General features: G+C 42.5%; 1 protein-coding gene across 7 annotated transcripts; it reads left to right on the top strand.

The window, feature by feature from the left end:
* The first annotated feature begins 57206 nt into the window (after positions 1-57206).
* On the top strand, positions 57207-143924 carry Mybpc1 (myosin binding protein C1). Of its 7 annotated transcripts, XM_036169782.1 has the most exons (30): positions 57207-57484; positions 77120-77155; positions 80428-80469; positions 87322-87360; positions 88014-88049; positions 89588-89701; positions 91727-91875; positions 92638-92755; positions 94725-94776; positions 96694-96750; positions 102805-102971; positions 103980-104112; positions 106258-106382; positions 107349-107454; positions 108847-109013; positions 110756-110918; positions 113450-113556; positions 113793-113926; positions 117161-117320; positions 119152-119256; positions 120470-120658; positions 121683-121817; positions 126232-126399; positions 128118-128206; positions 129477-129672; positions 131920-132059; positions 135147-135306; positions 136481-136617; positions 138874-139060; positions 143398-143924. In XM_036169782.1, the coding sequence occupies exons 1-30, from the start codon at positions 57460-57462 to the stop codon at positions 143496-143498; spliced, it is 3537 nt and encodes a 1178-aa protein (XP_036025675.1). In that variant the 5' UTR covers positions 57207-57459; the 3' UTR covers positions 143499-143924. The 7 variants fall into 7 exon arrangements, with proteins under 7 accessions (XP_036025675.1, XP_036025677.1, XP_036025676.1 ...); XM_036169784.1 differs by lacking the exon at positions 80428-80469; XM_036169783.1 differs by lacking the exon at positions 88014-88049.
* The last annotated feature ends 255 nt before the right edge of the window (positions 143925-144179 follow it).

Here is a 144179-nt window from a genome sequence, read left to right as displayed (position 1 = left end):
CTGGGGGGTGTGGCTTTGAGGTTTCAGAAGCTCAAGCCAGGCCCAGTGTCACTCTCTCTTCCTGCTGCCTGTCAATCTGGACTTAGAACTCTCAGCTCCTTCTCTAGCACCATGTCTGCCTGGCATGCCACCATGCATCCTGCCATGATGACAGCAGACTAAACCCCTGAGCCTGTAAGCCAGCCTCAATTAAATCCCTTTCTTTATAAGAGTTGTTGTGGTCATGGTGTCTCTTCACAGTAATGGAACACAAAGACACCCTCCCACTTGGACTCTTCCTTCCAGAAAGGTCTCCTCCTACTTTCATGTTTATTTTTAATGATCCACTGAGTTAATTTGCATTGCATAGCCATGGGTAGGGGTGATTTACTGGACAGTGGACCACTTATGAGTGGTCCACTACTGAAGAAAAAGGACAGCCTTCCCAAAGCATTACCACCAACAGCTCCTCATCAAGGGGCGGGGCCTCATCTGCTCCTCCTCCACCCACGCTGGAATGTCAAGGGACTCAGTCTCGTATAGGTCTAGTGCAGGTGGTCACTGCTGCTGTGAATGCAACAGCCATGTCCTCTCCAGAAGATGGCATTTCATGCAACCCCTCTCAATCCTCCAGTTCTTACCTTCTTTCTGCTCCCTTTTCCATGATGTCTCCTTAGCCTTGGCGGAGGGGAAAGGAGAGATGGGGAGAGGAACTGATAAAAGAGATGTTCTGTTTAGGGATGAGCACTCACGGATCACTTATCCTCAGCACTTTGCTCACTTAAGTCTCTGCGGCAGCAGTAACTGCTGTCCACTGTAAAAAGAAGCTTCACTGACCAAGGACGAGAGCAGCACTAACCTATGGGCATAAAAGTAAATATTTAGTTGCATGTATGGTGGCACATGACTTTAATCTCAGCACTCAGGAGGCAGAGGCAAAAACAGCATGGTCTACGTAACAAATTCCAGGTCATCAGAGGCTACATAGTGAGGGGAAAAAAACTATAAGTAAATAAGTAAGTAAGTAAGTAAATAAATAAATAAATAATAAATAAATAAATAGAGAAGGCACTATGGCATGTCCATTTGGCAAAGCAGCAATGGTAGGTTCTTTCCTATGGTCTATGACTTCCAAAACCATGGGCTTTTGACCAGTTTTACAGTCCCAGGCATGAATTCCTTCCTTTGGAGTGGGACTCAAATTTACTCAGAAACAGTTGGTTACTGTGGGAACCCACAGAGGCTTCCTAGTGAGAAATTACTCAGGGTAAGAGAATCTGAGCTTGCTTTACCCAGCAGGGCTGCATAGGAGATGATTTGGCCACTAGTATGTTTGCCAGGTGTTTGGAAGGGTTTACACTTGGCTGTATGGTGTGCTTTGCTCTTTCAAGAGGAAGTCTTTTGCCTCACTCCTTGGTAGTGTATAAAAGGCCCTTTTCAATATAGGACAAGGCTGTTGGTTATTGATCCAAGCCCTCCTGAAGCTATCCTGTGTTTCTGTCTTTCCTCTTGTTGTCTAGGTCTCTCTATCTGATATTTCCTCATTCTTCTCACCTCAACCTAATAACCCTTCAAAAGGTGGGAGTGGGCTCCCACAGGTTACCTCCAGCACAGTTATACCACTGTTGCATAACTGTTCTAAAATGCTGAAAAGCCAGCATTTTAGAATGTAGGGTCCACCACAGGTAAGACTATTGGTGAAATTATTAAGGCCACTCCACGTAGTTAAAAGGGAGGTTTATTTTGTGGGGTAACTTACAAATAAAGGGGTAGGTTGCAGGGTCTGGCAAAGGTATAGCGCAGTCCAGCGGTGTTCTCTGGAGAACTCTGCTCAGTCTACCTCCAGCGTCCAGGGTCCCGGAACCAAGTGAGCGACCTCCTCCTAATCCTGGGTCTTCCCCTTCCTCCTCCGCCCTGCCTTGTGGGCGTGACCATTACCGAAGCCTCAATGGGGGTTGGAACTTCCAGGCCAATGCTGGGATGGCTACCCACTACATAAGACAATTGGTAATTTTTCTCTCCTTAGAGCTTACATGGTATCTTTTAACACCATGAAAGCGAACCCGCTGTGAAGACATTTCCAGCCAGGTCTAGCTTGATTTCTCTGTCCTGCAACCAAAATGTGTGGTGCCTTCAGTAATAGTCTTATTGTTCTGGTGGGCAACAGAGGGCAACAGCAAGAGCCTGTGTTGTTTAGTGGTGGGAGTGGGCCCCTTGACCAGCAGCTCAGAGGATGGGTAGGGGTGGAGGTGGGCCCCTTGACCAGCAGCTCAGAGGATGGTTAGGGATGGAGGTGGGCCCCTTGACCAGCAGCTCAGAGGATGGGTAGGGGTGGGGGTGAGCCCCTTAACCAGCAGCTCAGAGGATGGGTAGGGGTGGGGGTGAGCCCCTTAACCAGCAGCTCAGAGGATGGTTAGGGGTGGGGGTGAGCCCCTTGACCAGCAGCTCAGAGGATGGTATCCTGGGCTTAGTCCTGGGATTCTTGTCTGAAAACCCATGACTTCTGTGGAAATCAAGAGATCTTCTGTCCAGGAGTGATTGTCTTTCTATACTCATAATATTCCCCAGTTCCATTCATTTGCCTGAAATTTTCCTAATTTTATTTGTTTGTTTTTTTGTGTTTTCGAGACAGGTCTCACTTTGTAGCTCTGGCTGTCCTAGAACTCACTCTGTAGACCAGGCTGGCCTCAAACTTGGAGGTCCATCTGCCTCTACCTCCCTAGTGCTGGAAGTAAAGGTGTGAGCCACAACCACTTGGCCCTCCTAATTTCATTTTTATTTTCTTCACAGTTGAATAAAATTTCATGTCTTACGCTGAATTTTGAAACAATAAATTTTCTTTGTTGTCACTAACTGAAATCATCACCTTTGGCTTGACTTAGTAGAAAAGGAAAAAATTGAAAGATTGCTTTAAAAAATTTCTGAGATGGCTGGAGCCAGCTGAAGTCCCAAAGCACATCAAAAACATGGTCAAGACATTATGTCACATTATTGCATACGTGACTCTTTGTCACCTCAGATGTCACTGAACAGAGCCTTAACAGCATTGGTACTGATCCCAGGGCAATGTGACAGCTCCCAGAGATGTTTGCTAATGTTCCTGCTTCATATATATCGTTAGCTCACCATTCAAATTTTAGGAAGAAGGCTTCTGATTGGATGAGACAAAGTCATATGCTGTGCATTTGGAAACTGTTTTTGTCTCCTACTCAAACTCACAAGATCAAAAATTCCCCAAATGTAGGAAATCTGAAGATGCTGGGACATGCCAAAAGAACGGTAAAAGTTCACTGGAATTTTAACTCCAGTAATGAGGCTCAGGGCATATGGAGTTAAATTTAAAGACTTTTGTTTCCATCTGGCTAATGTCCAAAAATTCTCTTTGTTATTAATACTTCTGTGGTCATAGGAATTTGGATGGTTCCTTAACTGTTCCTTATCTTCCTGAGAAGGCAATTTCTGCATAGTACTTAAGTCTTCCAAATACCAAGTAAAACTGAAAGCAAGTTTTACTTTATATGGCTGTAAATTGTCTCTTGGTGATGGAACAAATATTATCACCTGGCAAAGGCTCTTCCTTAGATGAATATTCTAAAATCCCAATTTGAGGGTCCCATGCCTGGTTCTTACCTTCTCAGAGCATACAGTGATATTTTATTTGTGCTGAAATGTGATTTTATTTGCATGTTAATAAATAAAGTTGCCTGGGGATCAGAGGTTATAGCCATTAAGCAGAAGTCTGGTAGTGGTGGCACATACCCTTAATCTGATCACATGGCAGGCAGAGTCTGTGTGTTCAAGGACACACATAGAGATATGGAGGTCTGTATAGACAGGCAGTGATGAGGTCATGTTTAGAGCCAATGAGAAGGCAGAACAGAAAGTCAATAAAAATACAGACACAACAGAAGTAGGTCTCTACATCACATGGAATCTGCAGTTGTATAGTTACCTCTCTAGACAGAGGGCCTATGGATGCAACTGTATTGTTTAGAAATTGTTGGACAATTGCCTTGTTCTCAAGCCTATGTTGACCCATGACCTACGACACCTGTGCCTCGAAATTCTGAACTTCTCAAGAAAGGAAAACTAACTTGGCTCTTGAGTTTTTCTTTCTGTGGACACATTTCTTCAAGTTTTCTCTTCTAGGTCAAGATAACCACTGTCCTTTTATTGAGCATTTGTAGTTCTGTTTCTAATGTCTGTTTTCTCTGTTGATATGTATGATAATTTTAATTTGGGGGGGGGGCAGGCATTGCATATGTACTACAGCAATTCTGGATGATAGATAGTATTTCCTCCAAAAGGATTTCTCTTCACTTCCATTAAAGGATAAATTAGGAACAAGTCACTTTAATCCAACCAGAGACAGTTAATTCAAGACTGGATTTCAGTCTTGACAAGGTATGATCTATGTCTTTGTAAAACTGTCTCATGGTCTATATGCATATGTATCATGTATACATTTAAACATCTAACTTAAAAGTCACGATTTAAAAATTTAAATCAAGGGGCAATGGTGGCACACACCTTTAATCCCAACACTCAAGAGGCAGAGGCAGAGGCAGGTGGATCTCCGTGAGTTTGAGGACAGTGTGGTCTACAGAGTGAGTTCCAAGACAGCCAGGGCTACATAGAGAAACTACGTCTTGGGGAAAAAAGAAAAAGGTTGAATCAAGCCACTTGTGTCGGCACGTGTCTTTTATCTCAAGTGTTGTGAGGCTGAGGCAGGAGGATTAAAAGAAATTCTAAAGCAGTGTTTCTCAACCTTCCTGATGCTGTCACCCTTTAATACAGTTCCTCATGCTGAGGTGACCCCCAACCATAAAATTATTTTGTTGCTACTTCATAACCGTAATTTTGCTACTGTTATAAATCATAACATGAATATCTGATAGGCGGACTCAAGGGGTCTCGACCCACAGTTGAGAACCACTGCTCTGAACTAAGAGAAGAAGGAGGGAGTGTTGGTTAAAGTGGCACTGCTTGTGGCTGGCCACTGCCTGCAGCAGCAAGCCAACAGAGCAAGAGTGCTAGAGTCAGGAGCCATAGTTACCATTTTAGAGCTTTATTGGGAGAGACGGGGAGGGAGGGAGGGAGAGAGACAGAGAGAGAGAGAGAGAGAGAGAGAGAGAGAGAGAGAGAGAGAGAGAGAGAGAGAGACAATGATCCAGAAGGACCAGAGAAGCAGAAAGACCGCTTTTTAGGCTGGGACACGGTCACAGGCTTATGACATAATTAAGGACAGAATCCTTACAGGGAGAAGAGAAAGAATTATGAGACAAGGACTTTATAAACTTACATTTTCTAAACATGGCATTAAGCTATAAAATTAATATGGTACTCTAGTCTTAAAATTAAATTTTATAGCATGTAAACAAAAAAAAGGGAGATTTTTTTTGTTTGGGTATTGAGAACTGAATCTAGGGGCTGTTTCTTCTACTTCTGAGCTATGCCCCTATCTCCCAGTGCATTGATTATGTGTGGTGATATATTGTGTACCCTAATAAACTTGCCTGCGGATCAGAGGACAGATCCAGCCACTAGACATAGAGGTCAGGCCGTGGTGGCACACACCCTTAATCCCAGTAATGGGAAGCACACACACCTTTAATCCCAGAAAGTGATGTCTGGGCAGAGAAAGGTTTATAAGGCATGAGGAAACAGGAACTTGCCCTCTTTAGGCTGAGGATTTTGCAGAGGTAAGACTATTCTGCTTCTCTGATCTTTCAGCTTTCACCCTGATATCTGGCTCTGGGTTTTTTATTAAAAGACCATCTAAGATTCTAACAATTATGGAAGGTAAAGTTAATGAATTCTCTAACCTGTAACATGACTTTTTATTCTGTGAGATGGTTCCCAGGATTCATTATCTTTGTACTTTAGGAGAACATTTTGGAAGCACCAGGTGTATATCATTTTGCTTTCTTTTCCTTCTATATTGCTTACTTTTCAGAAACTTTAGAACATTTCATGACAGAGATTTATAATTAGTCCACACTTTTTTTTTTAAGTCAGAGTCTCATGTAGCTGAGGCCCATCTTGAACTCCTTACATAGTCAAAGCTGCTCTTGAACCCCTGGTCTTCCTGCTTCTACTTCCCGAGTGCTGGGTACTAGGTGTGTCCCAAGGCTCTCAGCAGCCCCACTGTTTTAGGATTTATCAGTTAATCTTGCACTTTTGTCCATGTGTTGCTTCTGGCCTTTTCTATCTATTAAATACACTTCTACGTTCAGTTTCTTTGCCTGCTTTTGTAAGTTGACTAGTTTACTCAGAGCCGGTAACATGATTTATTAATCTCACGTGGCACTTCTTTTTAAAATATTTTTATGTGCCACCTATTAAATCACCAGGAGATCAACCTAATCTACTACAAGAAAAGGAGGTGGTGGGAACAGGACTATTTGAAAGACACGGTACTGCAGTTCTTCTAAGTCCAAAAGGCAGCTGAAAACACAACAGAACACTGGTCCTGTGTACTGGCACACAGGAAATGGTTTTCTCTTTTAAACTTCCCTATGTAATTTTTTCAAAGACAAAAACCAACACGACATTTATTATGAGTATTTTTAGAAGCATTTATATGAGAGGATGGCATGATAGCAAGGTGATGTAAAAAACATTTCTTGTAAAGCAAGAACGTCCTCTCATGTCCTCTGAATGGCAGATGGGACGTGTCAATCCGCCTCATAAAAATGTTTCTGCTATCTTATTTCCTGCAAACTGAATGACATATTCAGCTTATTTGACTTCGGTGGAGTAAGTATGAAGATGCTTACTTTGATTGGAATAGAGGAAAGAACTTTAATGTTTCTTTGATTTGCATGTGGCTTCTGATGACAGAAATACTTATCTGGGGGTCATCTGTAGGAGTTGTAAAAGAAAAGACATTACAAGTGAAAGAAACAGCTAAAAAGGCATCGTCTAGAGGCGTATGGCCTGGAAAATGTTACTGACAGAACATAGCACGTGTGTGTGTATGTGTGTTCCTGAGGATTAAATCCAAGATGTCACACGTGCTAGGCCAGTGCCCTGCCACTAAATTATATACTCATCCCATCTTTCAGTTTTTAAAAAAGGGATTTCCCATGTTATCCAGACTGTCTCCATCCTTGTGGGCTCAAGTGACCCTCCTACCTCAGCATCCCAAGTAGCTGAGACTGCAGTACAGTTATGCAGCAGTGGGACCAGCTTTAAATTATGTCTATAGCTGGGCCTGGTGGTGCAGGCTGCAGTTTGTCAGTTAGGAGGATAGGTGGGGGATTACAAGTTCAAAGCCTGCCTGGGACAGACAGACAGACAGACACACACACACATTTTATATATATATATATAGTGTGTATATGTATGACTGTGTGATTGGAGAGTGTTAAATTTCCTTTCTGAATGTATATCAGACTTAAAGTAAAAAATAAGTTTGAGTTTGAATCTTTAATTTTGGACAGGTACCTTGAATTCACCAAAACACAATGTATTTTTTTCCTTTGGTTTTTCGAGACAGGGTTTCTCTGTGTAGCTTTGCACCTTTCCTGGAACTCGCTTTATAGACCAGGCTGGTCTTGAACTCACAGAGATCTGCCTGCCTCTGCCTCCCAAGTGCTGGGATTAAAGGTGTGCACCACCACCGCCCAGCTACACAATGTATCATCTTGTTCAAAACAAAATAATTGCAAGAATATTTCATAACAAAACTCTTCATAAAGACAAGGAAGGAGAGACCATGTAACTGTTATCCTTACATGTCTACAGTTTGAACCTCTCTCTTTCCCTGGACACTTTTCCTCCCCAGGACTGGTTGAGACATCGCCCTTCCTGTCGCCACTTTGGAAAGTTCACTCTGATGGTTTGTGTAGGATGTGAGGTTATGTCATTCTGAGGACCATCCATGCAGAGCTGATGCCGCAGGGAACATTTGTGGGGCTCGTATTGTGTGCCAGACACTCTGCCTAGGGCTTCTAGGCATTATCTTACTAAATCCACACAGCCACTCAGTGTGACACCAAAAGATATCTTGGGGGATCTTTTGTGACCACCAAATCTCCACCAGGACCTTAAAATAAACATTCTAAGTCAAGAGCAAACCCGGCTTCAAACACGGCTCCTCACATCTCTCTCCAACCACTGTCTCCACTAAGCCCTCACTGTATGGAAATCCTGGCACTGGTGAGCGTCAGTTGTGCCCCACAGCACGCAGACCAGGGAAGCGAGGACCTGGAAGATTACGTAAGTTGCCCAAAGAGTCTTCAGCTAGGAAGAGGCAGGCCTGAGTTGGCCCAGAAAGGACCTTGGAAATGTCATTAAATGGCCGCATGTGGAAGCATTCTTTTACTTCTTTTTTTTTTTTTTTTTTTGCGGGGCGGGGCCCAGTTTTCTTGAAGGGTATCTTCACACTCATGTAGAGAATCACTTCAGTACAATTTGAGCAAAACGTTGTATGCATTGTCAAAGTTTGTGATTTAAGTGAAATCTGCTGTTTGTTGAACACATACATGTTGAGGTTTGCTGCGACCCAGGCCCTGTCCTAGGTAATAAAGATACAGTGAGTCACAGGACAGGCATGGTCCCAAGGTCATTGGGTTTCCGAGAGAGGGAGGCAGATGGAGAGGAAACAAGTAGTTAAACAAAAAATCTTAAGTGTCTTGCAGAGAATTAAAACTGGGGGACAGGAAAGAGGATGGCGCCTGGGGATCTGTTTAATATAAGCTGGCCAGAGCAGGATGCCCCCTGCACGGAGATCTGAGGGAGATGCCCGCTGCAGGGAAGGCTGGGCCAGTGCGCAGTCAGGGAGAGTCTGGTGGAGAAGGGGAGAGGGAGATGGCGAGAGAAAGGAGGCCATGGCCGGAAGTATGATTTGCTTTTGTTGTTCTAAAAATACGTCTTCATGTATTTATTGTGTGTGTGTGCATGCTACAACACTCAAGAGGAAGTCAGCGGGCCACCTGCGGAAGTCAGTTCTCTAATTCTACCTGTGGGACCCAGGGAACAAGCTCCAGGGAACAGGCTTGGCGACAAGAGCCTTTACCACTGAGCTGTCTCTCTGGCCCTGCTTTGATATTTTGAAGAAGGGTCTCACTACGTAGCCCGGGCTGACCTGAGCTCCCCATCTTCCTGCCTTCAGTGACTTCCTAGGGCTGAGATTGCAGATGTGTGTTACCATGTCTAGTATAGGAGTATAATTCTATCAGGTAGGATTTGAAGAAAAAAATGTGAAGACCACTGACAGATTTTACAGAGGGTTATCATGGGCAGGGAGATGGCGCAAGCTATAAAGTGCTGGAATTTCCAGAAAACTTTTCAGAGTCCTGCCTCTTTCTAGGGGGCCAGCTCTTTTAAAGTTCCAACTGCAAGTTGGAACAAAAATAGAAACCCAGGGCACTGACGCCTGAGCTATAACTCATGTCAGCTCACATCCTGCTGCTGAGTGCCTCTGTTTTCCACTGTGAAACATTGCTGGGACCAGATTCTCAAAATAGCGCTCCCTCTCCGGAGCATGCCAGCATCTCGATGGTGTTATCTGGTCCTCCCAAGAGGCCAACAAGAATTCTCAGCTCTGGGAGCCTTGGAGGAGCTCCACCTCTGTGCCAGGCCAGACTTAGCCATCAAGGCATAACGTCAGGGAGCTGCAGGCAATTGGACCCGTGGGACAGCAAGTGGGAATGCAGACACATGGAGCCGGCCAACCCCCTGTCTCCACCGGGGGCAGGAGATGCTGGTGTCATACAGAGGAGCATTCTGAGTTGGGGGTAAAAGGTCAAGACTATGGTTTCTGTGGTTCTGCAAAACCAGCCTTGCCTTCTTCTGCTTTATGCTCACTCTTACTTATAAATTACAGGACAGGTTTAGGGAGGGTACAGCATTTTCAAGCCTCTGGTGTTTAGTAGTGTAACCTCGTGATAGTGAGTGTGCATCAGAATCCAGCAAACTGGAGACAATATTCACCCTCACACTCCAAACCATGAGACCTTGCACGAGACTCTCAAATATTTGCAGAATGAATTCATTGAATATCTTCAGTTTTGTTTCCCCCTGGGATACAGGACTGTGACTCCAGAGAGGGTTGTTCAGAGGACAATTAGCATATTAAAGATATCAAAGTTAGAGCAGCTACATTTTATTTTTCTTCAGGAAAAAAAAAAAAAAAACTCTTACAGTGTTTCTTACTATAATTGATTTTTACCAACCCCTTGCCAGGGTTATCTACTCAATAAATAAACATTAAATGGGCACCATGGTAAGTACTGAAGAAACACATTGAATAAGATATTACCCAGGGTCACATTCTAGAACAGTGGTTCTCAACCCCTTTGGGGGTTGAATGGCCCTTTCATATGGGTCTCCTAAGGCCATTGGAAATATGAATATTTGTTACAATTCATAACAGTAGCAAAATTGCAGTTATGAAGTAGCAACGAAAATAAGTTTTTGGTGTGTGGGGGGTCACCTCAGCATGAGGAACTGCATTAAAGGGTCGCAGCATGAGGAAGTCCATGAATGACTTATCTAGAAAGATCTGTCCATTCAGTTCCTTCGACATATGCACCACTGCCTGTGAATTAGGTGCCGAGTATCCAGCGCCTACTCACAACCATCTCTGGTTCTGAGCAAGGACACAGACACAAATCCAGGGTTCTCCTGCTTTTGCCTTTCACTCTGAAGCCATCTAGCACCAGATACTCCTGTAGACTGGGGAAAGATACTGAACAGGTTGAGTCATTCCTTGTTCAAACGTAACTTCCTGTTTAGAATGGGAACACCTCACCTTGGCCAGCTGTCCCTTGGTGGCATGGTCTCTCCCTACATCTCCAACCTCAGGTCCTGTCATCACCACGTGTCATTTCCTAGGACCAGCCCCACTCCTTCCGTTAGCATGGTCTAGAACGCCATCTTCAAAGCCCTTTGGATAACAGGCTCCTTCTCTTTTCTTCACATATCCACCCCAAGGCCATATTTTCAGAGTCGCCCCCTGATGACTGCGGTTACCCCTATTACAGTATCTGCTGCTTTCATAACCTGCGTTTACCATCTAATTTCTTTGTTCACTGACCTTTGCCTCTCCCTCAAACAACATGAGCACATAGTTTTTATTTTATAAGAAAATAGAGGGCAGCAGGGCAGTGGTGGTGCACGCCTTTAATCCGAGCACTCTGGAGGAAGAGCCAGGAGGATCTCTGTGAGTTCGAGGCCAGCCTAGTCTACAGAGCAAGATACAGGACAGGCACCAAAGCTGCACAGAGAAACGCTGTCTCAAAAAACCACAAAAAAAAGAAAGGAAAGAAAATAGAGGGCTAGCTGGGCACAATGATGCACACCTTGAATCCTAGCACTCTGGAGGCAGAGGCAAGATCCCTGACTTCGAGGCCAGCCTGGTCTACAAAGTGAGTTCTGGGAAAGCCAGGGCTACATAGAGAAACCTTGTCTCGATAAACAAACAAACAAACAAAAAACCCCAAAACAAAAATTAAAAAAACAACTAAAGAAATAGAGGGACTGGAGAGCTGGCTGAGTCGATAACAGCACTCACTGTTATAATATCATTTGATAGGAGGAACCCTTGAATCCGTGTAAGGGGTAAGGGCTTAGTGCGTACCTGTTAAGAATTAGCAATTACTTGTGCTATGTGATTGGAGCTGGAGGTCAAACACAAAGCCTGTGTGTGCTAAGCAATTGCTCTTCCGTAAAGCTACCTCACCAAACAGTTCATTAATTTCACTAAAAAGATTTTTTGACATGACATCTAATTAAAAGATGTATGCCAACGTGTCGTCCTGTGCTGGGTAAGTCAGAGATTGAAGCGTAACACCATTCCACAGCAGTTAAAACTCAGTCAGATGGGGTCCCAAAGGGAGTTGCTTACTCAGACCTCGAATTTGGAACAAGTTTCTAGGCATTGATGCTGATGACATGCATTCAGATCCCAGCAACACCTCTCTGGCTTCAGTTTCCCCACGTGAGATGGGAATCATAACAGAACCTTCACGGGGGTTAAGAGGCTTTCATGAGCCCTCCTCTCTGGTTGTTTTCTTAAAGTGTGGATTGCTGTTTTGCAATAAAAGGCAATTAAAATGAATTCACAGCAGTACTACCTTATGAAACATGCTGGGATTTTATGTAATCGGAAGTTTCCCTGTGTCCCAGCTGGCCAGCAGTTGGGACAAATCTCTCTGACTTGCATCCCCCAAGTAAACATACAGAGGCTTATATTAATTATAACTGATTGGCCATTAGCTCAGGCTTATTACTGACTAGCTCTACATTTAAATTAACCCATAATTGTTATCTATGTTTAGCCGTGTGGCTTGGTACCTTTGCTCAGTTCTGTCTTGTCATCTTGCTTCCTCTTGTCTGGCTGGCGACTCCTGACTCAGCCTTCCTCGTCCCAGAATTCCTTTAGTCTGCTCGCCCTGCCTATACTTCTTGCCTGGCTACTAGCCAATCAGTGTTTAATTAAACCAGGGTATAAAAGCATTATCCCACAGCAATTTTAGGAATATTTTATACTATGCTGTGCAATTTGTTAACTGCTAAGTACTTTTTTTGTTGTTGTTGTTGTTTGTTTGTTTTTGTTTTCGAGACAGGGTTTCTCTGTGTAGCTTGCGCCTTTTCCTGGATCTCACTCTATAGACGAGGCTGGCCTTGAACTCACAGAGATCTGCCTGCCTCTGCCTCCCGAGTGCTGGGATTACAGGCGTGCACCACCGCCACCACCACCTGGCGGTGCTTTTTAAAAATTTTCCATCCCAGCCACAGTTTCCCCTCCCTCCTCTGCTCCTGTCCCTCCTCCCGCTTTCTTTCTATCCCAGCATCTACTCCTCACAAGCCATGAGGCCTCCCATAGGAGTCAACAAAGCATGGCGTGTCAAGTTGAGGGTACCCAGCTCCTCCCCCTGCATCAAGGCTGAGTGAGGCATCCCACCATACGATGTAGGTTCCAAAAAGACAGCTCAGGCACCAGGGACAGATCCTGGTCCCACTGCTAGGGGCCCCACAAACAGACCAGGCCACACAACTGTCACTCACATGCACAGGGCTAGCTGGGTCCCATTTGCTAAGTCCTTTTAGACACTATGGCTCTTGAGCATTTTAAATACTTACAGATCTTGATCATTTAAAATTTGCTACATATTATTCTGCCTCAAACAGACAAAACAAACAAATGAACGAACGAACAAACAAGGCTCCCACAAATGAAGAACCATTTTATACCAACAAATTTTAATTTTTTGAAAGTTTTATGTGCTGTGGATGTTTGCCTGCACCAGGAGTATGTTGTGCTCACTAATGCTGGGAAGAGGGTGTTGGATTCCTCTGGAGCTGGAGTTAGTTAATTAGAAGCAATTGTCAACCTCCTGACATGAAGCCAAACTCTGGTCCTCTGCAAGATCAGGAAGCACTCTTAACTCCTGAACCAGATCTCCAACCCCCAAACAAAAAAATGTATTATTCCTTTTTTGTTTGTTTGTTTTGTTTTTCAAGACAGGGTTTCTCTGTAGCTTTGGAGCCTGTCCTGGACTAGCTCTGTAGACCAGGCTGGCCTCGAACTCACAAAGATCCACCTGCCTCTGCCTCCCGAGTGCTAGGATTATAGGAGTGTGCCACAACTGCCCGGCCCTTTTTTTTTTATTGACAATAGTTTTTTGATATAACATATTCTGATTATGGTTCCCACACACACACAACTCCTTTCAGATCCTTCCAACCTCCTCACCCAGCCAAATCCAAACACAAACCTCTCTCCCTCTCTGGAAAATAGTCACTAAAAAAACAAATAAATACATTAATTAATTTAATTCAATAAGATAAAATTAAAAAAACCCAGACTAGGACAAAACAGGGGAAAAAAGCCTAAGAAAAAGCCCAAGAAACATAAACAGACACAGAGACACACACATAGAAAACACATATAAACAAAATCAGAAGCCATAATATATAAACAAAAGACCTGTAAGGTTGAAAAATATTCCCAGACAAAGCATTATGACATAAAAACCTCCAATACGACCGTTGAGTTCACCATATTAAAAATTTTTAAATGTAATTGTCACAGCACTTTTTCCAGGTAGTGAATCAATGATACCAAAGAAATCATTCTATCCAGTTCCAGTCAGTGACCCAACGGGTATATTAGGTTTATAGGAGCATGAGTGACAGCTTACTCAAAGGAGTATGGGTGATGAGAAACGGTCCCACCACTGAAAAGTCCCGCCCTATTCTGGACAATAACCCAAAGGAAGCTGTGTCGTGGGGTCCCACCTTCAGTTACCTTACACATCCAATATCCAGCGTTCTCACCCCAACCAAGACCACATGCAACCAGGAATAGGGTGGGGTGGTAGATGGAATCCTAGGTGTGGCTTCAATGATCCTCCCCTTTTATCTACTAGAGTGTTAACAGTGTCACCATCTTTATGGCAGACCTAGATATCACTGCACTGTCATGAGTTATCTTTGTCATGTTATGCCTGGAGGGAAAAGTTACACTATCACAGCAATGAATATTATTTGATATATTAGTGACATGTTTTATTTATTTTATATCATGCTTTTAAAATCTGGCTTAAGCCAGGCGGTGGTGGCACATGCCTGTAATCCCAGCACTCGGGAGGCAGAGCCAGGTGGATCTCTGTGAGTTCGAGGCCAGCCTGGACTACCAAGTGAGTTCCAGGAAAAGGCGCAAAGCTACACAGAGAAACCCTGTCTTGAAAAACCAAAAAAAAAAAAAAAAAAAAAAAAAAAAATCTGGCTTAAAATATAACACATGTCCATCGTGACAGGGCACAGTTGAAGTGTTCAACATCATCATAGATTAGTGGATGGACAGTACAGGTATGATCTCTGCAGCCAGAAGTCCTAAGAGGAATTACATCATGTCTCTGTGCTTCTGGTTTCACGACCATGAACTAGATCAACCTCCTGTAGAGCTGTGATGGGATTAAGCAGATATAGAGAGTGTTGCCCGCCACTGGGTTGGTGCTCAGTGTTAGCTCTATCAACATTGTAAGTATAATGCCATCTTTATAATGAGCAAAGCAGCCTTTCAGTTAGGCTCTAATCAGGGCTTTCTACACGACGACCACACATCTTGGCACATTCATTTTCCACTTCAGCTGTCTTGCTTCCCTTCAAGCTTACTGGGGAGAGCTGGGGTTTGATCCTTGCTCTTGCAAAACTGGGCAACCTGTATGTAACCTGACAGACTTCTTTATACTAGTAGGTCTGCAAATAGAGTCTTCTAGAATTTTCCAAGCAAGCAGTATCGTATTTTTATTAGGCTATAAAATTAGGTTCACAGCTATTAATTTTCCCAGCTTGCTTTTTGGTGATCTCTGAAGAGATTGAAATCTTACTTCATTAGGGCAAGAAAATAGCATTTGTTCTCAAACAGCGGCTCTCAGCCCACAGACCCACATTGGCATCACAGGGTCTAGTTGATGGCCCAGACTACATAAACTGTTCCCTGGGGGAACTTGTGCTACAGTTTTTGAACAAACAGTGCCTGTAACTCATTGTGTGAGTCCATTTAAAGTATGCATCTTGGGGGCTGGAGAGATGGCTCAGGGTTAAGAACACTCACTGGCTGCTCTTCCAGAGGACCCGGGTTTAATTGCAAGTCCCCACATGGTGGCTCACAACTGTAACTCCAGTTCCAGGGCCTTTGACATTCCCTCTGCCTCCACAGGAGCCAGGCATGCACATGGTACACAGATATCCATGCAGGCAAAACACCCATACATATAAAATAAAATGAGAACTTCAAAACAAAACAAAAATGTATCTTGGAAATCCCCAGATATTATTTAATTATTTCATGCATGCGTGTAATTCCTAACTCATTAAATTATATGTTTGGGCTGGACAGTTCTGTGGGTAAAGTGCTTGTGTAAGCATAAGGACACAAGTACCCATCACTGGCACCCTCATAAAAGACACCAACCTATGACCCCAGGGCCAGGGAGTGGAGCTAGGCAATCCCAGAAGCTTGAGGCCAGCCAGCCTGTCCCAACGGGCAAATGGCTCTCATGAAACTGCTCACTAGTTCTCTTTTCTCCTCTCACCTTTTATCCCTCCCTCTTTTTTTGTTTGTTTGTTTGTTTGTTTGTTTGTTTTGAGACAGGGTTTCCCTGTGTAGCTTTGTGCCTTTCCTGGAACTCACTTGGTAGCCCAAGATGGCCTCGAACTCACAGAGATCCGCCTGCCTCTGCCTCCCGAGTGCTGGGATTACAGGCGTGCGCCACCACCGCCCGGCTGCCCTCCCTCTTTTTAATGTGCCATAACTTAAAATTGTCAAGGAAACGAAGCCAGAGTTTCAAAGGGGACAGAAGGAATTCCCTCCCCACCCCCAGCATTTCCCTCCAGGTTTTTAAAAACTATATTTTCTAGAAGAGTCCTTTAAAATCATCATTTCACAATAATTTTTAAGTTTCGATGTAAAGGAAATAAATGTAAGCCTGTCTTCATAGGGGGGTGCTGACAATTGTCATAGACTTGGTAAGTGACAGACGCTGTTGTCAACAAATTGTAATAGAACGGAACCTGCCCCTTGATGGCAGAGTCACCCTCAAAGGAACTGTCGAGATCAGTAATTCAATAATCATGCCTGCTGATTTCCAAAACCAACTCATTGGGTTAGAGAGAGAGCTCAGCTGTTAAAACCAATTCATAAAACACTTCGTCTTTGAGTGGGTGTGTGACTTAAGTCCCAGAACTCCAGAGGCAGAGGCAGGTAGACCTCTGTGGTCTACACAGCAAGTGCCAGGCTAGCCTGGTCTACAAAGCAAGAGTTCCAGGCTAGCCAGAGATATATAGTGAGATGCTGTCTAAAAAGACACAAAACAAAACACAGTATGTACATTTTTTAAAGCACATAAAATAAATAAAAAGCCTTCAGAAGTGGGAAGGGAGCACCTAGTCTATGAATTAAAACATATTGGGTGAAAAAAAATGACAGAAATTTTGCTCAAATTAGTTAACAAAATAAAGAAATAATTTTGCTTATATAATTCAAGAGTCTATTAGCCCACTTTCTGTTGCTAAAGAAGAGTACCTGGTGCCAGACATTTTGAGAAAGATTTATGCAGTTCCTGGTTTTGAACACTAGAACTCCAAAATCAGTTCCATTTGTTAACCTCTGGCGAGAGCCTTCTTGAAAATGAAAAGGAACTAGCCACATGTAAAAGTGAGTCCATGGTGAGAAAGCCCAAGAGAACTGAGCAGGGTCCTGTGGGAACTGCATTAGCTCCTTCCAAGGGCAGGGCCTGCACTGACCTGGTTAACTCCATGGTTCCAACTTGGCCATACTGGGGACGACACTTTCAGTGCAGTAAGCTTTGGGGACAAACCACATTAGGACCACAATAACATACATTTATTTATTTATTTATTCAACAATATTTGTCACCGGGCAGTGGTGGCGCACACCTTTGATCCCAGCACTAGGGAGGCAGAGGCAGGAGGGTTCTGTGAGTTCCAGGCCAGCCCGGGCTACAAAGTGAGTTCCAGGAAAGTTGCAAAGCTACACAGAGAAACCCTGTCTCGAAAAAAAACAAAACAAAAAATAAAAAAAAACCAATATTTTTCACCAACATCTTTTGAATTATATATGCAGACCCTATTCTAAACACTTTATATTCATTAACTTATTTACGTTCTTAGTTCTCCTGAGTGTGTTATTTGAAGATGTTTTATGGGCTCAGAGCTCATCCATGGGATGCTAAAGCAACTAAAATACATCTTCTGTGTCCCATTTCAGTCTCTTCTTTTAAATTTATTTTTATTTTTTTGCCAGAGCTGAGGATCGAACCCAGGGCCTTGTGCTTGCTAGGCAAGCTCTCTACCACTGAGCTAAATCCCCAACCCCTCAGTCTCTTAAGATACACTGATGAGGGGCTGGAGAGATGCTTAGCAATGAAGAAAAATTGCTTACTGCTTGTGTGGAGGACCTGACTTTGTTCCCAGAGTGCACATCAGACAGCTAGCTCACAATCAACTGCAACTCAGTTCCAAGGGATCCAACAGCCACTTCTGGCCTCCATGTGTGTCCTTACACACGGAACATATACACATAAAATAAATCTTTTAAAAGCAGTGCACTAGTAAACAAACAGACCAAGACCCCACCCTTGTTGAAAGGGAGTAAATGACAAGGGACAGAAACAGTGGGTGTTTTAAAAGGCACCATGTCATGGATAGGGGAAAAAGGCGACACTGAGAACAGGGCTGAGAGTGGAGGTGGGCAGATGGGCCACACTGCTGAGGACGGCCAGGAAAAGGCTCATTAAGGGACAGCTGAGAAATGATCTGAGGAAAGCATAGGCTTTGGTTCAAGCAGAATCTCATCAGGACTTTACCTGTTCCTGTCTGGCTTCTGCTATTCCCTGTGATGCTTCTCAGGCAGGCTCTCCCATGGGGGAAGGTGTGCTCAGGCACCCCTTCCTACTGTTCCCACATAAATAACCAGCCCTCCTGGGACTTGAAAGGACCTTAGCCATTCACTTGGATTTTGACGTTTTTTCTGACTTGTATACACCGACCATAGGTGGCTCTGTAACCACTACTCTTTATCCCTGTGGTTTGAAATGAAAACTTACTTTAAAAGTTTGTTTAATTTTTAATTATGTATGTATGTAATATCTGGGTGTGTGCATGTGAGTGTGAGTGCAGGTGACTTGGGGGGTCAAAGGAAGGTGTTGGAGCCCTCAGCACTGCAGTTACAGTTATGAGGTGCCTGATGTGGGTGCTGGGGACCAAAGTCAGGTCCTCTGCGAGAGCAGTGCATGCTCTTAACTGGTGAACCATCTCTCCAGCTCAGAAGGTGGGAAATAAAACATAATCATTGTCAGAGCAGATTTACTGGCCTGGCTTTTAAGATCAGAGGCCACATAGTCCTACAATGGCTGATCTGCACGCTGGAGAATGAGAGAAAGTGGGAACAAGTGGGTCCGGGAAAGGGGAACCAGTGATGTAGCCACAGACCGAGGCTGAAGGCCTGTAAGCTCCCTGGAGAGATGCCAGTGTGAGTGTGAGTTCAAAGGCTGAAGAGGCAGGAGTCAAATGTCCGCCAGGAATGGCGGCAGCAAGAAGCAGCACCTGCCCAAGAAGAGTGGGGTTTCCATCTGCAGGTCTTCTTCTTTGAAGTGGGAACTTAAAGACCTAGTTGTTACTTCTAAACCCTCTGGCTACCATCTCCCTTAATTCTTCCGACAGTTGGCTTCTAGCCTAGTGAAGGCGTGAAGAGGAATTGTGATGTACAACCTTTTTGTTTTCTGAGACAGAATCTTAAAATGTAGCCCAGGCTGGCCTAGAATTCATGATCCTCCTGCCTCAACCTCAGCAGGCGAATGTCATTATGCCCGACTCACAACTTTTAAAAGCAGCCTAGGTGGACTCAATTCAGCAAATGAGTTTAAAAGAAGGCAGATCTGTAGTTTAAAATCAAAAGTTATAGCTATTGCCTCAATGTGAGACCAAGAGGGTCACCCCTGGACTGTCGCTTACCCCATACTTTTTGGAAGACAGGACTGAACGACACTTAACCCAGCCTTGGACTGGCCGGCTCTAATGTGGAAAGAGATCCTTGTCAGTAATGCCAGGCAGAAACTTCCATTATTTCACCCGGTCATGAGTTCCCCAGACTGGCTGGATGCGTAAGTTTACTTTTGAAAAATGCATTGATGTCCTGGGCTGAGAGAGAACAGTTCAGTAGATGCTCACCTGTCATGCATGAGGACTTGCATCTGGTCCCTAGTACCTCAAGTAATGATCATACTAGTAACAACACAGCTACTTTTTATTCTAGCACCATATTGCCTTTTGCCTTTTATTTAAAACCCACCATTTGCTATCACAACCTTTTCAGTTTGTTTAAAATATTTCTTCAAGACCCTGTGTTGGATCCTACCAGCCAGAATTGTCTCTGTGATAACTGTTGTGGTTGCTTCTCAAGACAAAATGACCCTCTGTCACTCTGTGTCAGCTTGCCTCATCTGTCAAGACAGTGACCATAGGTCTTCCTCCAGAAAGCCATTGTAGGGAATGAATGAATGCAAGTAGAATAACCATAATAGCCTCTGTATATAGTAACTGTTCAAAATCTGTCTGTGGTTATCACTGGATTGAGGGGCACACACCTGTAATCCTGGCACATGGGAGGCAGATGTAGGTGGTTTGTAAATTCAAGGCCAGACCAAGACCAGGGCTGGGTAGTCATGGCTCACGCTCTTAATCCCAGCACTTGGGAGGCAGAAGCAGGGTGATCTCTGTGAGTCTGAGGCCAGGCTGGTCTATAGAGTGAGTTCTAGGACAGTCAAGGCTATGCAGAGAAACCCTGTCTCAAGGGGAAAAAAATTAAAAAGCACAACAGGTCCTAGGCCAGCCTTAGGCTACATAATGAGACCTTGTCTCCAAGCAAGCAAGCAAGCAAGCAAACAAACAAACAAAAAATGTTAAATGTCTTTATTGTTTACCCACTAGAGACTCATGAAATCTTAAACTGTCTATGTGATTTCTCTAGAATACAGAGTTAACAAACAGAATCCTTGAGAGTCTCACCACTCACCAATCAAACCTTTCAAGGAGCCCGTAAGCGCCCAGCATTTGATATCCATGACCACAATACCAAGAGGACAAACTGAAAAGTCGGTTGAGTCTTCATGATGGGTCAGGGATCTGCTTGAGATGGCAAATCACATGGACAGAAATGGCTCTACTCTGTTTTTGTTGTTTTGTTTTGGTTTTAAGACAGGGTTTCTCTGTGTATCCCCTGGCTGTCCTGGAACTTACTCTGTAGATGAGGCTACCCACAAACTCAGAGATATGACTGCCTCTGCCTCCTGAGTGCTGGGATTAAAGGGGTGAGCCACCACCACTGCCCAGGTCTGCTTTTTAGTCAAAGAACATTTTGTCATGTTTTGCCCAGAGATAGCCCAACCTGTCCCTCACCTAGAATGGGACTAATACATGGCTAAAGCATCCGAGCTAAGTCTCTTTCCAGCATACCGTTTGAAGGAGGATCACGGGCACAGAGTTCATCTCTGCCATGCCTTAAGACCTAAACGTTTGCCCAGGAGGCAGAGCAGCAAAGGCGGCACTGAGTTCCCCACCCTCTCCCTGCTTTGATCATTGTTTCAAGGCAGGATTTTACAAATCCATTTGCTGCAAGCTTAATCATGGAGGCAGACTCCTGGGCTTCAGAAAGGCAAGCCAATTCACAAAATCCCGTTTACCCCTTCCGAATCAGTTCTCTATTCCTGCCTCAGGTTCCTGACTCCAGGTCTAATCCTTTCTTATGACTGCTCTAAGTCAACAGTGACCAGAGATGGCTCAGACCTAACTGAAATTAATTTTGAAGTAAGGGATTATCCCAGCGGAATATGAGGCGGCCCCGGCCCATTCCCTTCGGCAGCTGGTGCTGCTTCTTCATACGTATATAAAAGTATTCTGCAGAAATGTCAACCCTACAAATCCGGGGGTGGGACAGAAGGTAGAATTAACCAATTGGGAGATAGTTTTCATGCCAGCTCAAAGTGAGTGACAGATACCAGACAGCTGCAGCTGTCCCAGCCCGCCCGATGGGATTGCTCTATGACTCAGAGGTCTGTTTATGCCAGTGCAACCCAATCCCAGAGATGTCCCAGGAGAAAACAATTTGGAGGAAAGAGTAGGAAAGGAAAGTCCTTGGGCAGATAGAGTCAGAGTCAAACCCATATCTGAGTGTAACTGTCAACAAGGTGAGAAACACACAGACGATGGAGTCACACCCAACCACCACCGTGAGCAGTCAGTTAATTCACCTACTCATTGAACCACTAGTTACCATCAATCATGTGCTAGTTATGCTAGCCTAGGTGCTTGAGAAATACAGACTAACTATCAAGATTGTTTGTGGGGCGAGTGGAAAGGGAAAATGCAGGGTTCCCCCTCAAAATTATTAAGAACGTCAAGATGGATTAGAGGAATGTAGTCCTGTAAGACAGACCCTGCCTTGCTACATTCTGTGTTAAAGAAGACGGTTTTGCTGTTGACCTCAGGTGAGAAGTGGTCTTGTTCTCCGAGAGCTGGGTTTCTGGGGAGAAATTCACAGACCGTACCCACTAATCTGGTATCATGATGGTGATGAGGGCTGTCGGAGAAGGCAAGCATGGCACTGTGAATGCCTGAGGATGACACAGGGGAGCGGGGCTGGTCAAGGAGACTGGAAAGATTGCACTGGGTGAGAGGTGCTTGGGGTGAAGGGGGAGATTAGGGAAAGTGGAAACTGCATGAGGAAAGCAAAGCCAATGATCAGAGACAAGCCTGCCAGGTAGAGAGAGAAAATGGCTGTTATTGCATATCTGTTGAGTTTCTTCGACTGGGGAGTGGGAGGCTCATGAAACTCTCCAGAATGCTACTCAACTCACCCCCTCCCCTGGTTTTATAAAAGTGCTGGCAGAGAGGAAGTTGGCACTTCTGCTGTGGACTTGTACAAAGAGCTTGAGTGGCACCTGTCAGGAATCGTCACCCACACTGGGGCAGCGTTTTTGAGGATACAGCTGCCTGTCACCCATGTTCTGGTGAGGAACCCCTGAGCCACGCTTCTCTAAGTAACATCAATCAATGCATTGTTCCCGGAGTTAAATTTGTGTAGGATCGTTTCTTCGGGCTGGTGACTGTGCCCTGTGTTCACATTCTCTCCAGGAAAGGCAACACACATGTCTGTATAGGGAAACCAGGAGTGAGCTGGGACATGGAGCCCAATGAGGGTAGTGTTAGGGGGAAACACCAAAGAGCCATGGGCAGGCCCTAACGAGAAAGCACATGTACCCACACAGATGACTACACCCCCAAATATCCAGTGACATGCCTGGCATGTGGGCCACCTACGTCTCTTCCTAAGAATTGTTTCTGCCCGGAACTTAGCTCATCTTTTCCCAGATGATTCAGCTCTCAATCTTACAGCTTCTTTCTGAGAGGGATGGTAGGGCACAGAGAATGTCAGCCCTAAATTCTCTTCTAGGAGTGAGGTGCCTTGATGAACAGATGTGTGAATACCTAGGCCTAACTACCAGGCTGCCCATCTCCAACACACACACACACACACACACACACACACACACACACACACACACACACACGAGAGGAAGCAGGAGAAGGAGAGAGAGATACTGAGATGCTCACTGCACACCCATTCTATCTGTTGTTTCAGTTCCAAGATCTAACAAGTCCGTCATGATCTTCACAACGCTGTTCTCTCTGCCTGGAACACTGTACTCCATTCTCATGAGCAAGTGTGGCCTTTTTACTTTCTTCTCTTCCTCCCCCTTCCTCACTCTCTCTCTCTGATTCTTACGCTTTCATCATATCTCACTTTAACATTCCCTTAAAGAAATGCCCCCACAGACCAAGGTAGATGATCTGTTTTTCCTATTGCCACAAATATCTTATGCAAATAAACAATGAATACAGAATGTCATCATTCTTATAGCCTGTTCTTTTCTTGACACGTTTACCCAACATCTACAAATCACCAACAACCGAAATATAAAAGATAGGAAGAAAGAAAAAGAAGGGAGGGAGTAGAGGAGGAGGAAAGCAGGCAGGCAGGAACGTTATCTTTCTTCTCTTTAGATGGGATGAAGCAAGACTCTCCTCTCCCAACTCCCTTCCACTTGGTCTATCCCTCAGGGGCAACAGAAAGTCCCTAGATGGACAGTCAGTGTCTTAGGTTTCTATTGCTGTGAAGAGACACCATGGCCACAGCAACTCTTAGAAAGGAGAACATTTAATTGGGGTGGCTTAGAGTTTCAGAGGTTCAGTCCATTATCATCATGGCAGGACATGGTGGCGTGCAGGCAGACATGGTGCTGGAGAAGGAGCTGAGAGTCCTACATCTTGCAGGCAATAGGAAGCGCTCTCAGTGTCACACTGAGGGAAGCTTGAGCAAAGGAGACCTCAAAGTCCGCCCCCACACTGACACACTTCCTCCAACAAGGCACAGCTACTTCAACAAGGCCATAACTGCTAATAGTGCCATTCCTTTTGGGATTATGGGGGCCAATTACATTCAAACTACCATAGTCAATAATAGTCAGGAGGCTCATATTAGACTGGCTGGTTCCCAGGGAGGGGACCAGAAGGGTCAGTGACCAAGGAAGAGACAAGCAGATCCACGAGCAACATATCAGGAGAGGGGAGTAGAACTTAGTGTATGTATGAGGGAAGAATATAGAATAATGGGATTTAATAAAGACAAAATCGAATGATGAGCAGAATGACCTCACAAGAGATTCCTTCTGAAATAAGCATTTTAGACTGACAAATGTATAAAAATTTGTAGATGTATCCTGTTTGTTAAATAAGAAACACAGAGCCAGTTGCAGAGTTAAAAACCACGAGGTCAGAGCCAAAGCAGAAAACCTTACCCTTCACTGTTTCTGCAGTTCCTCCTCTCCGCAAGAGACCTACTTCTGTGCGTCCTGTCTATTTAAAGACTTTCTGTTCTCCTCCCTCATTGGTTGTAACCCAGCCACATGACCTCCTCATCACTGCCTGTTTGTACAGACCTCCAGGTCTTCTATGGTTGGTATTGAAATTAAAGGCGTGTGTCTGCTATGTTGGCTGTGTCCTTGAACACACAGAGATCCGCCTAGCTCTGCCTCCCAAGGGCTGGGATTAAGGGCGTGCCCCACTACTGCTCGGCTTCTGCTCTGGCTTGCTCTGACCTCAAGGCAACTTTATTGACATACAAATAAAATCACATTTCAATACAAATAAAATATCACTATAAAAATTATTTTATCTCCTATAAATTATTATTATTATTATTATTATTATTATTATTATTGGTTTTTTTATTTTTCAAGACAGGGTTTCTCTGTGGAGTTTTGGTACCTGTTCTGGATCTCACTCTGTTGCCCAGGCTGGCCTCAAACTCAGAGAGACCCACCTGGCTCTGCCTCCTGAGTGCTGGGATTAAAGGCGTGCACCACTGCCACCCAGCACTTGTATAGATTTCTAAATAAGTATTTTTAAAATAAAAATAGATTCTTCAGGTAGAAAATCCCCAAAAGATTAACAAATACAATAAATGTTAAGAAGTTGTCCAACCTCATTAGAAACTAGGGAAACCCATGGTAAAATGAGGTCATATTTCAAGAAAGCTACCTGGGCCCAACTACCATGCTGGCCATCCCCACCATTCAGGGGGAAGAATTCCGGAAAGCATTAAGATTATTAATATCTACAAGAATATGGGAAAATACATATGCCCATATACTGATTTCAGTTACTATAAGTTTGGGGAAAAGAAATTTCTGAATGCCAGGTGGTGGTGGTGCATGCCTTTAATCCCAGCACTGCGGAGGTAGAGGTAGGTAGAACTCATCTCTGTGAATTCAAGGCCAGCTTTGAAGCAAGTTTCAGGACAACCAGGGCTGTTACCAGAGAAACTCTGTCTCAAAAAACCAAAAGAAAGAAAGAAAGAAAGAAAGAAAGAAAGAAAGAAAGAAAGAAAGAAAGAAAGAAAGAAAGAAAGAAAATGAGTACACATTAAGACGGAAAACACAACATCCTCTTACCCAGGAATTAGTATCTCTCTTTGTCCTTGGTTGCTTTCTTTTGCTGAGATAAAACACTGACTGAAAGCAGGTTTAGAAGGAAAGGGTTGGTTTGGCTTACAGGTTAGACCACATTAAAGGAAGCCATGGCACAACCTGAAGCCTGGAGCTTGCTCTTCATGGCTTACTCAACACGCTTTCTTACACAGCCCAGGACCACCTGGTTAGGGGTGGATAAACCCACAGTGGTCTGAGCCCTCCCACAGCAATCATTAATCAAGAAAATTCCCCACAGGTGTGCCACAGGCCAATCTGAAGGAAGTAGTTCCTCAGATGAGAGCCCTCTGTCCAGGTGACTAGTTTGTGGCCAGTTGACAAAATGAAGAGGCACACTCCTGAATTAGTGAAAACAGCAGAATATAAGGTATGTGACAGTTACTCTTGGTTATCAACTTGAGTGCATCTGAATTAACTAAAACCCCACAAATGGAGAGCAAACCTGTGAGTGATTTTTGCTTAATTTGAAGTAGGAAGATCCATTTCTTTTTTTCTTTTTTTCTTTTTTTTTTTCTCTCTTTTTGGTTTTTTGAGACAGGGTTTCTCTGTATCTTTGGATCCTGTCCTGGACTAGCTCTGTAGACCAGGCTGGCCTCGAACTCACAGAGATCCACCTGCCTCTGCCTCCTGAGTGCTGGGATTACAGGTGTGCACCACCACCGCCCGGCTGAAGATCCATTTCTAATCTGGATCTTTGAGGTGGGAAGACACACCTTTGATCCTGATCTTTTGAGCTGGAAAAACACACTTCTAATCTGGGCCACGCCTCCTGCTGGAACCTCAATAAGGACATGGAAGAAAGAAGTGTTTGCTTTATGCCTGCTTGCCCATGCTCTGACAGGGCAAGTTCATTCCTTCACTGGCATTAGAGTCTACTTCTTCAGGATTCCAACATGTACTGAAGACCAGCTGGGATATTCAGCCTCGTGGACTGAGCAACTACTGGATTCTTGGACTTTCTGTTCATAGCCAACCATTGCTGGATTAGCTGGACCATAGTCTGTAAGTCATTCTTAAAAAAAAAAAAAATCCATTATATATATATAAAATGTTATATACATAGTTATATATGGGACTTTCTCTCTTTATATATATTCATTCTATAAGTTTTGTCACTCTAAAAAACCTTGACTAATACAAGATATTTATACAAATATGTTCATTTTTTATTTTTATTTTTTTACAAATTAGATGAAGTGTTTTGTTGGCTATCTTCATCAGTAGAACAGTTCTATAATTAGGAAACTTCTCTCGAATACATGCCTAAGCATGATGGGATGATGTACTGGTCCAACTTCCTTCAGTGTCATTCATGTACTTCTCAAAGGCTGATGGAGCCTTTCCCCCATGCCCTAATTCTCCAGGGCGGGGGATAATCTCATTATATAGAGAGAACTCCAAAGGACCCCAACCAACCAAATGGTCAGCAAGTGTAACTCGAGGAGCTTCAGAGAGAGAGTTTTATTCATTCTGGTAGCTAGAGGCCTGTGCCTTCAGTCAGGGCCTAACTCTGGACCAGCTGGAGTATCTCATGGCCTTAGGCCTGACTATAAGAGTCCCGCCTCCCCACACTATAGCCACATCCATCAACTACTGCCTCCCACGCTACAGTCCCGTCCATGGACCACTGCCTCCCATGCTACAGTCCCGTCCATGGACCACTGCCTCCCATGCTACAGTCCCGTCCATGGACCACTGCCTCCCATGCTACAGTCCCGTCCATGGACCACTGCCTCCCATGCTACAGTCCCGTCCACGGACCACTGCCTCCCACACTACAGTCCCGTCCATGGACCACTGCCTCCCACACTACAGTCACATCCACAGACCAGACCACTGCCTCCCACACTACAGTTGAAAGACCCCCGAAGAGATCTCCCTTCAGGAGAGACCCCCGGCTCAATGAGCACGCAGCGACCACTGATCAGATGCAACAGCACGAGGTTTATTCAAACACAGGTACCTGGGGCAACAAAGCCTCTCGGAAGACCTGTGCGCCTCTGGGTTGGTGGGATGGGTTTTTATAGCAAGAAGCGCGGGAAAGCATTAGTCAAAGGGTTCTGATTGGATACTTTAAACAAGGCGCGAATGGTTACAAAGCTCTGATTGGACAATTCAAGTGAGGCGCGAATAGTCAAAGGGTTCTAATTCTAATTGGATAATTTAAACAAGGCGCGAATGGTTACAAAGCTCTGATTGGACAAATCAAGTGAGGCGCGAATATATAAGCATAAATCAAATGGGGCATGAATTCAGGCTCAGGGCGGTTTGTGGGTTTCCTTGGTAACCAGATATGTGTGTTGACTCAACCCCTATCTAGAATTCCAGCTACTCTGGCCCTCCCGCACTGACGCCAGGCAGTCTGCCCCTGACATCCTGCTTATCTCTACGCTTTTGCCTTCTAGCTGAATTCCTTTGTTCCCCTACGTGCCTCACAAGCTGGGGAATTTCTAATGACTCTTAGGGGGTTTGCACAACAGGGCATTGACGAAGGTCTGGCTGAGAACAATCAGTATTAATCATAGGGTTGAGCAACATTTCTTATCGGCTATCTGGGCTGTGGTGGGGCCGTTCTATTTCCTGGAACTGTCTTTTGTTCCCTTATAAGCCTTGCAAACATAGCATTACTATAGGGGTGCCGGGGGGGTCTTTCACAGTCACATCCACAGACCAGACCACTGCCTCCCACACTACAGACACATCCACGGACCACTGCCTCCCACACTACAGTCACATCCACAGACCACTGCCTCCCACGCTACAGTCACGTCCACGGACCACTGCCTCCCACGCTACAGTCACGTCCACGGACCACTGCCTCCCACGCTACAGTCACGTCCACGGACCACTGCCTCCCACGCTACAGTCACGTCCACGGACCACTGCCTCCCACGCTACAGTCACGTCCACGGACCACTGCCTCCCACGCTACAGTCACGTCCACGGACCACTGCCTCCCACGCTACAGTCACGTCCACGGACCACTGCCTCCCACGCTGCAGTCACGTCCACGGACCACTGCCTCCCACACTGCAGTCACGTCCACGGACCACTGCCTTGCCCTAAGCGTTCTGGTGTCTGGGCTGTCAGCATTTCTTTAACTGAAGGAGGCTGTGGCTGTCAGTGCAGGCATGCTTCCCTGTGGCTGAATGCAAAGAAAAGCCCCTTAACTGAGCCCATCATTCTGCTTCTACTTGCACCCCAAAATATTCTTTAAAAAAAAAGAAAAGAAAACCCTTTGCAAGTGTTTGGGAATTTGGGATGGGGGTGGGGCTTGACTTTTGCTTCTTTATGTGCATTGGTGTGAGGATGTCAGATCCCCTGGAACTGGAATTACAGAAGTTGTGAGCTGCTATGTGGGTGCAGGGAATTGAACCTGGGTCCTCTGGAAGAGCAGCCAGTGCTCTTAACCACTGGGCCATCTCTCCAGCCCGGGTTTTCATTTTTTATTGTTTGTTTTTTGAGACAGGGTTTCTTGTGTAGTTTTGGTGCCTGTCCTGGATCTTGCTCTGTAGCCCAGGCTGGCCTCAAACTCACAGAGATCCGCCTGCCTCTGCCTCCTGAGTGCTGGGATTAAAGGCGTGTGCTACCACCGCCTGGCTGCAAAGGGTTTTCAGGAGAACCCCAAAGCACCTGTCTCGGCAATACTTATTGACCACCCCCTTCCTGACCTCTCCCCCCCCCCCCCCCCCCCCCCCCCCCACCCCCGTTTAACTTGTCTCCTCTACAGTCTACAGCTGCAGGCACGCCTTTCACGGTGTTTCTAGACTGTTCTCTGTCACCCAGTCCTCAAAAACTTGCTCCTCCTAACCTCCAGCCATCTCTGTCACCTCGCTTTTCTTCTTGGAGCAAGAATTCTCCCTCTTCAAGGGCTTTTAAGAGGAGGGAGAATTCCCTTTGGCAGACAAGAGAGGAAAATAAAATTGTAGGTACTCACATGCCCCTCCCTTTTCTTGTTTCTCATCACAAGGATGTTTGCTGACAGTAGGGAAAAAATGTGTCAGATCAAATGTAAGAGGAGACACCAAGTAAGGAGTGGAGAGACGCGTGAAGGCAGGGACAGCAGGTGGGTTTGTCAGAGTGGAGAGAAGGGTGAGTTGATACAAGACCTCACTGTATCCTAAAATACCAACTCTGCTGGTGTCACTGTTGGAAGCTACTGCTGTGAGGAAATTCACACAACCGCTCAGTGGTGTCTCCAGGAACATAAGAAGATGTAACAGTGATAAAGGTTAAGTGTCGGGTGTGACAGTGAATTACTGAGAAATCAGACCAGGAGTAAGCCCATCCCCAGGTTTTGCCGAAATGAAGATGTCACTATCGGGAAATGAGTATAGGGCCAGAGGCCCAGTCTGCAAAGGAGCTTGCGTTTTCTCTAGCATTCAGAATGGTTTGAGGCAGATAAACTGAAGTCAAATCACTGCAGCCCATTTGCTGTGGATATGGTCTGTATGCTCTGAATGTGTTGCTCTGACTGGTTAATAAAGTGCTGATTGGCCAGTAGCCAGGCAGGAAGTATAGGCGGGACAAAGAGAGAAGAGAATTCTGGGAACAGGAAGGCTGAGTCAGGAGTCACCAGCCAGACACAGAAGCAGCAAGAGGTGAAGGCAGAACTGAGAAAAGGTACCAAGTCATGTGGCTAAACATAAATAAGAAATATGCGTTATGTGTAAGATCTAGCTAGCAAGAAGCCTGAGCCATTAGGCCAAACAGTTTTAATTAATAAAGGCGTGCATTTATTTGGGTCTGAGAGGCTGCGGCCCCCAGGCAGGACTGGAGAAAACTCCAGTTACACCCACTAGCAAACAAATACAATGCAAAAGCCGTTACTCCTGAGTTTCCACATGTAAACTAATAATCCTAACACACAGGGATACTGTATATGATAAATTGTTGTCCCAGTAGAAAAAAAAAAAACACTCAAGTAGCCCTGAGACAGGGAGCCAAGAATGGTTCCTTTCTCACATTATTGCTACTATTATTATTAATTATTACTCTGAGACAGGATCTCACTACATAGCTCTGGCTGGCCTGGGACTTGCTCTGTAGATCAGGCTAACCTTGAACTCACAGAGCTCTATTTACCTCTGCTTCCTGGGGGCTGGCATTAAGGGCGTGCACCACCACCAAGCTGAGCTTTCTTCTTGTGTTAAGTTTTTCAGTGATAGAACCGGAACACAAATGGAGTCAAGGAAAAGGGGGAGAGGCTGGACAGATTTCCTTACTAGTTCAGATCACGCTGTGGTAATAAATTACTTGCAAGTAGAGAGCTGCAGGTTATTGGCCAGCCATTCACTGCTACCATTAGCACGTTGAATCTAATCTGACGCCAAAACTCAGACTCTCCAGTGAGGCAGTTTGAACCTATATTTATAACTACTCTGGATGTCTGCAGCTGATGTGAAAGACACTTACTCACTTGGGAACCTAGTCAAGTTCATGCAGTGGAAGTAAGGAGGAAAAAAGGACTTCTGTAACTGGCGATAATCTGGGGTAGGGCTTAGAATCCATGCCCTAATGTGCCACAGGGTATTTTCCACAGTGACTGCTGAGTGATGTTGAACTTGGACGAATCTTAGTATTGTCCAGCTAACTGTGGGATTTGGCCAATCAACAAACATTCTTCCCCCTTTCCTCCTCTTCTTCTTTGGCAGGATCAATTACATGAAGTAGATTAGGCTGTCCTCTAGGCTCACAGCTCTCTAAGGTGTGGTCCACCATGTATTTATTTATTTTTTAAATTATCCTCTTATCTATGATTTGTTTGTTTTTCGAGACAGGATATCTTTGTATAGCCCTGGGCTGTCCTGGAACTAGCTCTGTAGATCAGGCTGGCCTCTAACTCACAGAGATCCACCTGCCTCTGCCTCCCGTGTGCTGGGATTAAAGGAGTGCACCACTATTGTCCAGGTTTATTTATGATTTTAAATACTTTCTTCTATAATTGCCACAGAAAAGACTCAAAGGCTGGCATTGTCTCAAATTGCTTACTGCAAGGAGCAGTGGCTTTGGGCATGTGCCCTTGGTAATAATATCCACCTCCCCACTCTCCCATCCCCCAAATCCAGCTCCTACCAAAAGAACCCCCAGAGCCGCATCGTACAGGCTGGAAGAACTCAGTGTTAGCTGAAGTTATGAGGGTTTTTCCTTGCTGTACCTGCCACCAATTAAACCGGACACCCACTCTATATGTGACATCGTTCCTTCCAAATGCTCCCCCAGGCCTGGGGATGTGAGGCAAGAGGTGGTTCTAGGCTTGCAGTGGCTTTTGAGGAAAAAGGCAGTGTGCGAGGGTGGCTGTATACTGTGCTCCGTAGCCTCTGAGTCTGAGCGCTTGAACCACTTTATTGCCTTGTGCGCCAGGATAAGGCAAAGAGGAGTTCCTTGTGCAGGGTTCAAGTGCTCTCGTGACTATCCTAAAATAACACAGAGCATGAAACAGGACTTCACGTAGCTAAGTGCACAGGCTTTCAACTTGTCCTTGTCACCCAATCGTCGCTCTTCCCTTCCCAAACAAGCTGAGCTGGTGCATAAAATTTTCCATCATCGCTCTGAGTGGCAGAACACTCCTGCTTCTGCACTTCCTGTTCCGCTGTGTCTCTGTCAGTCACCGAGTAAAGCACATCGGGCAATGTCGGTGGTGGCAGGGCTGCCCACCATCCTCTCTCCCAGATGTATCTCTAACGACTTACACCTCTCTTCACTCTGATTAGAATCCGGGTAAAGTCAACCTTCCCATTTGGCTTCCTTTCACTGAAGAGTCTGTCTTGAGATTTGTCGACTTCTTTTGCAAGAATTATAATTCTTTCCCGTAGTCTTTTATTTCATGCCGACAGGTCCACCATCATCCAGCGTGTATGTATTCCATCGGCCAAGTTCTTATGCCTAGTTGAGCGTTAAAGAAATCTGATAGCTCCCTTGGTCTCTATTTTGGAAGATGTGGGAGCTTTTCCCTAGTGACAGCATGCAGCAAGGCTCACAAAGAGGAAGAGTTTGGATGGGAAGGGAAAACTTCAAATGTCTTGTTTTAAATGACACCAAGATGCCGCACAGGTGATAGAAAAGAGGAATTTTCTTTAAAACTGGAGAGATTCTTGTGTGTGTGGGTGTGGGTGTGGGGGGGGGGTTATGATCCAAATACACTGAATTCGTGCATGAAATTCTCAAGGAATAAATAAAATGAAATGTGTGACAAGATAAGGCAAAGAGGTTCCTTGTTTGGGAACCAAATGCTTACTTTCTCTCTCTCTCTCTCTCTCTTTCTCTCTCTCTCTCTCTCTCTCTCTCTCTCTCTCTCTCTCTTTCTTCTTCTTCTTCTTCTTCTTCTTCTTCTTCTTCTTCTTCTTCTTCTTCTTCTTCTTCTTCCCTCCCTTCCCCCTCCCTCCCCCTCTCTTTCTTCCTTCCTTCCTTTCTTTTCATTTAAACAATTATTATTTTATGTATATGAGTGTTATGCCTGCATGTACCTGTGTGTACCACATGGGAGCCTGGTTCACGTGGAGACCAGAAGCTGGTGTTGGATCCTCTAGAGCCTCTAGAGCTGGAGCTATAGATGCTTGTGAGCCTTCGTGTGGGTGCTGGATATCAGATCCAGGTCCTCTGGAAGAGCAGCCTCACTTTTCATTGAGGAACCATCTCTCCAGCCCTCGGTGCTTTTACCAATAATCAAAACTGGGCAATGTTTGGAGAAAAGATGTACATAAATTGTATGTGTACAGGAAGTGTGGAAATTATAAAAAGAGAGGAAGTGCTAGAGTTTGGGATTGTTGGATTTTTTTTCTTATTGAATGGAATTTTAATTTTCTACAGCTTTTCAACATCTGATCTATTGCTACATGGTTTCACGGCCTCTTATCCATCTCCTTCAAGGATCTTTTGTGTAGAATGCCTTTCTAGAAAAGGAAACACCCATACAAAGTAAAAAGACTTTGTTTTGTTCTTGCTTTATTTATTTTTACTTTGTTATCTTTTTAGAGTGAAACTTATTTTCATCCTATTTGGGTTTTTGTTTGTTTGTTTGAAGCCTGGCCTCACTATATGCCCCATACTAGCTTGCATTTATTTGCTTGTTTATTTATTTATTTTGAGACAGAGTCTCACTATGTAGACCAGGCTGGCCTGGAGCTCACTGTGTAGACCGGGCTGACCTCAAACCACAGAACTCCATTTGTCTCTGCCTCCGGAGTGCCAGGGTCAAAGCCAGAACCGCCACGCTGGTTCCATGCTAGCTTTGAACTCATGTAGACCGGGCAGTCCTCAGACTGAAGGACCTTCTGTCACAACTTCCCCCCTGGTGTTTCAGGTGTATGTTGTCACACCTAGCTTCCTTTCCACAGTGGATGGCTCACAGACCACCTGTCACGCCAGCTCCAGGGGCTCTGACACCCTCCTCTGGCCTCCACCGCTAAGTGCATACATACACATACACATAAATAAAGACAAATTGCCTAAAAATCAGTGTGTACTGCTTCCTTTTTCACTCTGGTTACAAATGATATATATGGGAAATGAGAAGACATTATAATATAGCTCAGCGGCTGTTTTTCTCTGAGTATAAGTCAAATATATTGCTCCACTTTTTAAAAATTATTGTTTTTAAGAGTATGGAGACTGGAATGCACTATGTGGACAAGGCTGGCCTTGAATTTGGGTAGATAGTCCAATTTCTGCTTCCTGAGTGCTGGAATTATAGGTGTGCATCACTATGACCAATCTCTACCTCATTTTTTATGGTTTTTATCTTTTTTGCATATGCCATTTGATTATGTAGGACTGATAAATAATACCTGTTAACTAACATACAATCATTAGTTAGACTCCCATTATTAAACATAAGGCTTATTTTCTATTTGTTTGTGTAGTTTGCTTGTCTATTTATTTTTCAGCCAGGGTCTCACTATGTAACCCAAACTGGTCTTGACCTCACTGAATGGCCTAACTATTTTCTAGCTCTGTGTCTTCTTCCTACAGCCTCCTGAGTGCTAACCTGAAGGGCAGCAAGCCACAGCGCTGTGTGGTGCATCTTAATCACTCAGAACGTCACTGAAGGCCCTTTCCTGTCAACTTTACTGTCTTGCAAATGGAGTTTTGTGGAGCTGTCTGACTTTGGGTTCCTCGATCTTGACAAATTACCACACCCACGAGCTGCCCATCTGAATCTCCCACAACACACTGCTGAAATCAACGTTGTCTGAGACTCCTGTTGGGACTTGGGAGCTGTGTGACTTGCCATTCCTCACCAGTAGCTGGTACCGCCCCTTCCATCACAGCTGACTAGAACCCCACCCCCCCACCCACCCCCCACCTCTGTGCGTTCCCAGCAAGTCACCGAGCCAGCACCAACAGGGATGACCACATCACCTACAAATGCTCCTGTCTCATCAACCTTATCCCATGTTTGTATTGTTCTGGTTCCAGATTGCTGATACTTTAAGCCTGAGGCTCTAACTTGAGCAGGAAGAGTTTATTTTGGGATGAGGAATCTCTCCCCCCCAACTCCCCAGAGACAGGCCTCTCTACCAGTGTCTCTCCCTCCTCCCTCCCTCCCCCTCTCCTCCCTCCCCCTCTCCTCCATCTCAGCCTCTCCTCCTCTCCTCCCCACTTCTCACCCCCTCAACTGGGGAGTTCTGGAGGGCGAATTGGGTTCTAAATCTGCAGAAGCGAGCTCCTTTCTCACTCAGAATATATCAGTGTTTTCCACATCTACTCACTTAACCAGCAGGAACAGCCAACAGGACAGTAAGGGGTCATGTTGACTGTGGTGTTAGTCACTTATGGAAAGCGCCCCTATAAATCTCCTTCAGTGTGTAGAGTTGATGTGATAAATACATGCAAAATAGACATTTCATCAGCTCTGTAAGCACAGGTGTTTAAAGTGGCCAAGGAAGAAGGGAGGCCCCGCAAACTCCACTTTCAAAACGTGATGGCAGGGGTGGTTGGAGGGGGAGTGGGCGTGAAAATGTGATAGGACTGCATTGTACGCATGGATGAAATTCTCACAGAATAAACCAAAAAGTGACAGCACATCAGCTTGTTTCATGTTGAAACAGTACTCCCTGCATGTGCTCATGTCATTTTACCTTAAAAGAAAGAAAGAAAGGAAAACAGGAAGGAAGGAAGGAAGGAAGGAAGGAAGGAAGGAAGGAAGGAAATCTCCGAACAAGAGCTTGCTTAATATTTTATTTTCTTCAAAAGATCAGTTTTGTCTGGGCATGGTGACTCAAGCTTTGCAATCCCACCTCTCAAGAGGCTGATGCAGGAGAATTGGTGTGAGTACCAGGCCAGTTGCCTAGACTACCCAAAACACTACTCAAAAATTAGAAAAAGAAAAAAAAATTTGCTTTGGGGCATTGGGGATTTAACTCAGTGGTAGAGCGCTTGCCTAGGAAGCCCAAGGTCCTGGGATGGGTCCTTAGCTCCGGCAAAAAAAAAAAAAGGGCTGGAGAGATGGCTCAGAGGTTAAGAGCACTGGCTGCTCTTCCAGAGGTCCTGAGTTCAATTCCCAGCAACCACATGGTGGCTTACAACCATCTGCAATGAGATCTGGTGCCCTCTTCTGGCCTGCAGTCATACATGCTGTATACATAATAAATAAATAATCTTAAAAAAATCACTCTGATCAATAAATGTTGGACTACCCAAAACACTACTCAAAAATTAGAAAAAAATCACTTTTAATCAATAAATGTAATTTTTCTTACAAGAACATTAGTATGACCTGAAAGAAAGGGCCAGTGAAGTGACTCAGGAGGCAAATGAACTTGTCCCCAAGGCTTACAACCCGAGTTCAATCCCAGAGAGCCACATAGAAGATGAAAACTCCGAGGATTGTCCTTGGACTTCCAGGTGGGCACAGTGGCACACATATGTCCCCTTATACACAGTATAGGTTTGAAAATACAGAATGTAAAATATAGAATATAAAATCTTTGAGAAAAATACAGAAAGGAAATGTACATTTGTGATCAGCCTTTTCAAGAACAGAAATGGGCGGGCAGAGTGTTGGTGTTCTTCAACATGTACATGGGATTTTCTCAGCAGAGATAAAACGGGTGGGTTTTTATGAAGTTGGTAGAAAAATAGGAAAAATATCAATTTCTGATACATTTGTGATGCCCACTGATCAGTGTTGTGCCATGCAGGCTTTGCCCTCTGGGATAAGTTTCATTCTGTGACATCTTTGGACTGCTTATCATTTTTGTAGCCCGAGCAGATGTCCTTAAAATATCCAGATCTTGGCATCCTCTTTGTCCTTTCAAACCCAGACAGTGACTTAATAATACAGTCTTGTAAGTAGGGCAGCTCGCAAACTCTTGGGTGCTGTGGGACCTGGAATACAAGTTTATATTTTTCTGGTTTTGTTGAGCTCACTGTCACTCCCTATAGAATGCCATAATATTTATTTCATTATTTTTTATTTAGAGACAAAGTCTCTCTATGTAGTCCTGACTGTCCTTTAATTAGCTAGGTAGATGAGGCTGGCCTCAAACTCACAGAAATCCACCTGCATCTGCCTCCCCAGTACTGAGAATAAAAATGTGCACCACCACATTGGCATGCATCAGAATTTTAAAGGAAAATATATGTAATAACTTTGGTAGTAAATGAGAAGGAAAGCTAATGTTTTCTGTGACTTATGAACAGACATGGCAATACTCAGCTATTGGGTTTTCAAAATTAAGCACACAACCGCTCTCTGAGGATTCTTTTCATGTTAGCTTTCTTGGAGGTATTTGCGATAGTGGAGTACCAGCTACTCCACAAAGAGGTGTTCACTAGCCCTCACTGTCAGAACACAGTCCAAGAATGGAGGAATACCCAAAATATATAGATTATCGAGGTCAGGAAAAGGGGGCTCCAGCTATATGGTTATGAGAAGCCATCATCAATACTAGATAGATTTCCAAGTGTGACGAGATTTCTGAGTACTGATAAGAAAACTCCTGCGGGAGCCCACAACTGACTGAGTTTCCCAGTTTGAATCTGAAGTCCATTCTGAGTCGATAGAGTTCAAGCTTGCTTGTTCCAGGGCTGTGAGAAAGTCCTCATTAGCCCATGGGAAGGAACACACTATCTAGCTAGACACAGGCTGCTGATGCCAGCTGGAGATAGAAAATGAAACTGTCTGCCTGCTCCTTGACACAAGGCAGGATAGATAGTGGTTGAATGCCATGCTGTGCATTGTTCTACCTCTGTCCTTCAAAACTGTTCATAAGCTGACTGTGAAATAAACTTGGGGCTGCCTGGCATTGACCGGCAGACCTCTCGACTCTTTTCTGTCTTCTTCATTGTCTCTTCAATCTGCACGCCTCTACCCAGCTACCCAGCTGACTGTAGGCAGGCTCCAACAAACTCCAAAAAAAAAAAAAAAAAAACCCAAAAATCCAAAATAGAAACAACAACAACAAAACAGGCAAGAGTCTTGTGACCTCAGTTTCCTCAAAAGCACAAAATTGTTCTTGGATTGTGCTTTGTGCCCTGCCAGTTGTAGCAGATAGGAGTGAGTTTACTTCAGACTATTCATTACAACTAGCTATTGTTACTTGTTTACGTATAGGTATCGGAAAACATGTTTCATTTTTGCCATGGGCAGCTTATGGGCAGCTTGTCCACCACAGGGGCTTGCCCTTGTGATTGGACACTTAACTCATGAGACTCCTCTTAACCCTCAGCATATAAATTGTCTGATGCTCCAAATAAGTTGGCTATTGCATGAGACTTTAGTCTGCCTTATTTATTCGCTCTGTTCTTCCAGGTCCCTCTGGATCGGTGACAAGTCACTATACATAGGACAGTGTTCTGCAAGGACAACCTTAGGAAGATGACGTTCTAACGGTACCCTCCAGAGACGCTTCCATGGTATGAAATGAGCTATGCTGGTCAGTCAGTTCCAGCACCAGGGCCTAAAATGTCTCATCAACTGAGGGACCATTAAGAACATAGACAGATGATGGAGTTCCACTCTGCCTCCCACCAATTTGATCAAAATGCAGGCTTGGACAAGGCAGTCAAACCCCACCATAGGTGTTTTCAATTTCTCCACAAGACTCCAAAGTGTAGCCAAGTGCAAACTACTTGTCTAACTCTTAACCTTGGTTTTGTGGTCCCCAAGAAACTTCCAAGTAGCTGGATAAAAATTGAATTATTGCACCCCTGTCAGAGCGGGCATCTTGGTTCACTGAGGTTGTTATCATAGTTCCTATGTGGAAAGTCCCAGATGACAAGTTGATTATAGAGTTTGAAGAAGCCATGGGAGGGTAGGTCATGTGCTACCCAAGAATGTAAATGGGAATATGTCTGAGGAAAAGGCAATGGGATAAGCAAAGATACCAAATGTAACTAGAGAATTGCTCTATATCTTGAGTCCACAGGTGCACAGTGTTACCGCAGAAATAGAATCAGAAACACCATGGATGGTGAGATAATCTTTCAGGTCTCGGGCCTGGACAGCAGGTTTGCTGGTAGAGCTGTTTATCCTGGAAAAGAAGTGAAACAGCCATATTGGTGAAATTATTAAGGCCACTCCACGTAGTTAAAAGGGAGGTTTATTTTGTGGGGTAACTTACAAATGAAGGGATACGTTGCAGGGTCTGGGAAAGGTATGATGCAGTCGGGTGGTGTTCTCTGAAGAACTCTCTCAGTCTACCTCCAGTGTCTAGGGTCCCAGAACCAAGAGAGACCTCTCCTCTCAATCCTGGGTCTTCCACTTCCTCCCTCAGCCCCGCCTTGTGGGCGTGACCATTACCAAAGCCTCAGTGGGGGTTGGAACTTCCAGGCCAAGACTGGCATGGCTACCCACTACACAGCCATCCTGTGTGAGTGATGCAATTTTGAATTTTTTTTAAAATTGTTTTATGCAGGAGGCCATGTCTCCCATCAGGGCAAGAGATCAGATGGGATGTGGATGTGGTGATGTGTGGCTCTAACCTGGACGATGGATGGGGAGGGAAGATGAGGAGCTCAAAACCAAGTTCTAGGCCATCCTCGGTTACAGTGTGAGATCTTGTCAACACAATGAGAGAGGGGGGGGAGGAGGAGAAGGGAAAGATCTCATTTCTGGCTTCTTGATTACTTTCATGGTGTCACCAGGAAATCACGAGAGACCAACACTGGTGGCTGGGGAGCTTGTCCTCCAGTTGCTCTTAGACAGATGCTCGGCCAGGACCATAACCATGAGGGTGGTCGTGTGATGTGCTGCTGCTGAGTCTGTCTCTCTGCTTTCAGGGGAACACTGTGACTTTCTCACTGAGAATACCGAGGGATGATAACACCATGTCAAGCCTAGAGAAAGTAATGTGTAAGTAGATGTTAGAGCAGAGTTTAGGGTCCTGTATCAGGACTGACATGGAGTCCTGCTCGCATTTGGGAAGCTGTCACTGAATGGTAGTGGCAAGTAAAAAGTGCCACCCCACCCCAACCAGCCATTTGGTTTTCCTCCCCCCCCCCCCAAGGCAGGGTTTCTCTGTATCTTTGGAGCCTGTCCTGGACTAGCTCTGTAGACCAGGCTGGCCTCAAACTCACAGAGATCCACCTGCCTCTGCCTCCCAAGTGCTGGGATTACAGGCATGTGCCACCACCACACAGCTTCGTTTTCTTTTGAAGGATTTTACTTTCAGAAAATAAACTCTGGAGTGCTTATATACCTCTTATGTATAAAGTTCATATGTGCAAGTGTGGCCTAAAAATCAGATTTTACCACAAACCACAAGGCTAATTCTCTCAATTGGATATTGTATCTTATTAACTTTTAAGATTTTTTTACTTTGTGCATATGAATGTTTTGCCTGCACATATGTATATGCACCATGGATACACTTAGTGCCTGTGGAGAAGAGGGCATCAGATCTCTCAGAATTGGAATTACAGATGTTGTAAGTAACTACATAGGTGCTGGGAATTAAGCTCAGGCCCTCTGGAAGAGCAGCCTGTGCTGTTAACCACCAAGCCATGTCTCCAGCCCCCTCTGGATATTTTAAAGTAGAGTTACAAGAGTCTCCTAAGCAGATAATTTCTTTTCTATTTTTAGTACCAGGGATTTGCAGTACCGGGACTTTGTACATGCTGAGCAAATGCTCCACCATTGAACTATACCCCAGCCCACCAAATGCTAATGCAAAAAACTAATATATTGACTTTGCTCCTCTCAAACCTTCCTACACTTAGTTCTAAACAATAAATGCACACCCCTCTAGGTCAATGATGAAGCCCATGTATACTTAACTGAGACTGATGCTTCTCAATAAGAAATGTGCTGATGGTTGGAAGTTATTTAGGACTAGAGATGTTGTATATAGCCCGAAGGCTCGCACATCAGTTAACAATTCTTCTCTTCACCTCGTGGCATCCTGAGCTCCTTTTTTGAACCACTGTGGTTTGGGCTTTGACATTTCTAAGTTTGTTCAACTCACAATAACCGATTTTCTGTCTGTTCTTAACCTTCAGATCGACTCTGAACCAGGCCAGTGCTTCCTTGCTGCTTGTGCCTCTTTGTCTCTTAAGATAGGTTTCCCTCTCTCTCACATCAAAGACATACACTTGACCCCATGTAATACACACAACAGGCTCCATCTAGAGCATGGTGGCTCTCAGGCCAGGAAAATCTCTTTCATTTTGCTTGACAGATATCACAAACAATATAGCTCCTATAATTTCTATAAATAATTGTGTGTGCACACATATGAGTGTGTGTGTGCATGTGTGTGTGTGTGCATGTATGTGTGCATGTATGTACATGCATATGAGCATGTTCGTGCCATGGAGGTCAAAAGAAAAACTTGTGAATGTTGATTCTCTTCCATCATGTCAGTTCTGACGACTGAATTCGGCTCATCACACTGGACTTGCTGGGCTGTCTCTTTGGCCCTCAGGAATATTATAAATGATATCTATGATTTTGTTTTATGATCCTAAACAGAATCGTTCTGTTGGTGTATCCTTGAAAAATTAAGATACCAAGACTTTTATTTGTGCTGTTTTCTCCTTCAGAACTAATAAACACACAGTTTGAAAATCAGTTCAGACTTTGCTAATTGATCAGTACTCACTGAGCTCAAATACATTCCAGCATCCTCAGAGTTGTGTGACAGATGGTCACCTTGAAGATCATGTGGGTGAGCTGACACATTCTGTATCATGTTAAAGGGGCTTAGTTTAATAACTAAAACCATATATTCAAAAAAAATTTTTCAAATACCGGCTATACCTTTAACAATGAGCTTTAGAGATAATTCATCTTTTTGGGGCCTCAATTTCCACATCTCTTCTTTTGAAGATGAGAATAACAACGGTAACCCTCTCAAGGTGGAATGAAATAACCCATGTAAAAGCTAGCAGGCTGCCTTGAACCCTGTACATGATGAAATGATGACAATAATGTTCCTTTAGGAGATAACTAAGGAAGTCCACCTTCAACCAGTGAGGTACGTGAGTGTGTTCAGACAGCACCGATGTTCGGGGCAGCTGAGCAGGACTAGGGTCTTTTCAAACAAAGACACATGGCAGAAAATAAATCAGAGCCCCAGAATCTCATCCCACAGGCTACAAATAGAAGCTGCAGCTGCAGGCCCAAGGCTGGCCTTTACATGTCCAGCGTGCAAAGGGACTCTTGGTGACAAGCTGATCTTTTCTGTCACACCCACACAGACTCGGCAATCTGTGGAGTCAACTCTGAATATTAAGGAGCCATTTTTAGTAGACTATAGCAAATTGCCTAAGTAATACAGACTGTGTAGAAATAGAACATGGTGAATTTAGTGATTAGATGTCCCTGCATGTACCATAGATGATTCTGGATTATGGAGCTGCCAATAATAACCCATTCCATCTGTAGAATAATTAATCATGTCCAGGCACTGGACCAAAGACATCCAATGTTAGCTTACTTAATCCTCCCACACCTCTGTGGGGCAGATATAATTATTATCCCAACCTAGACTTCAGGGGGAAAAATGACCAACAGTAGACAAAGAAGCCAAGACTCAATGAGATTAAATATTTACCCAATTCACAGAATTCTAAGTGTAAAGCCACGTTTACACCCCAATCCATCTAACGCTAGAGTCTTGTCTCTTACTCACTTCCTTTGGGTCATATCTAACTCACACACTATTCCATGAACTTACTTCTTTTTTTGTTTTGTTTTGTTTTGAAGACAGGGTTTCTCTGTGTAGTTTTGGTGGCTGTCCTAGAACTTGATTTGGAGACCAGGCTGGCCTTGAACTCACAGAGATCTGCCTGCCTCTGCCTCCCTAGTGCTGGGATTAAAGGTATGCGCCGCCGCCACCCGAACTTACTTCTTACTACACGTGATGTTCTCTGTTTAGAGGTTACTGCTATCTGGCTGGTTTCATAGCCCCAGGCTGATGGTGGTAGTGGTACTACAAGGGAAAAAGAAAACAGCCCAGAAGACTTGCCTCTTAACACACACACACACACACACACACACACACACACACACACACACACTTTTAAATTAGATATTTGCTTAATTTAAAATTCTCATATGCACTTTATTCAGATTATTGCTCACTACATCTAGTCTAAATGTTTCAAATTCAAGTGTTTGCTTGGGCTCAGCAGCTAATAAAAAGGAATATAAACAACTCAAGGAGCAAAGCGATATGCTCTCCTGATGACTGATTCATGATGGACTTATTGCCACCAAGAGAAATGGATGGACCTACTGTCACCAAGAGAAACCAATGGACCAATTGGCACCAAGAGAAAGCAGCTATTGTGTTTTGTATGGTTCTCATGTTTTGTAGATAAGACAGTGCATGGATCAAATGAAACATTTGGAGAAATGTTTAGGTCACAGTTTTCCAGGCTGTGATCTCTGGTATAAGTAACAAGGAACACACATAACTAGAGTGTGACCACTACATAAAGAGTTTATATAAAGCTTTCAGAGAAGTCAGTCTAGTTCCAGCAGGAGGATCTGAGATTTTGTAATGGGCATTAATTACCTTGAGGTGTTTGTTGTTGTTTGTGTTGTTGTTGTTGTTGCTGTTGTTTTCTTCTTCTACAGTGGACCAGCTGCAGATCCATGCCATCAGGATAAAAACTTTCCTTTGGTGACAGAAAGTGGTCAGAGCAGAGCCTGGCAGGTAGAATATCAGAGCCAAGGCCAGTGGCCTCAGGATTACACTTTGTATTTAAGACTTTGCTTTGTTATATGTTTTCAGCTTCTCATTGCAAATAAATTGACTCTATCCCTCCAAGGCTCCAGGAACATCATGGAAAAGGAAGCGGAGCAAATGTCAGGACCAGAGGATGGGAGAGAAGCTAGAAAACGTCTTCTGACTGTGGCAAAGCCACCATACTCCTGAACTCACAGCAGCTGCAGTTACCTGTTTAGGACCTGCCCAAGATTGGACTCATCAACTTTCCACCCTGGATGGAAGAGGGGCACATGAGACCACACCCCTCCCTGAAGGAGTATTGACAGTTAATGGTTGTTGGGGGAGAGGGTGTCCTTATTTAAATTATTTATTTATAATTTTCAAATATATCTTTGGTAATGATAGTTGCCCATGCTCCAGTAAATAACCTTCAACCCAAGGTCATATAAGAAACTCTAACTGAACTCAGTGGTATACACACACACACACACACACACACACACACACACACAACACAAAGACTTGAAAGTAAGAAGGGGACTCCTTAGGAAGAAGGATTTCAACAGGAATGGAAGAAAGGAGATGAAAATGACCAAAATTTGTGCTAGGCATGGTGGCACATGCCTTTAATCCCAGCACTTTCGAGGCAGAGAGGGCCAGATCTCTGTGAGTTCAGGGCCAGTCTGGTCTACATAGCAAGTTACAGACAGACAAAACTACATAGAGAAACTTTGTCTCAAAAAACCCCCCACAAGCTCCAGAAGAGAATTTGACATCACTTCTGCCGTTGTTGCTGTTATAACAGTGACGACCACCACTACTACTGTTTCTGGGATTACCATTTCATAATTGGTTACTACAGCTAGCACAGTGGAGACCCTGGCAGTAAAAGTAGCTACCACTTAATTAATCTTTCATTCTATTGGGCATGACAAATTTAAATCAATAGTTATATACATTTCGATTGGCTTTGAAAATTATAAATTTACAAACTCAAGTTCCATTTGCTCTTGGGATACCATCTTACAAGGACTCCAATTTGCAATAAGGTTCATTAAGGAAGGGAATGGCTCAATTGCCTTTAGCCTACCGGCTATGGGTAGTAGACTTCTGTTGGTCTTTTCTGTGTCGAACACACAGATTGCAAGCCCAGCGCCACTTAGAGACCTTTGGCAATGGGTCAACTCTGCAGTTCTCACACAATTGAGCCTGTATGATAATGAGTATTCAGTGATGGGTAATTCCTGGGGGGTACTCACCAATCTAAGACAGAATACCTGTGTGGCCTGGACAGGTGTCTCCATGACGGGTAAGGTGACCTGCTGACGTCCCACGCAACCTAAGTCAGAAGCTCATTTTTTAGTAAAAGGGGTCCTGGCCCCCGTTTTGGGTAACTGTTGCCTTGGTTGCTGACCCTGACCTTGATATCCACCACTCTATGCTAATTCCCTGCGAGATTCCACCCTCCTGAATGCTTAAGGGATGTTCCTTGTCTGTGTATCCAGCATATTGGGCGTTAACAGCTTAGATGCAAGATTGTAAAACATCAGAAGTGGGGTTGGGGATTTAGCTCAGTGGTGGAGCACTTGCCTAGCAAGTGTAAGGCCCAGGGTTGGATCCTCAACTCAAAAAAAAAAGAAAGAAAGAAAGAAAAAAAAATCAAAAGCGAACTTCTGCCCTCCGGGGTTCTCCCATTGTGCTGTAAGCCTGTGTTTAAGACCTCCTCCCTTCAATAAATGGCATTTGACATTCAAAAAAAAAAAAAAAAAAAAAAAAAAGAAGAAGAAGAAGAAGAAGAGAAAGTCAAGATCATGATGGGGAAACCCACAGAGACAGCTGACCGGTGCTAGTTGGAGCTCACTGACTCTGGACTGACAGCTCGGGAACGTGCATGGGACTGAACTAGACCCGCTGAATGTGGGTGACAATTGTGTGGCTTGATCTGTTTGTGGGGTCCCTGGCAGCAGGACCAGGACTTATCCCAGGAGCATGAACTGACTTTTTGGAGCCCATTCCCTGTGGTGGGATACCTTGCTCAGCCTTGATACAATGGGGAGGGGCTAGGCTCTCCTTCAACTTGGTATGCCAGACTTGTGTTGACTACCATGGGAGGCCTTACCCACTCTGAGGAGTGGATGGGGGTAGAGTGGGAGGGAGGTGAGGAGGTGGGAGAAGGGGAAGGAGGGGGCAACTGGGGTTGGTATGTAAAATGGAAAAATTTTTAATAAATAAATAAAGAAAAAAAGAAAAAAGAAACCAAACAAACAAATAAAGAAAAAGGCCAAAATTCATCACATGTGAATGAAATTGTCAAGTAAGTAAATAAATTTATACATCAAACATTAAAAAACTACTGCAATGTATCTCTACCCATTAGAACTGGGACAATGTTTGCATTTTTCCAATGAGTATCATTAGCAAGAAGCAGAAGATTTGAAGGTGAAAACTTGTTAGGAGCTAAAACATTAAGGCCCAGGAACTGTCACTACTTGTAGCTTACTTAGTGGTGTGTAGTAGGACACGGAGCTTAAAAGAACGTCTGAGTCTTGGAAGGGATCCAGCAGAGACACCAGACTAATTTGGGAGATGAAGGGTATGTCTTCTGAGGAGAGGTTAGAAGGCTTAACATGCTTCAGTTTTAAATAAAGAGTCTGAGTAGCGTTCTATTGATAGCCGTCAGCAGGAACTTGGTACAAAAGAAAACTCAAAGTCACAGCAAGGATTGCAAGAAGGCAGTTTTCTTCCTTTTTTTAATTTCAAACTTAATAAGCCCGGGAACATGATAAGCAAGAGAGGGGACTAATTTTTCCTAAATGAAATCTATTTACATAAAGATTTTGAGGGGAAAATCTTCAGTTTTAATATCATTTATTAAAATGCTAGATTTAAAGAACCATTGCTCATGTTATCAATTCATAATATAAGAGACAGAAATATTACTATTCCATAACAGATTGTCCGAAACAGTTTCCCATACATGTATGCATGGGGAAAAAGAAATTGCCTAGCGATTGCTTTGTGCAACTCTGATCACATTTGACAAGTTCTTCAAACCTTTGTTACTCATGTCCTGTATTTTGTTTGTTGGTTTGTATTTTTGAAGACAGGATTTCTTTGTAGCTTTGGAGTCTGTCCTTGAACTTGCTCTGTGGACCAGGCTGGCCTTGAACTCACAGAGATTCACCTACCTCTGCCTCCCAAGTGCTGGGATTAAAGGCATGCACCACTACCTGGCTTTTTTTTTTTTTTTTTTTTTTTTTTAGATTTATTTATTTATTATGAATATAGTGTTCCGTCTGCACGTATGCCTGCATGCCAGAAGAGGGCACCAGATCTCATTATGGATGGTTGTGAGCCACCATGTGGTTGCTGGGAACAGAAATCAGGACCTCCAGAAGAACAGCTACTGAGCCATCCCTCCAATGCCCTCATGCATTCTTTTCTGCTTCACACAGAGTGAGAGATTTCATGGCAGGGAAAATGGGTAGACACAGACTTTGGGTAACAATTTTGTGGAGTTATTCCTCATAGTTTTGGTAGGCTATGTTCCCCAGGCTAGTCTCAAATTCTTGATCCCCCTGACCTAGTCTCCCAATGCAGCTGTGTAGAACCATGCTAGGCTTCATTGTTCAAATTTCATTTTATTTAAATTATTTTCTTTTTGAGTTTCATGTAGCCCAGGCTAGCCTCAAGCTTGCTACATAGATGAGGATGACTTTGGATTCTCCACCCTCCTGTCTCTGCTTCCTCAGTGCTGGTTTATAGGCATGAGCCACCATCCCCAGCGTCCATTCTTCAGATTTTTTTCTAACTTGTTCTCTTTTGAATTTTGAATTTCAGGTTGGATCCTAGATTTCTGCTTTCCATGGCATAGGTGAAAACTCAACCGTGGTGATATTTATTTGTGCTGAAATGTGATATATTATTTGTATGTTAATATATTAAGTTTGCCTGGAGATCAGAGGTCACATAGCGAGCCATGAACAGAAATCAGGCCATGGTAGCACATGCCCTTAATCTGATCACATGGCAGGCAGAGCCTGTGTGTGGTCAGGGACACAGCCAAGTGTGATGACACATGCCTCTAATCCCAGTACCAACCATAGAAAACCTGGAGGTCTCTATAGATAGGCAGTGATGAGGAAGTGATGTGGTTTGACTTAGAGCCAATAAGAAGGCAAAATGGGAAGGCAATAAAAATGCAGGTTAGATAGGAAGAAGCTCTCTCAGGAAGCTACGGCGTGGTGGTAAGCTAAGGCTAGTCAGTGGCTCTTCACTATTTCTCGGATCTCTTCAGCAAACTTTATTTATTTATTTGTTTATTTATTTATTAACATACAAATAAAATATCACATTTCAGCACAAATAAAATATCACCACACTCAACCCCCACTCTAAGTATCCATAGGAAAAACTGGGGTGGGGGGATGTAACACTTTTAACAGTTACATTACCTCTGATTAAAATTTTAGTATTCAATTTAAAGAAAGCCCAGGTTCCAAAGTAGAGGATCAGCATTAAGGTTGAAGGTAGGTTCTGGGAGTCCTTTACACTCAGCTGACAACATGAGAGGGGATTACTGAAGGAGAGGATGCGCCCAGGGAGCAGACAGAGGCAGATGTATTAGACTCCATCTCTTCATCACTGTCATCATCTAAATGGAGGTCTTAAATAAATTGGTTCACATTCTTTGCAGCAAAGGCTGAATTGTGCCCCTCTGTTTCATATAGTTAGGTGCCTACACCTAACTCACTGATGGTATTATAGACTTGTGAATATCAGTTAGGTTGGAGTGAGATCCTGAGGGTGAAGCCCTCACATGACATTGAAGCCTTCACAGGAAAAGATGCCAGAGAGATTCCTCTGTCTCTCTCTACTCTTCGAGAGCATAAGGAGAAGGCAACCCTAAGTCAGCCAGGAAGAGGGTTCTCATCAGAGCTCAGTCTTTCTGGCACTCAACCTTAGACTTCTAAATTGCAGAATTGTAAAAAATAAATCTTGGTTGTTTGTTTGGCATTTAATTGTGGTGCCCCAAGTTGACTAATAGAACCTTTAAATTGCTTTTGCATAATTTGCATGTATTTAAAATTCTCCATCATAAGCTTACATGGTTGCAAAGACTGTGATTGTCATTGTCCTGTAACAGTGACCTATGTACTTTATCTCTGCAGGATGGAAGTGTGATGATGGTGTATAGTCCTCCATTGACTATTCTAGACTGTAAAGAAGTCCTTCGTTTCTCTCAGGTCACAGTTGTTAGGATTATGCGGTGCTCCAGCTGCATGACCCCACATGCGCAGTTCAGGAGCTAGACAAGAGGTCTTGCATCTTACATCATCAGTGTGCGCTGGTGATCACATACACACGTGGCAACCAGCACATGTGTCATGTAGCTCTGCAGGCCCACCTGTGCCTTAAAGAGCCGTGACTCAGACCCCACCCTCTCTCTCTGTTCTGCTCCGTCTTCCCCCATCATCTTTCCACCTCTCTGCACGTGCTCCTTTCCCAGGCCTGGTTCTTCTCCCCACCCCTCTTCCTTCTAATACAGCTCTCTGCTACTAGGCTGTGCTCACAACCTTTTCGGCGGTAACCAGCACCATTTATCATTCATTTCAACAGTTTCAGAGGGTCCAGTGCACCACGGTGTAGAGGGCACGGCAGAGCATGGCAGATTACATCACAGAGGGCTGGGAAACAGAAAGAGGAATGCTGGCCACAGGAAACGTGTTAGTCATCAGAAATAAACATTTGGATTCCACTCAATCATAGGATTTTATTTCTATCTAATTCAATATTTTCTTAAGCACTCAAAGAAATCTTTTCACTCGAAGTTTTCATATCAAAAAATATATAAACTGAGGGCAGTGGTGGCACACACCTTTAATCCCAGCACTCGGGAGGCAGAGGCAGGCGGATCTCTGTGAGTTCGAGGCCAGCCTGGTCTCCAAAGCAAGTTCCAGGAAAGGCGCAAAACTACAAAGAGAAACCCTGTCTCGAAAAACAAAACAACAACAACAAATATATATATACTGAAAAAAAGATTGATTTGAGACAAGGCCTCACTATGAAGTCCTGGGTAGCCTGGAACTCACTATATAGATCAGGTTGGTCTCAAACTCACAAAGATCTGCCTGACTCTGCTCTCAAGTTCTGGCATTTAAAACATTCTCCACCATGCCTGGAATGATGAAATTTTTTTAAAACCTTTTTTCTGTGACCACAAGGCTGATATATATATATATATATATATATATATATATATATATATATATATATATATATATATATATATATAATTTTAAAAGTCCATTTGTTATTAAGTTACTATCATGAGTACCATTTGTATACAATTGACTAAAACAACATAAAAGATAATACTAACTGAATACTAACCAAATAGTGAGTAGTATCTTACTAAAATATGATTTAGCATTTCTATTAGGTAGAATTCAGTATTTTTCTCATTAATTTATAGGTAGATATTATTTATTGTCAGAAAGGAACCTAATTCAGTGTCAATATCAGACAAAATAGATTTTATTTCAAAAGTTGTTTCAAGACAGAAAACACTAGGTATTAACAAATATATAACAATTGTGAACGGTAACTCCAAAATATACAAAGCAAACTGTGACAGAATTGGAGGGAGAAACAGACAGTTCTGTAATAATAATAAATAATTATTTTTTAATATTTAATAATTCAAAAGAGAACAAGTTAGAAAAAAATCTGAAGAATGGACGCTGGAGATGGTAGCTCATGCCTATAATCCAGCACTGAAGAGGTAGGACAAGAGGATGGAGAATTCAAAGTCATCCACATCTATTTAATCAAAAATAAAAATAAATAAATAAATAAAAATAACCATGGAGTTATCAATTCCTCACTTTCAATAATCAAAATATCCAGACAGAAGATAAGTCTCTTAATATTCTACTGCAGTGAAGAGACACCATGACTGAGGCAATTCTTATGGAAGAAAGTGTTTGGGGGCTGGTTCACAGTTCAGAAGGTTAGCCCATGATTGTCACGGCAGGAATGAGGACAGCAAGCAGGCAGACGTGGTGCTGGAGAAGTAGCTGAGCAGTACACCGCATCCACAGGCAGCAGGAAGAGCCTAGACAAAGACCAGGCTTGAGCTTCTGAGGTTCCAAAGCCCATCCCCAGAGACTCAACTTCTACCCACCAGGCCACTCCTACCCAACAAGGCCAGACTTCCAAATCCTTCTTCAGTAGTGCTACTCCCTGATGACTAAACATTCAAACATGTGAGCTTATGGGGGCTTTTCTTATTTAAATCATCACACTAAGTAAGGCAATAAAAGGCTCGAACAATACTGTGTGTGTATCAACTGTACTTGGCAGACAAACAGAGAATGCACTACCAACAGCAACGAACACACATTTTCCTCAGTAACACAGAGAACTCTTTTCTGAGTGGACCATATGGGAGATGAGAAAACAAATCTTAAGAATGACTTTAAATTTTAAGTTATGCACATCTTTTCCGGCAACAGTGGAATAAAGCTAGAAGTGAACAAATACAGCTTCAAAAGTTATAAATAAGTTGAAATTAGATCACACTCTTTGTTTCTTTAAATAAATAGGAATGGATCCTCTCCCTCACCAAGCAGGACCCAGGGATCACATTCAGGTCATTAGGTTTGGCAGCAGGCATCGTTCGTTACCCACTGGGCCATTCCGAAAGACTGTTTTTCTTTTTTAAAAAGGAGCTCTCTGCACTGGGGTTATTCCAATATCCCAACACATTTCCTTAAATATCTTAATTTTTTGTTATTACCATAATCTTTCTGGTATTTTATGCTTAAACTTATTGTATGAAATGAGGAGTCTAAAACTGATTGTTTTTCCTCTAATTTAATAGGAAGTTGTGACAGCGCTGTTCCCTTACATAGTGTTGATCACAGTATTGATTGTGAGCAGTGCACACTGTCATTTACTGACCATTCATCAGGAGGGAGCTAATCAAGAAAAGATGGTGGCATATCCACACCACGCAGAATTATTTAGCTTTAAGTGAAGAGAGTACCAGAGGACAGGAGGAAATCTCTGCCGACTCTATTTCAGTCAGGGGCCAATACCAAGGATACACTGAGCTGACCCACTCGAGACAGTTGTTGACAATCGCACTGATCAAACCAATTAAAAGTTGTGAGTCCTTTTTTTACTGATGGCCAAGGGCAGGCTGATACCTCTGATAAATCTCTTGGCGCCCAGGTTTAGGGGTAGAGCAATTTCAAAGGCAAAACTCACAAAGACCATAATTTACATCAAAGTTAGATGAGCATCAGAGTCACCTTGAACGGCAGAACATAGTAATTATACTGACATAACATGACAATTATTTTTCACTTATATCTTCTTTAGTTATTTTAGTTTACTTTAATTATTTTGATTAATACATCTGGACCATGGTCAAAGTCATGGAAGTCTCAAATGAGCTGCCACTGAGAACTTTACCGTCGGGCAGGGGTGGGTAGAGGGCTGAGGACTGACTAAGCAAACCCCAAAGGGAGAGAGAACAAGATGGCGCTGCCTTAATCATTTCAACATAAAGAACTGACATTTTCAACTCCACCCTCCCCCTCCAACCTCCAGTCAATAAATAGGTAAAGAAATTAACAGGTACTTGTCAAGAAAAGAAACATAAATGACTAATACTTGTTTTTAAAAGGGTTCAACATCCTTAGCCACCAGGGGAATGCAAATTAAAATTACTTTGATGTTCCATCTCACCCTAGATAGAACGACTATCATCTGGAAATCAGCAAAGAATGTAGCAAAGGAGCCTTGTTTACTGCTGGTGAGAGGGCGAACTAGTATAGCCATTGGGCAGACCGTGACGGAGGTTTCTCAAAAACTTAAAACTGGAACCGGGCATGGTGGCGCACGCCTTTAATCCCCACACCGGGGAGGCAGAAGCAGGCTGATAGCTGAGTTGGAGGCCAGCCTGGTCTACAAAGTGAGTTCCAGGACAACCAGGGCTACACAGAGAAACCCTGTCTTGAAATCAAAAAAGGCAAACAGGTTGTGGATTTAGCTCAGTGCCTAGCAAGCGCAAGGCCCTGGGTTCCGTCCTCAGCTCGGGTGGGGGGGGGGGGACCCCGACAAAAAACAAACAAACAAAAAAAGGCAAACAACAACAAACTTAAAATTGTAATTATCATATGACCCAGATATAATCACTGCTAGAACATACTTAACGGACTCTGTTCCTATCAGAGAGGCATGTGCATACCCAAGTTTGTTATTGCTGCAGTATTCACAATAGCCAGGAAAACGGAATCAACCCAGATGCCCATGGGAGATGAGCAGATAATGAAACTGTGATACCTATACTTAATGAATTTGATTCAGCTGTAAAGAAAAATGAAATATTCAGTAAAATAGATGCATTTGGAAAGTAGTATATTAAGCAGGGTGACCTGGACTCAGAAAGACGGACCCCACATTCTCTCTCCAATGGCGATACATATATACGTGTGGGTGTCAGTGTGGGTATAGGCCAGCGCTTCTCAACCTGGGGGTCCAACGGCCCTTTCACGGGAGTCACATCAGATATTTACATTATGATTCATAACAGTAGCAGAATTACAGTTATAAAATAGCAACGAAAATAATTTTGCGGTTGGGGGTCACCAGGACGTGAGGAACTTTGTCAAAGGGTCACAGCCTTAGGAAGGTTGAGGACCACTGGTCTAGGCTATGACACGTGAGAGGAGATTATGAAAGAGGAGGAAGAGCCTTGCAGAAGGGGGAGCAGAACACACGTGACATTAAAGCTGAAAGGAGGGGTGGGGATTTAGCTCAGTGGTAGAGCGCTCGCCTAGCAAGTGCAAGGCCCTGGGTTCGATCCCCAGCTCTGGAAAAAACAATAAAGTAGAAAGGGGACTGCTGGGAGTGGGAGGTCACCGGGGAGCAGGGGAGCAGAGGAGGGAGGGGAGGACCAACCAGAAGACGTTGTGTCTGAAGAGGACACAATGAATCACCAGCTGAGCAGACGCTCAGTGTGGAAACCATCTGCTGTGCAAGTGTGAGGACCCGAGTTCTGACTCCCAGAATCCATGTAAAGCCAGACTCAGTAGTGGGCCCCTGTATTCTCCGTGCTTCTACAAGGAGGAAAGCAGAGACCAGAGGATCCCTGGTGTATGACAAACACCCATGGTTGTCCTCTGACCGCCATACATGTGCACATTGTAAATACACCCCCCCCACACACACACAGAGAGAGAGAGAGAGAGAAAGAAAGAGAGAGAGAGAGAGAGAACTCGATACTTTAATATTTTATTTTTATTTCATTTGTACATGTGTTTTGCCTACATGTATGTCATGCATGCCTACATGTATGTCATGCATGCCTACTGCCTGCAGTGTTTGAAGAGGGCATTGGATCCTCTGGAAGTGAAGTGAGCTGCCCTGTGGGTGCTGGAAATTGAACCTAGATCCTCTGCAAGAGCAGCCAATGTACTTAACTGCTGAGGTATCTTCCCAGCCCCAAACCCGGTGCTTTGCATACTAATTTAAAAAACAAGTTTAAAATGGGGATTGTGAATTCTTTTTCCTTTCTTTCTTTCTTTCTTTCTTTCTTTCTTTCTTTCTTTCTTTCTTTCTTATTTCCTTGTCCTAGGTGTGAACATGATAGCTAGTATATTAGAAGCCTTTTTATTTATTTAAATTAAATAATTTCAAATATTTTTAACTTTTTAGACTTTTTTATTCTGTTATATGTATTGAATGTTTTGCCTGCAGATATTTATGTGTACCATGTGTGCACCTGATGCCATGGAAGTTAGAAGAGGGGATCAGATCCCTTAGAACTAGAGTTATGGGCTGCCATGTGGGCACTGGGAATCAAATGTGGGTTTCTTCAAGAGCAGCAAGGGCTTCTAACTGCCCAAACAACTCCTGAGGCTCCTAAAAGAGTTTTGAAATAGTTTTCACTGTGTTGTCCAAACTGCTCTCAAAGTGATCCCCCTGCCTCAGCCTCCACATGACTACATGTGCAGCAGGCCATGGTGCCAGGGTGAAAGGCATTTTTTCTTTTGGCTATGATGTTACCTGACTGCCTGATGATTCTGAACTATTTGATTTTGGCCTTGCTTTATGTGGGAAAGAAGTATTTCCTTCTTGATTGAACTGTTGCTAGCTTCCCCCCCTCTCTCTCTCTCTCTGTGTGTGTGTGTGTGTGTGTGTGTGTGTGTGTGTGTGTGTGTTATGGTTAGCCAACTTCTCCCTCAATAACACACACACACACACACACACACAGAGAGAGAGAGAGAGAGAGAGAGAGCATTTAACCAAAGGAAGGGGAGAGTCCTGTTGACCATTTCCCTTTCCCCAAGAGTCTGCAGATACCAGTGTCCTAACTCAAAATTTCACAAGAACCGCCTGGTAAACTGTGGAACTTGTCTATTCTTTCAGTTCCTCCAAGAGCGTTTTCTTCTTTGTAGTGAAGTTCCTTGTGACCAAAAAAGTTCTCCAGGTCATCAAATACTTTCTCCGAGGACTGCAGTATTTCCTGGCATGTGCATGCTTCAGTAAAATGATCGGTGTATTAAAAGCCCACGGGGCCTCTGCTGAAGCCAACAACAGCGCTGCAGCTCCTTTGCGGCATGTGTGAAATCTGCCCATCACACAAAACAGTCTTCTGTAGCACAACACTCTGCCTCTCTGTCCATTTCACACCAAGTGCTCAGTGTGCTGGGAATGCTGGAAAGGGATTCCTTTTTAGGGCCTTCCACCGCAACAAACATCACAATGTTAGAGGCATAGTGGACCTCTGTGATTAGTTTTAAAATCCTTTATTTTACACAAGAGGAAACTGAGGCATAGATTGGCCACCTTATAGCAACTCGGCTGGATTACATCGGGCCATAAACAGAACCTAAGGACCCTAGATGCTTTACCTAGTTTAATGTGTGACTGGTATCCCCATAAAAGACACGGGAAGCTCTTCTTCCTTCTTTCAAGCCATGTCTGTCTAATTTAGTCTGTCGGAACACGCCATTCTGTGGTTGACATTAACAGGCTGTCATCCAAAAGAATCTGTTGAAAAACACACGGCATGTTCAGCAGAACTAGAGAAGGCTTTCTTTACAGACTATAGTCATTGAGAGGGCCATCTATCTGCCTCCCCCTCTTCCCACATAGCAAACTCATGATGCCATGGAGTGCTCAGCTGGGTTCCCATCCATATATGAAAACTTAGCTTGGCACGGTGCTTGTTAGAACTAAGTCCGACCAGCTGTATCTCAGCCACAAGGGAGATAAACAGAGACAATGTAGTTGCTTCGGGACAAATTGTATCAAAAACATACACCATTAAGGGCATACAAGTGGATGACTTTCCATCTAAGCAGATTTTAGCGCTTGGTCTGAGGTGCCCTGAATATGGATGATGAAAGCAAGGGATGCCTGTTTAATGTAGCCCTTTGGTAGGTCATGTTTCTCACTAGGTCCTCTAGAGTTTCAGGAGAAAGTGACCAAGTCTGATACCTTCGGCGACTGTCTTAGGTTAGGTTTTCTGTGCCCATTTGCCATTTTTATTTATTAGTTTATGTTTGTTTTTCGAGACAGAGTTTCTCTGTGTAGCTTTGCACCTTTCCTGGAACCTACTCTGTAGACCAGGCTGGCCTCGAACTCACAAAGATCTGCCTGCCTCTGCCTCTTGAGTGCTGGGATTAAAGGTGTGCGCCACCACCACCTGGCCCATTTGCCATCTTAGTGGTCACCTTTCTGTTTGTTCCTGGTGTTGTGTTGTTCTGGTTTAACTAGCTCCCTTTCCCCATGCCCCATATACCCACAGAGCTATGCAAACTTTCCCATATTCCAGTTCCAGAACATTCTCATCACCGTCAGGAGTCTTGCACTCATGAACAATGAGTCCTAGCTCTACTTCTCCTGACCTGTGTTCCAACGCTATGCGTTTATCTATTCTGGACATTTCATAAAAGTGGAATTACACAACATGATTTTATAGTCAGTTTCTTTCAATAGTGTAAATCCTATGCACGTTGGAGCCTATCTCCTTGCTTCATTCTTTTATAAATACCTGTGATTTTTAAAAGAATATTTCTTGAAAAAAATGCAAATATCCTTCAAGAGACACCTTTGCTATTCTTGGTAGACAAAACGAAACAAGATATTTAACTTGGAACTCAGTTTGACCGATTAACGTGGGTGTAGAAATACAATACAAAAATTTTAATCTCAGTAATTAAGAAATAAGGGAAAAGAACATCTAAGGGAATAAAAATGATCATCTTAATATATCTTTTTTTTTCTTTCAAGTCTTAGTGAGAACTAAGAGAGAAGCCAGGCTCGTGTATGTATGACTGCCGTGTATTTATTTTGTGACTCGGAAGACTCCGTGCGCTGCTGAGTCGGTTCTTGCATCTGTCCGTGGGACAGAAAAGAACAGGGAAGAGCACGAGGCTACAGCTGAATTTAGAAAGTTAGAGGTGCTCGCATCTGCCACACAGAGAGGGACAGGAGATTCCTTCCAGCGGGCGGGCGAGGGAGCAGAGCACAGACAACAGATGTGAGGAAGGTCCCAGGGCTGTCAGGTTTCAGCATCCTTGTGCCGAGGAAGGGAGGCGCCAACATGATTGATGTCGGGAGGCTGTATAAAAGCGGTCGCTATCTCTGCAGCTGCTTGTCACACTGACCCGCACGTCTCTCCGCTCTTCTTGGGGTTTCTGTCAAGTGGTGCAGGAGGGAGAAAAAAACTCTCGGGAGAGTAACCTTTTACTGTGGTCATGCCAGAACCCACTAAGAAAGAGGGTAAGAACACCCATAAATCTTCTTGTTATACTTTTTAATATGTAGTTTGGTGTTTATTTTCAAACAGGTCTCTGATTCTTTTTTTAGACAGACTATAAAACAGTAGAATGATTGGGATGCAAAGATAAAATTCTCGAGTGTGAAAAGGTCAGAAGAAAAATATAAGCAACTGAGAAAAATCTGATAGAGTTTATAAAGCAACATTGATTCCAATGATTAAGTGAAAATTCTACTCTTCAATTTTAAGAGGTCCTCAAAATGCTTAAATCAAAGATATTAACTGTTTGTGGGGAGGAGGCTGCATTTTCAAGCTTATTTTTTTACTTTGTTTCTCAAAATATCCACCTTGTTTGCAGTGCACAGGGGTGGGATGCTTTCTCAAACACTTGATAAATGTGGTCAAGTCTTCGAATAAGAATGTGTGATATTATTTGTAGTTTTACTATTTTTTTCCACAGGAAGGCATTTAAAACATACAGATAGATGTGATTGTTGCTTTGGGAACTCAGCTTTGAAATTCTTACTTGAAAAGAAAATCTTTCTGATAATGACTGGTAGATTGAACCTGCTCCTGAGTTTTGCTATATACAATTTCAAAATATTTAGTCTTTTAACGAAAACAATTGAGGGGTTGGGGATTTAGCTCAGTGGTAGAATGCTTGCCTAGCAAGCACAAGGCCCTGGGTTCGGTCCTCAGCTCTGAAAAAAAATTTGAGAATAAAAAAGAAAAATAATTGAGGAATAGTCTTCATTAGAAGAAAATTTTCTCCTTTTTATAAAAAGATCAAGATTTTAAAATTTGCTAGTCAATAATGTAAGCAAGTTGGTGTGGGTGACTATGAAAATAGTGAAAATGCATTCATCACACAAATATATTAACTAATTTTTAGTAGAAACATCTTTCGTAAATATCATCTCATACTATGGTTTCTCTTTGGGTGATATAAACCTTTACTAATGATTACAGAGGAGAGGAATACCTTTGAGTTTCAAGCCAAGTTTCTGATGCTTTGCTTCTCTGGGAATAATACAAAATATAAATATTTAAATCAAATCAGTTTCACTGGGGCTTTCCAATCTTATTTTTTTTCTCCTCTGCACATAAAAGCATACTTGTATGCACTCACAGATACACACACTCACACACACACACACATGAGATTAGCAGAGAACATTAAAAAAAAAAAAACAGGCTTTTTGTTTCATTTTTAATTCTTAAAAGTGCTTGTTACCATTATTTTGGAGAACTTTGAAAAAGATGCCACACGTTGAACATGAAGTTGAAATACTAACCAAATGGCGAAGAGGCTTTTAAGTGTTTTTCTTTATGTAATTAGGTAGTCAGTGCTGACAGGTTGGGGTGATCAGTTACAGGTTGGCTCTACTTTAGTGGTAGAGAGCATTGATGGATGAAGTCTTCCTCCCAAAATAACCACACCAAATGCATGCATTAATATGGGAACTTAATCCCAACTGTGGGGAAGTGTGTCTAACACTTTAGCAAAAGTGTCTTATTTGTGATGCAAATGATTTACATGTGTATTAAATGTCCCTTTTATCTGATGGGTCACTTGACTTGCCTCTTCGAGGCTTACTTGGATGAAATGCCTTTTATGATTCCCAAATGAAAACAGAAGATTATTTTAATTATTCTGAATTGCATTTGTTGTTTAACATCCCAACTGTAAATAACAAGAAAGCTGGAAGATTAATTAGCAAGGTTCTAGGCTACAGGACCAATAAAGCGAATTAAATGATCCTGCCTGCTGATCATTAAATGATGCAGTGGAGTTTTGTGTTTGGTTTGGCAACTTGATCCAATCTCTTCTACACTTAGAGAAGGAAATTATAGAGCTAGGAAAAAGACAACATATTTTTCTTCTCATATGTATTTATACTATATATTTTATATATTTGAAAAATAAATCTACATGAACACTAAAGTCTCCAGGAGTTTCTTTTGCTGTCAAAGTACTTTTGGTATTCTGTGTAGGAGCCCCTCCACCCAGGACAGTAATTTTATACCCATAGATTCTTTGCTTAGTTTAAATTTGGATGGTGGGAAGTGACATCCCAAAAAGCATCACTGACATATTTAAAACCCATCGAGGAAGTACAGAGATTTCCTTTTTTAATTCCCTTACCAGCAGAACTGGTTGTTAAAGGAGCTGTGTCCAGTTTGCCGTGGTGAAACTTGCTTTTGGCATTCATTGTCGTTTACATCCCAAAGAATGTGGTAATTGCTGTGCTGTCCTGGTCTGAAGCGACTACGCTCTTTCGATGATTTATTTCATATATTTATTTCGATGCAACAAGACAGCATCGAAGCTACCCTCTGAAAGACAGCATCAAGAATAAACCAGCCATGCTTCAGCAGTAGATATTCACCCAAAGAACGGGCTCCTCCAGCCCTAAGGGTCTTCCCTCTTCTCCCCAGCTGGGAACACCATGTCCAGAAGGGTTGGACTACTGCTGTGCGCCTGGATAGGATCTGGCAAAGGGACCGAGTTTTCAGCACCTAAAGGTGCAAAGGACATCTCACTTAGGTGCCTCCAACCTGCAGTGGCCTAATTCTGGGAATCTCATGTCAGTTCTTCAGGGAGTGGGTCATTCTAAGGATGAGAACAACAGGTGCAGCTTTGGGCCTCAAGGAGGAAGTCTAGTGGAAAGAATTAGTCTATATGAAAATATTTTGGCTATCTCAAGGACTCCGTTGGAAACAGAAAGCATCTTTTTCCCCGGTGGTGCTGAGGGCCAAATCCAGGGCCTCATGCATGCTGGGAGTGTGCTCTGCTATGGAGCTCCATCCTTGCCTAGAGCAGCAGTAACTGCGTCCCATTGTCTTCTCTCTGTTTCACCAGCTGCGGATGTGCTCGGACAAATGTGTTATTTACCCCATGGACCTATCCTACACTCCGTGTTCATATAGACTCTGAAGCTATTATATTTGTCTAATCAGATGGTGAGAAAAGATGCTGAAAGGAAGCTTCAGTTGTCAGAAATCTCCCAGAGTGCCTTGCTAATGGATTCACTTACATATCAACTATTAATTAAGCAGTACCATGCTCCATTTCAGACAGATAGATAAGGTGGCTTCTTCAGGCCTTCGAGGATAATTGCCACTCTGGGTCCTTGTATGTAAAGAAATAAACTGCCTCTGGAAATTTTTCTTTTTCCTGCCAAAAAGAAACTATCAACACAAAATTAAGAAATTTTAATAATGTTTCTTCTTGGGATAGAATATTTATTAATTTGAAAGTATTATAGGGTTGGCTAGGTGGCTCATCAGGCAAAGGCACTTGCAGAGCCTGACAACCTTAGTTCCACTCATGAGACCTGTATGGTGACAGGAGAGAGCCAGCTCCCACAGTCCTCTGACCTCCACATGCTCACAGTGGCTCACATAGACGCACATACATACATACATACATACACACACACACACACAGAGACAGACAGACACACACATGAACACACACAGACAGACAGACAAAGAGACAGACAGACAGACACACATACAGATACACACATACAGACAGACATATATACACACATACATGCACGCACACATAGAGAAACACACACATATAGACAGACAAGCAGACACACACACACACACAGACGACAGACAAACACACACAGAGACACATACATGCACACACATTAAATAAAATGTAATAAAATTATAAAAGTAATACAAATGATGCTTAAACACATAAAAGTTATTGTACTTCTGCAGCATGTAATGATGCATGCCACAAGGCCTGGCTCTTTAGAATCTGCACCTAACAGTTAACTGTTAGATTCTATGCTATCTTGAAAATTTCTTTTCTCTCACGTTGAGTTGAGGCCTCACCATGAATTTCACCTTTGCTTTGTCACATATCAGGCTCTATTATATTTTGCATATATAACTAACCAGAAGAAGTCAATAGTTCCTTCTGGTCCTGTGCATCCATCAAAATACCTGCTGGAGTTGCCATAGTTTTCTCCTTTCATGTTGGATCCTTTCTTGCACACTCCAGACACAAGACAAGCAGAGGGCCATTTATGACTGCAATTGTAAAGGTGTATTTGATAACTTCCAGAGTCAAAGCCGGGCTCTTGCGATGCATTGACATCCAATGTAAAGTATCTGCTGTGTGTTCTTGGGCCTTTTTTGGTGGGATCAGGAGGGAACATGGTCACAGAGATCTTTTTCAGCCCAGCAACCTTCCCACTTGCTCTATTTTTCTCTCCTGGTCCCTAGAACATCTTAAAGTTCTGCAGAGTGTAAAAACCAATCTGAAACTAAAGTGGCATCCTTCACCTCTTGCCTATTTCTAAGCATGACTCTGGGCTTAGTCATCATCAGAAAAGGAGCCCAGTGACGGGACGCCTCCCTCTCGTATTTACTCACTGACCTTCAGGTTCCACGTGCAAGCCACTGGGTGGCTTATTTGAAGTCCCCAAATAAACTTGATTTGGGAAATCAAATATATATGAATACATATACTTATGAATATGTATATTCTTAAATTAGGGGGAAGTTAATGTATAGGAAACAAGATAGAAGAGTAGAGGAGAAAGGATGAGGCATTTCTTTTTTTAAAATCGAGAGCAGCTGTTTTCCCTCTAACTCTGCATGAGCATGCAGGTCGAACAAAAAGCTCGAAGGAGGAGTGCACAAGCTACATTGTGAGGTGTGTTGTGGTGTCTATACTCCCAACATTCAGGAGGCTGAAACAGGAGAATGGAAACTTCAAGGCCAACCTGGGCTACTGAGTAAGACCCTATCTCAGAGAAGATATATGAAATGTCAAGAAGAAGATATGTGAATAAGTACTATAGTATTACCTCACCCCCACCAACCCGCTCAGAAAAGAGCTGCCTTGACGTACTGCATCTGTGAAGTGCAGGCTTGGGCCGTGTGTGTATGAAGGAATGCTCTGGGGAAATACACCCTGGGGAGGCTTAATGCTTGGCAGAATTCTTCTTTCTCGGTGTCTGCTTTTATGATCATCCCACTGCACCTGTCAGGGAGATAAATAAAGGACAGGGTGATTCTTTCCTCTCAAGCTCTCTAAATAAAACACTTAAAAAAAAAACTATAGGAAAACAAATTGTGTCCTTGCTCTCATCCAGTGAGTGTGAAGGAGTCCCCCTCTTGCTTCCAAGGAATTTCAAAAAGCAGAGAAGTCAAGAGGTAAAATGGCCAAATGTTCTCTACTTCTCTTGGGAATCTTGAGGGAAGGAAACCTGTCAAGTACTTAGACTTTCTCTATGGCTTGCTTTATTTTCGGTCTGAGACATGGCTCTGGCCTTGAGACACTTTAATTTTTTGTATTAAATAGTGTCTCACTATGTAGCTCAAGCTGGCCTTGAACTCACCATCTCTCTTCCCTCAGCCTCTCTAATACTAGTACCTGCATCATCTTTTCCATGTTTCCCTGGGCACACACAGGTGGTTCCTTATTGATAGCAATCTTAAAGTCCATTCATGTTGGAAAAAGCTACCCAAACTGAAGTCACTTTCAAATAAAGTATCTTAAAAAATATGAATGAAACAATCTTCTGCAATACTCTTACAAATATGTTCTTCTAAATCTTAGGGATCTATGAGAACAGGTAGCTGTGAAATTATTGCTATTGCTTTTACAGACTAGCAAGCATGCTTGTTCTTTTTCCTTAAAATTCTTATGACCAGTTTATTTTAAAATGTCAAGTTAGAGTCTTTATGGACCTGTAAAGAAGACTTTATTATTATGAAACTTTCCTATTTTTACCTAAAATCCTTCCTCAGTACCTCTATGAAGGCTCTATTAAGTGACACTAAGTACTCTTGGCCATCAGTGACTTCTGCGTGGATTCTCATGCTAGGCCACCTCTCTAGGTATACTTGTGTGTGTTAGATAACCAATGTCAGGGGGAAGTTCCAGAAATAAGAAATTAGCCCTGTCTTACCATCACTCAATGCCAGTTCTTGACAGATAAGTTTGTTTTGTTTTGTTTTTCTGAAACCCTTTGGTTGGTTCAGAGTAATGCATCCTGGAGAAGCTCAATAATTTCCCAGGAAGATAGTTCCTGAATTGTGTGTTCTGAGTTAAGTAAATTGCAAAGAGTCCAGTTTTTATTCAAGAGCCATTTACTCGAAATTGAGAACATAGTGATTAGTAAAGATCAGATCATGAAAAGGATCCAAGACTTTGTCATTTAATTTCCCAGAGGCAGCAATTTCATAAACAGAGAATATGACCCCTGCCCCCATAGGTTGTTTTTTTTATTTTTATTTTTAGCAGACAGCCCCCCTAAATCAAAGTGGCACTATTGTCTTGTCCCACCCAGGTTTCCTCTGGGTGAACAGGGTCAGCTTTAACTCACAGAGACTGCATTTACACAGCCACACAGATAGGTAGCTGGCCAGATCTCAGGGTGGTCCCATTCACAGGGCTCTTCACATGTGCTTCCAGGGTGAGCTTTCAGATCTCATCAGCGCAGGTGTGGGCCGACTGTCTTGGCAGAGAGCAGAGGAGGCTCCTTCCATTGATCCCATGCTTATTTCTCTCTCTAAATGAGTTCACAAGAAACAGTAAGCTGACTTTCACTCTGCCTTTCAAGTTTAAATCCACTCTGATGAGACTTTTGCCCTTCTCTGCTCCCCAAGAATCTCTGTGTGGGCCAGTTTGGCACACAGATGTAATATCTAAAGTTTCATTGCATGTCAGGTACCAGGTCTTAGGGTTTGTTTCATTTACTTTTTGACTTGTGTTTGCCTATTTAGGTGAAACATTTTCTGTTTTCAAAATCATCTGGGTCATCTCCAGATAGTATCAAATCTCTTCTTAAAACTCCCCAGGAATGCTCTGCTTATATCTTTGCCTTTTACAAGATGAACATGTTTGTAGTTGGATGTCTTTAAGATTGTCCTGTATGGGGTTGGGGATTTAGCTTAGTGGTAGAGCACTTGCCTAGCAAGCACAAGGCCCTGGGTTCGGTCCTCTGTGTAGTTTTGTTGCCTGTCCTGGATCTCGCTCCATAGACCAGGCTGGCCTCTAACTCACAGAGATCCACTAGGCTCTGCCTCCCAAGTGCTGGGATCAAAGGAATGTGCCACCACTGCCCGGCTTATTCAGCCTTTCTTTATGCCTATTAAATAATATTCTCACTAAAATGTTACTGGATAATGCTCATGAACAGTCTAGATAGCTTAAATTCCTGCTGAACCATATACTGAGTTCCATATACTTTCTATGCCTCGATTCTCTTACATCTAAACTGTGCTAAAATGATACCTCACTCACAAGGTGTTTGTAAAAATGGAAGCAAATCAGGGAAAGTGTTGGGAAGAATACCCACCATACAGCAAGACTGCAAGCAGTGAGTCCAGAACTGTGCACGTGATCTAAGCTTGGTTTTTCCAACAGCCTAGGCTGTGACCATGGCTGCTCCCTCTTAATCTTTGTTAATATTTATAACACATGACCAGATAAAGGTTGTCTTCTGTCTTGTTTTAGGTGGTATTTGTTTGTTTCTTTGTTGGAAGCAGAGTCTTGCTATGTAGCTTTAGCTAGCCTGGTTCTTTCTGTAGAGCCCTGGATGGCCTTGAATTTGGCAGTCCTCTGGTCTCTGTCTCCTCAGAGCTGGGATTACAGGCAGGCAATGCCACACAGTTTAAGAGCAGGAATCATTATGATGACCATTGTTGTCACAGGAGTATGCCCTTATTTTACTCAAAGTGAAACATCTTAGTTCTAACCCAATTCAAAAAAAGGTCGACACTCCGGGACCTCTGTTGTGTTCCCACTGTAATGTGTGGTGTGGAGGGGTCTCCAGTTGACAGAAAAGGATACTGAGCTATCTCTTTATTGCTCTGTGGTAGGGGCATGACCTTCCCCACTTAGATGAAAGTGTCACCTTGAGTAGCTGAGCCTATAACCTGTCACCAACAGTTATGACTTGGATTTGAGGGACATTAGATTTCTCTGCACAGAGCTAGTGCCTTTGGTGGTCAGTCTTCCTGACTCTGAATTTTTCTCAGGTACTTACATAAGGAGATGGTCTTGACTGCACGTGCATGTGGTGGGTAACAAATTGAGTGCCAATGTGTTTATTGTTCTGGAATCTTCTTTTTTTTTTTTTTTTTTTTTTTGGAGCTGAGGATCGAACCCAGAGCCTTGCACTTGCTAGGCAAATGCTCTACCACTGAGCTAAATCCCCAACCCGGAATCTTCTTTTTATGACCCCCATCTGGCATCAGGACTCTCTTTTCTCTATTTTTAAAAAGTCAACCAAAGTGAACACCAGCAGGCACTTGGAAGAAGGTCTTGAAGAGGTTTCTCCCATAACATCTGACTACAAATGGGAGTTAATAAAACAGACCCCAGGGAAAGGCACAGTGGGGAAGTTAAAGAGAAAAATATTGACAATGCAAATCACCTGTGAAATAATCTCCTTTTGCTGATTGCTAAAGTCTTTCAATTCCTTCAGGCTGAGTCCAGCTTTACAAATGGCTGCCCGAGTCTGGGCTGTTCTGACCTTCCTTCCATTGTCTTTGGAAACAGGAGACAGAGAAGCAGTCATGGACCTGGGTGAAACACCTTCTATTTGTTGCTATGTAAATGCCTGCATCTTCATCCTCTTTCAGTGTGGAATGGCACCAGGAGCTGAAACATGTAATTCAGACAAAAACACATGCTAACTGAGGGGTTAAACAAAAAGCCCCGTGGATTTAGGGAACTTTCATCAGGCTAAAGCGAGAGTCATTGAAATCTTCAGAATCCATCCCTTAGAGTACAGTCTTCAGCAACATGTGGCCACAACAGCCGAATCTGGATGGCATGGGTTAAGTCACTTTCAAGAGTTGGGCTGTGTGTAGTGCTAAGGGTAGGCTTTGTTCTAGACCCTGGTCATCTTGAGCGTTTCAACCAATACTGGGTAGAAACATTTCTAAATGTAATATATCTGTACTTCGAAACAAATCCCTACATTTTAAAAGCGAACCAGAGTGGGAGCTATGTGTGGTGGTGTGGGTCCGCAATCCAGAAGTTCAGAGGTAGAGAGGCAGGGGCCATCCTTAGACACACAGCGGGTGTAGGTCAGCCTGGGCTACACGAGATCCCATCTCAAAAAACAAAATGAATAGACAAAGCATGGTGCATGTAATTTAACGATGCTTTATATTACAGAAACTGTAGAACATGGTATCCCAGGAATCCAAATTACTGGCTTTTAAAATCAATGTCACGTCACTAATAGCTTCCCTGCTATTCTGTCTGTCACTGGAGGAGACCCCTCCCTCTGCTGTTATGCACCCGGGGTGATGGATCTGGCTACAGAGGGTTTAATGCTGCCTTGAGAACAGCCAGCATTTAAAAAGACATTCACTTTCAAGCCACGCAAACACAGAGTAGGCACCTAAAGGTGAGCACCCCCTTTAAGGTTGCTCCTCTAAGCATCTGGCTTGCCTCCCCCGAGACCCATGTTCTGTGCTCACTCAAGACTTTGGTACAGCTTCAGAGTCATAGGACGAAGGATGCTTGAGGAGTAAAATGTGTTTTCCTTCCCAGTGGCCCTTGTAAATTTTCAGGTCAGCAGCTGTTATCTGGATGAGTGAATTGCTAGGCAGATGAGTGCTAGAGGAGGCAATACTGGGCAATATTACCCTTCTGTCTCTATCATTGTGCCCATAGAAAAACAAGTTACTACCCCCAAAAATCAATGTACAGTTTTGTTCTTTTGAGACAGAGTCTCGATATGTAGCACTGACTATCTTGGAGCTTGCTATATAGACCAGGCTGGCCTTGAACTCACAGAGATCTACCTGCCTCTGCCTCTTGAGTACTGGGATTAAAAGAGTGTACTGCCATGTTTAGCTACATTTAAAAAAAGATTTATTTATTATTTTATGTATATGAGTATTTTGTTTGCATGTGTATCTGAGCACCACAGGCATGCGGTACTGGAAGAGAGTGTCAGATCCCCTGGAACTGGAGTTACAGACAGTTGTGAGCCACCATGTGGGTGCTGGGAACTGAACCCCCAGGGCAGCTTCACAGTCTTATCAATCAAAGCTCCAAATGAAGTATATGACATAAATTTATTCACATTAAAAGGACATTACCCAAAAAATCTTTTTAGTCTTACTCAGATTTCACATATGTTCAAATATATATTTATTTATCCTTGTAGGACAGAATCTTGTATGTTGCCAAAGCTCAGGCGACGCTCCATCCTCAGCTCCAGAAATGACTAGGGCTGAAGGCAAAACACTCTTAGTTATTGAAGGCACTGGCCAGGTTTTGATTGTTATTTTTGAGTAAGTTAAAAATCAAAAGATGTTTCAAACATACAAATATATAAGCACACATTCTATAAGCTGTCAGACACTGATGTCATCACATGGTGTGTGCCCTTTGGAAAACTTCACTATTTGCTTGTAAGAGAATATGGATGAAAAATGTAAATAATATCTTAAAATTCTGGAAATAACTGTGATATTCTAGACTCTCTAGAAGAGTCTTGGGGACTTAGAAATCCCAGCCTATACTTTGAGAACTGTTCCTATAAGTCAAATGTTTGTTAATTTTTTGGTGGCAGTCATAATACAGTCAATATTTCCCTAAATGGTAAGATGAATGTCTCCATGTAAACAATGCTTTATATTGAGGGTATTTCCATTATGATGAGGTTCTGAGTGGATCAAGTAATGCCAGGGTCCACTGTCAACATTGCCTTTTTAATGGAAAAAGACAGAGAATTTGCTATGTTCCCAGAAGCAACCTTATTATAGTAGGTTGGGTAAAGTCAACATCATTGATGTTTACAGTATGTAAAATAGTCACATTTTCTATTTTGCACTCAGAATACTACCTCAAGAATAAGAAATACAGGCCAGCAGTGGCGCATCAGGTAAAGGTACTTGCTACCTGAGGACCTGAGTTTACTACCTGGGGCCCAAGTGGTGAAAAGAGAGACCTACTCCTGCCTTCTGACCTCCACGTGCACGCTTTGGTACACCCTGGGGTGTCACCTGCAAACTTTATCCAGATTAGGGCTGTTTCACACCATGCACTCAAAACAAATGGTTTGAGCTCCCTTATGTCTGGGGTTTTTGAGCTCTGCATTCCTACTCCTCTCTACAGCCAGTGCTCAGTGGCCCAGGTTGTGCTGGGTCCAAACGCCTTTTCACCCGGGGACTGACCCTGCGTGCTCCAACCCAACTAAGTCACCTGAGTGACTGGTACTCTCCACCTCTCTCTTCCCTCTTCTTCCTCTTCTCTCTCTCTTTCTTCCCTGTTCTCTCTAGCTGGCTGCCTCTCTCATGTCCCCACTCCAAGAGGGCCTTTCATTGTCACACACACACACACACACACACATCTACACACACACACACACACACACACACACACACACACACACACACACACACACACACACACACACACACACACACATCTACACACACACACACACACATCTACACACACACACACACATCTACACACACACACACACACATCTACACACACACACACATCTACACACACACACACACATCTACACACACACACACATCTACACACACACACACACACACACACATCTACACACACACACACACACACACACATCTACACACACACACACACACACACACACATCTACACACACACACACACACATCTACACACACACATCTACACACACACATCTACACACACATACACACACACATCTACACACACACACATCTACACACACACACACACACACACACATCTACACACACACATACACACACACACATCTACACACACACACACACATCTACACACACACATCTACACACTACACACTACACACACACGTGTGTGTGTGTGTGTGTGTGTGTGTGTGTGTGGTGTGTGTGTGTGTGGTGTGTGTGTGTGTGGTGTGTGTAGTGTGTAGATGTGTGTGTGTTTAAACATTATAAACAATAATTAAGTCTGAACATGGGACCACTCTTGTAATCCCAGCACTCACGAGGGGGATATGGGAGGATTGCAAGGCTAGCTTGGTCTACATAGTGAGACTCTGTCACAAAAATAAAGAACTAAACCACACCATTTTGTCCTCAAAGTCATATTACCAAAGGATGGCTTTAGAAGATTCATTTTTTTAAAGTGTCCCCAATAGGGGACAGAATGAAAGCCACAAAAGACATACAGCCACAGCAGCCAATGATAACAATTTTGTACGTGTTCTTCCCGCCTCCTCTGCACCCATGTAACATTCATGTAGTATAATTAATTACTCCCTCCATAATATACAAAATTAAATGAAATTATATCTAAGACTCCACAGAATACTTTTTTTAAAAAAGACTTATTTATTATGTATACAGTGTTCTGCCTGCATGTATGTATGTTTGCAGGCCAGAAGAGGGCGCCAGATCTCATTACCAGGTGGTTGTGAGCCACCATGTGGTTGCTAGGAATTGAACTCAGGACCTTTGGAAGAACAGCCAGTGCTCTTAACCTCTGAGCCATCTCTCCAGCCTTTATTTTTTAAAGAGTCACAGAATACTTTTAATGATGATGTATTGTTTAAATATGTAAAATATAAAACACAACAATGTGGTAAGTTTTATTATGTAAAATTAGCATGACAGCTTACATGGAATTATCCCTGAAGGTCCACAGAATGTTTTTAATGATAATGTGTTGTTAAAATACATGACAATATAAAATACAATGATGTAATGGTTTTATTATGCAAAACTAGTGTGATAGCTTTGTTAGACGTAGTGAGCCTGTGAGAAAGAGAGAACATGGTTGAGTTATGTCACTTTAGTGGACAGACACCTACTACAGAGAGCGTAGCACCACCTAAGAGTTCAGACCCCCACCTCCCTCATTACTAACCACAGAGCCCTTGGCATTGAAAGCGGAAATGGCTTCCACTGGAGAGACTCACACCATTTATGGAGCCTCTGGTTCCCCCGTGTTTCTTTAGCCGCTGAAGGCCACGTAGGAGGCTGTCTCATGGCTGCCACCAGTGCCCGTCAATTAGAATGCCTGGGCACAAGCTGTGCAGGCATGCCATTGGTGGCATACCTGTGCTTTTTACAGTAGGTGCTCATAGGAAAAATCCACCATAAATAGATCAAGCATTTGAAAGCATTTCAGCAGCGCAGAGGAAGGGGGAAGCCTGTTTTGAATTAGAAAAGATCAAAGACCAGCCGCTCTGGTCTAGGAAGCCAGAAGCTAGCTAGCTTCATTGCTCCTGCAGAATCCCCTCATTTTTATGCTGCCCCCCCCCCAGCTATTCCTTCTTCTTTTCCTCCTCCTCTTCCCCCTTCTTCCCCTTTCTTCCTCCTTCTCTTTCTTTAGCAAAGTACACATCCCTGCTTTTCCACACCATCTTATTGGCATGTTTTCTGGTAAGGAATAAGTACAAAGAGAGGGGGCAAAAAGCTGCCTTTGTCCAGCTGGTCCACAAAGCTCAGACTTGGTCTTTTGGCTTTTAAGTAGGTAGAAACTTAGTGGCATCTGGCTTAGTCAATGTCTATTTACTTGTTTAAGGTTCAAAGTTTACCAAAGGATGTACACCTTGGCCATCACTACACAGGGAACCAGGTATCAACATACCTGCTATGGCTGACTGGGGCGTACTTGCCTAGAAACTGGGGTGCAGGTTTCTTGATTCTAGTTCCTTTCCAGCCTAGATTTTAAAGGGGGCAGATTCCTTAGAAAGGAAAGGGGTGCACTGTCTCCAGAGAGCCAAACCCCGGCCATGTTTGCTCTCCTGCCCTTGTTAAGAAATGCAAGACGAGCGATGACAGTAAGATGAAATCTGAAAGATGGCTTTGGGCGCATGCCTGGGAGCCTCAGCCAGCAGGAGGGATAGCAATGGAAGACATAGTGTTCCCTGTGGGTAATGCAGCTGAAGAAAGCTGCCCACAGAGCACCGGGGGACAGTTCTTGATTTCTTGGCAGGGAGGAGAAGGGGCTTTTGTGCGGGTAGGAACTGCCTGCCAGTCAGCTATATTTACGGAGCACCTGCTGTGTGGAACTTGGAAAGGAAGAGAAGACGGGCCTTGTCCTCAAGAGGCTTGTGACCAAAGTGGGAAGAAAGGTCCCCAGCTACTGTAAATGTTTTAGCATTCACAACCATCTTCGAAACGGGAGAGGAACAGGTGACCTTTAGGGGTCTGAGCTGAGCCTTGGCGCTCAACGTGTGGGCTGTGGACCTGCAGCCCCGGCAGTGCCTACCAAGCCCGTTAGAAATGCAGGATTTTGAACTTGGCTGACCTCCAGTCAGAATCCATGGTTTGACTGGATCCTGGGCACACGGCAGTTTCTGAAGCTGTAGAGTCCACGGAGGCAGTGAGTCCTGAGTGTTGTAGAACAGAGTGGTGAGGGGAACAAAACCATACTCACAGATAAATCACTTACCCGTGAGTTCCTTACATGTGTGGACCTCCTCTCTCAGCCACTTTTGTAAGCCTTTTGATTTTGCCACATTCGTAATGGGGGCTCAGCAAATTATGGTTGATGGGTGCTCCTATCAGTAGGGTATGGGGTGAATGACTGTCATAGAAACAGTCAATGAATTTGGGGTGTGTGCAAATGATTTTAGTGGCAAGACAGCATGACAGGGTCTGAGACAAAGACGAGAGAGAGAGAGAGAGAGAGAGAGAGAGAGAGAGAGAGAGAGAGAGAGGAGCATTATAGGTAATGTTAAAGGACACCCCGTCAGGGTGCTGAAACGTTGGAAATGATTGGTTTTCTGAGTCAAGCCTGCTTGGCTATCACCATTCCTGGTCACCTATTACCTCCGAGTTACACGAATTCTTTGTACAAATGCCCTGAAATGACGCGGAGATATTCCCCCTTACCCTTTCTGTTTCAGGACAATTGATGACTACCTGATGATTGATCTACACAGCTAACTCGGGAACTGCAATGCTAACCATGAATTGTACTTAATTTAGTAGTAGTTCCCAATTTACAGTTAGGGTGGAGGGGGCTAGCACATTTGTCCCATCCCTGGCTGCCTCCTCAGTCCCTACCCCAATTCCAAACACATTCTCACGGTGGGAAGTCCACAGTCCTGAAAATTAGGCAAATCCTTAACAGGTGGCATTTGTAGACATTTGTTTCTTGTTCAGGTGTGGCCAGGTAAAAATACTTAAGAAAAACCAGGAAGTGATGACATATAGATGGTGAGTCTGCTAACTCATTCCTTCCTGCCAACTTCCCTGAGGGGAAGGCTCTGTTGCTAGTTCCTCACAAGGAAACTGAGGCATGTTCCTGCAAGTGGGACAGAGTAAGAGGTTACATGACCTTGACAGTGACCAATATGAGGGTAATAATATTGGAAAGTCTGTCCGCTCATTTCTTCAGCCTCCTTCAGAGCAGCTGAGAACGGAAGTGCCGGCCCTGCTGCAGAGCGTGGGCTCTCCAGTTAGCCTGATGGGAAAGGAGGTATGGAGCCCAACTTCCTTCTGTGTCCTAGAGGGAAGAAGGTACAGAGCCTAGCTTCTCTTCATGAACTGTGGGGCCTGTCAGGGTTTCAGTTCCCATGTTGGAAGGGGGTAATCTTGCTAGAGTTAAAAATATCGATATGTTAGATCTAAATGCAACAGATGTCAGTAAGTTGTTGCTGTTTGTTTGTGGGCTACAAAGCAACTTTTTGTTCTTTAGACCTTTTTGTGTTCTTTAGAGGGCACACTACAAAGAACTTTTTATGTTCTTTAGAGAGCACATTTCCTTCCCAAGCAGGCACACAACTTTCCTTTCCACTTCACACTAATGGCTTAGCGTTAATGGCCTAAAATGTTTCCACAGTTTGGACAATTTGTCACAGCTGGCTGTTAGAACATTAGCCTCCAGATTTGAGGCAGTTGAATTAAAGCTCTTAAACTTTCATTTTGTGTTTTATATTTTGGTCTGCTGCAAAGTGCATGGGTCCTTCAGACAGAACGGAGATGGAAAATTTATATTCAGGGCACGTTTCCAGCTTTAGCAGCCAAGATGATTCTAATGAGTTTAGTTAGAATTCACCCAAGACCCCACTTGGATTTGAAAGAGCTCTAACTGTCCTTAGGAAATGTGCCTTGTGCTCTGTGTGGTAATACATCCTTGGAGTCCCAGTACTTTGGAGGCTGAGGCAGAAGGATTACAGTGTGTTCTAGACTGGCTATGCAGAAAGTTTAAAGCTAGCCAGAGCTACGTAGAAAGATCTTATCTCAACAGCAAAGCTGAGGGCACACGAGCAGCCTGATTAGGCTTGAACGCTTATACACAACCATCCATGAAGCCTTTATCCATTCTTTTTTAAAAAATATTTCTTATACAAGATCTTTATTGACAGACAATTCACATAGTATATAATTTTCCTGTTTGCACAATTTGATAGACTTTAGTCCAGCATCCTCATAGACCCATGACACCATCACCACTTCCCTGTTTAGAACACCGCTGTCTTCAATTTCTTTCCCTCCCTCTTTTTTTTTTTTTTTTTTTTTTTGAATGCCAAATGCCATTTATTGAAGGAGGGAGGAGGTCTTAAATACAGGCTTACAACACAATGGGAGAACCCAGGAGGACAGAAGTTTACTTCTGATTTTTTTTAAAGACTTATTTATTTATTATGTATACAGAAAAGATGCCAGATCTTATTACAGATGGTTATGAGCCACCATGTGATTGCTGGGAATTGAACTCAGGACCTCTGGAAGAACAGTTGGTGCTCTTAACCTCTGAGCCATCTCTCCATCCCACCTTTATCTATTCTTTTGTTCCTTAGTTTCCTATGTGTTTAATAATTTAATGTGTTCTCAGCAATAAATGGAGAAGCCAGGGAGTTCAAAAGCATCCCTATCAATATTTAATTGGGGAAGAAGGGAGATACAAGTATACTGAGACTGTTAGAAAATAGCTAAACCATAGTTGGTAAGTAGAATATTATGATGTGGTCACAGAACTTCAGGGGAATAAGGAAGAACAAAATGTCACGGCACAGAGGGCCTTGAGAGAAGCCATAAAGATGAACAAAGCCTGTGCAAGAGAAACAGTGGAGGAGGGTAGACTGAGTCAGATCCCACCTAGTTCTATCCACACAGTCACAGAGGAAAGGCAGAAGGCCCACTGGGGAAAAGAACAAGACAGTGACCTTCAGTGGCAGGAAGGTCACGGAGTGGACAGAGACTACAGCTCCAGAACAGAATGGCTGGAGTAGTATGTGGTAAAGAGGAAGAGCAAGAAAACGCAACCATGGCTTTGAATGCCAAGCTGGAGAGAGGAGCCCTAAGCCAATGGGCAAGAGGTCTTCTCAGATACAATCACGGGATGGAACGCCGGAGTACAATGGACAGCTGCCGCCTCAACTGTGGGCAGAAAGGATCAGGAGACACACAGCGCTGTCTGTAGAAAGCCGGGAAGAGGTCCTTCCTTGGGCATGGTGCAGCCATGGCTCACACCAAAGATAGTGTGTCAGAAAGACTGGCTTGCACTCTGGTTCTCTGATATTCATCTGTGTGCCTCAGTGGCTCACCCAGAGCCAAGCTGTCAATATTAGATTTCCATTTCTCCACTCTGACCTCTGAAAATAAAATGGCTGAGGCTTTCATCTTTTACTGGATAGCAGCATTAATGATACTTTCCATGACATGGTGAAAGACAGGAAAGCACCCTTGTCAATGGCATCTGAAGGGACCTAAGCCTTTCACTGTACCTGTGAATGACCCCACATTATCTTCTGCTAGCACATAAGGCTATACACCTCTTCTCCTTTGATATCTATCTATCTATCTATCTATCTATCTATCTATCTATCTCTCCATCCATTGATCTATCTGTCTATCTATCTATCTATCTATCTATCTATCTATCTATCTATCTATCTATCTCTCCATCCATTGATCTGTCTATCTATCTATCTATCTATCTATCTATCTATCTATCTATCTATCTATCTATCTATCTCTCCATCCATTGATCTATCTGTCTATCTATCTATCTATCTATCTATCTATCTCTCCATCCATTGATCTATCTATCTATCTATCATCTATCTATCATCTTCTCCCTCATTAATAAATAGTAAAATACTTACTGATCTCTAGAATATTTGAAAAAAAAATTCAGACAATTAAATTAACAAACTGAAGTTTATAGCAGGTACAAAATATGATGTTTTTTAAAAGGCATTGTTCTGGGCGGTGGTGACGCATGCCTTTAATCCCAGCACTCGGGAGGCAGAGGCAGGTGGATCTCTGTGAGTTGAAGGCCAGCCTGGTCTATAAAGCGAGTTCAGGAAAGGCACAAAGCTACACAGAGTAACCCTGTCTCAAAAAAAAAAAAAAAAAAAAAGGCGTTGTTACACCCCACATCCCTGCATTGCTCATTTTCTGATTTTTTTTATTTCTGTCATGGCATAATCCACTGGTTATTTTCTAAGCCCAGCCTGCCTATGCTAAAGTCTGTGTGTTCCCATGGCCAAGCCGCTGGGAGGCATCCTAGACAAGGACAAAGCACCGTGGAGCCCGTTATCTGCCTAAAATACAACTTCCTTTCCTTTGGGTTTTAGTTAATGATCAAGGGGGAAATGCTTTTAAAGGAAATTGTCTTCATCAGCAGCCTCTTCCTGTTCTGGAATTAAAGCATCTGCTTCAGTCACGTAGAACCAATAGCACCCAATTCTGGTGGCCAGGGATCCCACAGGGACATCTCTATGCTCTTAAATCCTGGGGTGCACTTGTAGCTGCTTGGAAATAGAGTGTTCTCTAACAGAAGGTTCCTTAGCAGACAGCACAGCCACACTGTGCAAAGCCGTGTGCAAAACCTCACACCCTGAGCTTTGAACTCCTTGATCAGTGTAGGCAGAAGTCCAGGTGTGTACAGTCAAAGAAACCATCATGGGAAGGGGTTAGTTCTGTTTCCCTGAGATCAGTGCTTTGCCTTGTAATGAACTGGGGAGCTACAGTACCAGAGGACTATAATGTCATTACCTTTCAGAAAGTGTCCTCAGGAGGAAGGACCACACTGGAGTCACCTTGGTGCCTTTTCTTTTGTCCCAAGGGCATCTCTTAAAGGGACTTCATTTAAAGCTCCACAGGGTATGCTTGCCACCTGCTGGGCCCCACTTCATCCTCACAGCAGCCCTCTGATATCAAATCAATGCCACAGCCATTTTTCCTGAGTAGGAGAAACAAACGTAGCAATATTAATTAAATACCTGTTCTGCTCTTGGCTCAGATGAGGTTTTGTTTGTCTTTACATTTTGAGACAGAATTTTGAATAGCCCTGGTTGTCCTGGAACTCAGTATATAACCAAAGATGACACTGGACTCCCAATGCTCCTGCCTCTGCCTGGCAAATGCTGGGATTGGAGGTGTGTACCACCTCTCCCAGCCTTGGATGAATACCTAAGTGGTGAGCATAACCTAGATCCCTACCTCTCCTGTGCCCTCTCCAGCATCACATTGTACCACCTCTATCAGGCCATTTAGGTCCTCAGCTCGGTCCACACACCTCAAGGCAGTGTGCCTTGGGTCTCTGGATGCCACCACTGGTCCTCGGTCAGCAAGTATAAAAAGATGGCCGCCAGAGTGGAATAGCTCTTACCTCTGAGAAACAAGCCTAACACTTCCATTGTCCTTTTCATTTCTAGAAAATGAAGTGGCAGCCCCGGCCCCTCCCCCAGAAGGTAAGTAAAACCATCCCCTCTCGTGTTTGAGCGGCAAATTCTGAAGTCCATCCCAGCATGATCTGGCGTTCGTGGATGCTGTGAGCTTTAATGGACACTGGATGATGACAGGTGTGATAAGTTGATAACAAAAATAATACACAGTGTATTAACCTAATTTCAATAGCACTTCATGTATGTATTGTGGGATTATTTCCAAGTCCTTCGGTTGGGTACAAGTTGTTGCTGGGTCCATATTTTGTACTGGTGAAGGCAAAGTGTTTAGGAAGCTTTCCCTGGTTTAGTAAAAGCCAGAGTTTACATCTTTCTTGTGGCAGTGGAAAATAAATCCCAAAGCTCGTTAGCTTCTCTACTTGGTCTGTGTCACCATCGGGCACCTTCAGAAACTGTTTGGGAGGTTTTCTGATTGGTTTGGGACTGCTGAGGCACAACATCAGATCCAATTTATTGAATTGTTAATATTCTCTAGGCTTCTGGACTGGGGGGGGGGGGGCTAAAACTATCCAGCAAAATTCTTGGTAGGTACCCATACAGCCAGAAACACACAAAGTCTGATTTACATATAAGAACCAAGCTGAAAGGATTATAAGCAAGCCCCAATGTGGACCTCAGGAATCATTTGTGTATCTGCTCCTGCCAAGACAAAGAAACTAAAATCATGTGCGTTGTCCCCAAAGCCCCCAACCCAGGCCAATAACAAAAAATAAGTAAACAAATAAACGGAATCTCTTTCTTGTCACCCTTCCTCCTGAAGGAGGCAACTGGTGAGTCACTCACTGGACATTTACCACATGCACAACTCTAGATGTCACCCTCACCCTGGAGAAGGATGCTGGGCTCTCTTCCAAATTCTGGAAAGCTAAATCTCATACTGCACCGGACACAGCATGGAGTTCTAAATAGAAAACAGTTTCCTGTATTGTTGGTTTGCCGTCACATTGAAAATAAAACACAGCCTGCAGACAATGAAACAAAACTCAGCTTTTATATTGACATGCTCACAAGGTTGCGAGAAGGCCCCAGAGCACTACGCAATTCTATGCCTGTTACCTGTCTTGGCAATGTGGGGTGGGGCCACTGGGTGGGAGGCCATTGCTGACTGGTTCTGCCCAAGTTCAAGTAAAATTGAATACGACTTCAATTTCTAGCTCTCTTCCCTTCTTTTTGTTGCTAGAGATTTATGAGAGAATCCTGCAGCTTTTCAGTCATGGAGATAGTTTTTTCCCCCCAGAGGGCAGTTTGGGGGCTCAAGCTGCTCACAGAGCCTCTTTGTCTAGCTAGGAATACCAGTCTCACTGGAACCCGGAAACAGTAAGGCATACCGCTGAATTTCCAAATAAAAAAGCAGCCTTGGCTGGGCGGTGGTGGCACACACCTGTAATCCCAGCACTCGGGAGGCAGAGCCAGGTGGATCTCTGTGAGTTCAAGGCCAGCCTGGGCTACAGAGTGGGTTCCAGGAAAGGTGCAAAGGTACACAGAGAAACCCTGGGGGGTGGAGGGGCGGGGAACAGGCCCGATGCCCTATGAGGTCGAATGGGTAAACTCGGATCTAGTGTTTTGTAGATGTCTATCTTGAAGCCATTGGAGATGTGTGACATTCTTCTTAGGATCATCTTCTTCCTTGTCCATAAGCTTATGCTTTCTTCTTGTCCATAAGCTTATTTGGCCATCACTGAGTACACTGAGAACCTAGATGAACCTTTCCCTTCTGCCTGCAGATCAGATGCTATGCTAGGCTGCTATAAACTATGTTTTCCTTATTCTGCCATATTTCATACTTATTATACAATATTGAGTTACTATGGCTAAAATGCCTCCTCTCAAACTTTGCTAAAATAGTCTTTAGTTAGCCAAGCTCTGACTTGTTAGTTATAGAAAGAAACAGACAGATAGAAAGAAGAAAGAGAGGGCAGAACTCATGTTGAAACAGTATTTAATTTTTTTTTTCTTGTTTGTCTGAAACAGGGTCTTATATATCTCAGCCTGGTCTTGAACTCATGATCAATTTGCCTCCATAGGATTACAGTGTGTGCCATCACACCCAGTTATGGATGAAATGGTTTTGTTATGTTTTAAGATGCATTTGTGTGGGTGTATCTGTGTGAATGTGCATGCCCATGGATCTAGGTGCAGGTGCAGCAGAGGCCAGAAGAGGGATGGGGTTACAGGCAATGTCAGCCACCTGACGTGGGCGCTGGGATCCCAACTGAGGTCTTCGTGTTTGAACAGCAAGTTCTATGAACTGCTGAGCCATCCCCCGAGCCCCAGCAGTTAGTACCTTGCACAAACGATCTTCTCATCTCTAATAGATTCCGAACAGAAAGAAACAGAAGGTAGATGACAATGACTGATAAAAATCTGATCCCACTGTCCTCATAACAATTTTATCGATACCCAAGCCAACCCAGAAGATCCATGTGCTCACATGAGCATTTTCAAACTACACACACCTCACAATCATTTTAGACCTCCTCGAAAGAGTCAGAAGCTAAGCCATTGGGACCCTTTACATGGGTCAAAGTTACTTAAAATTCCCTGGCTGAGCTGGGCGGTGGTGGCGCACACCTGTAATCCCAGCACTTGGGAGGCAGAGGCAGGTGGATCTTTGTGAGTTCGAGGCTAGCCTGGTCTCCAAAGCCAGTTCCAGGAAAGGCACAAAGCTAAACAGAGAAACCTTGTCTCCAAAACTTAAAAAAAATTAAAAAAAAAAAAATTCCCTGGCTGAACTCTAAAGTGTCTCTCATAGTATATACTCAGTTCTACTACAGTATGTAATACAACAAGGTAGAGTTAAGTGTGGGGTTTTTGTTTGTTTGTTTTTGTTTTTGTTTTTGTTTTTGTTTTTTTGGTGGAAGAGTTTGTTTTATTGAGACAGGGTCTCTCTGTGTAGTCCTGGCTGTTCTGAAGCTGGATATATAGAACAGGCTGTCCTTGAACTCTCAGACACCCTCTGCCTCTACCTCCTGAGTGCTGGGATTAAAAGAGTATGCCACCATACCCTGCCCTGGGTTAAATGTATTTTAACAAAATGTGTATTGCATGTTTTTATAGATATATACTTTTAAAATGATCACATTTATTAACTGCTTTGATTAAAGGTTAAAGTGACTCTAAACTGTAATCCCCAAATTCCTAATTAATATGCAGCATCATGAGTATGTAGCATCATTAACATCATCATCTCCTTTCCACCCTCTCCCTCTACTCACTGCTCATCACCCCATAAGGCGCTGTCAGACACTTTTAAAAACATGCTTGTACTTTCCACACAGAACCAAAGAAAGAGAAAGAGGCGGGAACGGCTCCAGCAAAAGGTGAGTTGGAGGGAGAGTAAGACAGACTTCAACCATGTCAGAACAGGAAGCACCCCCCCACCCCACCCCAGCCCAGCCTCACCCCCATAGGTGGTCATCCGACCTGTGACGTGTCTCTGTGTTAGCTTTCATCTGTGCGGCTTTTAGTCCCCCATTTGCATCTTATCTGCAAGACCCAATCAGCATAATTACAAGTAGTGCTTTGGTGTGTGGCTCTCACACACATTTGGAACCAAGGAAATCCTTACAAAAAAACGTCACCAGCACTCTGTAAGAAGCCACCATCGAGTTGGTGAGTTGGCAGTGTTTGAGTCCCACGGAGCATGCTCAGGAAAGCTGTTTGATCCTGGTTTGCTTCGGTTGGGAAAAATCAGCTGATTTATCCGGATGTCTCAAAAATTTGCCAGTTTTTGAGTCATTCTGCGAACTACTTCGTCAGGTCTCACTTGTGATTGTGAAGAGCAGCCCTCCCACCCCTACACCACCACCACCCCCACACACACAACACGGAGTCCTGTTGATACACTGATTTGTAGACACTGACGTTACACATTAAGCAGACCTCATGCAGCTGCTTACAGAATTGGAAATCCACTGATGTAATAGTGACCTATGTTTTGCCCTTTGTGGAGGTATTACACTTTTGGAAAAGAAATAATCAGTGTCATGCATTTCTGTGTGTCACCATGGCTAAAGTCATTGTCATCACTGGCCATCTCTTTTAGACTAAGGAGTAAGGACCTTAGCCTAAAAGAGAAAAGTTTTCATGGAAGCTGATGGACAGTTTTGCCTTACATGTTTGCATTATCAATTTTACATTGACTTTCATTTGAGTAATGAATAATATAGTTTAAATTTCAGGGTAATTATTTTCTGATTACAATAAGAAGATTCTTTTCTTTCCTGGACACAGCTCAAAGCATGTTAACTATCTATTTATTCTTTGTATGTCATATATCATTTCCTTATTCCTATGCTACTGTCTCCTATACATTAGTAAACTCTTTCTTTCTTTCTTTCCTTCCGTCTACTGAGTTTGCTTCAGCTAACTTGGACTTACTCTCTTGTAAATGAATGCACAGTGTTAGCACATTGCACTTTGTCCTGACCTTCAGGAGTGCCCCGGACAGTACCACAGATGCTAATCCTGGCTACGTGGCCGTAGTTCAAGGCTATTTTCTTACAGAATGCAGACAGTGCAAACTCCTAGAAATCTTTCCATGATACAGATTCAAGGAGGTTTGAGCATCCTGGCTGAAGTTATTGTAACATTATTCTCAACAAGACCGGCCGAGTATACCTCTGCTTCCAAGTTTGGAAAGGTGCTTGAGCTGACCTGTGGGGCTGAAGCAACAGGACAGGTGATGTAATCCTAGAAGGCAAGCTGTCATGCTTTAAACAAAGCCTGGGCTCGACCCTCAGTCTGCAGAGGTCATCATACTTTATTTGTATGCTTCAGTAAGTTTTCTATAAACTAAAAGCAACTAGTTACCAATACTTCCTTATAGAAATCAAGTGTGATGAGAGGATAAGGCCAGATGATGGAATCTTCTAAAATTAGTAGCTTCTCCCCTCCCCCCCCTTACATTTGTAGACATGACTACTTACAGTCACATGCCTGGGTTCATAAACTGCCGCCTTCTTTTTTTTTTTTTTTTTTTTTTTTTTTTAAGAGTCACTCTTCAGCCAGGTGGTGGTGGCCTTTAATCCCAGCACTAGGGAGGCATAGCCAGGTGGATCTCTGTGAGTTCGAGGCCAGCCTGGTCTACAGAGCAAACTCCAGGACAGGCACCAAAACTACACAGAAAAACCCTGTCTCGAAAAAACAAAAACAAAAAAAAGAGTCCCTCTTCACACTCTTCAAGCAAGATGATTTAGTGTAAAAAATGATATCCCTAAATAAGAAAGCTGGGGAAATGGTTTTATATCTGTGTAGTCCTCTTCAACTACCATCCATTTTCACCCAGTACAGGGAGATTTCAAAGAAAATAGTAAACAAAAAGGTACAATAAGAAAGAAGCCCCATGTGGGCTAAGTGGTATTGATGGCTGCCTCGCATTTCTCCAGGATTAACCAGAATGTCTTCCTCTGCTCACCCCCTCCTGCTCTGTCTTTTAAATTTTTGTTTTTTCAAACTACCCAACTCTGGTTTCAGTCCTTTGACAGCTTACCCTGACCATCTGGCTCATTTCAACCTTCCTTCTTCCTCCTGATTTTTCTTGGACCTGTTTCCTCGGTCATGTATGGTCGTCCCCTCTCAGTCACGCATCAGTGATTGACTTTTGCTTGTCGCTGGTCAGGAGCGGTGTCTTAACACCGTTGGCCCCCTCATCTCGTTCCCTCCAGCATCTGGCATAGAGCCTCACCTGACGATCTCCCAAGAAATGCTCATGGACTGAGTCACCAATTGGATTTCCATGCTGTCTTACCTGTGGACCCTGCCAACAATGGTGGTCTGGAGAGTTTTATTCCTATAGTCTTCTCATTTGCTGGGCAAGAGACAAACATGTCATCAGTGAGATAGTGTAGAACAACTTGCCCCAAGCCTCTAAATGTGATGAGGTCTGGAAATCAGTTCTGAATGTATCCTGGCATCTTTTCTTACTATGCACTCTAGTCCTTGGTCCAGTTAAATATATTCAATAAATAAGCTCTAAGGCTATTACTATTAACAACATTCTACTGTGCTGGAGAGATGGCTCAATGGTTAAAAGCCCTGACCAGGACCCAGGTTAGGCTCCTAGCACTCAGGTTAGACACCTAGCACTCATAACCATATGTAATTGCTGACCTCTTCTGGTCTCCACAGTCACTGCCCACATGTGGTTCAGGCATAACATCCATACAGATAAAATTAAAAACAAAGAAAAACGTTTTTAAAAAATAGTATTTTTAACTGAATTTACTCTGAAATGACCTAGACATTTTCTGAAAAGAAAAAAAAAAACACCTAATTTTTGTAAGCAAAGAGAGTTATTTGGTTCAGGTATGGACCTTGTAATTAGGGTGTTGGCTCTCTCTGCCAACTTCTTCAAACAGATTAGGAGCCTCTGAGTCATTCATGGTAATGCTCACCTATGGCCCTAGACCTGAGGGTCGAGGCAGGAAGACTGAGTTTGAAGCCAGCCAGGGCTACAAAGTAAGACCCTAGCTCAAAAGAAAATTCTTTTTAGTATCCTATTAGTTCAGTGTGTGTGTGTGTGTGTGTGTGTGTGTGTGTGTGTGTGTGTGTGTGTGTGTTTACATATATATGACAGGCTTAGTTAAAAGAATTACTATGCTTTTTGTTTTTCTTCCAGAAAAACAATTGCTTTTTGCAGTTGCTGCAAGGAAAACAAAAACTTATTTACTTTTCCCAGGGATTAGCATCACCACATAAACTGTCTCACATGAAACCCATGTTTATCAAATATCTCAAATAACCTAAGATGGAGTCTCCTCCACCAGATCCGAGTGTGGCTATCAGATGAGGAAGTAAATCAGCAGACACTCTAACCTGTGCTTCCCTGAATGATCCAATTCCTTTAAAGAATCATTAATTCATTTTCTTCATTTAGGTTCCTTTATACCCGCAGTAACGGTACCCTGGTGGTTTCTACTCACGTGCTTAAATGTGTTTGAGCAACTTACCTTTATGCATCAATCAGTCACCGGTGACACACCCTTATCACTTTTTCTTTCCCTTTGCTATGTATTCTAATGTGATTGCTTTACATTGATGAACTTCGTCAAAATTCACATCATTGTATTTTTCAGTTCTGAGACAGCCATTAGAAGATGTAACATTGATTTAATAGGTTTGGAGGACAGAAAGAAACTCACTAAATATACATATTTATAAAAAAATGAATATTGATTTTTGTAAACATCAAAATGGGAAGGCATATGTCATTTTAAAAAGTGTAAGTTAATAAAATGACTCAAAAATGATGAATTAATATTAACTGTTGTTGCTGTCTTCCAATATTTTGTTGTTGTTTTTTTGATTACGGTAATGTATAATAATATTTTCTACATATGATTGCCCTGCTTGAGGTATTCATTAATTTGCCTAAATCAGGTGAGATACTGTATTAGTATTTAAGCGGTGTTTGTTATGAACCACGTATATTTCATATGCTTTTAGTCTTCATTCTAAAGCCTCAAATTTGAGGTTCATATTACTTAAATTATTATTTTGTACATTAACAGGCAACTTAAAATAACTATGGGAAAGCCACGCACAGTGGCATTTGTCTTTAATCCCTTCACTTGGGAGGCAGAGGCAGGTGGATCACTTTGAGTTCAAAGCCAGCCAGGTGAAAGAACTGCACACCCAGCAGAGTCTGGCAGGCTACAGACACATCCTATGGTTCTGTGGTGGTTAGTCACACAGCAGGGCTCACACACAGCCCAGAGGACTCATGCACCTCACTGAAATCCGAGGCTGCCAGCATGGCTGCTTTCTCTCCATGCTCTGACTTCTTCCCTGGAAACTTCAGGGTTTTTTAGCCATAATTTTCATGGTTCTATGACTGCCATTTTCCCATGACCTAGGGATAAGCAAGGTCTGCTGTTGTTTTTTATCTAAGTTGTCTTATTACCAATAAAGACTTGGGTGTCAGATATTAGAATGAAAACCTGATCAAAGAAGGGCGGAGGAGTGACCAGCTGACCTTCTTTTTTTTTTTAACCAGAGCCCCAGCAGGAGTGTCTTTCCACTTGTCCCAGACCAAAAAAGACTGTGAATCTCTAAGTCCCTCCCTACTCTTACCTATGCGTCTCTCTATCCGTATTCCTGGCTCCTCCATCCGCTCTATGGCTAATTCCTGTCAATTAGCCACTGGCTCCGCCCCTGATCCAAGGTTAATTTTATTAACAAGGTCTCAGAGTTTCAAAGTGTGATCAAATATCCAGCAACAGTTAAACAAATTTAACAGCTTTGTTAAATTGCCCTTCTGTGCAGTTAGGGGACATAGCCTGCTACCTGCAGGCTCTGTCTTCGAATATGTTGTATTCTAGTGAGCCCAAATGGAAATTTTAGAATTTTCATCAACAAAGTCACTTTGAAGTAGAGAAAGGAGCAGTGTGACTTCCATACTACAGTTTCTTTTGTCTTTTTTATTTTTGAGATTCTATCTTTCATTAAAAAGGTGTTAAATGTCACAGAGCCTAAAAGGTTTCCTACTGGCAACAGAATCGGCCTTTAATGGTAGATAAGAAAAATTAAAATTTTCTTCTTCACTCAATCCAATTAAATTCAACCAGACCAGTGTTAGAGAGCTTAAGATTTTCAACATCCAAGGAACACTAGTAATCCCAGCTCTCAGGAGGCAGAGGCAGGAGGATCTCTGTGAGTTCGAGGCCAGCCTGGGCTACAGAGTGAGTTCCAGGAAAGGCTCAAAGCTACACAGAAACCCTGTCTTGAAGACCATATATATATAAATATATATATTTAAATATATTATATTTCCAACCTTCTTTGATCACTAAAAATTTCCGCTGAACAATCTGAATTTCCATAACCTGATGAATCTCTTCTGGAGTTTTGAAATACTAACACTGGAGGAAGGGTCCTTTATGTTCTGTGTTATATAATATTTTGTTTGAAGAAGTGGTAGGATACCTCCCTGGCTGAAAGTAATGTAAAGTCACTAAAATAGTATTTGTTGTAAATAATCAAATGCATCATACAAAAGCCTACCTTCTCCATAATTTTTAAGCTATTTTTAGTAAACATTTTATGCACATGGATCTTCTGTATTATATGTATGAGGTCATGTGAGGTCCTATTTTGTTTTTTGTTTTTTGAGACAGGGTTTCTCTGTGTAGCTTTGCACCTTTTCTGGAACTCACAGAGATCCGCCTGGCTCTGTCTCCTGAGTGCTGGGATTAAAGGCGTGAGCCACTACCGCCCGTGAGGTCCTATTTTGATAAGTGTAAAATGTGTATTATTTATTCAAACCTTAGCCTGCATGCTTTGGGAAGGAAGGGTCAGTGTTTCCAAAACTACCAACTGCCTCTTTAAGCATGCAAAGCATGTGTGTTGTTACACAGGTGTGTCATAAAGGGGCTATTCAGTGCCTCTGAGCATAAGTATTGCACAACATATTTTGGAATTCATAAATTTGCATGAGTAGGGCTGGAGAGATGGCTCAGAGGTTAAAAGCACTGATTGCTCTTCCAGAGGTCCTGAGTTCAATTCCCAGCACCCACATGGTGGCTCACAACCATCTGTAATGAGATCTGGCGCCCTCTTCTGTGTACATAATAAATAAATAAATCTTAAAAAAAATTGCATGAGTAAATTTTCAATTATGTAGCACTGGAAATACCAATTCAATCTTGGGGAACTGCCTGTAAAGTTCTGAAGATGATTATTGCTAAACTTAATAAAATGGATTAATTTATATTCATTAATTTGAGTTTTGGCTTCTTAAATACAGAAGGGAAATTCTGGGGTTTGCTGGGTGGAAACAAGTTCTTAAACAGTCTCTAACAGCTTGTGTGTCTGTGTCTAAATGAATATGATGTATGAATAACATCTGACCTTGGTTTCAGCTAGGAAATAAAAACTTGGAAACCCCCTCCATCATTTTCCCACTGACTTACAGTCACAGAAACTCTGGCTTGGCTCCATTTCTTAATCTATGTTTCCATTTGAGTTATCCAGTGCTCATACCCTTTTTTGCATCCCCCTTCTGTTCGGTTTGCATTTTCGTCTGTGCTCTTGAATTTCACCCGCAGGTGCACGGTCTCCTCAGCACTTGCAAATTCTGCGTAGCCTCTCTCTTCTCTTCCAGATCCTCTTCCTCAGGTCACTTGGATGAAGTTCTTTCTTCCTTGACTTTTTCCTCCTGTTTCTTGTTTCAGAGGAAGATGAGGCCTCTCCGCCCAGTGCCCTGCCTCCAGGTTAGGACCACTCCCTGGCCCAACTGTTAACTCATTAGCGCATTGTCCCCTTGTACAATTGTCCCACTGTAGAGCTGGGGAAGCGAGAGGGGAATCTCATTGGCATTAGTGATGGTTTCCAAGAGAAACTTCTGAAAAGGAAGATTTCCTAGCTAGGTGTGGTGGTACACACCCATAATCCCAGTACTGGGAAGGCTGAAACAGGAAGAATCTCAAATCCAGGCTAGCATGGGCTACAGAGTAAGCTCAAGGTCAGCCTGAGTTACATGGTGAGACATTGTCTGAAAGAAAGAAAGAAAGAAAGAAAGAAAGAAAGAAAGAAAGAAAGAAAGAAAGAAAGAAAGAAAGGATCTTGGACATGGATGAGTTTAGAGATGAAAATGTTTGTCTTCCATTTTCATCTACATATCCAGCTCCCCGACCCTTATTTGTATGTTTAAATTGTATTTTTATTCTTAAAGAAGACAGCCTTGCTTGTAACAGAGTCCTTCATTGTTGGGACTCTACTGATTTTCCACTCAAGTCAACTTGTAGTTTTCTTCCTCCATAACAAAAAGAGATAGGGTTTAGGGGCACCCTGAGAAGGTGGTAGTCACCCCACTTCCCTCCTTCCTACACTCTCCTGCATCCTCCAAATCATGCTTTCCTTTCAGGTTTGGGTAGTCGGGCCCTGGAGAGAAAAGATTCAGGTGAGCAAATGCATCCAGAGAGGCATCCAGACCTTACACACGCACTAATGACTGTTTCCCAAAGCTGTATTCATTCTAATCCTTGTTTTATTCAGTTTGTAGCTTTTACAGCAAACATTTGCTACATTTCCCAGTACAAGAAAACTAATGTATTGAGAAACCATTAATTTTGCATGATACAAATACACACATTTAAGAATCCAACCACATATGCCACAGACTTACTTGTTCCGTCATAATATCAATTGTTTTAGCATTTAGCAAATAAACAGAGATCCGTCTCCACTCCTGGGATGTGTCAAGGTTATAGTTCACATCTGGTATAATTGTAAATATAATTGCTAGAAACATTTTCAAACACCTGTCAGCTGGATCTGCAATTCTGAAGTTACTTGATTCATTCATTCAGCAGCTTTGTGCTGTGAACCTAACCTGGTCCCATCACTGCCAGTCAGTGGCGTAGGCACTGCAGGTGTAGAGAGGTAAACAAAACAAGAAAAATTCTTGTTCTCCTATCCCTTACACAAGTGATCACCACTCACTATCATCATTAACATCATGGACACAACACACACCTTTCACATTAACTTGGGAATTAAGAATGTATATTCAAGCGACTACTTGACTTAACTTCATGGTGGGTAGAATTCTTAGCACTAAGCATGATTGACACGCGAAAACTAAAATGATTAAATGTGCACTTTTCTTCTTTTCATGAAACATTAACAGGCAGAGTTGTTGAACCATGCATTTTCCCCCCAGTTATCAAGTGCTGACAGCTGAACTCTGCACTTGGCTCAGAGAGGGCTGGACTACTGTTCCCCCTGCTGCCGTCCCCTCGCACACTCGAGTTGACTGCTGATCAGTGTTAACCCTGCATCTCCTTTCAGACTAGGAAATACAAAAGAAGCTTTCTTTTCAGCTTCTCTTTATGAGAAAGCTTCGACCAGTCTTCTCTGTTGTTTTTTTGTTTGTTTGTTTGTTTTTCCTTCTTTGCAGGACAATCCTACTATTCTTTAAATTTGTACCTGCAGGTCATGACCCTGTTGCCGACCTCTGTGTAGAATTTTTCCACTGAGCACAGCAAGGAACCTAAAAGAACAAAGCCAGGCTGGGCTCTCTGACCCACACTGGGCCAGAGTGGCCCGCCTTTTTAGTTTCTCAGATTCTGTTGTATGGATTCAGCCTTAGAGTCAGCCATCTGGAAAGACCCCAAGGTTGCTGTGTGAATCTCTCACTGCCACTGTGTAACTCATGAGGAACAAGCAGAACACCAAAGGCAGTTAACAACTCACCCAACCAGCTTTACTGTTGCAGGAATTAGAAAATGTCCCTTGGTCTGTGCATGGAAGAGCTATCCCTGTAAGGATGGAGATCTGTCTTCTGGTGGTTGGTGGGAGCAAGGGAATGCTGCCATTTTGATCTAGGTTTATTAAGCAAGAACAAGAGTCAGTGTGGAAGAGAAGAGCAAACACAGGTAAGCCAGCCTGAGGAGAACCTGGCCCTGAAATGATCCATGTCTTCCTTTCTGCTTCCAGAATGGTCTCTTGGGGAGTCACCTGCTGGTGGAGAGGAACAGGACAAACAGAATGCCAACTCTCAGCTGTCCACCCTGTTTGTTGAAAAACCTCAAACAGGTTCAGTGAAAGTTGGTGAGTACTGGCCCAGAATCCTTCCCCTTTGCACATACCACAAAATAAATCATTTTAAAATGAGGTTTTCAGTAACTATGAGAACATTCGTCACATCCATGACATTCCAAAATATTTCCATTACCCATAGGAGATCTTGTACCCCATTACTCCACTACCCTGTTCCCTGATCCTAACCTTTGTTTCTTTTTGTTTTTATTTTTGTTGTTTTTGTTTTTCAAGACAGGGTTTCTCTGTAGCTTTGGAGCCTGTCCTGGACTAGCTCTGTAGACCAGGCTGGCTTCGAACTCACAGAGATCCACCTGCCTCTGCCTCTGCCTCCCGAGTGCTGGGATTAGCCACCACCCGGCCTAATCTTTGTTTCTATGGGTTTACCCACCCTGCTTATTTTATACAGATGGAATAATTGTGGAACATGTGATCTGTTGTGTTTGGCTTCCTCTGATCAGCAAAACGTGTTTGAGGTCTACTCCTGTTGTAGCTCCAGTATTCCTTTTTATGACCGAGCAATAGTATATTGTATATGAGCACTATATCATGCATTTTTTAACCCCAAAAGATGGATGGTAGTTATTTTGGTAGTTGTTAGCCCATAGGGAGTCCAATGTCTGAACCCTAGAGCCAGTTTGATTGGGTTTAAAAGGTTAGTTCTGCTTCTTGCTAGTGGGATAGACCATTTAGCCTCATTCCACCTCAATTTCTTCTTGTGTAAAAGGAGAATAAATAATGAGGCCTGCCTGTGAAGTACTCTGAACCAGCTCTGAAGCCTGGTGTCTGCTGTCACTATGACAACACTTGCCCCCCAGCAGGTGCTTAGGATGCCCACAAGTCTGTACAAGTGCTAGATAAACTATGTAATGTGTCTCAAGGACAGCTGGTCAGACAGATGGTACAGATTTGGAAATAATTATTCAAAAATATTCATTACATGCTACCTGGTTGTGCTGGGTACAGCATACCATATGAACCCACATGAATTACAGTCTAAAGACAGGAGCAGACAAGAGAAGTTACCCAGATAAGCACAAAAGCTACATGCCAGGAAGGAAATAAACAGAAAGCCGAGATAGAGAAGAAATTAGGACCTCCTGAGTTTTAATTTAGCAAATTCGTATGATCAGAATCAGACAGGTATTGACCAGATATTATACAAATGAGCACATAACTAACTATATCTCAGACTTCCTTCTTTCAGGCCTAGCGTACCAGTAGAAATGTTGGCTCCTTGTATGTTCTTGTACGGCCCTGAGACACTGGGCTAGTGGCCAGACTGTTTCTAATGTCCCCAGGGCCTAATCAGTGACTACACAGTCTCTTCAATTTACCCCAGAGAGATTGGTTTAACTTACTCCTAGCCCCATCATTACAGACACCTTGCCATCTTGAATAATAGAGACACGTATTTCTTTTGTGGAAATGCATAAATGCAAAGCCACATTTAAATATTTCTTTCCACCAATGTCTTCATTGCTTCTTTTCTGATTCAAAATTTCCAAATGGGCTGGGGATGTGACTCAGTGGCAGAGTACTTGTTTAGCATGCACAAGACTGCAGGGTTCACTTCATATATATATATATATATATATATATATATATATATATATATATATATATATATATATATATATTGTGTGTGTGTATGTATATCTGAATATATATTATATATATGTATATATATATAAAACACCTGAGTATACATAATACACAATTGTATATAATATATAAATATATATTATTCAGTAAAAAATAGAGAGAGATACGTACACACACACACACACACACCACACACACACACACATATATACACACATACATACATACATACATAGAAACTTCCAAAGCAGATCAGATGGACTTTCTTACGACTTCAAGGATACTTATCACAAAGCAGGGCTGATCCATTGTGCCACTGTGAAAATGTAAGCCGGCTCTCTACCGCACAGACTCACATCAACTTCCTTCTGCTGAAAGCAAGACAAATGACAATTTCTAAATCCCAGATTAAGTCCTTTGTGCTTTTTCTAGGTGCAAACATCACCTTTGTAGCCAAAGTCAAGGCTGAAGATCTTCTTAGAAAACCCACTATCAAATGGTTCAAAGGGAAATGGATGGATCTGGCCAGCAAAGCTGGGAAGCACCTCCAGCTAAAGGAGACCTTCGAGAGGCAAACTCGGGTACAGTACTGAACCCCTGATCATCCCTTCTGTGGGGGTAGAAAGCTGTTTCAGACTGCTGCATGTTTCTTTCCCCACCTAGGGAGTATATTTCTATTCATCCCAGATAACTAAAACAATGACCTTAAAGAAAAGATCTCACCTAAGTCCAGTTTGGTGAACCAACGAATCCACTGGGGTGGAGCATGTAGGACCTGCTCACCTACAGCAGCAGCGTGAGAAAATCAGGAGCTGCATCATGAAACACCTTCACCCCAACATGGGCGATGGTTCATGAAAGCTGCATCACCCATCTTCAATGTAACTTATGTGACAGCTAGGCACTGCGGATTATCCTTTCCCTCTGTAATTCCTTACTGTTTATGTAACCACAGGGGCCTTGTGAGTCTCCACATTCTTTCCACGAGTGAATGTTAAGAAGGCTTGTGATTGTCTCAAGCTGATGATTCACAGCTACTCTGATTCAAAATGGCAATGATCAGATCCAAACCATAGGAAATAACTACACAACACAAGTTTAGTTTTGAGAGATTTTTGTCCCTCTGGGTTATCATTCCTATGTCTACCCGATGTTGCAATTGTCTTGCTGTGTCTAGAAGCTGTGGGGCACATCCAACCCTTCTAGACCGAGACATACTGGATATATAGATACTGTCTTATCTTTACCCCAGTACTGAGAAATTTGTTAAGCAATTGAAAGGTGAGCACCTGTCTCTGCAGTAAAGGTCAGTCTACAGTATGTCTGGATGCTTTTTATTGCAGATCTACACATTCGAGATGCAGATCATCAAGGCCAAAGAGAACTATGCAGGAAATTACAGGTGTGAGGTCACCTACAAGGATAAATTTGACAGTTGTTCATTTGATCTTGAAGTACATGGTAAGAGAACCATCTTGTCTGGATAAATGTGACTTTTTACAGGGTGGAAAGGGATGGAGAAGAATTTTATGTAATGCTATTGGATTTGGGTGATCATTTTGTTTTGTTTTGTTTTTCGAGACAGGGTTTCTCTATGTAGCTCTGACTGTCTTGAAACTCACTCTGTGGACCAGGCTGGCCTCAAACTCACAGAGATTCCCCCTGCCTCTGCCTCCCTAGTGCTGGGATCAAAGGTGTGTGCCACCACCACCCGACTGAATTTGCATTTAAGATTGTGTTTTTCTGATTGTGGAGGATTTAGCAAGCCTGATGAACCAGTATTATCTCTTGCTATCCGTATCCCTTCTGTCTCCCAGAGAAGGATGGTATTGTTTTCCTAATGATTTCATCTGTTGCATGAGGTCATTTTTTTCCACTGAAGTTTGGAATAAGACTGCAAGGATAGCAGGAAGCCGGGACAGAAGAGAGATGTTCTCTCTAGTGACACATGTCACATAACGGAAATCCTCCACCCATGTGTTCCATGTACTGCCCAGAGAAAACACAATACGGATAAATCTTAGGGTACATTGAGGGTGAATGAAATCTCCACTTTTATAGGTGTACGGGTAGAAAACCAGCTTGCCAGCAACGATCATGAACTTAAGATAAGTTCAACAAATGTGATGTAGCCACATTTTTTAAAGCCAGTATTATTTTAAATGGAATTTTTTACACAGAAAGGAATTTTTGAGTTTTAGGAAGCAGTGCTTTTCTCTGCAACCTACTGCTTGTTCCACATTTGGAGTGATGTCATTGGTCTTGTGTACTGCACCTCAACTTGGATCCCTCTGGAGGAGGGTAATCAGGATCACAAAGACTCCAAAAACCACACTCTTGTCCTACTTGAGTGTGTGGGGGAAGGGAGTCAGTGTGACTCAATGCACAAAGAGGAGCAGCCACACAGCAGGAGATCTCCCTTTCCTGTGCTCAAGCAGGATTGGGAAGATTAGAGCCGGTGAGGAGATGAACTTTGTCCTCACATTAGGGTGGACTCTTCCAGGAAGCTATGTAGACAAGGTGTGGCACACGCCTCAACCACTCAGGAGACAGAGATAGGAAGGCTACTGCAATTGAGGCCAGCCCGGCTTCTAGAGTAAGCTTCAGATCAGTTGGAGCTACACAACAAAGCTCTGTCTCTCTGTTTCAAAAAAAAAAAAAAAAAAAGTTAAAAAAAAAAAAGTAAAAATAAAAGAAAGGAAGGAAGGAAGGAGAAGGGGAGGGAGGGGAGGGGAGGGCAGGGGAGGGGAGGGCAGGGGAGGGGAGAGGATTAAAGCTCTGCTGACAACCTGAAAAGCGCATGAAGTTCTTGTTCTGACAGATATCAAACAGATACAAAATGATCATGGGTCCCTTCACTGTGAGGAGTTCTAGTACTCAATAGAGAGCTTCATTGCCCCAGCCAGGCATGTCTAAGAGTCTCCCGAGAAAGTGTCAGAATTCTGATTTTTGGACTTCTCTCCATCATCTAGTAGATCAAAATCTCTATCAGAAAACATCAAGTTAATGCCTTTTATTTTTTTTTTTAAAGATTTACTTATTTATTATACAGAAGAGGGTGCCTGATCTCATTATAGGTGGTCATGAGCCACCATGTGGTTGCTGGGAATTGAACTCAGGACTTCTGGAAGAACAGTCAGTGCTCTTAACCCCTGAGCCATCTCTCCAGCCCTGAGCCATCTCTCCAGCCAAAGTTAATGAACCAGTGGACAGGCAGGTGAAGTGAGAATTTGCCCCCGAAGTCTCTCTGTTGGTTCCTCATTTAGAGGATGAGAGGTGCAATGTCTCTGCAGCTCAGCCACCCAGGAGGGCAGCCGCCTCCTTCATCTAGTGCTGGGGACATCTGGGGAATGCCTCAGTCCCTGAGAGTACTGAATACAAAACCGCCTTCTTAACAGTCATTCATTGTATTATCTCTTTCTTTTCAAAGAATCCACTGGGACTACTCCAAACATTGACATCAGATCTGCCTTCAAGAGAAGGTAATTTCAAAGTGGGAATCCAGATAGCATTCATATAATAGCATGGAGGTGGAACAGTTTCCCTCCATATTCCAAAAAGGCACAGCCCAGTTCACTGCAGTCAAACATATCATGTCTTTAAAATTGCCATTCTAGAAAAGCCATGAGCTTAATGCCCAGCCAACCCTATAGTGATAATTCTTAGAGCATTCTCGCTGGAGCAGACCCTCCGTTTTTGCAGGTCTCGCAGTTGCCTTAGATTATCCGTGTCAAGGAGTGGCTTCATCCTCATTTGCACTGGTTCCCACCCAATGCTCGAAAGAGAAACAGGAAGAATGCACCTTTTCAGCACCAGCATAGTCACAGCTGAAAACTCATTTCCGCTTCTTTTCATCATGTATGGAGCTACTAAACCACGTGCCCAGCCCAAAACACAAGTGAATAGCTACTTAGTAAGCTTATATCACATACTATGGGATCATCCTAAGTGGATAACCCCTGAATCTGCCGACATTGAAGATGATGTGGAAAGGAACCATTTAGACTCCGCAGACCATTTTGTTGAAAAGGAAAGTCACCTTAGAGTATAAAATGTGATCCCTTTATTATAAAGCATGGTTTTGTCTGATTAAAAAACACAATTTCCTGCCCAAATTATCAAGAAATACAATGTTTAGTGACTTTTGAAAATACTAGACATTATCCAATTAGTCAATGATAACTTTTAACTTGAAAAAAATCTCAAACTGTCCAATCTCATTACTGCCCTCCCTCCATCACCCCCCCCCCCCCCATTTCCCCCCACCCCCCCCCCCCCACCCCCGCATCTCATACTTAACAATAAACCAACTTAAATGTGCTCATGGCACATGCAGGTCTATCTTAAGACATGGAGACACAAGCTACTGTTTTGTGCTTTGAAAAAATAGAAATGTGTTTGCTTTAAAAGGCCCTCAAGCCACCTGCTAACAGAAAATGTGAGAACGCGTTACTTGGGTTTAATTTCTTATGACTTACATCTTAGACACACTGTCTTTAAACCCACATACTCTTTTCTTAGAAACTACAACTAACACCTGTAAAGAGCAGGAAACAAAATCTCCACTAAAAATTAAACCTGTAAGTAAATCCGTCGTGCTGTTTAAACATCAGCACCGCAGCTTCTGCTTAGAGTTAATCGAAAATCAAGAGAGCGGCCGCATGCCTGGTTTAAGATGCATTTCTCTGTAGGGAAACTCCTTAGAAAGTTACTAAGAAAGAGTTAATTAGCAATTCAAGAGAGAACATTTTGAAAACTACACTTTAAAAGGTGCCAGCAAGAAAACCAAATGTCTATACTGCAAAGAGCAGTCTCTTTAAAAACAGAAAGAAATGCATCTTCTAGAAAGCTCTACAGTGAGTAGCTCCATTTTTTATGTCCTGTTGGTATCACTTATCTGATTCATCTATTCGTGGGCATAGCGGTTACCTTTGGATATAAGGCCATGTGTGCATTTATATGTCTGACAGGCTCTATTTTGTCCTTGAAGCCAATCTCTGCCTTCCATGGATAACAGAGATCAGCAAAAGTCCTTTGCTTTTTACATAGGTTTCTTTCCAGAGCCCCCCAACTTGCAAAAACAAAGTACTTTGTGTTGCTTGGCTTAAGTGCATTTGTGTTATCTGGTTTTAACACAAATCCAAGCAGTTTCATATATGCAATCTACACTGTGTCTTCTGCAATCATACAGTAACACAAGTGCCTTATGTCTACTTTTCCACAAGTACATACTCCAAAAACTTACAATGTCACTTGTGTGAAAAGAAATAGTTTGCATTGATTTAGTCCTCGTGTGTCGGTACAAAATTGCATATACATTCTGTGTAGAGTGTTCATTGGGGAAACTCAGCTATGTGTCTGCATTAAACCCAGATTTGCTTTTCTTTTGTTAATGACAGTGGAGAAGGTCAAGAGGATGCAGGGGAACTTGACTTTAGTGGTCTCCTGAAACGTAGGTGAGAACCAAGTGATGCCGTGAGGCACCGTGGCCTGGATCTTTTAGACCCACCCAGAGAAGTCAAGTTTAAGTGAATGCTTTTCAAAGAATTGTCACTTCTTAATACGTGTTTTGCTTATAGAATGTAACAATCAACTAAAAGAGAGAGAGAAATCAACAACTAACCTGTTGAAGGCAGGAGCTGGCGCTTCCTAAACTCCCTACTTACGTGTTTGATGAGTTTCATGTATTTTCTTAGTTGAGGGTAAGGAAACGTGATAACTGAGACATAGGACTTAACTGTCTAGGGACAGCCAAGACTACATGTGATTCTCTTCTGTGACTGGGTGAATACAGCTTTTGTTACCTTTAGTTCTTGACACTTGACTGAAAATGTCAATTTCACATTTTTGGTAGTGGCCTTTGCAATAGGCAGATTCACTTTGATACATTACTTGCGACTCAAATTTAAGACATTATGGATTTGAAGACATGTTGGTATTTCATAAAGGCACTAATTATGAAAGATTTTTTCCAAATGTTTTATTATGACACAGTGTTGATTATAAGATACATACTAGCCCAGCCTGGTCTACAAAGCGAGGTCCAGGAAAGGCACAAAGCTACACAGAGAAACCCTGGCTGGAAAAACAAAAAAACAAAAAAACAAAAAACAAAGATACATAGTATGTAGTATGTAGGTATTCCAGAGATGTTTAAAATGTCATCCCCAAGATGCATGTTTTAGAAGTAATGAAACATAGTAGTGAATAGAAGTAAACATTTATTGCTCACACTTCCTTGACAGTGTCATCTCATGTAATAGGACATAGAGGATACCATATGGATATTCAGCATATAACCATGTTATAGGATTTCTGTCCAAATATGTACAAGTATAAAATAATATAATAGACTATATTACATAAGTGTTATTTGCAGCTATATATACATTTTTCAAGACATTTTCTGTAGCAGAAAAACTATAAAAAGAAAGTGTTATTTTCTGGGACTATAGTTTTACGAATTTGTAAATAACCAGTAAACTTATTTGTCTAAATAATTTATAATTTTGGCAAGAGTTTTCAGTTAGCTTTTCAGATTTATTTAAAAGACAATTTCAGTCCTCTTTGGGATATTAAAAGAACATTAGTACAAATGCTCCTCAAAAATTATAAACTCATGAAAGAAAATTTTTTTTCAAGTTAATGGAATGAAGATTTCAATCAGAGCCCTCAACATTAAGGCTAAAAGCAGAAATAGTTATAGGTGTAATTTACTAGTTAGTGATAAATACTCAACAATACACATGGCAATATCAAATACATCTTTTTGATATCTCAATTATTAGTTTAAATAATATTAATTATTTCCCAAAGTTCATTTAAAGCAACAATATATGAAGTGTCCTTAAGTGAGCCTCATTCTCAAGTGAAAAACCAAAATCCTGAGACACTGAGTCACTCACTCAGGGTCACACTGGACCAGGCAGAGCAGAGACCCGAATCCCAATTTCTCTTTTTTCCTTTCTGGGTCAGTGCCATTCCTGTGACCCCATGTTAGAAACAGAACTCCAAGTCTGCCCTAGAAGCTAACCTTGCCATTCACAACGTGCATCGCACTGTAGATAACAAGGGAGCCTTTTCTTCCTGCTGTACATGGGACTCAACTGGAAAATACCAACCTGTAGGAAATCAAGCTAGGTGATGTCCAGGGAAATAAAGCAGGGTCTTATCCATAGGAAAGGATGAAAATATTTGTATGATAGTGAGACCGACCTAAATCTCAACACCAAGAAGTCATATAAGGCAGCAAAATGAAAATAAATGTTTAGTATTAATGATCACACCTTCCTGACAGTATAGAATTCCATTGTGTGACTTCGGTCAAAATGTATGTCCTCTCTGAAGTCTGTTTTCCACATATGTACATTTGAAAAATAAAAACTAATAAAAGTGTAAAAATTAAATTAAATATAAAGGACCTGGATCGTGGTAGCTAGCAGAAACCATGCACTTCCTCTAGACAAATGGAACATTTTCTTTCAATGCATTTGTCTTCAGACAAAGACCACACACACACACACACACACACACACACACACACACACACACATTCACACATATGAGCACAATCAGGATGTATAAATACAGTAAATTTAGTGTCACGTTTCAATTTAAAAATGAAAGGGAAAGAAATAATAACAGGCTGTTTCTACCAACAATTTGCACGGGAAGAAAGAGGAAATTATATAGCCCCGATGACAAGAAAAAAAAAAATCTTAGGAAAAAGGGCAGTGACTGTGTCTCCAGTTCTCATTTCCTTTACGTCCTTTAATTAAGGCTTAGATTCATTGGATTGTTCGCATAAGACTGTGTTCCTTTAATATGCTGTACTAACCCACCATTACAACTGTAGAAGGCATGTGTTTCCTACTAAATTGTGGGTTGCATGTGTTTTCATTGTGGTAATGACACATGGTTACCCTTTCTACTTCTCCAGAAGTGTGTGGCAAAATCTCTACCGGAATAAATATTAGAACTATTGTCTGTGTACCGAAAATTCTCCCTTTGCCTATCAAAGCCAGCTTGTTTCAATATACACTAGATGAATCAAGGCTAATCTTTGGGGCAGTATTTCATTATGGGACTAGACCTTTGTAAATATTTAGAACTCTTATTCTACATAAAATTTCTATAAATGATTTATGGTTCACTGGGACCATCAATTTATAGAAATTTTTGCTGTTGATAAAAGTATGGTAGAAACTATACAGGTCTATCCCAGTGATGCAAAGGAACCTTAAAATCTAGATTTCTCTCCTCACTGCACTTCAATTATCCACGCAGACAGTGTCGTGAATAGCCACCGTGGTACATAAAGATGGGTCCTAGGAGGGTTGACTGCTGTAAAACAGAGCTTTACCTCACATCCCAGCACAAAGTGAAAGCTTCTGTCTAAACTTGGGGCTACACTAGAGAGATAGAAAAAGAAGAAAAGAGTTGAGGTTCACATACAAAATCTGATAAGGAACACGCTGGAAAGGCATCTATCCTCCTACATCAATGAAAGATGCTGAGGATGACGGGCTAGTCCACTCTAGGAAACGGTGAGCATTTTTACTGGCTTCCTCTGCAAACGTTCTCCTCGTGAACCTGGCATGCCTCACTTTTTCCTTGTGTTTCTTGTTGCTGTTTAAATTATAATAACTATTGGTGTGTAGCTTAGTTAGTAGAATATTTATTTACTTGGTGTGTACGAGGTCATGGGTTCGATTATCAGCACTACATATTAACTGGGTGTGTTGGTACACCTGTAATCTCAACACTCAAGAGGTAGGTACAAGAGGGCCAGAATTTTAAGGTTGTCCTTGACTAAATTGTAAGGTCAGGGCCAGCCTGGGCTACATGAGCCATCTTAAAAGCAAATAGAAAACAGATTAATTATACAGAAGTCATATCTTTAAGTCTTTCCACCAAATGTAATATGAAATATATAAATTGAAATATGTGTGACATAGTTCTTGATTAAAATACCAGATGTAACAAAATCTCCAGATTTAACACAATTGAAATATGAAATAATTCTAAAGTTGAGTGGATATATTTAGGCTGTAATGTAATAAAAAGCTTTAGTAGATTAAGGAGACAGCCCACAGAAAATATACACACCGTGTATGTACATACACATTTAACTGCAATTTTCCAAATTTAAAAAAGTTGTTTTTATTGCTTTTAATTATATGTATCTGTGTCTGTGTGAGTGAGTATGGAGTGTGTGTGGGTGGCCATGGAAGCCAAAAGAGGGTGTCAGGTCTCTTGGGTCTGGCGTTGCAAGTTGTTATGAGCTACTCCACATGGGAGCTGAGAACCGAAATCAGGTCCTCTGAAGAGCAGCAAGCAGTCTTAATGACCGCACCATCTCTACAGCCCCCAGTGTACAATACTTTGAAAGGTGAATTTAAAATGAAGGTAGCTTTCAGTCTAGAGATTGAGTGAATCTGGCATATTATTAGCAATGTCTCAGTTTAAGGATAATTTCGATTTCTGTATGTAGTTGGAGTTTTTCTGCCTGACCCAGTGAGCTAGCTCAGTCGGTAGAGCATGAGACTCTTAATCTCAGGGTCGTGGGTTCGTGCCCCACGTTGGGCGCCATTTGTAGTTGGAGTTTTTCTGCCTGACCCAGTCAGGACAAATCTCTCTTACCAGCCAGTCCCACAATTGCTCAGACCCAACCAAGAAAGCATATAGAAACTTACATTGTTTACAAACTGTATGGCCGTGGCAGGCTTCTTGTTATCTGCTTTTTCTATCTTAAATTAACCCATTTCTGTCAGTTTATACTTTGCCACATGGCTCGTGGCTTACCAGTGTTTTTACATGTTGCTTCTCATGGCGGCGGCTGGCGGTGTCTCTCCCCAGCCTTCTACTTCCCAGAATTCTCTTCTCTCTTGTCCCGCCTATACTTCCTGCCTGGCCACTGGCCAATCAGAAATTTATTTACACAGAGCGATATCCACAGCATCTGTATATGAACACAAGGCATATTTTCATTTCTGGGAGATGAAAAAGACGTTTGTTTCTTGTGTGTTTTGAGACACAGTCTCACTGTACAGCTGTGGGTGACCTGAAGTGTGCTATGTAGACCAGTCTGTTCTTAAACTCAGAGATCCACCTGCCTCTGCCTCCTTGAGTGCTGGGATTAAAGTGCATCACCACCGCATTTTAACCTTTTTTATTATTTATTGTTTTTAAACAGGAATTTACTATACAGTCACAGTTAGCCTGAGACACACCATGCTGACCAGATTGGCTTCAAATTCACCAAGATCTGTCCACCTCTGCCTCCCGAGTGCTGACACATGTAACAGATGACACATCATATAATGCATGGAGAAGTACGTGGCTACACCCTGTGGTGTAGTCATTGTAAGGGTGGTATAGTCATGTACTCCTTCATACGTCCCACACATTCTTTGTCAGGGTCAGGCTTTAGGGTCATATTACCCTGTTACTTGTTTGTGGACTCTTAACCATTTATTTTACAGCTTAACATTAATCTATCTATAGCCCAATCCCATTCTTGCTCTTAAAAAAAAAAAAAAATCAAGATGGTTTGTTAAGCTGAAGTATGACAGAATTCTTTTGCCTCATTGTTCTTTTTCCTACCAACTTAGAGAAACAATTTTCTCTTAAAATGCACCTTAATCCACACTAATATGAAGAACAAATTAAAAACCTTTATAATTGTTTCAATGTTTTAATGTAAAAATAACAAAATAATGCATATATTTATTAATGTGTTGGGAAAATCCACAGGTTTGAAATACTGTCTGGATTATGTTTACATTAATATATGTAGAAAGGGATTTTTTTTCACTCAGGCCAATTTCAAATATTAATTTTTTTTTTCAAGTCAGGGTTTCTCTGTGTAGCTTTGCACCTTTCCTGGAACTCACTTGGTAGACCAGGATGACCTCGAACTCACAGAGATCCACCTGCCTCTGCCTCCCGAGTGCTGGGATTTGTTTTGTTTTGTTCTTCGAGACAGGGTTTCTCTGTGTAGCTTTGCGCCTTTCCTGGATCTCTTGGTAGACCAGGCTGGCCTCGAACTCACAAAGATCCGCCTACCTCTGCCTCCCGAGTGCTGGGATTAAAGGCATGTGCCACCACCACCCGGCTGCTAAAATATTAATTCTTAATCTGCTTTTCAAACTGAATCCACTACCTACATGAGTGGTGAGATCTGTTTTTAAGTTTTTGAAATTCTTACCTTCAGCTGCTCCTTAGCATTTTGGTCAAGATCTAATGCAATCAGACGTTAAAATTGAAACTATCTCAGGATTTGTCCTGACATCCCCACTCCTCCTACAATTGCGTTTTTAAATTGGAAAAGTGAAAGTTGAAAGTGTACATATTTGTTCTAGTCTCCGGAAGTTAGCCAAGAAATCGAGTGGACTCTGTCGGTGGCTCTAAGCAGAACCCTTGGCATCACAGAGTGGGATCATACCCCCGTCCCGGGTCTGTGGGGGGCAGGACAGTTTCTAACCTAGGCGACCGTTCTTCCGGGCTAGGGAGGTGAAGCAGCAGGAGGAGGAGCCCGAGATAGACGTGTGGGAGCTGCTGAAGAACGCCAACCCCAACGAGTACGAGAAGATCGCCTTCCAGTATGGCATCACCGACCTGCGTGGCATGCTTAAGCGGCTCAAGCGCATGCGCAGGGTGGAGAAGAAGAGCGCAGGTGAGCACACCCGGGACCCGGCAGAGACCGGGTGTCTCGGTCTCATCCTATTTCTCAGGGGCCTGCGCCTGTCACTCTGTAGCTCTGATTCTGCCCCAGAGACCGTCCCTCACACCCAGTAAGGTTTCTAGGGTGGGCTCACTTGGCTCTGGTTTGAAACACCAAGTTGAGGGCCGGGGAGAGAGGCGTGCTTTTCAAGTTGGCCACCGACGCTCCCAGCTCTCCTGGGCTGGATCATTGTCAGGTTCCAGTTGCACAAAATGTCAGGGTGATATCAAGCCTTTTACTGCTTCCCTTCTTGTTCAGGTGGGATAAAGACTCTCATTATGGTTAAAAAAAAAAAAAAAAAAAAAAATCTGGTCCTCATTTCTAAATGTCACCCTGATTTGGTTGAGAACTGGCCCTTCCCGCCGTCTCACAACTCCTATGTCACGATTCCAGAAACAATCGTGGAAGTGGAGAGCCATCTGACGACCCCTTTAGAGAGGCTGGCCTTTCTGAACCCTGAGTTCTGAATCACGAGCTAGGGAACTGGTTGGAAATCTAATAATAGATTTCTAATAATAATAATAATAATCTAATACTAGAAAGTGAGCAAACGCCAATGAGATGGCTTACAGAGCACAGGCGTTTGCTGCCAACTCAAACCAGGAGCCCACACGGCAGAAGACAAGAACAGACTCCTCAAGGCGACACCAACTCCCCACAGGCATGCAGGCACATACAAAATAAATCAATGTAATTTAAAATTAGTAGTAGTGCTATTTTCCTCTTATGCTTCTTTTAAAAACACACGAATTTGCTTTCAATTTTAAACCATCTTTCTGTATATATGTCAACATAACTCTGAAATATATGGGGTAATTGGGAAGGCTTCCAACTTTGTTCTTCCCTGAAACTCTTTTTTTTTTCTTTAACATGTTCTTAGATTTTCATGTACACGTTAACTATTTAAATTGGTAGCCTGTGTGTATACACACTGTCATAATTTTTTGTTCCTATCTACAGCTTTTGCCAAAATTCTCGACCCTGCATATCAGGTTGATAAAGGAGGCAAAGTGAGATTTGTTGTGGAGTTGGCGGATCCAAAGCTGGAGGTGAAATGGTTTAAAAACGGCCAGGAAATCCGACCCAGCACAAAGTAAGTGGGCTCTGAAGGACTCAATCAAAATAGGAATGGACAGGGTTTGACTTTTGAGAGACTTTTCAAGCATATGTTTCTTTCAACTTGTCTTTTTTTTTTTTAAAAGAATTATTTACTTATGTATACAGTGTTCTGCCTGCAGGCATGCATGCAGGCCAGAAGAGGGCGCCAGATCTCATTAGATGGTTGTGAGTCACCATGTGGTTGCTGGGAATTGAACTCAGGACCTCTGGAAGAGTAGCCAGTGCTCTTAACCTCTAAGCCATCTCTCCAGCCCTTGATTTGTCTTTATAATGGAACACTGTGTGGAGGGAAAGGAGAGGTTGAAGTTGCAGTTCCTTTTCATGTAGTTCAGAATTCTGAAAGTCATAGTGCTGTGTAAAAGAAACTCTCATGTTTTCTGAGGCTATTTCAAGTGAGTCATGATTATTTTATGTCACTGAACATTATATGTATTGTCTCAATTTCTCTCTGTTCAAAATAATAAAACTTAGAAATAGTTGAAATATACATTTGATATGCCAGATGAAAACTTCATCTCATAATTAGAAGGTTTGAGGTTTTGTGTTTGGTTTTGCTTTTCCCAAAAATAACATGAGTATTTGATAGTGGTTGAACATCTTCTGTTTGGGTGCTATTGGGAGGTATCCACAGCATTGCAACTAAACAGAATGGTTTGATGTTAAAATAGTGAAACTTGCGCCAAAGCCTGTGTTTTATTATGTCTTGTCCCTCTTCCAAAAGGAAGGAGTCAAACTGATCTCTGATGTCTGATGTACTGCTAGTCTGTCATGAAACTACTTCATAGAAATCTTCCTCAGCCCGGGAGATTTTCAGCTCTAGTATATTGTCTTAAGTTAATAAGTGCCACATGTACACTGATACAAACTTTAATCCCAGAAACTTGTCACTTCTAGAGTACAGTGAAGCGGTTTCCAGCTTTTCCATGGGCTCATGCCTAACAGAATGACTTTGAGATGGATAATATTTGTATGTGGTGCAAAAGTCTCTTGGAAACAACCTGGATTCACTCAGAAATGGTTTTCCTTCTTTAGCTTTACTAGAAAATGTTGATATGTTTTGTTCTTGAAGTCTTCAATTTGAGCTATTTCCCCAATTTGGTTTTTTGCTCATCTATAGAATACTCTTGTGTGCACCTCCATAATCAACACATATAGTTAGAGTATTTTCTCTTCCTGGCTTCTAGTTTTCTGTTTCTAAACTTCCTTTTTTAAATGGATTTGATTTGATGTGTATTGGTGTTTTGTGCCTATGGAGACTAGAAGTTGAGTTACAGAACGTTGTGAGCTGACCTATCGGGTCCTCTTGAAGAACAGCCAGAGCTCTTCACCCCTGAGTTATCTCTCCAGCCTGGCAAATGATTCCTTAATAGAGAGTAACTGGGACACAATAGGCCCACTGCTTAAGCTCATTTAAGAAACTATATTTCCTGCTGGTCTTATCAATCAAAGTCAGTTATTGCTTAAATTGCACAATCATTTATTCATCCAACAAAAATATCCAGTGTCCTTGGGCTAAACAATAAAGAAAATATATGTAGCCAGGTATTGGTGGCACATGCCTTTAATCCCAGCACTCGGGAGGCAGAGGCAGGCGGATCTCTGTGAGTTCAAGGCCAGCCTGGTCTACAGAGTGAGATACAGGAAAGGCGCAAAGCTACACAGAGAAACCCTGTCTTGAAAAACCAAAAAAAAAAAAAAAAAGAGAATATGTGTAAATGAGTAAGATAAAGTGTCTGCAACTTTTGTAACATATATAATTAACACATAATCATTTGAAAAGTATACAGAGTTAAAAAAAAATCTCTCTAACACACTCAACCAACACTCCCTTCCAAAAGTGGGTTAAAGAATTAACTATATGAGAATTTGTTTATATTTGTAATAAAAACATATGCAAGAAAAGAATAACAAATTAAATAGTATGTATAAATATACATATTTTGTCATATATCATAGAAATGAAAAATGAGCTTTTGTTTGACATTAATTGAACAGATAAAATATGCTGCATAGAGGGTCATAGCTTTATCCTAGTCTCAAGCACTAACAAAACATAAGCCAAATCTGCTAATAAAGAGAACCGAGGTCCCCAACTCTGCCTCCCTCCTGTTTGACACAGATACATCTTTGAACACAAAGGAAACGAGAGAATCATGTTTATAAATAACTGTGCACTAACAGACGACTCGGAGTACTATGTGACAGCTGGAGATGAGAAGTGTTCTACTGAGCTCTTCGTGAGAGGTAAAAGGAAATCTCTTCTTGCGTTACCAAAGGCTCTCCTCCCAGGGACCCTGAGCCAAAGGAGAGGCAAAGCAGCCGCTTCACCCAGAGCGGAAGCGGTCGGCCCTCCAGAAACGTTCGGCTTGCCTGTTAGGTTGGTTCAGTATTGAGGCTCCATTACATTGGCAGGTATCCTGAATCCTAATCAGTCTTCTGATTTGTTGAAGAATAGAGCAGCTGAGGGGAGAGAAAAGCAGCTTTGTGAAGCTACCTCGTGCTTTTGACTTAAGCCAAGTGCTAATGTCCTGCAAGATGGATATTTCAGTGATAGCCTCTGAAACCCAATGGACTTTAGTGGGTGACCTGTATTTTGGCCACTTAGCTGACTACATGAAAGCAGCTTCGTTGGGAGGAGGGCATCGTTCACTGGCATCAAAAGAGCAGCAGACCCCAGTGAAAAGCTGGGGGAGTCGAAGAATGCTAGGGTGACCGTATTTTCTCTATGAAGCTCTCTGGTTACAGATAGCTCTATTCCCTATCCTTGATTGAGAGCCAAAATCAAAACCCTCAAGCCTTATACATCCTCCTTCATCCACCTGGTACCTTATTTGATGGAGGCAGGATATTTGGTATACATGTTATGTACTCCCCAGAACAATAATTCATTTGATCTGAATAGTTCTGAAGCAACTCGGGGGAACTGATCCAGCGTTGCCACAGACGAACAGAGATTCTCACCTCCAATTTATATCCCAGATTGATGATTCTTTCCCATTGCTGGACTTTCGTCTGTGAACAAACTGGAGTTTAAGACACAAGCTTTGGGATTTAGTTCAGTGGTAAAGCGCTTGCCTAGCAAGCACAAGGCCCAGAGTTCGATCCTCAGCTACAAAACGAAAACAAAAACAAAAACTAAATAAAATTAAAAAATAAAAAAGACACATGCTTTGGATATTTAATGATTTTGATTTCCCCTTTTCCAATTAGAGCCCCCAATTATGGTGACTAAGCAGCTGGAAGACACGACTGCATACTGTGGGGAGAGAGTGGAGCTGGAAGTTGAGGTGTCTGAAGATGACGCCAACGTAAAATGGTAAATTGCTTTGTTGATGCCTGCCTGTGTTTAATAGACAAAGTCGTATCCTGCCTGGCCTGCGACACAGGAAAACTTTTAGCTACACGAAGTATCTTCATAACCAATAGATGCAACATGGGAGTGTCCTCTAAACATGAAAACAATCTCAATGTCTTTTGTATTAGTAGAGATGATAACCAAAAGCACATCGTGATCTGAAAAACCAACTCTTAGAGAGCTGTCTGGGCAGAGATGTAGGGCAGTAGCAGTCCTTACTGGCAACATACATGGAAAAATATAATGTACATATTTTTCATTTAAATCCTCATTGTTGCTGGGAATGTAACCCAGTGGGACAGCCCTTGCCTAGCATGTTCAAGGCCCCAGACTCCAGCCCTATCGCTTAAGAAGCCAATTTTCACCACTTTATTTTTTCAGTTCTCTAGAAAAATATGGTAAGCTGAAAATCACCAACTCCTTTCAATAGTTAAAAAGAGCCAGGGGATGTGCCTTAGCGGTGACACATAGTTACCTTGTCCAAGGCCCTCAGTTTGACCATTTGCAACACACACACACACACACACACACACACACACACACACACACACACCCCAAACAAAAACAAAAATTTCAGGTCGTGGGAAGTGAGGAGTCTTTTACTGTATGTTCCCTGAGAGTTAGCTCAAAATCAAAAACTAGAAGATTTAAGATTCTGAGATGAAATATGATGTTGAGAGGGATATAGTAAACCACACAACAGGGAGCAGAAGTCATTAGCATGGAAAAGATTCTCAGAACTAATCTAGAATATGGATAACTTAAAAATGGGTTGTGAATTCAAAAGTGAGGCCAAATATAGTCTCAGCACCTCCCTCTGACTGAGTGAGCTCATGTTCCTTTAATGTGATTTTGTATACAGTACTTGTTACACCACTATGAATCAATTGATGAATCTACCAGTGGACCTACCAAAAAAGTTGTGTTCTTCAACGAATCCTTCCTGTGTGTCTGGGATCTGTTAGGAACTTTGGAAGACACTAGGGTGAAACAATAAACAAGTATTTATTTCTAGAAATTTAAAATATTTTTTCAGGGGCTGGAGAGATGGCTCAGAGGTTAAGAGCACTGGCTGCTCTTCCAAGAGGTCCTGAGTTCAATTCCCAGCACCCACATGGTGGCTCACAACCACCTGTAATGTGATCTGGTGCCCTCTTCTGGCGTGCAGTCATACATGCTGTATACATACTAAATAAATCTTTTTAAAAAATATTTTTTCATATATATATAATATATACATATATTCGATATATACAAATATATGATTTAGTTTGATCATATCCCATTACCCTCCCTTATTCCCTTCTTCTCACTGAACGTCTTCTCCCTCCCTTTACATCCATATTAACTCAGGTTTAAGAATGGTGAAGAGATCTTCCCTGGTCCAAAGTCAAGATACAAAATTAAAGTTGAGGGCAAAAAGCACACTTTGATCATAGAAGGGGCGACAAAGGCCGATACTGCAGAATATTCAGCAATGACAACCGGGGGACAATCGTCTGCTAAACTAAGTGTTGACTGTAAGTAAGACCTCTTTAGAGGTCTCCTAAACTGGCTGACAAAGAAGATTGTGCGTATCAACAGTTTCAGGAAAGTCTCAGTCTGTTTGATCTTTTATTCATAGCATTTTAAACTATGCAGAATGAGACTCCATTCTAGCTAAGTGTCATAGCAAGCCTCTTAGAAAGGAATCAATGACTCGGTTTAATAGTAGTGCACCAATTCTGGAAGGAAATAATAAAATCACCTACCAGAAAACTTACCCAGAAAGTTATAAGTACCAGACCATAAAGGTAGAATGTAAATATGCCAAATGCTGATGCTGTTAGTTTAATTATATCTTGCTATCTAGTCATGAAATAAAGTCAATGCTCAACATGCAACTTGTAATTGCATTTGGTGTGAGAAGAAAGTTGTTTAAACCCAGGGGAGCCATTGAGCACGCTCAGCTGAAGAACTTAATTTGCTGATGATAGGCTTCCAAAGCATAAGAGAACTAATGTTCATTAGCAGAACTAATGTTCTTAAATAGTGATTTCTCAATAACAATCTATTCACAGCTACCATGAAAATTAAAATAGCAGAATGCTGTGATGGTTGCTCACACATACAGAGCAGACATTTTTTTCCCTTACTCCTTTGTTGGCCCAGCTACACTTCATATGATCACAGATTGAAGAAGAAACAATCTCAACATATGATTCATGGAACAGTGGCCCTTTTAGTTTAATATCAAAATGTGTGTTGACCACAGGCAGATTGTAATCTGACATTTGTATCCATTCTAATTATAGTAGGTTCTGCCTTCATGTGATGTATCTATTTCTAAACATTATGATATGCAAGTTCATGTGATAGTAACCAGAAGGTTTATGGAATAAATAATAGTTGGTGCATTTGACTAAAAAAGTGCACGCCAGACTGGTAGTGGTGCATGCTGGGAGGTGGTGGTGCATGCCCTTAATCCCAGCACTCGGGAGGCAGAGGCAGGCGGATCTCTGTGAGTTCCGGGCCAGCTTGGGCTATAGAGTGAGCTCCCGGAAAGACGCAAAGCTACACAGAGAAACCCTGTCTCAAAACCAAACCAAACAAAACAAAGCAAAAAAATTCTCCTAGTGACATGTTAAAAATAAAATAAAGGCTGGAGAAATGTCTCTAATAGCTAAAAGCATGTGCTACTCTTGCAGAGGATCTAAGTTCAGTTCCCAGCATCCACATGGTGGCTCACAACCATCTGTAGCTAAAATTCCAAGGGATTCAACGCCCTCTTCTGGCTTCCATGAGCAGCAGGCATGCACATGGTGTATGTGCATACATGCAAGTAAAGACTCATAAAATAAAAACAAGTCTTTAAAAACAAAAAACAAAGATCCCATTCAAAATAATAAAAAAGCCACAGTTTTTCTCCTGTTAAATTGTTGGTCAATATACTACTTTACCTTGAAAGGGACCTGAGGTTTGCTTGTAGGCATGGTGTGGAAATGCATCATGAAGTATCAGGAGGTTTATTTGAAATCAGGTGAACAATTGTAATCTTAGATGTGAATGGATGCAGCTCATATCACATGGGTGAACAGCCATCATGGTGGGTATCTGAGGTGATGGAACTTGTGTTATACTCAGTTCTGTTCAGTTATATCATCTACATTGGAAAAAGCTGTTACCTTCAAAGCATGTATTACAGACAGGACACCGTAAAATGCCACCATGTTAGCTTGTCTGGAGTTTGGCTGCGGATCCATCATGTTCTTTATTCCTGTAGTGAGACCTCTTAAGATCACAACGCCACTGACTGATCAGACTGTAAAACTTGGGAAAGAAGTCTGCTTGAAGTGTGAAATCTCTGAAAATGTACCAGGAAAATGGACAAAAAATGGCCTCCCTGTTCAGGAGGGTGATCGTTTGAAGGTTGTTCACAAAGGAAAGTAAGTAAGCCAGGTGGGCCATTCTTAAGGAACTAGCCACATTGATTTTTTTTCCTACTCTAAATTTCATACTTGTTGACTCTTTCTTTGGAGATTAGGGACATGACCTATTCATGGTCTAGTAAGAACTGGTGATTGCTTTGCTCTATACCACATCCTGCTTGAGATCCTCTATCTACACCTCATAATATGGTATACCATCCAAAACCTATCACTGGTACTATCTGAACATGTGGTTAGAGGAATGACTGTGAATTTTAGTTGAGGACCTGACCAATTATCAACTGTCCCTAATGTTCAATAAGATATATAGGAGACCACTGAATTTGGTCTGAATTTCTGCATCCAGGCCCAGGAGACCAAATAAACATGGAGGTACCCATGCTGAAGTTCCAACCTGCCTTGCCTAAACCAAACCAAGTTGTCTAGCTGAGTGTGCAGAAATTGGGATAATGAGGACTAACACCGAACCTTTGAACAGGGCACACTGAGTTGACGTGATGAGGGTGTTCCCTCTGCTTGAGAAGAGCCTGCATTTTGTTGTCTGGTGCCGCTCCCCACCCATTGTCTACACTATCGACCTCATATGTTCAGCACTCAGTCTATTTTATGGTGTTTGTGGCCTGACTCCAGTGTGCAAATAAACATCAATTAAGATCCTTATACCAGCCGGGTGGTGGTGGCACATGCTTTTAATCCCAGTACTTGAAAGGCAGAGGCAGGTGGATCTCTGTGAGTTTGAGGCCAGCCTGGTCTACAGAGCAAGTTCCAGGAATGCCAGTAATGTTACACAGAACCCCCGTCTATAAATAAATAAATAAATAAATAAATAAATAAATAAATAAATAAATAAATAAATAAATAAGATCCCTATACCATGGGGTTCAGTGGTTAAGAGCACTGGCTTCTCTTTTAGAAGACCAGAGTTCAATTCCCAGCACCCACATGGTAGCTCACAATTAATTCTGTATTGGTGAAATTATTAAGGCCACTCCACGTAGTTAAAAGGGAGGTTTATTTTGTGGGGTAACTTACAAATGAAGGGGTAGGTTGCAGGGTCTGGCAAAGGTATAGCACAGTCGGCGGTGTTCTCTGGAGAACTCTGCTTGTTCTACCTCCAGCGTCCAGGGTCCCGGAACCAAGAGAGATAACTCCTCTCGATCCTCGGTCTTCCACTTCCTCCTCCGCCCTGCCTTGTGGGCGTGACCATTACAGAAGCCTCAATGGGGGTTAGAACTTCCAGGCCAATGCTGGGATGGCTATCCACTACAGCTCTGATGCTGTCTTCTGGCCTTCCCAGACCCTGCATGCACACAGTGCACATACATACTTGCAAACAAAACACCCATATACATACAATAAAAATAAATAAATCTGTTTGTTTGTTTGTTTTTTCGAGACAGGGTTTCTCTATGTAGCCCTGGTTGTTCTGGATCTCACTCTGTAGACCAGGCTGGCCTGGGACTCACAGAGATCTGCCTGCCTCTGCCTTCTGAGTGCTGGGATTAATGGCATGTGCCACCCCCACCAGGCTAATAAATAAATCTTTTAAAAAAAACTTTACACAATAATTATTGTCAGCCTTTAATAATAATAACTATCACATGACCTTCTTCCTATTTTTGTTTTCTTGGGGGAAGCATAATTGCCTAGAATCTAGCAAAGATTTAAGGCGGGGAATTGAACCTTGACTCACAGACTCTCACCAGATCATAAGTGGATTTATGGAGCTGAAAAAGTCCTCTAAAGTTTTATATGTATACATAAATACACACGTCCATCACGGAATGTCCTTCATGTGTTACTACTGCATGTGTGTCTGTGCAGTATATATGTGTGTGATGCTGAGGATTGAATCCAGGGCCTCACACATGCTAGGTTAATGCTCTACCACTACATCCTAGACCCAAATGTACACTTTTTACAGTGAGAAGATCCGTAGGCTCCATCCAATCCTCACTGATTCATGACCCATGAGCTTAGGAACTATTGCTCTTTGATGTATATAGCCAAAGTCAGTGTTTTCCTTTGGAATTTCTTATATGTTTAAGTGTAGCATTATTAAGATGCTGTATTTTGTTCTTTTTAAAGTTATGAGACAAAAGAATAATAGATATTTGCATACATAATAAGCAGGTTGTGCCAGGCAGTGGTGGCGCACACCTGTAATCCCAGCACTCAGGAGGCAGAGGCAGGCAGACCTCTGTGAGTTTGAGGCCAACCTGGCCTACAAAGTGAGTTCCAGGACAGGCTCCAAAGCTACACAGAGAAACCCTGTCTCGAAAAACAAAAAACAAACAAACAAACAAAAACACAAAAAGACAGGTTGTATTGCAGAGATACTTTAATATACTCCAAACCAGATCTGACTTGGTCAGTAAATAGAATACCCCCATCCCTGCATGTCCCTCTCTTCCTCTCTCTCTCTTCTATATGAAGTAAGCTCATTAAATAAAGGGCAGGTCTTTTCAGTTTGGGTCATGTGTACTCTACATGTTTTTGTTGGAAACCTGTTTTTCCTATTTCCTTAGAATCCACAAGTTAGTCATAGCCAATGCTCTCATTGAAGACGAAGGTGAATACGTGTTTACACCAGATGCCTACAATATTCCTATGTCTGCCAAAGTTCATGTCATTGGTGAGTAGGTCAGAGAAATTATTGTATACCTGTCCACTTGTTTGCTTACCGTGGACTATAATGTATCAAAAGCTATATGATTTAAAAGCTACATCAATTTGATATTATTCACTCATTATAAAGAGTTGGTTTATAAACCTAACAAGAAGCAGTTTTATAGGGTGCCAAGCACCAACTCTTGTGATGACTGCATGGAAATGGCTGTATGGTGACCAAAGCTGTGCTGAATATTCCAGATCCTCCCAAGATCATCCTGGATGGCCTTGATGCTGACAATACCGTCACAGTGATTGCCGGAAGCAAGCTTCGTCTTGAGATCCCTGTCACAGGGGAACCACCTCCCAAAGCCATCTGGAGCCGAGCAGACAAGGTCTCTCTCTCTCTCTCTCTCTCTCTCTCTCTCTCTCTCTCTCTCTCTCTCTCTCTCTGTCTCTGTCTCTCTCTGTCTGTCTGTCTTTCTTTCATGCACAGGGCCCAACTCACTTCTTGCCCCTTGCCCCCAGGATTCAGGTGAAGGGAAAAGGTGTAAATCAACGTGTCTGCTAAAGCCAGCTGTGGTGGCATAAGCCTTTAACCTGGAGATAGAGAGGCAGGCAGATTTCTGTGAGTTTGAAACTAATCTGGTCTACATAATTAGTTCCAGAACAGCTACAAAGTGAGACCCTGTCTCAGACACACACACACACACACACACACACACACACACACACACACAAGTATGTTATGGGTGTAATTCCTTTGAAAAGAGAATGGAGGCTGGTTTTCAGATAAATCTATTAATCATTTATTTAATTTTCGTATTTCTAGCCACCCACTTACTTGGCCAAGCATGATTTTATGAGTTATGAATATGGTCCCACCCTCTATTCTGTGGATGTCATGGGGCAGGCAGGAAGGGAAGTAATAAACAGTGTAAACAGTGTAAATAAAACTAAGGACCAAAATCACTCTGCGCAGTAAGAAGTGCCGTGGAAGTACGAACAGAGGACATGCTCAGCTGCATATGGTGTCACACACCATAACAACTGCACTGAGTAGAGTAGGGCAGGAACACTCAAGGACTCTTTAAGAACCCTAATAGCAATTAGTATAATAATAATATATTAACAAATAAATGCAACAATAACAAAAAACCCAAGAGCATATTTGTGGGAGCCCGTTTTCAGGTTCCTCGTGGCTTTACCCAGCAGGTCCGATAGAGGATGATTAGGACCACGGGCCTGAGTGCAGGTGTCTGAGATGGTCTGCACTTGGCTGTGCTGGGGGGGAGGTCTTTTGCTCCACCCCTTGGTGTCTCTATAAATACCCTGGGGCAGAGACAGGGCTTGTTGGAAAAGGTTCCAGGCTCTCTCGAGGCTATCCTTTATTTTCTATGTTTATCTCCACAATCTAAATCCTTCTATCTAATATTTCCTGCTGCTCACACTCAAGAACACTCTGGGGAACTGTGGGGCTGGTGGGTAGCCGCCCTGCACATATTGTGATAGCAAGTCACTGCGGCCTGAGTGGCCGACAGCAAGGAGCTCTGAAGGGAAGAGACCACCTGGTAAAGGCCGTGCACCCGCCAAGATCAAGGACAGAGAATGAGTTCAATGTGTGGAAGGCCTAGGAAAGCCGGCACTACTGGGGCACATAATCCAGGAGGAGAAAAACAAAAGAATCTCAGTTCAAGCTACCCTGGTTTCCTGCCACCAAAAAATTACATTCAAAAAGCAGAACAGGAGTCTTCCTGCCAAAATGAACAGCAGGACCCTCATTTATAGTCTCACGTAGATAATTCGTGACAAAACTGTGTGAATGATTGTTTTCTGGACACTGGAGTCAAGTTATGAGAGGTAACTACCCCAAATATGACCAGCACGTGAGGGTGGTTTACAACTGCCTTGCTTGGAGAGCTCTCCTGTGGTGGGGATGTGCTTAGGGGTCAAGCCTTTGCCTTGGCATGTGTGAAGCCCTGGGTTTGAGTCCTAGCAGAAGAGAGAAGGGGAGATATTTCAGTTTCTGGTCCTATACAAGGAGGAGACGCCCCAACAGACCCTACAGACTGTTTAGGGATTTTTCATTCAGGAAGCCCACAGTGGCAGGACTTCATCAGACGTTCACCTGAGTAAAAAGCTGCACAATCAAGCTCTGGGGCTCTCCGGCCAGTGTGGTGGCCTTTAACCCCAGCACTCTGGAGGCAGAGGCAGGAGGATCTCTGTGAATTCAAAGCCAGCCTGGTCTACACAGCAAGGTCCAGGCCAGTCAGGGGTATGAAGCAGGACCCTGGCTCAGAAAATCAGAGGTTGGGGATGTAGCTCAGTGGTATAAGATTTTGAAATAGAAGATAGTAGAAGAAGCAGGACAGTGGTGGCACACACCTTTAATCCCAGCACTCGGGAGGCAGAGGCAGGCAGATCTCTGTGAGTTTGAGGCCAGCCTGAGCTACCAAGTGGGTTCCAAGAAAGGCACAAAGCTACACAGAGAAACCCTGTCTCGAAAAACCAAAGAAGAAGAAGAAGAAGAAGAAGAAGAAGAAGAAGAGGAGGAGGAGGAGGAGGAGGAGGAGGAGGAGGAGGAGGAGGAGGAGGAGGAAGAAGAAGAAGAAGAAGAAGAAGAAGAAGAAGAAGAAGAAGAAGAAGAAGAAGAAGAAGAAGAAGGGAAAAATACAGTAGAAGGCTCAGCTTTTCTCTGCCATTTGGAAATTAATCCTTCCATGTCTTTATCTGAAGTGGAAACTGGAGGCTGAACAGATGTTAAGAGCACTGGTTGCTCTTGCAGAGGACCCAGGACTCAGTTTCCAGAACCCACAGGACAGCTAACAACCACCTGTAACTCCAGCTTTAGGAGATCTGACGCCCTCTTCTGATCATTAGGGGCACTGCATACTGCATACACATGGTACAGGGATGTATACGCAGGCAAAACAACCATACACATAAAATAAAAATAAGTAACTCTTAAGAGAAGAGAAATGGAAACTTAATATCAACTCGGGTGGAGAATTATCTTTGCACCATTCCTCAACACCACCCACCCCCTGCCATGGTTTTGTTTATGTTTTTTTGTAGTTTTAGGAGTGGGGCAAATTGTGAGGGGTTTTTGTTTGTTTTTTTATTGAGACAAGATCTTATTATGTAGTTCCGGCTGCCCTGGAACTTGTTAAGTAGACCGGGCTGACCTCAAACTCACAAAGATCCACCTCCAGAGTCCTGGAACTAAAGATGTGTGCTACCACTCAGCCTTCTCAATGTTTCCAAACTCTCAAGACATCCACGCAGATGAAAACATGAGTCTCTAATACGAGATAGTGTATTTCTGATTTTATACATAAAGAGGCTGGCATCCTAAAAGGATACCTTCTACCCTTATATTTTTCTGTCCTCCAGGTTTCTCTTGGTAAAGCTTATAGCTGATGGCCTATGGAATGGAGGCCCAGCTCTCTCTCTCTCAGCTCCGTGGGCTTTGAGCATGTGAAGTCTGGGTTTCCTCGTATGTGAATGGGCTAACCAGAGTAGGGTGAGGACTGACCCGATAACGTATATGTTAGGCCTGCCCAAGGTGGGCACCTCTCAGCAGTGGCTCCTGTCAGTCTATCATGCCAGGTTTGCCTCTTCCTTGTCAGGCTATTATGGAGGGCAGTGGCCGGATCAGGGCAGAGTCTTACCCCGACAGCAGCACGCTGGTCATTGATGTGGCAGAGAGAGACGACTCTGGCGTGTACAACATCAACCTGAAAAATGAAGCTGGAGAAGCGCATGCGAGCATCAAGATTAAAGTTGTGGGTAAGTTCTCCAGAACAAGGCTGGCAGGAGAGAGCCAGCATCTCTGTTTTCCACCTCTATCATTTTTCTCTTTGTATTACCTGCTTCCCTCTTACTTTCCTCCTGTTTCCTTGTCTAGAGGACTTCTCACTGGAGGAACTGAATAGTTAGTGGCATTCAGGACTATTTGTTATTAGTTCTTCAAAGTCATCCTCCTTTTGGGTACCCTTTAATTTTTTTTTAATATTTTTACAATGAAGATATAATTACATTATTTTACCTTTCCTGTTCTTCCAATCCAACTCTTCCCATGACCCGCCCCCCCACCCCACCCTCTAAAATTCATGGCCTCTTTCAATTCTTATTTACCCAACACACACACACACACACACACACACTCACACACACTGAACACATGTGTAGAAACACAGCCTGCTCAGTCCGTTCAGTGTTACTTGCAGGTGTGTGGTTTCAGGGCTGACCATGTGGTATTGGGTAACCAATGGGGGGCTCTTCCATGAGGAAAACTATTTCTCCCACCCCCAGCCTTCCTGTGCAGTGGCCTGTGCAGGTCTTTGTGTATGGGGGGAGCCCTGTGAGCCCTCCCCTTCTACAGTAGTTAGCACATCCTATGGGTGCTATGCTTGCTGGGGTCTTGTTTGGACAGCACATTGTAATCATAGGCAAAGCTTCCCGTTCTCTAGGGGACGCAATCTCACAGCAGATCTCCTGCTCCTTTGGCTCTTACCATCTTTCCGTCCCTTCTTCCGCAATGTTCTCAAAATCTTGGATTTCGGGCTTGTGTTGTAGACATATCAACTGGTGTAGCCACCTGGGATCGGTTGTCCTCGGCATTTTGGACAGTGTGGTAGTCTGTGATAGTCTGTTGCAAAGAGAAGTTTTGTACGATGAGGGGTGAGGACTTATTTGTGAGTGTGAGGATAAGTATTTAGAATGCAGTTAGGAATTATGGTAGCTCAGTAAAACACAAGTAGTAGGCTCTCCTTCAAGATCCATGACCTCATTAGCTCTGGGTGCCCATCAAAGGTCACTGAGACACAGTTGCTGATTTCCCACGTCAATCATCTGAGGCATGGTAGTAGCCATCTGCTTTGGTCCTTAGCTTTGTCAATGCACTTTTCCTAAACTGAAATCCAGGGACACGAGTCTAGCTGGCTATTAGTGTTGCAGATTCTCCCTCTCTCTCTTTTCCCACTGCGGATTTCCTCAGGGGACCATATTTCAGATGAACCTCAAATTAGTCACTTTATCAGAAGCTAAACTGTAAGACATGGCATCTTGGCAATGCTGAATTGAATTCCTCCAATTAATATCTTGACTGTTCTATTTGATGTAAAATTGACAATAATTAGTCCTTGGTTCCACTCCACTGGAAACTCATTTTGTAGTTAAAAACAATTATATCCATCATTTAGGTGATAATTCTTGTTGCCATTTTTAGAGTTAAGAACAAGAATCTTGGGCCCCATGTGGAACATGTCTTCTAATGTGAAAAGTTTCAAGGATTTTAGACGTTGTGATGTTTATTTTCACCTAGTTCTTTCCCCCTTACCTGTATTGATGTTTTTTCCAAGATAATTTTTAAATGCACTTCTTTTCTTTTCTTTTTTTTTTCTTTTCTTTTCTTTTCTTTTTTTTTTTGCCAGAGCTGAGGACCGAACCCAGGGCCTTGCACTTGCTAGGCAAGTGCTCTACCACTGAGCTAAATCCCCAACCCCTTAAATGCATTTCAAAACAAACAACAAACAAACAAATAAACCACCTTTGGTACCAGGTTCTTTTCCCAAACCCCTCTTTGACTATTAACATCTCCCTGTTTTGTCTACTACAGACATCCCAGATCCTCCAGTGGCACCGAATGTGACGGAAGTGGGAGATGACTGGTGCATCATGAACTGGGAGCCTCCCGCCTATGACGGAGGGTCACCTATCCTGGGTAATCACAGACTGACCAGCCCATGTCAGGGCCTGTGCAGCTGGCATTGTCTTAAACACATATTAGAACAGAATACATTCTGGAAACTGAATCTAGGAAAAAGCCTGTTGAGTTGGTTGAGTCCTGGCCTAGCATACAGGAGGCTCTGAATTCAGTTCTTAGGAATTCCAAGGAAGAAGAGGAGGAGGAGACAGTGGCTTGTTATAATATATACTATGACTTCAAATATCTGTTGAAATGTCTATTGTGGTATTCTATGATTCCTTGGGATTTGGACGGATCTGATGCACATCCTCTGAGCACCTGGTCTCTCTCTTGCTTACTTGTTCTTCTTACTCAACAACTAATTCTGAGACAGCTCCAGGTCTAATTCCCATTTGTTCTGGCCAGAGAATACTGTAGGGTTGTGTTTTAGCTTCTGTTCTATTGCCCTGAAGAGACACGATGACCAAGGCAACTCTCATAAAAGAAAGCATTTAATTGGGGACTTCCTTACAGTTCTAGAGCGTTAGTCCTTGATCATCATGGTGGGAAGCAGACAGGCCTCCAGAACAGTCGCTCAGAACTTTATATCCTGATTGGCAGCCAGCAGGCAGAGGATTGGGCCTAATGAGAGCTTTTGAATGGGGGCCCGTTCTCATTCAAACCGACCCGGGTTGTATCATGAAGGAATTTCTCAGCATAAAACTTTTAGAAGAATTTGACTCCTCGATGGAGAATTTTTTTTTTTTTTTCTGGAGCTGAGGACCAAACCCAGGGCCTTGTGCTTGCTAGGCAAGTGCTCTACCACTGAGCTAAATCCGCAACCCCCCCCCGAAATTTTTTTATAGGTGGTAATAAAATTCACAAAACTGATCCCCCCCCCCCCTTATTTCCATTGCTGCAACCTTCTGGGTTCTTGGCCCTGGATTGCTCAACCACAGTGACTAAGTTGCTAAGAGCTGCATGTCTCTGGTTTGTTTTTCTTCTTTTTCCAGTACAACTTTATTTTTTCTAGTCCCATTATTTTATTTTATCTGTATCTTACAGAGTTCACATTTGTGTTAGCTGATCTCTAACAACTGGTGGAATAAGGTGCATTAAAACAGAAATGTATTTGTCTGCTTCCCTCAGTCTGTTTAGAATGTGCAAAATGTCTAAGAAAGTTTAACTTTGGAGATAAGGTTAAAAACAAAAAAACCAAAAGCCTGAGTCTCTGCTTTGTACACTACAGGGTACTTTATTGAGAGGAAAAAGAAACAAAGCTCTAGATGGATGCGACTGAACTTTGATCTCTGCAAAGAAACAACTTTTGAGCCTAAGAAGATGATTGAAGGTGTGGCCTATGAGGTCCGCATCTTTGCAGTCAATGCCATTGGCATCTCCAAGCCCAGCATGCCATCCAAGCCCTTTGTTCCTTTGGGTGAGTCGAGGAAAACCACTGTTCCCACGCAGTATTACTGCTTTCCCTGTGCCTTGTAAACCCGGATGACCTGGAGCTTCTCAGAATGGTGGGTGGGGAGTAGCCAAACAAGGTTAAGGGCAATACTGTAAGAAATTCAACACAGACTTTGAAGTTGACCATCTCTAGAATGTAGGTCCTGGCACTTACTTCCAGAACTCCAGTGAGAGCTGTGGGTGGCTCCCATTGCCATTCCTGACTGTAAACATGAGGCTGGGTCCATGTGACTATTCTTCATTGTCTTTTCTAAAGTGTCATAGACCAAGTGACGTTTGCCAGTAAACCTCTTTGCTTTGCAATCGTATCTTAGTTTACAACTGCATCTTAAGTTTATCTATGAAACAGCAAAAAGTCCAGCAAAGGCAAATGAAAGATAAGATGTCTCCGCTATTTTATTGTATTTAAGTATTTCTTAAGAAATGGAAAATTCAGTACAAGAGTTTGTTTAAATGACAAATCTCAGGGCTGGAGAGATGATTTGGTGATTAAGAGCATTGCTCTTGTAGAAGACCTGAGTCTGACCCAGCATCCACATGGGGCAAGCTCATAGCTCCCTCTAACTCCTGCTCTGGGGGATCTGACAACTCTTTTGAACACTGGGCACCTTCCTGTATGGGCACATAACCCCATCCCACATATATACACGTAATTTAAAATGATAAATATTTAAAATTGTAGGGCTATGGACAGTTTACTCTAGACCATTAGATTCCCCCAAATTGATTTCTCTAACTCCCTGTGGCCGCCCAACTTCTCACACAAACTTTCCAAACTGGAGAAGGAGTGTGGCAGTCTTTCCAAGATCCTCTTGTCAGTCAGACATCCGGCTTACACATCACCGTGTTCTGGGAGTTCTCACTGAATGTCAGCAGGGCATGGAGCTTCTGCGCATGTTTTTAGTTGCATCCCAGCTCTCTCACTGCAGGTGCTCTCCCATGGCTCTGTATTCATAGTGCCTTCTTTTTCTCACTTTTCATCTTTTCAGCTGTGACCAGCCCCCCTACTCTTCTGGCTGTTGACTCTGTTACTGACTCATCTGTGACAATGAAGTGGAGGCCCCCAGACCAGATTGGTGCCGCAGGTTTAGATGGCTATGTGCTAGAGTATTGCTTTGAAGGAAGTAAGTACACCTAGAAGGTACAGTGAATACCATCAGCGCTAGGTGAGATATGCCTTGCTTTCTTTTGTCTTTCTTGGGAAATCATTGCTTTCTTACTGAAAATGATACCAAGCCAAAGGTCATCTTTCTGAGATGTAGGTGAATAATAGATTTCCTCTGGTATTTAATGCTATACATTTAGATGCCAAAAACATCTTAATTAGGCTTAAAGGCGGGTATCACCACTGGGCTGGTATAGAAGGATGGTTTTTTGGCAAAGCTTCAGGGACATCCATTTCTAAACTCTGCAGTGTGCCGCTGAGTAGTGAACATCTACTTTGGGCAAGCACAAGGGGACCGATGATGTCTTTGGCCATCCAATGAGCATGTCCTTCCTTCTTAAAGAGAGGAAGAATTAAAAGAAACTCTTAATTTTTTCAAATTTTTAAAAAAATTTATTATGTATACAGTGTTCTGTCTGCAGGTTACATTACATTACATTACATATGGTTGTGAGCCACCATGTGGTTGCTGGGAATTGAACTCAGGACCTCAGGAAGAGCAGCCAGTGCTCTTAACTGCTGAGCCATCTCTCCAGCCCCAGCAACTCTTAAAGAGCTATTAAATCCTAAAAACTTCAACATATGGCAATAACTTATCTTAAAGCTTGTATACATGAAAATTAAATTTTGGAGGGGAAAAGAAAGAATCCAAAGAACCCCTCTGATTAAAGTAAGAGAGAGAGAGACAGAGAGACAGAGAGACAGAGACAGAGACACAAAATGTCACAGGAAACCCAAACCAAAAGGGTGTGGTATTCACTCATTGCCTAGTGTTTGTAATTTCCTGCTTGCCATAGCCAGAAGAAAATGACATTCGAAAATGGATTGGGGGTGTAGCTTAGTGGTAGAGCATTTGCCTAGAATGTGGTAAGTCCTGGGTTCAATCCCAAATAGGAAAAAAAAAAAAAAAAAAAAAAAGGTGCAAAGCTACACAGAGAAACCCTGTCTCAAAAAACCAGAAAAAAAAAAAAAAGATAGGAAAAGGGAAGTAAGAGGGAAAGGAAGGAAGGAAGGAAGGAAGGAAGGAAGGAAGGAAGGAAGAGAGAGAGAGAGGGAGAAAGAAAAAGAAAGGAAGGAAGGAAGGAAGGAAGGAAGGAAGGAAGAGAGAGAGGGAGAAAGAAAAAGAAAGAAAGGAAGGAAGGAAAGAAGGAAGGAAGAAAGGAAGGAAGGAAGGGAGAAGGAAGAAGACAGGAAAAGAGGGAGGGAGGGAGGGAGGGAGGGAGAGCAGGCAATAGGTGAATGAGGCAGAAACACCCCAGCTCTGGACTCAGGCTCCTCTTTGGTTGACGGTAGACAAACAGTCCTCCCAAGAAGCTACTGAACTCTCACAAAACAAAGACCAAGAATTTACCTCTAAAATCACTCTGTGGACCCCAAGCTTTAACACCGAAGCTTCCCGTGAAGGAAAGAAGCAACGATGCCTTTGGGAATCAAGATGTCATCAAGAATGTAAACACTACCGGGTGTCCCTGGAGGAAAACCACTGCGGAGAAGAGACTTAAAGGAGAGAAACTGTTGAAGTCCCAGCCTGCCCTGGGCCCCGGCAGAAATGGGGATGAAGCACCCTGGCCCACTGATTTTCTTTTATCTAGCCTCACTCCACTCAGTCTGCTTCCTTCAAGCTTCAGAAGGCCCTTGATCCTAAACCAGTGGGGGGACCTTAGCGGAAAAAGCCCCAGGGTTAGCACGGTGAAGGAAGTGGGTATTGTGACAAATTCGACAAGAAAATCCTTCAGCGTTTCCCAGTACGGTTTATTTCCATTCTGATGTCCCGAGCCCTCCCTGCCGCTCTTCATATGGCCCAGCCAGCAGAATTTCCTAACTCATGTGTGATGTGGCTTCTGAACAAGAACCTTCTGTATGTGTATGAAACAGAGCAAATTCTTTACTCTTTTCTTTCTGATAGGTTTAAAAAGTAAGAAGATACAGCAAAATGATAGATGCCTGTCATTTTGATGTTACCCACCTTAGATAAAATACAACGAAGTGTATTTTACATATTTTGTGTGTGGTCTGTGTAGATACATATGTATATGAGACTATACATATGTATATGTACACGGTCATTATGTATATATTTTGCCACATAACATGTTGGAATTAGCTTTCTATGGAAACTCTTTCATAACGTCTCTCTCTCCTCGTAGTCATTCCTGGTTTTCTTAGTGTGGCTGCCTGATTCTCCATTCTCTTTTAATGGCTGCTCTTCTCCGGACTAATTTCTGAAGTGTTTGATGCTTTTGGATATGTCAGGTTTAGTCTGTAACGTCTTCCTTACATAAGGTTGTGTGCCTTTTTTTATGATTATTCAGCCTTTTCTGTTTTATTTTTACTGCCTGCAGCATTTTATTCTTTTGGTCTTCACTCCAGTTCATCTTTTTCTTAAAATAGACCTCGTGCATTAAATAATGTATGTATTCCCTCCCCCCGCTCCGACATCAGTCGGTTTCTGTTCCCCTCCGTTGAGGTAGCTCCGGATGGGAAGAGACGAGCTATTTTTGTTCCCTTTTTCATCTTGTTTTCTCTTTGATCTGTTCTTTGTTCTTTTGTATGTGTTTTTCTCATCTCTCATTTTTACGTTCCCATCCATTGAGTCTTGCCTAAGAAACTTGAGCAATAACTATCGAACAGACCGTTTGCTGAAAGATGTATCTTCTTTCAAAGTCATGAGTGATTTTTATCATCCACACAACTGTCAAGATGGCAAACCTCTCTTCTAGAACTGATAGGATTGGGAAAACAGAGAGGGAGGCCAAGGTCCTCAGAGGCAGTCACTCTGGACTCCTTGTCGCAGCTCATCTCCTTGGTACCAAAAAAAGGTACATCATTCCAAACCACTGGGACAAGCTCCAAACCATCCCTGTGAGACCTTTACTTGGAATACAGGGACACAGGAATGTCCAGTTTGTTTTCTTGATGCAGAGTTCATTGTCCTGGTAATCAGGGCTGCTCCCGAGCTGCTGGGGCTGACTTCATTTCTACTGGAATGTGTTAAGGCATAGCTAAGTCCTGGTAAGACAGTGCTAGAGTGTCCTCCTAGACTCTAGGGAGGAAGTTCCACCATGCCAAGCATCCTGCTTCCTGGGCGCACTAGAGAGGAACAGACTGCTCCCTTGGGATTCCAAAACCAACTCTTCCTTTTCCTTTGATGTCTTATTTTGTTCTCTGGCTCTTCTTCCCGCCTGTGGAGGTGTCCCAGCCTCTCTCCTCATCTCTTTTCTTAGCCCTTCTCTTCTCTGGGGCAGGTGCCTGTAGACCAAACCCACAGGCTGTCCTGAGGAAGCTGTGCCTCCCCTTAACATGTCTGTTCTCTTGCGTCACTACTCCAAAGACGGGTCTCTTTGTCTACTTTGCATACTTTACTAACAGAGAATGCTGACTACTGATGTAATATTCTTCTGGTGTGAAAGTGGGTGTCTTTAATTAATTTATTGACGGATTCTCAAAGGTACATCAGCAAAACAGCCTAATGAAAATGGGGAGGCTGCGTTTGATCTACCAGGTAAAGTATCTGTGAAGCTCTCAGACTTTCTTACTCTTTGAATCATATCTGGGAATATTCCATGACTTTACACGAAGGACCTCCCCACCACCTTCACAAAGAATTCCGTAGAGTTGGGGGGAAAGGGGTGACTTTCTCATTAGGATTCAAGACTTCTCTTTTCCCAGTGGTCATTTCTGATTTTTAGAAGCTGAAATACTTGTATGACTTGGATGCTGGGTTTAAAGTCTTTTGCTATTATAGAGTGTAGACAAAGCTACCAATTGCTGAAAAGGAAAATCCAATTTTTGGTTAAAGGAAAGGGTTGTACCAACTCATGAGATATCAGCTCATGAGCCTCCTTTCCTCTTTATGAGTAGAATTGGCTTTTCTTCATGAATACAAATGATCAGATTCCTTATGTTCACATTAATGTTTTGTGATAACAAACCAGCTGGGATAAAACAGACCACGTGGCAAGAATAATGCCTTTCCTTCATGAGAAGGGCGATTTCCTGTCTTTCTGAACTTGAAGGTTTATCAAGGCCTAAATGTCAAGATTGTATCAAACAGTATGGAACCAAGTTGGAGTAAAGCTGCTACAGAATTATTGAGAACGCTTACTATTATTCAGGGCACTCTATTCCTAAGTAAGAGTTTTTTTATTTTATTTTTTCAGAAATAACAGAGTCTAATTTAGAGCTAGCCATTTGGGGGCATTTTCTCAGGTATTTAAATAGTCGTAACCTGAGTCTAGTCCAAATCATGTTCTTTCTGAAGGATTTAAGTATGAATGTGAAATGCTATGTTGGAGTTGGTTGTGATGGCCTGGGATGGCTTCTCTCACTAAACACTGTTCCTGCTTCTTTTCTTTTTCTTTCACTGGTCTTAGCTGAGGACTGGATAGTTGCAAACACGGACCTGATTGACAAGACGAAGTTCACCATCAACGGTCTCCCCACGGATGCAAAGATCTTCGTACGAGTGAAGGCTATTAACGCAGCTGGGGCTAGTGAGCCTAAGTATTATTCTCAGCCCATTCTTGTGAAGGAAGTTATAGGTAGGTGGTGCGGCTCTCACATTTAGTCTGCCTTTTCCATTGCTTGCTTTTGAATTTTAAAATCTCTTTCTAGGGTGGGGGAGATGGCTCAGTCAGTAAAGCCCTCCTGTAGGCATGAGGACTTGAGTTTGGTCACCAGAACCAACATAAGAAAGCCAGACAGAGTGATATGCTATAATCCTAGTGCTGGACAGAGAGACACAGCGAGATCCTTGGGAGGTCACTGGCCAGCCAGCCTAGCCAATCAGCAAGATCCAGGCCATCGAGATCCCGCCTCAAAAAACAAGGCAACAACAAAAGCCCAAGGTGGACATTGTCCTGAGGAATGACACCAAGGTTGACCTCTGCGATATGTGCGCACTTGCACGTGCATGCGCGCACACACACACACACACACACACACACACACACACACACATCTCTTTTTTAAAATTTATTTTTACTGCCTTTAATTTATTTAATTTAATTTATTATTTTACTGCCTTAAATTTATTCCTTTGATATTTTAAGAATGGTTCCTGAGAGTTAAAGATTAACAAAACACTGCTTTTTAGGCAGTGTAGGAGGTCAGTTTGGGATTTTATAATTTAGTACTCAGAAGAGCAGTTAGATGACTTGGCCAGATGCTCTGCTAGCTCAAGTAGTCTGCAAAGTCACAACCATTTTCATGATGGCACAGATACATCTGGGCCCTTTTCAACATCCTTACGTCTGTCCTGATGGTGTAAAGGAAACCGTTGGTGTGTTTACATGAATCAAGTCAGAGGCACATAGCTATGACAGCTAAGCCCCTCCAAGTGCTCACAGTTAAAGAGAAGGCTCAGTTTTGCCTCAGAGTGTTGTCGAGCAAACATAACAAATGTTAATTGTATTAATCTTGGTCCTTAAGCCCAAGCCCCTTTCTGGACTGGGGAACAACTTTAAAAACTTGATTTTCTCTTCCCACCATGTGGGTTTCAGGGACTGAACACAGGTCATCAGACTTGGAGACATGCGTCGACAGCTTTTGAATACTTAAACACATTGATTGATACAGTGGTCCTATCAGCAAATAAAAATTTTAAAATGTTATACAATAAAAAGTCAGCATTCAGAAGATCTCCATAATTCTATATAGTAATTGTTTCCAAATGACCAAAGCCTATCAAATCATGTGTCGAAGGTGGTCATAGTACCTATATGTCCTTAGTCTCAGCTGCTTGAAAGGCTGAGGCAGGGGGATTCCTTGCCCTCCAGCTCTCTAGCACTCAAATGCTTTCTTTTTCACCATGTTACTTTATCTTACGTTTATGAGTGTTTTGCCTGCATGTGTGACAGGATGCCATGTTTGTGCCTCGTATTCAAAGAGGCCAGAAGAGGGCACTGGATCTCCTGTAACTGGAGTTACAGTTGTGAATCAACCCACCAGTTATCAGCCCAGTGCTTTAAGTGCTGAGCCATCTATCTCTCTAACCCCATAAACACATGTCTTAAAAATAACCACACAGAGAAATCCTATCTCGGAAAAAAACACAAATAAATAAGTAAATAAAAAGACATCTGTACTTAGAGAAATCCGTTTGGGTCGATTTTGCTCAATATACTGTTATTGAAACATCTAAAACTGTGGAAGAGATGTGATCCCAAGGATGGGTCATGAGCACCGTGCCGTTCCACTTACACAACTATTTCCAGGCTGCTGCATTGATTGCACAACTGTGCTTCTCCACCCTTCCCAGAGCCGCCCAAGATTCGCATCCCAAGGCACCTGAAGCAGACTTACATCCGACGGGTTGGGGAAGCTGTCAATCTGGTTATCCCTTTCCAGGTAAAAAGTCTTTCCAGGCTGGAGTGTTGAAAAGGTTGAGGGAGGTGGTCTAGGCTTTAAGTTCATCATGATTCAGAGTCCCTGGAAAGATCAGGTCAATGATGGAAAACACCATAATCCTGTCAGATTTAAATTCTGCAGGATGCAGAGACCTCATCATGCCTGAAGACTCAGTGGGGTGGGGCAGGGATATCAGAGAGGAGATGAAGAAATGCTGGAAGAGTCTCTGTGGCCCAGCCGTCTGTGACATGATTGTCTGCATTCAGGTGCTCATACCCAACAAAACAACATTCTCTTAGTTTCCACAATGGCTCCCAACCAAACAGAACTCTACTTTGAAATCTTGATATCACTAACTGAAATACAAGCCCATTGCAAAATAATCACTCTAGCAAAAGTCTGCTGTTTATAAGATTAACCTGGCTTTTTATTTTCCTTCCTTCTTTCTTTCTTTCTTGAAGCTATCTTGGGCTACATGAGATCCCATCTAGAAAGAAAGGAAGGAAGGAAGGAAGGAAGGAAGGAAGGAAGGAAGGAAGGAAGGAAAGAAAGAAGGAAAGAGAGAGGGAGAGAAGAAAAGAAAAAAGAAAAAGAAAAGAAACTGAAACTTGTGTCTATGGATAAGATTATAATTTTATAATTTCTTAATTGTGTCAACAGCTAGAGAGACTCTAGAGCAGTCTGAGAAGGGAGCATAGTATGTAAGAAAATAATTAGCTTTAGCTGCTACTGCTAAGCACTGTTGCTGTCTGCAAAAGACTTCAGTCTTTATAACTACTCTGTGAAGTGGACACTACTATTGTCCCTGTCTTACAGATTGAGAAACTGAGGTACAGAGTTTAACAGTTTTCCCAAGGTCACGCCATTATTAAGTGGTCAATAGTCAAGCATGGGTTCTGGGGTCCCAGAGCACACGCTCTTGAGCACTATTCTGCTGGAGTCTGGCAGATCCACCTAGAACTAGTTCTAGAAGTTTCTTAACTTCAAGGCTTTGGGCAAATCACTGAACCCCTCTTTCCAAATCAGTGTAGATAATGATTCTTATTCATGTATAGATCAAGGGAAATAATAAATGTTATGCACCTGAAACACAGAAGGCCATCAGCTGAAGTGGCCTTGCTTGACAAGGGTCACCTACCACTGAGTCAGGGTGTGGCGTCTTCCATCCTTGCCAAAAATAAGTTAGGCCATTGTCATTATTGTGATGTTAAAAAAAAAATCCCAAGACAATGTTATTTCTCCCCTTCAACTTTTCTGTCTTTCATTTTAGGGCAAACCAAGACCAGAGCTGACCTGGAAGAAGGATGGGGGAGAAATTGATAAGAATCAAATAAACATTCGCAACTCAGAGACTGATACCATCATCTTCATTAGGAAAGCAGAGAGGAGCCACTCTGGCAAGTACGACCTGCAGGTCAAAGTGGACAAGTATGTGGAAAATGCCTCCATCGACATCCAGATCGTAGGTGGGTCTCGGGAAAGAATGAGAACATTCTGTCAACAGAGGATGGAGACAGTCTTTGTCATTTGGGGAGAGATAGGAATGTGTTAGGCTTGTTCTACACAAACATATTTTTGAGATTAAAAAAGAGATTCCAGGCTGTGGTGGCGCATGCCTTTAATCCTAGCACTTGGGAGGCAGAGGCAGGCGGATCTCTGTGAGTTTGAGGCCAGCCTGGTCTACAGAACAAGTTCCAGGACACATAGACAGAGGCCCTATCTCAAAAACCAAACAAACAAACAAAAAACCTTAAAAAAGCCAGGCAGTGGTGGCACAGGCCTGTAATCCCAGCACTCAGGAGGCAGAGGCAGGCGGATCTCTGTGAGTTTGAGGCCAGCCTGGGCTACAAAGCAAGTTCCAGGAAAGGCTCCAAAGCTACACAGAGAAACCTTATCTTGAAAAACCAAAAAAAAAAAAAAAAACCTAAAAAAAGAAAGGAAAGAAGAGAATGATTAAAAAAGAAATAAGCAGGGCTGGAGAGATGGCTCAGAGGTTAAGAGCACTGGCTGCTCTTCCAAAGGTCCTGAGTTCAATTCCCAGCAACCACATGGTGGCTCACAACCATCCTTAATGAGATCTGGTGCAGGGACACATGCAGACAGAACACTGTATACATAATAAATTAATCTTTTTTAAAAAAGAAAAGAAAGAAGCAGTAAGAATAGTAAGATTTGTTAGCATTTCAAAATAACTTACACTGACCAAATGTACTAATCATGGGAGACCATGTGCACAAGAAAATTAGTGGACACACTAATTTTAGTGAAATCAATCTGCATTGCTTTATATTGTTCTCTGGCTTTCAATTTCTAATTGCCTGATGATAAAAGTATGTTTTATGCCGAAAAACACATAGTAGCTTCTAGACAGTTTAAAATGTTCTTGCCACACCTGAAATTCACCAGTTGTAAAGGAGAGTAGAGAGTGAAGACTTTTTCCTAGTGTAAAGATAAGCCAACAGAGCCCAACAATTGAACACAGGAGTTGATCGCTTGTGCTAGTTAGTACTCGTAGAAAGTAAACAAATAGGTTAGTTCTCATTTTTGTTCACAATTAGGGAAACAGAATAGGGATCCTTATACACAGACACCCCCACCCCGACACACACACACACACACACACACACACACACACCTTAAACTATTCTGTAGTTTTTGCAACATCAGTAAGTAAATTTAGGAGGCTCAGAGGGCACAAGCTTTTGCTACGCAGCATGAGGACCTGGGATTGGGTTCCAGCACCCACAGAGCAAGCCAGGTGTGGTCCCACACATGCCTTAACCCCAGCACTGTGTGAAAGGAGATCCCAGCATTGCTCTGGTTTGCTACCTGCCTGTCTTAGCTGAAAAGCAGTAGTTCAGGAATAGACTCTACCTCAAAGAAGTAAGGTGGAGCATGATCAAGAACACATGACAGCCTCCTCTGGCTTCCCCATGTGTGAATCTCCCCCCCCACCCCACTAACATGTACATACATCCATACATACATACATATGCCACTCACACACATATACAGAGAGAATTTAAGAACCCAGCATAGGGCTACATGCCTATAATTCCAGCATGTAGAAGGCTAAGGCAGAAGGATGCTGAGTTTAATGTCTAAAACACCAAACAATAAAAATCAGTTTATTATTAGTGTTGAAAGAAGCCTTGTTTCCAATCATTTTTTTGTTCCAGGCCATTGGCTGGGACTGGACTTGAGGTTCTCTAACTGGAGCAGTGGGTCTCAACCTTCCTAATGCTACAACCCTTTGATACAGTTCTCATGTTGTAGCGACCCTCTACCATAAAATTATTTCATTGCCATTTCATAACTGTAGTTTTGCTACTGTTATGAATCATGATGTAAATATTTAATATGTGACTCCTCTGAAAGGATCATTTGACACCCCCCCCCATGGGGTTGTGACCCACAGGTTGAGAACCAGTGAACTAAAGAGAAACTTCCTGGGAAACCTGAGTTCTTTAAGCCAAGCACTGTTTTCCTCTGAACAAACTTTAAGGGGTTTTCTAAGCTAAGAGGAGTGAGAGAGCCTTGGCCCTGTCTGGGATAAAGGGAGCACGGGGTTATGTGTGGACCCCCACGGCTGAGACTGGAAGATCAATGCCTCCTGTAACAGGAAAAAGGACATGTTAAGATATCCTCGTGTAATAGGGTGTAGACTAGACTGGAATATGAACTCACAGTGATGGCATGACTCCATCCTACAGACCGCCCGGGTCCACCCCAATCTGTGACTATTGAAGATGTGTGGGGAGAGAACGTTGCTCTCACATGGACACCACCCAAGGACGACGGCAATGCAGCCATCACAGGGTACACTATCCAGAAGGCCGACAAGAAGAGCATGGTAAGTCTGGCTTCTGATTGACCTCAGGAGCAAAGTCACTTCCGCCAGAGGTAATGGGGTTGTTGGAAGGTTTCTCTGGTGAAGCCTATCGGGGGTATGGAAGAGCCATGTGGCTGAGCCAGAAAGGTGGGGCCTTTCAAGTCACAGAGTTGAAGTAAATCCCAGGGCTGCCACTTAAGTCATGTGTGCATGGCTGGTCCCTCGACCTCCTTGGTCCCCATTTCCTTATCTACAAAATGGAGGTACAGATCCTTTATCTTGCTTGGTTATTTAAAGCTAAGATAGTCTAAAGTGGCAATGAAAAGTAAAAGGAATTCATTCTTCATTCCATAAATATTCACCATGCAATGCTTTCTCCTTGTAACATTAAATGGTATGGGCTTAAAACCAATTTTAAAAAAAAAAAATTGGTAGACATTAACTAGAAAAGAACAATTTTTGAAAGTTACATCATGTGCTAAGTTTCTGAGAAAGAAATCTGCCTGATGTGTTCAAGATGCAACCCTGTGGGAATAATGGCTTATCACAGGTGAGGAATTAGATGAAAGAATCAGACTTGATGAGGAACAGAGTTGTTGAGCTAAATGCTGAATACGAATCTATATGTGCCGGCTGGTGGTAGCGCACACCTTTAATACCAGCACTTGGGAGGCAGAGGCAGGGGGATGTCTATGAGTTCAAGGCCATCTTGGTCTACACAGGGAGTTCCGGGACAGGCTCCAAAGTTACACAGAGAAACCCTGCCTCAAAACAAACAAACAAACAAACAACTCTAAGAATCTGTATGCTATACCCTCCTACTGACCTACCTGTAAGAGATTGATTGAATGAATGAATGAATGCTTGGGCACACATTGGAATAGAACATTTTTCATTCCCATAATCAAACAGCATAGTGAACGGTGTAAAGTTGTTGTGTATTACAGTTAGAGCTCAGCAAGAACTTAGGCCATGAAGTTATACTAGCTTCATAGAAGGGGCCGGGGTGAAAAAGACAATCATATTTTGAACCACTTCTTTCTATAAACTGTTTTTAGCATGGCTTTTTCCCCATAAGTACTACATGACAAGATAAAACGGCATTTCAAGTAACATTTTTTTTCATCTAAACTGAACAGCCTGAGAGCTAGACCCATGGGTGAATGACCTTGTAAGATAAACCTGAACAGCTCAGACTTCTTTTGCAATGAAGGATTTTCTTGGGCCTTGATCCTAATATTGGCAGAGAACCCAGACACACCAGAGTCTCTATAGAGGGCCCCTCTGCAGTCTGCACATTTTCTCAGACTAACATAAGATATCCAGCCAAGTCCAGCTGGGCCAGAACTTTCCTTCCAGTCCACATGACTGAGTCTGTCTGGTGACCCCTGACCCAGCCCTGTGTTTCTCTTGCATTTCAGCAACAGAACCAGGGACTAGACGGTGTTTATTCTACCAATTCTTCTTGGAGGGGACAAGGTCACCCTGTCTTCCTCAAGCTTGCAGACTCCAGTCTTCCCCAAATCCCCACAGCCTCCCACCTTTGTGGTTTCTGTTATGTGGGCCCAAACATTCACTTGTTCAACTTCTTACTCTGTGTGTTGAACACCGTTGTACCAGCTGAATAAAAAGAAGGAAGGAAGAAAGAAAGAAAATTCCTATTTTGGGGGCACTCCAGTCAAGGCAAGATGAAAGACATAAAACTAAATGATAAGCCAATATGAAAAAGTTAGGATAGGGCTGGAGAGGTGGCTCAAAGGTTAAGAGCACTGGCTGCTCTTCCAGAGGTCCTGAGTTCAATTCCCAGCAACCCCATGGTGGCTCACAACCATCTGTAATGAGATGTAGCACCCTCTTCTGGTGTGCAGGCATACACGTAGACAGAACACTGTATATATAATAAATAAATGTAAAACAAAAAAGTTAAGATAAAGATCTGCATATAGAGTTTTAGGAATAAATGAACACATAACTATGGTTTTTATGGTATTAAATTATCCAAAATTTATAGATAATGATGGCCTTGAAAATTCCAAGGAAAATGCTTTTCCTTTAGGAAGTGTGTTTTTTATTAGCAAATGTATTTTTTCTGTTAGTAGTACAAAACATGTGTTGACTAGTGTGGTCTTCTACTGGCAACAGTGCAAGCTTTGAAATTATATTTCTTGGTATGGGGAAGACAGAAAGTGTAAAAGTATCTTAATGTATTCATTCACTTATCCACTAAATATTTAATATTTACTTTGTGTATTGAAGCTACTAGGTGCCAGTTACTGTCAGAGGCTTGGGTAGGAAATCAGGCTTTATACTAATTGTGCATCCTCTGCAGCTGAGAGAGAAAACAAGTAAAATAAGTGTGTGCATGCACGTGGAGGGCAAGTTATGAGGAAAACACATCCAGGTTATGGTCATAAACCATGTCCAAAATGGTACAGATAAAACAGCAAGAGAAACAGGAAAGGACAAGGTGACAGCTAGAATAACCTGAATTAACAAGCTAGGCAAAATCATTGGATCTAGTTCCATCTACTACTCTAACAATAGATTATCAGTTACATTCTATAATTATATTTTGTCCCACAAAGGATTGCTAGATCAGTGGGTGGATAGATGCCAGACATGACGCAGCTATGGAAAATATCAAGATGGTAGTAGATGGTATGAATCTAACGTGTAAATGGAGACTCAATTGCGGGCAATGATAGATAAGTTATATAGTATTAAATGTTTATTGCCATTGCTCTCAACATAGAAATTAGTGCTATTTTTGTTTTGTTTTGTTTTGTTGTTGTTGTTGTTGTTTTGGAGCTGAGGATAGAACCCAGGGCCTTACGCTAAGCGCTCTACCACGAAGCTAAATCCCCAGCCCCTAGTGCTGTTTTTTTAATGACTTTTTTTTTTCTTTTTTGAGACAGAGTTTCTCTGGGTAGCTCTGGCTGCCCTGGAACTCATTCTGTAGACCAGGCTGGCCTCGAACTCACAGAGATCCTCCTGCCTCTGCCTCCCGGGTGCTGGTATTAAAGGTGTGCGCCACCACCTCCTGGTGACACATTCTTTTTATTCCAGTCAGTAGGTGGTTTTCCACAACTAATAGTCGTTTCCCTTCAGGAGTGGTTCACTGTCATTGAGCACTACCACCGAACCAATGCCACCATCACCGAGCTGGTCATAGGGAACGAATACTACTTCCGGGTCTTTGCTGAAAACATGTGTGGCCTCAGCGAGGACGCTACAATGACTAAGGAGAGTGCTGTGATCGCCAAGGATGGTGAGTTGGAGGTGGACTGACATTTGGAGACCTGGGTTGATCCACGGAAAAGAATGAAAGAGGAGGGCCTGGAGAGATGGCTCAGAGCACGAGCTGTTCTCCCAGAGGTCCTGAGTTCAATTCCCAGACACCACATGGTGTCTCACTACCATCCGTAATGAGATCTGGCGCCCTCTTCTGGCCTGCAGGGACACACGCAGGCAGAACACTATACACATTAAAAAAGATGGGGGGAATAAGAGTGAGCCTATGGGGCTGGAGAGATGGCTCAGTGGTTAAGAGCATTGACTGTTCTTCTAAAGGTCGTGAGTTCAATTCCCAGCACCCACATGGTGGCTCACAGCCATCTGTAATGAGGTCTGGCGCCCTCTTCTGGCCTGCAGGGACACATGCAGTCAGAATACTGTATGCACAATAATAAAATAAATAAATAAATCTTTTTTAAAAAAAGAGTGAGCATATGCTAGGAAGTTATGGTAACAATATTGAAGTAAAATTTCAATTCTACGGGTAATTTTTTTCTAGGGAAATTACACTATTATTATAGATTTTGCAAATTCAATTCATTCCAGTTTCTGGTTCCTGGGTCTATACATGGTGGATGTCAGGCAAATAGGAAAAATTCCTTGGTTTTCTGGTTTTTTTTTTGTTGTTTTTTTTTTTTTTTTTTTTTTTGGTACCTTCAATGTAACGTGACATGGGACTTGCTCTAAAGAAACGGGGAGCTAAATTTCAGCCTTTCATCCAGTCACATTCTCTCAAGTCCTTCACTGAGATTTTCACATTAGGACACACTTGATCGAGAAACTCAGGACAGCTACATCCGTTCAGTACTAGGTTTAGTATGTCATAACCACTGGCTATACATGTGTCCCGGTTAGAGCAAATGCCATGTGGCATTTTCTTGTAATTTTCTGAATTGAAGGAAGTTTTGTTTGTTTTTTCGAGACAGGGTTTCTCTGTATAGTTCTGGCTGTCCTGGAACTCTGTGTGTAGACCAGGCTGGCCTCGAACTCACAGAAATCCGCCTGCCTCTGCCTCCCAAGTGCTGGAATTAAAGGTGTGTGCCGCCACCGCCCAGCAAAGGAAGTTTTACTCATAAGGATGCCAAGAATAACACATCTCAAGCCACCTTCTATTTTTTTTTAAACATCTTTCACTACTAATTTTTAAGGTAAAATCTACAAAAATCCAGTATATGAAGACTTTGATTTCACGGAGGCTCCCATGTTTACTCAGCCTTTGGTGAACACCTACGCCATCGCCGGTTATAACGCCACCCTGAACTGCAGCGTCCGAGGAAATCCTAAGGTACTGTGTGTTACTATCCATTACTGAAATTTGAGAACCGATTCCAAAACCTCTCTCTTATATTTGCCATGTTATAATGGCAAGTAAGACGATAAACCGGCCTTCCAGCTTCTATCTGTGTCTTTCTAGAGTGGAGGAGTGAAGAAAGGTGGGGTTTGTGGATAAATAATTACAACATTTAAATTAGTAGGAACGAGTGTGGTATATGTCTTTATTAACTAATAGATAGCCACTAAAGAAAAGAAGCAAGAGGGAAGCAGAGGGGATATCGTTTTACCTGGAAAAATTCGTTGGCGATATTGACTCATTAAGAAGTCTCTAACACACTTAACAGTCACATGATAATTCAGGGGTTGTTTTTAACAAAATCTCAAACGTTCAGTTTTATCAATAAAGACTCAGAAGCCAGACGCTGGGAAGAAAGCCTGCTGGCTCAGAGAGGCTGAGAAAGCACCCAGCTGACCTTCCTCCGTCCCAGAAAGATCCTTCCATCTGCTGTCGCAAACAACTCTCCCTTCGGACTCCATGTCCCTCCTTTCCACTTCCTGTGCGTCTGTCTATCCTCCTGACTCCCTCCTACTCTCTATGGTTTTTTCTTAATAATCCTATGTTCACTTCCTGTCAGCTGGTTGCTTGCTCCCCCTCTTGACCTATGGTTGACTTATTTAATCCTGTTCCCAACATTCAAATAGAAAGGTGTGTGCTAGGGCTGAGCCAAACCACAACTAGAAACATGCTTTTTTCCCAGGAAGTAACATAGTCTCTGGGTTCACAGTGTGAACAAATATCTTCCCAACACTCAGGGGTAAGAATATAAAATGTGCTTTGCTCAGCGTGCAGAGTGCTAAAACTGGGTGATCACACTCAGTAGAGGACACTTAGAAAGGTTCTCAGGCCTCCTGTTGTTGGTGTTTAAAAGCAACAATTAACAAATGTTGTCTATAGTGGTCTCTATCCCTGGATGGCACCAAGGGAAAGTACGCTCAAATTTTGAAAACTCTGATAGAATGAAACACAGTAACAGTGGCCTATGTCTGGGCAGAATGGGGTAAGGCAAAGGGAAAAGCCAGGAGGAGCAGGGAGGAAGGTGCTGAATTCATGTGTAAGCAGATGTGACGTGGGGACCTCTGCCTGGGAATAAGGAAATGTTAACCTGCCCTCAGCTGGGGAGTCTCAGCATGGAGGTGCTACACACCGTCCCTTAGAGCTCAAGTTCTGCAAAGCAATAGCATTGAGGAAGGAAGGCAGTAAAAAGCCAAGGACCCAGATGTGAGCCTCAGGATGGTCTCACTTGAAAGATGGAGGGAAGGAGAGGGCTTCGTAAAAGACAGCAAAGGCTCTGCCAGGATCTGAGGGAGACACAGTAATAAAAGGCAGAGTAGGAGCAGCAGGTCAAGACTGAGTATGTTTACAGAGGGAAGGAGTAGGGAGGAAAGCTAAGGGGTGGGGTCAATGACTGCAAATGTAGATCAAGGGTCGAGGAGCACAGAAGCACCTTCCTGGGTGCCTGGAGCTTTGCTGAGCTTGTATTACTCAGCTGGAGCCGATCTCCTACCACTAGATAATGAATATGATGTCAGAGGGGAGGTGATATGCCCAGAGAGCATATGCAACCTATAAAGAATTAGAGACTCTTTGGGGAAAGAGGAGACAATCAGATGATCGTGGTACTGTTTGGGAATTCTCTGAAAACACCCAGTATATACACTCTCTGTTACGAACTCCTGTCACAAACCTGTAGGTCAATTTTTAAAATCTGGAAATAATTGATGAAGAACGTGTATAGTCGAGGCACACAATGTGATTTGATGTGCACTGTGCAATGATTTCCACAATCAAACTAGCACATCCACAAGCACACATGCAAGATATCAGAGGCCTACAGTTCATTTGTCTTCTAAGTGAACATTTTGTGCCCACGTAGATTAATTTGGAATGTAACTTAATACTTCTGGGAAGACTGTTCTCGAGCTGTCCTCTGCACAACTCCAGCTTTCTTCTTTAGAGCTACCCCCTTCACTTTCCTTCCAATGGAATAGAATTTGAGACAAACAGGACCCAAGTAGTTGTCTACTTCTTAGATGCCTTTTTTTTTTTTTTTGAGCTGAGGATCGAACCTACAGCCTTGCCCTTGCTAGGCAAGCACTCTACCACTGAGCTAAATCCCCAACCCTGCCCTTTCACTGGGTCAGAGGGGCTCTTACTATGCTACGTACAAACAGGCTTTGACTTGAGGTTTTTCAATTTGGACTTCAGCCCAAAATCACCTGGATGAAAAACAAAGTGGCTATTGTGGATGACCCAAGATACAGGATGTTCAGCAACCAAGGAGTCTGTACCCTGGAGATCCGCAAGCCTAGTCCCTATGATGGAGGCACTTACTGCTGCAAAGCGGTCAACGACCTCGGGACAGTGGAGATCGAATGCAAACTGGAGGTGAAAGGTATGTCACCTAAGATGCCATCCGTAGGCTTAAGTTAAAGGATGTGGCATAAGGAAACTCTCAATGCAAAATTAAAACTACTTGGTAGGATGCTGTGAGTAGGCAGAATTGATAGGGAAGGAATTCTTTTACTTGAGCGTTTATGCTGTTCGTTAAGATCCATGACTATCTGGGTTAACTTGTTTTAGTATTTTTCAAAATTCATATTAATTAAAGGAAGATTAATTTCAGTGAAATGTGGGTGGGTAGCATGGTGAGAACGAAGTAAAAAACAGTATTGCTTCAGTGACATAGTCTATCTGTAAATGGAAGCCTGGTGTAAGAGCTTGTCTACTGAAACTGCAGTTAAGCAAATCACACTGTTTTTAGTAAGCTGTGAAACTTCGTACATACCAATACATACACACACACACACACACACACACACACATACACACGCATAGGCATACATATGCAATGTTGTGACTTCAGGGTTTGGCATGTGTGTAGGATACAGCATACCTGAATTGTAACATTATTAAGGGATTTCTCTTTATAGGTTTATATTCCATTTAAGAAATGTCACAACTAGCCAGGCGGTGGTGGCGTACACCTTTAATCCCAGCACTTGGGAGGCAGAGGCAGGTGGATTTCTGTGAGTTCAAGGCCAGCCTGGTCTACAAAGCGAGTTCCAGGAAAGGTGCAAAGCTACACAGAGAAACCCTGTCTAAAAAAAAAAAAAAAAAGTCGCAATTAATGTAAACCAAGAAAAACACATAAGGATTTACATAGGAGAAAAATCTTAGTATAAATTGTCATCTTAATGGCATTTCTTACTAGTTGACAAGGGTTTATTCTAATGTTTTTCTTAATAACCAAAACCTGCTTTGGGACACCATGACACCAGACAATATGACCCTAATGTGTTTTCATTCATTATTCTATTTCTATCCTCTGATAACCAAAGTGTTTTATTCCCTGTCTGTCTATGATGAAACAATTCCACCCTAAAAGTAAAAAAAGTTGGCTTTGTAAATATGTATTTTATAGTCATGAAAAATGTCTAAGATGTTTTTAAAAGAACCTTTTCTTCCTGTTTAGTATAGAGTATAAGAACCTTCTTGAACAATAACATGCTCCTAATACTTTTCTTCCCTTATGATTTTTGTCCTCAGGTATAAGGTATTTCAGAATTAAGTGATAGGAGAAATGTTTCCATGTCATAAGCATAGGGCCTATGATATTAATAAAACATTCCACAGCTTACTATTGAGGAAGCCCTTACGAATTTAACCACTACACTTTGCTTTACGTGATGATTTAAGCCACACATAACTCATCTGGTTTCTAAACTTCTAGCTTTATTGTTTCAAGGTATTATTATAAATTTCTAACATCATCCAAAAAGCAAAATAAAAAATGGTTATATAGTCATGCTTTGAAAATGACAAAATGTTAAGGGCATAAAATGATAATTTCATAAGTGGTTCAATATCTGGAGCTTTCCACACAAATAAGTGAGATTATGCATGAAATGTTACAGTTTTTAGAAATTTTATAGTAAATTGAGTAAAGACTGAATTTAATGTGGAGAAAATGTATTCTTGTGTAAATAAATCATGATAAGATATCAACTGTGATTTCTGTCTTGATAAAAGCTTTGGGTAATGAAAACAAAGCTGAGCAATGTTCATCATCGGGTTGTTATCTGATAAGAGGTTACATAGATGAATTAAGCCATGTATTAGAAGGTAAGAATGTCAACTGAGCATAAATAAATACGGTACAAATATTCTAATTCTGCAGTGATATATCAAGGAGTAGATCCCCCTGGACAGCCAGTCTCCATGGAGAGGGAGCAACAGGTTCAATAAGCCCACTGGATATTTTGATTTCCCGTTCCATTCCTCTTACATGAAAACGCACTTTGCATGTAAAGCTTGAGTTTCTTGTTTGCTTTTAATTGTAATTCTTAGAAGCTCATGGCATACAATGTTTATGCCATGAACGAGGAAGGCAAATTATCCAAGGATATTAATTAATGCAGAACCAATACCTTCTTTCTGAAGACTGAATATCAGACCAGCTGTCCCCATAAACAAAGGCCGAAACCTTCATTTTATATATGACTGTCAAAAAACCCGTTAGAAACAAGAACATTTACTTAATGTCTTTATTTCTCAAGTGTACAAAGATAGGTTGGCCCTTGAAGACCGTTTCCAGCATAGGGAGTTCATCTTCGTAATGGAACTCAGAAACTGAGCACCTATCACCTGCTAAGTTGGAAAGAGAGCATGCTCTGTGCATTTTTGAAGGAAGATACAGAGGCAGGTGTGACATTTGGGAAGTCTCCCATGTAAGATTTTCCCATTGCAAATTCACTGGTAGGATATCTAACCTATTCATGTACTGGACAGTTTGGAAACCTTTGTGGTATCCAAATTATCTCATATGCTTATGAACTTAAAAGGAAGGAAAAGCCTAGGGCTTATGATAAATGTATTACATATAAAAAGTCCTATTGTATGTGTATGACCCACTCCCACTTGGAAGAGCTAACTAAAGAGTTCTTTGGGACTAGGCAAACAACCTGAATTAAACTCCGATATAGATCTACGCTGAATTTACAGTATCTGCTTTCTGAATGTAGAGGTAATGACAGCACTAAAGAGAAAATAAAATACCAGACAGAGTTCTCCCTTTGAAGAACCCTAAGGTATAGAAGAGTCACTGTAGCTTGAGTTTAAGACTTACTTAGACCAGTTACATACAATCAGTCCCAACAGAATATTAGAAAATACACTAGCTCAATAGTTACACTTGATAATTTTGCCTTTTGGAATTTCAACATATATATATGAACACTAACATTTTAAAAATATTGTCTATGTTTTTCTTTTGTTGAAAAACACAATATATATATGTTGTAGGGTATTTTTTTAAGCTAACAATTTGGAAGCTCTTACCATAAATATTGACTAGTCAGATGAGCTTTGCTCCCTATTCTAGCAAAGTGGTTATGCCTATTATTAATTTTTTATGTATTAATGATCCTCTTGAAGTGACACCCTTCACTCTCTTTTTCCTTTGTCATTCACCCGACTAAGGATTAATGAAATCACCTGATCATAATCGTGACCATAATTTCACCTCCAACATACACTCGACTTTGATGTTAGCACTTTATTAATTCTCACAACTTCTCTCTTCTCTTTCTCTCTCTCTTCCTTAGTTGTAGCACAGTAAGGATTTCTGAATGTATATTGCCCTAAGGTAAGCTTTCATATGGTTTTAGCATATGAAGCTTATGAATGTCATAAGCCATACCAGGCCTGTGGAGTATGGCATGATTTCCACTACATAATCCAATGAAACTAGAGCCTGCTAACTTTGTAGTTTTAATTGGTATTTCTGGATCTTGACATTAACATCTAATACTGAGCCTTCACAACCATTTCTTCTGGACATGCAGCAAGATGTTGAATGAGGTAGAGCATGAATCAAAGGATTTGATGTAGATGAAATGAATGAGACCCGTGCATCTGAATTCTTTGCATCAAGGAATGGACATGTATATAAGTGGCATCGTTTCTACCGATATGTGACATGGTTGGTTGTTTTCTTTTTTATTAAGGAGAATGAGTTTCTCAAATTTGCATTAAAGAAGTTTTAAGATTGTTCCAACAGCATGCTGTTTTTGTTTGGTCATAAATTCTTTAGCAAGAAGTGAAGCACTCATTATAAAGGGTAGTGCAGGCTTCTGGTTTCGTGGGTTTTCTCTTGAATGATACTTTGATTTTTAAAACAGGAATTCAGAAGGTAGGTATGAAATACTAGTTGGCATTTCTCTCACTTTCAGAAGGTATTAGCTCTAGTTTTTGCAGTTTATAAATGGCCAAAGTTAAAGCAAATATTTTTCTTCTCCCTGTGCTTGAATCAGAATATTCTGTGTTTAATTAAAAAGACCATTAAGGAGTTGGGAAGTGGCTCTCCTGGTGACCTATAGCCATTCAGTTAGAAACTGTATATCATTTGGAGAGAACTCTCAAAACCTCTCTAAGAGCAATACGCTCTCAAAGCACTGAGAATTTAAAACGAGATTAAACAACAGTAGGGCAGATAAATCTGTGGGTCTGCCAGAAACTTGATTTTTTATTGTTGTTGTCGTTGTGATGCCAAGCACTTTAAATTCTAAATGTACGAGAACCAGGAGAAGATTTCAAGTAGGCACTGAGTGAGTCTTTGTAGCTCATAAGAACAAAAGTGACCCCATTTGCAGGCAGCTAGTCCAGGAGTGTCCTCTGGATGATCTTTCCCATGGATGTTTTTAACTTCCACTTTCTCCATTTTGTCTTTAGGTGGGCTGTCCTTCTGCAGGCTCCTCCTGCAGGGCGTACCTCCAAACATAATCGATTCATATTTGCGAGACTTGCAATCAAGCAATCCTGAGGAATACTGAGGGCTGGGCACTGCCTCTATAAACACATTGCTTTGAAATGTGGTTGAAAAGAGAAGGCATTTTCTGGTTTTCTCCCAGGCCCCCAAGTGTGGTCATGTTCTCTCCTTCTAACCTTGAAGAAAGAAAAAAAAAATATTGTTTGCACAGATTGCTTAATTAAAAATAGCCAACAAAATCTTTTTCTGTCACACTTTGTTCATTATTGTATGACTTCGTTCACTGTACTTTACTAAAATGCCAGCTATAGAATAAGGAGAAGCCATTATATCAGTTTATAATAGTATCTCTAAATGCTTTTCTTTCCCAGAGTAAAAATCACAACACAGTACACCATAATGGAATTCTGAAAACCCATCTTTCTTGATTTGACTTTTCACTGTGTGCCTCAAAGTCATGGCAAGCCTCCTGCCATGGCCCCCTGAATACTGGGATCACCAGTGTGAAACACTAACTTGGCTTTAATGAATTTTTCTAAATCTGCTTTTCTAAATCAAGTTTCAGACAAGGATCTATGCCCTCTTCCCTTATTTAAATTTAATAAATGGTGTCTTAACTTTAACTTTCAGGCATTTTTTTAAAAGAAACTGCATCTAGTAAATGGCACATCAATTTGCTGTACATACGCTGAAATGACACATATTGGCTTATATATTTGGAGATGCATTCTCAGATAAAGCTGAG

This window comes from Onychomys torridus, chromosome 20 (genome assembly GCF_903995425.1).
Source record: "Onychomys torridus chromosome 20, mOncTor1.1, whole genome shotgun sequence".
Lineage (NCBI taxonomy): Eukaryota > Metazoa > Chordata > Mammalia > Rodentia > Cricetidae > Onychomys > Onychomys torridus.
The sequence above is the reverse complement of the archived record's forward strand: the minus strand, read 5'-3'. Positions and strand labels throughout refer to the sequence as shown.

Excerpts from the sequence above, each read along its gene's own strand:
- Mybpc1 (XM_036169782.1), top strand. The coding sequence starts at position 57,460 with ATGCCAGAACCCACTAAGAAAGAGG. Across the intron at positions 113,557-113,792 it reads TGCCAAAGTTCATGTCATTG|ATCCTCCCAAGATCATCCTG; the intron begins GTGAGTAGGTCA and ends TGAATATTCCAG. Across the intron at positions 117,321-119,151 it reads CATCAAGATTAAAGTTGTGG|ACATCCCAGATCCTCCAGTG; the intron begins GTAAGTTCTCCA and ends TGTCTACTACAG.